The 144179-nt window shown below is 35.4% G+C and overlaps 6 protein-coding genes and 2 long non-coding RNA genes across 32 annotated transcripts; 3 read left to right on the forward strand and 5 right to left on the reverse strand.

The window, feature by feature from the left end:
- Positions 1 to 18468: 18468 nt before the first annotated feature.
- Positions 18469 to 49774, forward strand: LOC125679086 (glycine receptor subunit alpha-2-like). Of its 23 annotated transcripts, none has more exons than XM_048918013.2 (12): positions 18469 to 18991; positions 32400 to 32481; positions 34720 to 34795; positions 35315 to 35411; positions 35514 to 35582; positions 40276 to 40340; positions 40609 to 40676; positions 42641 to 42867; positions 43729 to 43811; positions 44267 to 44398; positions 47256 to 47629; positions 48534 to 49774. In XM_048918013.2, the coding sequence occupies exons 2-12, from the start codon at positions 32422 to 32424 to the stop codon at positions 48693 to 48695; spliced, it is 1413 nt and encodes a 470-aa protein (XP_048773970.1). In that variant the 5' UTR covers positions 18469 to 18991; positions 32400 to 32421; the 3' UTR covers positions 48696 to 49774. The 23 variants fall into 23 exon arrangements, with proteins under 23 accessions (XP_048773970.1, XP_056013421.1, XP_056013414.1 ...); XM_056157439.1 differs by having other exon boundaries at positions 18733 to 18991; positions 32400 to 34606; positions 34731 to 34795; XM_056157438.1 differs by lacking the exon at positions 18469 to 18991 and adding an exon at positions 28289 to 32129 and having other exon boundaries at positions 32400 to 34606; positions 34731 to 34795.
- LOC125679089 (uncharacterized) lies at positions 49655 to 54927 on the reverse strand. The gene is made up of 3 exons (XR_007371700.2): positions 54833 to 54927; positions 54330 to 54467; positions 49655 to 50049 (listed from the first exon to the last, which is right to left on the reverse strand). It is a non-coding gene; the product is annotated as an uncharacterized LOC125679089 (long non-coding RNA).
- Positions 54928 to 72473: 17546 nt separating this feature from the next.
- On the reverse strand, positions 72474 to 79276 carry LOC125679459 (cyclin-I-like). The gene is made up of 7 exons (XM_048918685.2): positions 78928 to 79276; positions 77956 to 78100; positions 76434 to 76562; positions 76110 to 76184; positions 75860 to 76000; positions 74897 to 75127; positions 72474 to 74727 (listed from the first exon to the last, which is right to left on the reverse strand). Exons 2-7 carry the CDS (start codon positions 78067 to 78069, stop codon positions 74431 to 74433), a joined length of 987 nt encoding a protein of 328 aa, XP_048774642.1. The 5' UTR covers positions 78070 to 78100; positions 78928 to 79276; the 3' UTR covers positions 72474 to 74430.
- LOC125679458 (cyclin-G1-like) lies at positions 77645 to 86299 on the forward strand. Its single transcript, XM_056157447.1, has 10 exons — positions 77645 to 77685; positions 79250 to 79369; positions 79651 to 79881; positions 80068 to 80127; positions 83166 to 83297; positions 83550 to 83624; positions 83732 to 83989; positions 84415 to 84516; positions 84912 to 85126; positions 85250 to 86299. Exons 3-10 carry the CDS (start codon positions 79753 to 79755, stop codon positions 85350 to 85352), a joined length of 1074 nt encoding a protein of 357 aa, XP_056013422.1. The 5' UTR covers positions 77645 to 77685; positions 79250 to 79369; positions 79651 to 79752; the 3' UTR covers positions 85353 to 86299.
- Positions 86300 to 93863: 7564 nt separating this feature from the next.
- LOC125680913 (uncharacterized) lies at positions 93864 to 112329 on the reverse strand. 3 transcript variants are annotated; one of them, XM_056157449.1, is made up of 8 exons: positions 112246 to 112329; positions 110342 to 110518; positions 107960 to 108038; positions 103549 to 103636; positions 101513 to 101560; positions 101076 to 101266; positions 98560 to 98849; positions 93864 to 94344 (listed from the first exon to the last, which is right to left on the reverse strand). In XM_056157449.1, exons 2-8 carry the CDS (start codon positions 110503 to 110505, stop codon positions 94020 to 94022), a joined length of 1185 nt encoding a protein of 394 aa, XP_056013424.1. In that variant the 5' UTR covers positions 110506 to 110518; positions 112246 to 112329; the 3' UTR covers positions 93864 to 94019. The 3 variants fall into 3 exon arrangements, with proteins under 3 accessions (XP_056013424.1, XP_048776669.2, XP_056013425.1); XM_048920712.2 differs by lacking the exon at positions 110342 to 110518 and having other exon boundaries at positions 112246 to 112326; XM_056157450.1 differs by lacking the exons at positions 110342 to 110518; positions 112246 to 112329 and adding an exon at positions 110103 to 110143.
- A 7121-nt stretch (positions 112330 to 119450) lies between these two features.
- LOC125680705 (uncharacterized) lies at positions 119451 to 124200 on the reverse strand. Its single transcript, XR_007372050.2, has 2 exons — positions 123974 to 124200; positions 119451 to 120299 (listed from the first exon to the last, which is right to left on the reverse strand). It is a non-coding gene; the product is annotated as an uncharacterized LOC125680705 (long non-coding RNA).
- Positions 124201 to 124278: 78 nt separating this feature from the next.
- Positions 124279 to 136985, forward strand: LOC125681586 (mediator of RNA polymerase II transcription subunit 16-like). The gene is made up of 8 exons (XM_048921743.2): positions 124279 to 124529; positions 129494 to 129668; positions 130953 to 131045; positions 132676 to 132810; positions 133253 to 134138; positions 134359 to 134588; positions 135085 to 135211; positions 135939 to 136985. The coding sequence occupies exons 1-8, from the start codon at positions 124387 to 124389 to the stop codon at positions 136640 to 136642; spliced, it is 2493 nt and encodes an 830-aa protein (XP_048777700.2). The 5' UTR covers positions 124279 to 124386; the 3' UTR covers positions 136643 to 136985.
- A 1654-nt stretch (positions 136986 to 138639) lies between these two features.
- Positions 138640 to 142612, reverse strand: LOC125680290 (uncharacterized). Its single transcript, XM_048919755.2, has 3 exons — positions 142455 to 142612; positions 139589 to 139763; positions 138640 to 139212 (listed from the first exon to the last, which is right to left on the reverse strand). The coding sequence occupies exons 1-3, from the start codon at positions 142563 to 142565 to the stop codon at positions 138704 to 138706; spliced, it is 795 nt and encodes a 264-aa protein (XP_048775712.2). The 5' UTR covers positions 142566 to 142612; the 3' UTR covers positions 138640 to 138703.
- Positions 142613 to 144179: the final 1567 nt, after the last annotated feature.

The raw sequence follows: 144179 nt of genomic DNA on the forward strand, positions 1-144179 counted from the left end.
CGCACATGATCGTGAATATGATGAGTTTGAAGAAACGTTTTCTCCAGACACAGCACCAAGCAATTTGGACGTAAATTCGCCCACACAATGGTTCCAGGAAAATGTTTGTATGGTCTTACGAAACCCGATATCTCGCAATAATGAAACACAAATTAATTAATTGTTCTATATATATAATAGTTATTGTTTAAACATAATTATCAGCAAAATGCTTTGTTTATACATAGATATTAGATTGTTTACAAATGTCAAGTGGTAATACCGTTTCTATCGATTAGTGTGCGTCGAAACATTCTTACACATAACCCGCTTTGATGTAGGGCTGTAGAAATTGTTAAATAACGATTACGCTATGTGTATCACACGAATATTTCCACGACATATGGGGATAATGGCTTTCATAAAATCTCGGAACATATTGACTTAATGAGAACTTTTAACGTGTTGTCCTCGTGTTTGGAGTACTTTTTTAACATCTGCTTCCGAACTCAGGAAAAGGTAAGTACTTTCAAATTTGAAAAGACAATCATTTCAGATCAGTGTACTTATCATAAAGATATCTATTTGATGACTAATGGAGTAATATTATATCTTTTTCCGTGTATATATATATATATATATATATATATATATATATATATATATATATACATGTATATACATCGGAGAGGAGTATATATTTTTATTTTGGTCTCATGTGGTCTTTTATCGAATGTTCTATAAATGTTTTGGTAGGGGATGCCACTTTGAGAGTTATGGGGTCTCTGGCGGTCTATCACCCTGTCTTGAAACTCGACATTGTCCTCTATAGATATACCATTCACGCTCGTGCATGTTCATGTGTTTTATATGCCCGTATTTAAATAGAACGCATCATGGTACAGCGATGTCTGTACGTCCGTCTGTCTGTTCGGGGTTTTCTGTTTCTATTTCTCTGTCACATAAATGTACCAAGCTGAAACTTGCTATGTAGCTTCTTTGTGGATCATTCTTGATCATGTTGCAATTTTGATCCATTTCGGACTTCTCTTGCAGGAGTTTTGCCCATTTATTTGAAAATTAATGTAATATGGAGGGTACATAATTTGTCCGAGATTTTGATTTTCGTCACGTCGAGAATAACTGAATGAAGAAATGTTGAACAACCCCGCATTTGGATTAATTTCTTATGTTTAGTTAGATTAGAGGTAAGATCAACTTCTTTGGGCATCGGATGAGGTGAATTTGCGTTGTATGAGATAGGAATAGGCAACACAGCTTTGTTTTCATTCTGCACTCGTGGGGCCCAGATGCAGACGCCATACTATCAGTTACACAGTTAGTTAGTGACCTGATACGGAAAAATACATGGTGTGAAAAGAAGACCCGAAAGGCGAAGCTGAGCTCGATACGGGTTTTCTTTTCACACCATGTATTTTTCCGTATCAGGTCACTAACTTACTTTGAAAAATAATTCTTCGTAATATCAGGTAGATAGTTTGCCATTTCATTTTATTCGAGAAATATCACATATGGTGACAGTAAGAGCGATAAATCATCATTACAAGAAAGTCGTTAATAGTGATATGAATTATGGTAGCCTATATTTAACAATGGCTTATAGACACTGAGGTACAAGTGATATAGAAAAGCTGGAATGAAAGCTAATTTCCATTAATGAGGTCCTTTATATATATATTGCACTGTGCATATTAATTAAGCAATATAAGGGATTCAGTCTAATGAATCTATCACTGTGGAGATTGTGTAGTGTAGATTGCAGCAAGATTATCAAAGGAGAAATATTTACATCGTGACCTTCACTTAACGTTCTGACCTTCACTTTAAGTTTTATATCAGTAAGTATCTCATTAGCACATATATGTGTATAGAGATTAAATCGGCTCTTACCATCAACAACAAACCTTTAACTCCGATATCAACATTGCATGCGCTTGCTGTGGTTGCTTTTAATCCTGTTAACGTACATACAGCTGATGGTTGTCTGGTTTTGAATGGAGGACGCTTTCCTGTAAGTCGAAGGCACAGGTGTTAACATGAACACACTTTCAAATTGTTTTCAAAAACAAATTTGTACAGTTTTAAAGTTTCATCTAAAACTGTAAAAACGAAATAGTTCACGTTTGGTTTAACTTTTATGATTCGATGCAATTCTGCATTATTTCATGATTTAAATTTTATGATTGGAACCAATTTTCTACATTATTTTACCTACTGAGACAATGAGAGTAATATCTTAAAGTGTTACTCTTGAAGTATAGATACAAAACCACGTCTTTCATACCATAAACCCGGATTAAGTGAAGTGAAAAGGAATTATGTAATTAATTAAGTATACATTTATGTGTGTGGAATTTAGCAGTGTCATTTTACAGGAAACCCAAAGTATCGGAATCACAAAGAAACGTCTCACGTGGAACACAATTATGCTCGTTCATTGATTTTACGTGAAAATCATACGATATAATTAGATAACTTCTTCAATATCAAACTTGAGTTACTTCTGTTCAAGGCTAATGAACACAGTGGGTATATCATTAAGCAAAACATTTAAGAAACGGAGTATAGTACACTGCATATTGATCAATATCATATCAGTACCATGACAAGAGATAAAATCAAATCATACTTTTCTTAGACTCTAAACTTCCTGGAAACATTACTCTTATGGGAAATTACATCATAGTAAGAATAACGACCCCATTGTAAGAATAACGACCCCATTCTAAGAATAACGACCCCATTGTAATAATAATGACCCCATTCTAAGAATAACGACCCCATTGTAATAATAATGACCCCATTGTAAGAATAACGCTCCCTTTGTATGAATAACGGCCCCATGGTGAGAATGACCACTCCATTGTAAGAATACCGATCCCATTGTAAGAATATCGATCACATTGTAGGAATAACGACACCATGGTGAGAATAACGGCCCGATTGCAAGAATACCGACCCCATTGTAATAATAATGACCCCATTCTAAGAATAACTACTCCATTGTAAGAATAACGGTCCCATTGTAAGGATAACGCCCTATTGTAAGAATATCGACCCCATTGCAAGAATAAAGACCCCATTGTGAGAAAAGCGACCCCATTGTAAGAATAATGGCCCCATTGTAAGAATAATGACCCTATTGTAAGAATACCGCCCCCATTGTAAGAATAACGACCCCATTCTAAGAATAACGACCCCATTGTAAGAATAACTGTCCCATTGTATGAATAACGGCCCCATGGTGAGAATGACCACTCCATTGTAAGAATACCGACCCCATTGTAATAATAATGACCCCATTGTAAGAATAACTGTCCCATTGTAAGAATAACGGCCCCATGGTGAGAATAACCACTCCATTGTAAGAATACCGATCCCATTGTAAGAATATCGATCACATTGTAGGAATAACGACCCCATGGTGAGAATAACGGCCCGATTGTAAGAATAATGACCCCATTGTAAGAATGGCGACCCCATCGTAAGAACAATGGCCCCATTCTAAGAATAACTACTCCATTGTAAGAATAACGGTCCCATTGTAAGGATAAAGCCCTATTGTAAGAATACCGCCCCCATTGTAAGAATAACGACCGCATTGTAAGAATAGCGACTCCATTGTAAGAATAACAACCCCATTGTAAAAATGACGACCCCATTGTAAGAATTACAAATCCATTTTAAGAAAAACGACCCCATTGTAAGAATAACTACCCCATTGTAAGAACAACTGTCCCATCGTAAGAATAACGGACCCATTGTAAGAATAACGACCGCATTGTAAGAATAACACTTCCATTGTACAAATAAGAATAACGACCCCATTGCAAGAATAGCGGTCCCATGGTAAGAATAACGAACCCATTGTAAGAATAACGAACCCATTGTAAGAATAATGGCCCCATTGTAAGAATAATGGCCCCTTTGTAAGAATAACGCTCCCTTGTAAGAATAACGCTCCCTTGTATGAATAACGACCCCATTGTAAGAATAATGGCCCCTTTGTAAGAATAACGCTCCCATTGTAAGAATAGCGACCCCATTGTAAGAATAGCGACCCCATTGTTAGGATAACGACCCTGTTGTTAGGATAACGGCCCCGCTGTAGGAATAATGGCCCCTATTTTAGGGGCAGTGGCAACATAATAAGGATAGTGTCAACATTATGGGGATAGTGGCAACATTGTGGTGATAATATTACTTTTGAGATCACAGAAGAATATGTATTCACTTCATTAAATGCCAATCTATAAAAGATTTTGGAAGGTAACTTCCAAAGTAACCATATAAAATATGAATGACATCGATAAGACGTTACAAATGTTAGATATTTCAATTATTGTTATAGTTATGCTGTAAATTTAGCTTGTTAATTTTATTGTGACAAAGGATGAATTGTTCAAGCTAAAACAGCAATTCAACAGGTCGTGTAATAATTAAATTTTTCCATTCTTTTCAGTCATTATTTCTGGGAGTATCAAAATCGGTTGTGCAAATAAACACATCTGTTTCTCAGGGTTTTTTCTATTTTCTTCCTCATTTATTGGATATTGAACCTTTAAAATGATTTGTGGGTCATAATTTCGAATTTATCACACATTTATCAGAATGGCTTTTTAAATGTAAATCATATTGTCGAAAATAAAAACAGAAAGTGTTGAAATCCGATGGGGAAAAAAGCAAAGGTTTTGATAGATTTAAAAGGGTTACATTCGAAGTTTCGATGAGTCATGAATTAATAATGCATGCCGTATAAAGTTACTTTGTTGTGAAATTTGACTAAGCACTGTCCCCAGTGAACAGTACGTGTTGCATCTACATGTATTTTAAATGAAATAAGTGTTTAATGCTTTTTTATCCGAGGCACGAGAAAGAATCTTGGAGTGTGATGCACATAGCTCGCATTCTGAGGCACTTCGTCTACAGCTGCAGATGACTTCTTTATATAAGTATCAATAATATCAACAAAAAGATTACAGTGGAAGAATGTAATATACATGTATAGTACTAAGAACATTTTGTCATGGATGCAAATAACAGATTCAAATGGAAATTACTCATTCATTGCGATGCCTTTAATACGCGTGTCTAATCATATTAGATCAATGTGTGTAAAATGAAAACGTTCTGTTCATATTGTACAATAATCTATGGCCAACGTTTGATATTTGTTGACATGCGCACTATACATGGTAAGGACGATAACAATGCCACATATCCGGTTTTCTGTCAATATTTATGAGTTTAAACAAAAATATTGAGATAGTTGAAATAACATCAGGTAAAACCCAGGTAATTTGTTTTTTTAATCAGGTAATTTCCTGTGTGCATGAATTTCATCATAGATAATTCATTTGTTAGAAATATATGTCCGTAGATATCGGCTAGGCACCACCCCTTACCCCCACCCCACTCCCACTTTATCGCGTTTTAGAAATATGCCCCTTGATGACGGTGTCCTACTGTCCAGTGTGTAATTCGTATTTTGCAATGTAGTTTTGATGCTCTGTTAATGGTCCGTAAATTAGAAATAAGCTCCTGATTACTCTCGTGTTTGGCTGACTCCTACGGTCTGTTTGTATAATGTTAGAAAACAGCTCAGGATGAAGTTTATATCGGCCCGTACATTGACCGTCGAGATGGGACTAGAGGAGACTTGTTCTATACCGTAACAGACACAAAAGGACGAACTTTGTTTACGATTTTCGATCCTGGGGAGATAGATCACCTTTTTTAAAGTTCACAATCACTCCATACCTCATTACATGTAAATGTAATTTATTCTTACGTTTTAATTTTCAAAACATAATGTTGATATGCTTCTTTTTGGGATTGTTATTTGAGTATTAATTAACATATATATGATCCTCTTTCAATTCAGAAATTCAAAAAATTGTTCCATAATTAAATACCTTATATATCTGCAATGACTTCACCAAACCACCTCCCGTGGTATATAGACCCGCCCATGATTCCGTTGATTGGATCGTAATTAGAATGACGAAACACATACATGTATTGTACAAGGCGTGCCGATCTACTGCGATAACAGGGATCCGCGATGTACAGTCTGTCGCAGGGTTGGAGCTAGTTCTTTCATCATCCCAACCCAGCTTACTACAATTCATCAGAATCAAAGGCTTGTCTACATAATCTACATTCAGCTTGATTTCTATCGTCTTTGAAACACAATTCTTTTGACCGGGTTCCCAGGCTTGGCTAAATTGACATCCGTTTTGAATTTGTCTAATCGGAAGTGAATTGTCTGCCTGACAGTCTGTAAGCGAAACACTAGCATAGTAACTACATTATTTGTATGATTTCTAGGATTCACTGAAGAGACATTATTTGTCGAAATGCGCATCTGGTGCATCAAAATTGGTACCGTATAAGTTTTACATTATGACCCCTGGGTCGAGGCCTCTGCTGGTGGACTGTTAGTCCCTAAGGGTCTCTACAGCCCAGTAGCTAAGTACTTCGTTACTAGCTTGAAAATACGGATGTTTATTTAATTACTGTGATAAAATTTAGAAATTCATTTCAAAATTAAGGATTATCTCCCTCATGCATAGCTCTTATCCGTGGACGAATTTGATTCCACTTTTTTGGCACTCTGTTTTCCCCTAAAATAGTTCTTAAAGTTTATTGTTATTTCGGATTTCAAAAATTTCGGTTGAGCATCACTGAAGAGACATTATTTGTCGAAATGCACATATGGTGCATCAAAATTGGTACCGTATAAGTTTTACATACTTCATTTAAATGAAGAGTACTGCGATAAAGATGTACAATTGTGTGCATCATTTTCAGGGCCTCTCCTATAGGCGGGTGCTCTATGTATATGTCCGTACGTCTGTCCGTAAAAATGTTTTCCCGAACTGGGGGGGGGTATCCCTGCAGCTATTGAGTGGTCTTAAACTAATGGGTTACAGATCAAGTTTGAGTTCGGGCTGTGTAGGCCTATTCTAAAAGAGTTATGAACCTTGATCTTCGGAAATAACGCCACACAGCGTGTCTTTTGTGATGCTTGCCATTACATTACGTGTACAAAGACATCTTGCTTAGTTCGGTTCTGGTAGTAATGGTTTGTTCGTAAGATTTATATATATAGTGGTAGCTTTTTTTATATCCATGCTTTACTTTTGATTGCAAGTTGGTTCAACTAAACGTAAATAAACTGGTAACTTCTTATTCTATCGTATTTGTAACACAAAAGTGGAATATTTAATTGAAGATGAAATACCATGTAAACATTTAACCAATCGATTAGATTGTATACAGAGAAGCGCCACAATTTGTAGTACTGCGGTCATCATCACAGATGGTCTGTAAAATTAAACCGGCGGGCTGCAGTCAATCTGAATTCCTGAAATTATTGTTATCGTGAAATCTTCATAATCATCTAAAGCCTGCACGAGTTTAGAGAGCTGTATGTACTTCTCAATTTCTAATAGAGTCGTTATCTCCACAATGCTGCCTTAGTTTCTGATATACAGAAGGATTGTAATACAGTAGTATACTTATGTTTTGAGATAAAAAGAATCGAAATTCAAAACAATACTGTATAGATAATTTCCCTTGCTGGTTGCGTGGTAATCAAGTAAAGACAAAGATTAGTGTAGCATCACACCACACCAACAACACGTGGTAATCAAGTAAAGACAGAGATTAATGTAGTATCACACCACACCAACAACACGTGGTAATCAAGTAAAGACAAAGATTAGTGTAGCATCACACCACACCAACAACACGTAGTAATCAAGTAAAGACAAAGATTAGTGTAACATCACACCATACCAACAACACGGGTAATGATAGTATGTAAAGATTTGCATAGCAGGGGCGGATCCAGGAATTGTGGTAACGGGGGGACGCCACTTTATGGGGCAGTGGGTCCAGGGCGAAGCCCTGTTGGGGGTCCAGGGGGCGAAGCCCCCGGAAGCTCCTGGATTTTACAGATTTTATGGGGCTTGAAATATTTCTCCTATTAAGTCATTTGTACTATTTTCTATCATTTGTACTATTTTCTATCATTTTAATAAGGTGAAATTAATAAAATGACCCAAATTTTAAGGGTTTTTGAAGAAGAAGAAATTAGGTTCTCCCAATAAAGTAATTTAAGATATCAAAGGATTTTGTCATTAATTTCTCCGGGAGTGGAAGAAATTATTGCTTCTTTTATCGAAACAAGATACCGCGATTTACCTTAAATTTGACAATTTTAGGGGGGGGGGGGGGGCGCCCGTTGCGCCCCTTATAAATCCGCCACTCTGTAGTGTGTAAACAACACGGGTAATGATAGTATGTAAAGATTTACATAGTGTGTACACAACACGGGTAATGATAGCATGTAAAGATTTACATAGTGTGTACACAACACGGGTAATGATAGCATGTAAAGATTTACATAGTATGTACACAACACGGGTAATGATAGTATGTAAAGATTTACATAGTGTGTACACAACACGGGTATTAATAGTATGTAAAGATTTACATAGTGTGTACACAACACGGGTATTGCTAGTATGTAAAGATTTACATAGTGTGTACACAACACGGGTAATGATGGTATGTAAAGATTTACATAGTATGTACACAACACGGGTATTAATAGTATGTAAAGATTTACATAGTGTGTACACAACACGGGTAATGATAGCATGTAAAGATTTACATAGTGTGTACACAACACGGGTATTAATAGTATGTAAAGATTTACATAGTGTGTACACAACACGGGTATTAATAGTATGTAAAGATTTACATAGTGTGTACACAACACGGGTATTAATAGTATGTAAAGATTTACATAGTGTGTACACAACACGGGTATTAATAGTATGTAAAGATTTACATAGTGTGTACACAACACGGGTATTAATAGTATGTAAAGATTTACATAGTGTGTACACAACACGGGTATTAATAGTATGTAAAGATTTACATAGTGTGTACACAACACGGGTATTAATAGTATGTAAAGATTTACATAGTGTGTACACAACACGGGTATTAATAGTATGTAAAGATTTACATAGTGTGTACACAACACGGGTATTAATAGTATGTAAAGATTTACATAGTGTGTACACAACACGGGTATTAATAGTATGTAAAGATTTACATAGTATGTACACAACACGGGTATAAATAGTACGTAAAGATTTACATAGTGTGTACACAACACGGGTATTAATAGTATGTAAAGATTTACATAGTGTGTACACAACACGGGTATTAATAGTACGTAAAGATTTACATAGTATGTACACAACACGGGTATTAATAGTATGTAAAGATTTACATAGTATGTACACAACACGGGTATTAATAGTATGTAAAGATTTACATAGTGTGTACACAACACGGGTATTAATAGTATGTAAAGATTTACATAGTGTGTACACAACACGGGTAATGATAGTATGTAAAGATTTACATAGTGTGTACACAACACGGGTATTAATAGTATGTAAAGATTTACATAGAGTGTACACAACACGGGTATTAATAGTATGTAAAGATTTACATAGTATGTACACAACACGGGTATTAATAGCATGTAAAGATTTACATAGTGTGTACACAACACGGGTATTAATAGTATGTAAAGATTTACATAGTGTGTACACAACACGGGTATTAATAGTATGTAAAGATTTACATAGTGTGTACACAACACGGGTATTAATAGTATGTAAAGATTTACATAGTGTGTACACAACACGGGTAATGATAGTATGTAAAGATTTACATAGTGTGTACACAACACGGGTAATGATAGTATGTAAAGATTTACATAGTATGTACACAACACGGGTATTGATAGTATGTAAAGATTTACATAGTGTGTACACAACACGGGTAATGATAGTATGTAAAGATTTACATAGTATGTACACAACACGGGTATTAATAGTGTAAAGATTTACATAGTGTGTACACAACACGGGTATTAATAGTATGTAAAGATTTACATAGTGTGTACACAACACGGGTATTAATAGTACGTAAAGATTTACATAGTGTGTACACAACACGGGTATTAATAGTACGTAAAGATTTACATAGTGTGTACACAACACGGGTATTAATAGTATGTAAAGATTTACATAGTGTGTACACAACACGGGTATTAATAGTATGTAAAGATTTAAATAGTGTGTACACAACACGGGTATTAATAGCATGTAAAGATTTACATAGTGTGTACACAACACGGGTATTGATAGCATGTAAAGATTTACATAGTATGTACACAACACGGGTATTGATAGCATGTAAATATTTACATAGTGTGTACACAACACGGGTATTAATAGTATGTAAAGATTTACATAGTGTGTACACAACACGGGTAATGATAGTAACTATGTAAAGATTTACATAGTGTGTACACAACACGGGTATTAATAGTATGTAAAGATTTACATAGTATGTACACAACACGGGTATTAATAGTATGTAAAGATTTACATAGTGTGTACACAACACGGGTATTGATAGTATGTAAAGATTTACATAGTGTGTACACAACACGGGTAATGATAGTATGTAAAGATTTACATAGTGTGTACACAACACGGGTAATGATAGCATGTAAAGATTTACATAGTGTGTACACAACACGGGTATTAATAGTATGTAAAGATTTACATAGTGTGTACACAACACGGGTAATGATAGCATGTAAAGATTTACATAGTGTGTACACAACACGGGTATTAATAGTATGTAAAGATTTACATAGTGTGTACACAACACGGGTATTAATAGTATGTAAAGATTTACATAGTGTGTACACAACACGGGTATTAATAGTATGTAAAGATTTACATAGTGTGTACACAACACGGGTATTAATAGTATGTAAAGATTTACATAGTGTGTACACAACACGGGTAATGCTAGTATGTAAAGATTTACATAGTGTGTACACAACACGGGTAATGATAGTATGTAAAGGTACACAGAGTCAGTGTGGAAACCGTGGCATCTGTCTTAAATCTTGTATCTAAGCATAAATCTCTCTAGTGAGATATAAGAGGTGTTGACATATCTAATGAATACTAGAATGTTACCAACTTGTCATCTGAAAGAATCTATTACTTCTATTGTCATTAACATTGTTAGAATGTATCTGACATGTTGTGTTTGCCTTTCAAAAGAAGAAGAAAACATCTCCCTTTTCACTTAATAGCTAGTTGTTAGAAGTAAGCATCAGTGTAGCTATTGCAGTGACAAATCCAGGACTTCCCTTGGCTGCTGGGAAATGTTGTTTTGTTCTCTGATGTATCACAGCCATGTGTCTTGGTTCCCAGTTGATAACAGAATTTAAGATAAAGAATTATTCAATTATTTGTTCATGTCTTGTGTTTTGTCATGATGCATACTTTAACCTAAAACAAACTGTTTACCATACATGTACATGCAATTATGTAAAGGATGTGAAATGTGATTCTTTTTCTGTCGCTTGTGTCCACGGTTTGGACCCGGAAATGGTGTTAAAATTCAAATTACAGTTATAAAAGAGCACCCACCATATGATGAAAGACTTCGTATGATTTCCGGAATACATGTGTTTGGAAAACAATTTTAGCAAAGGATTTTAACAATTTTAGCAAACGGTTTGCATTTTTACAAAACGGGAAGAACGAATACGTCACCAATCGAATAGTTTTAATTAAGTAATTGTCACGCAGAGATGTTCCCTTCATTAAATTTTAATCAAATATCAAAGAGGTTTTTGCTGGGAAGGGAATCAATCATGGAAAATTTTAAAAAGTGTGACAAGTCATTTTTTTTAGGTCTTACGAATGTGTGTCTTACATACAACATAACAAGTCATCGCAAGTCGTAGATAAGAAACATTGATTTTAAAGTATTTCGTACTTACAGCATACCAAAGTCCTGAGCGCGCGCTTCACAAACTTCTATATATAAGTGATAATGGCGTAACGCGGCCTCAGGTGACAATGGCGAAACTTTCGTACATTGTACGTTCGACTTTCATGTATAATAATTCTAAATTTAAAGGGAAAGGCAATCCTAACCATACAATTGCTTTTATGAATAAAGCATCCCTAACTAATATCGTAAATGACGGTCTTTAATACCAAAAATTCTTCCTTAACAATCAAATCAATATTAATCTATTATGTATTTTAAATTACCCGCCGCTAAGAGAGCAGCCATTGATGTTTAATTTATGACGTCACATCGTCTGTTCCGGTTTATTTCATCAGTAGCACTGTAGACATGACAAGTCACGAATAGTTAAGTTTTGAGCCGTATAAATTTGAGCCCGTTCTTTCACAAGAAATTGAGAAAAGAAGACGTTCAGTCGAGTCGCAGACCAGGCAGACGGTACACGTTCTTCATACAAATGTCTCGAACCTCAACTTGTCACTACGCAAATGATGGATCCACAGTTTACGTAGTCTTTTCTTTTCAAATGATTTGGTTGGGTCGGGAATTTCGAAAAAAAAAATCCAGATTTTTTTTTCACATCTCCCCTTCGTATTAGTGTAATTAACTGCTCGACAGGAAGACATCAACCTATTTTTTTCGTAAAATCTATTACAAGCACATCTTTGATGATCTTAGAATCTCATCAAAACCGGAACAGACGATGTGGCGTCAAAATTATTGATTTTTGTGGTCTTGTATACAAAAAAGTTACACATCATGGCAGCCTCTATAGATCGCGGGAATTTCAATTTTTAACGCTTTCAAATTAGTATTGAAGATTATCTTGGCCGTATATCTACAGCATAATATGACATATCTTTATCATATAATTAATTCTATCATTTATCATGTAAAAATCTTTTGGGTTGCCTTTCCCTTTAATACATGCATGTTGGATGACAAATAAAGGTCGGACGTACGACATTCAGTTTATTCTTTCTTTCTTTTTCAACTGGCAAATCCATGTCTTATTTATATCTATACATTTCAAACCGGCCTGAGAGAATAATCCTAATTTCCTTTGTTTAAGCAAAAGTTATTTTACCAACTTGACAATTCAAACCAAAGAAATGTGCGGATATTTTGTTGAATTTTAGTCAAATTATTTGAATCCCATCCTTCAAAATTTAAGTTTTATTCACGTGTGAAAACCAAATTCCAGAAACACTAATACTCCTATGGAGAACCTGTAATAATAACATGAAAAGTGTGATTTCAAGATATTGATAAAAGGTGCATATTGCCAAGAGTATTATGTTTATCAGAAAAGAGTAAAATCCATGATATCTGGGTCTGGTTTCCATTTCTTTTTTATTTACATCAACAAAATCCGCTATAACAAATATACATTTCACTTGTTTTGGATTTGTGGACTCAGAGACACGTTAACAAATATATGGCAAAACCACCTATAAAATGTCACTCTTGGTAACAAATAACATGGGTAACTCTAATTAAACGAGCATTTCAACTGTATGATGTAAAAATTCGCTGACTTTTATCTATCCTGAATCAGAAATATGCGGTCTATAAACAAAATACAGAAAATTATGGGTAAATTGGTAATTATGTTTATACGATCCTATGCGCCCAGATTCATGCAAAAGTCATATTATGCAACCACGTTTTATAACTTATCAGTTCAATGATGAAAGCAAACCTTTTAATAGAATAAGAGATGCGATTTACGAGGAGTTTGGGTTCAGCGTTTCTCTGTGAGATCTGCACAATTCCAGATTCCCCCATGTTTCATATAATAAACTATTACAATAATAATATTCGTCAGCTATCGAATATTCTATCATCAAATTATTATTGTGACTAATGATAACTTGTCAAGATACACATAGGTCCGAGATGATTGATAACTGGACGCCAAACACAAATCGATGCTAAACGATACCTGAATGGGCTCTAGTGAATACTGCGTGACCTCTGCAGAACCAATTAGTTATCCCGTCAACATCCGAGTGTATGCTTTTCTCTTTCGTTTGAGGTGCAGCGGGTTAAGCACAAACGTACACATGAACTCGATGCACTGAATACGCAGCAGCCTGTTTGAGCAGGAGAGCTCCGAACTGTTGACATTGTAAATTCTTCCTCTAATTAATGCAATATCTAGAGTAAAGGTGTGCACGATTCGCACATGTGCAGAATCCCTCTTGTGGACCAGCAGCTTTCTTCTTAGGAAAACGACGTCTCAAGGAAAATAAAAGATGAAACCGGAAAAAAAAAGATTCGATGATAGGAATGAAAATAAAACATCAATTTCTGATTCTTCAAAGACAGTGGGTTTTCCAAGACTGCCTAGTGGGCAGGCAACGCTGTGTTGTTCTTGTAGTATTATCGGTTTCAGGTGCTGTCCCTTTCTTCAGGTGCCTATCACATGCACGTGTACCGTTATCAAAGTTCCTTGATTTTTTTATGGTTATTCATTACTTTGATATTGCATAAGTACTTTAATAAACAGCTATAATATCATTAAAGGACACATCGCATGTTTTTAAACTTTTTAATTTTTTCAGCAAAATTAATTCATTTCATTCCTAAAACTACTTTACATGTGTTTTAAAAGAAACAGTTTGCGTAGTTTTCGAGTTTGATAGCGATGAAATTCAAATCTTGCGATATGCATATTTTCTTCGATATTTTACGCGCCATTATCTGTGACGTCATATGCGACCTCGAGCGAGAAGATTTGAAAACAGTTGTTAGACATTTCATAAACAGATTAGATTTAATTGACAAACAAACAATTATCACATTAACGGCTTGTAAATAACACTGCATTGGGTTGTTTTGTGCCGTTTAAGTGTGTACTTGCTGTCAGTACAGATGATTTGGACTGCGTTTTTTTCAATTTTCGAAGGAAGGTATGAGGGACAAGACGTGAATATTTTTTGTCGGCACAACGACTTTGCCATAAAAAAAAACCCAGTAGAATTTGTCCCTGTACTTTTTCAAACAAGCTCTTGGACAAAGACGTATATAAACTGCGAGAAAATGGTTCTATCGAAGCTTCGCACTGTTACATATAGGCCTACCGCATATGCATTCCGTTCTGCTCTCAAATTCAATACACACGCGCACCAACTGACCTTCACCTTGTAACAACATATAGACAGAACTTTGCTAGCAGTGTCTACCAACTGGTAGTTTTAAAAACGAAATTTAAAGATAAAAGATAATAGAACTTTCAATTATAAATAATAAAATATGATATTTCCCAACTTTGAATTGAATTATAATGCTTTCATTTTTTTTTTTAAGGAACGCGTACGTGTTTACAACAACAGCACGCCGCGCTCCCACTTCCTAAGTAACAACGTGTAGATAACAAAATATAATGATTAATAAAATTGCTTGAATAAAATGATTTAAAAGTATTGTGATTTTCACAATAAGTTTGATCATTTTTATTATATTTTTTCCCCCGAAATGCACCCGTGACAGTAGGCCTAGTTGTCAATGCTACATAATCGTATTATAATTTAGGCCTATCTAACTTCTCCAAAAATAAATTTTATAATAATTGCACTGTTTGTTTTAGAAAAGCAACAACGCTAATTACAGTTGTTTACAGAAATGGCATTCCCAAATAGTGTTTAGACAGTGATCCCATGTAAACATTATTTATTCGCAAATTTAGGCAGATTTCATATTCGCTTTCCTCGCTACATTTGGGTCGCTATTTGTATGCACTGGTGGCTAAAAGATATAAGACTCGGGAAATTTGTCAACATCGAAATAAATGTTATCCATGGTAAATAAATTAGGCCCCTAAAACCCGAGTTTTTAAAAATATCTAACACTACTATTACAACAAGTTGATCGACGAAGGTCGCATATGACGTCACTGTACCACGTGACTACCTATCTAATTAACTAGGCTTTTTGAAATCGGGGCTTAGATTTAAGTCCGTATTGTGGCAAATTATCGCAATACTTCAGTGAACGAACTATTACAATTAATTTCTATAAGCATAAGGAAGACAAAATGCAGATAATTCTGTATACTTTGAAAACACGAGATGTGTCCTTTAATAAGATGATAAGGAAATCGATACTCTTTTATTTTTTAAATCCAGTAGTGATGCATTTTATTTAATACAAAAATGAAATATGCAATTGTCTGTTAAACTTCATACCTATTGAATAATCTTGTGAGCTGCTTTTCAAAACAATTTTCACACATACTATGCTACAATATCTAGATACCAGAGTATTAACAACACGAGGATAACAGCATAAGAATCAACAACACGAGGATAACAGCACTAGTTTTAATATCACGAGTATTGACAACACGCTAGGATGAACAACATAAGCATTAACGACACGAGTATTGGCTATATTAGTAATAACAACATTAGTATTAACAACACGAGTATTGGCTATATTAGTAATAACAACATGAGTATTAACAACACGAGTATTGGCTATATTAGTAATAACAACATTAGTATTAACGACACGAGTATTGGCTATATTAGTAATAACAACATTAGTATTAACGACACGAGTATTGGCTATATTAGTAATAACATCATTAGTATTAACGACACGAGTATTGCCTATATTAGTAATAACATTAGCATTAACAACACGAGTATTGGCTATATTAGTAATAACAACATTAGCATTAACAACACGAGTATTGCCTATATTAGTAATAACAATATAAGTATTAACGACACGAGTATTGGCTATATTAGTAATAACAACATTAGCATTAACAACACGAGTATTGGCTATATTAGTAATAACAACATTAGTATTAACAACACGAGTATTGGCTATATTAGTAATAACAACATTAGTATTAACAACACGAGTATTGGCTATATTAGTAATAACAGCATTAGCATTAACAACACGAGTATTGGCTATATTAGTAATAACAACATTAGTATTAACAACACGAGTATTGGCTATATTAGTAATAACAATATAAGCATTAACAACACGAGTATTGGCTATATTAGTAATAACAACATTAGTATTAACAACACGAGTATTGGCTATATTAGTAATAACAACATTAGCATTAACAACACGAGTATTAGCTATATTAGTAATAACAACATTAGCATTAACAACACGAGTATTGGCTATATTAGTAATAACAACATTAGTATTAACAACACGAGTATTGGCTATATTAGTAATAACAACATTAGTATTAACAACACGAGTATTGGCTATATTAGTAATAACAACATAAGTATTAACAACACGAGTATTGCCTATATTAGTAATAACAACATTAGCATTAACAACACGAGTATTGGCTATATTAGTAATAACAACATTAGTATTAACAACACGAGTATTGGCTATATTAGTAATAACAACATTAGCATTAACAACACGAGTATTGGCTATATTAGTAATAACAACATTAGTATTAACAACACGAGTATTGGCTATATTAGTAATAACAACATTAGTATTAACAACACGAGTATTGGCTATATTAGTAATAACAACATTAGTATTAACGACACGAGTATTGGCTATATTAGTAATAACAACATTAGTATTAACAACACGAGTATTGGCTATATTAGTAATAACAACATTAGTATTAACAACACGAGTATTGGCTATATTAGTAATAACAATATAAGTATTAACGACACGAGTATGACAGGAGGTGTTTTAACAACACGAGTATTGACAACAAGAGTATAACAACACTAGTTATAACAACACGAGTATTAACACTAATATTAACGAGTGTCGGGGAGGGGTTGGGCTGCTTTGGTCAAGTGCATCAACTGTCTGTCACCTGTTTGTCAATACAAGCAGAACATGAAAGTTTTATTTTTATTTCATTCATCCACTTGGCTCGTTTTCTTTGCTGTACTGTTATTTTTCTCGTACCCAATTTTTCTAAGAAAAACTTGCAAATCATTTTCCTGTTTACTCGAAACTAGTTTTGATCCATTTGAGCCACACTCTTTTCATGCATGCACTAACAGTAAAAACAAAGGCACAAACGGACAAGTTACTATACCCATCCGTAACTCTGTTGTGAGGGAAATTTATGGTCTAAATTCGTAAAGCAATGGCGGATTTAAGGGGTTACCCCCCTAAAATTCTCAATTTAAGGTAAATCATTGTCTCTTGTTTAGAAAAAAGTAAATGATAAAAGAAGCCATCATTTTTTCCACTCTCAGAGAAATAAATGACAAGATCTTTTGATGTATTGTTATTTTTATCGGGAAAACTTAAATTTTATTAAAACAAAACCTTTTTTAGAATGTGTATCATTTTATTAAGTTCACCTCTTTAAAAATTACAAAAAATAGTAAAAATGACTACATTGGAGACTATTTCAAGCCCTATAGAATCTAGGAGCTTCGCCCTCTGTGTTCACCCTGGACCCACTGGGGCCTTGAAGCAGTCCCCAGACCCCCTGTCCCTTGAAGTTGCGTCCCCCTATAACTTCAATTTCAGGATCCGCTCCTGTAAAGCTTCCATCGAGGGAAGATCAAATGTTCAACGGAGGTCCTGTACAACTAAATGACAAGCGACATAAACATGGTGGAAAATTGCTAAGGATGTGATTTTTGTTTCTGCAAACGATTCCTACAGTAAACTGCTCAGAATACAATATCGCTGATCAACTCAGGGCCCCGTTCATTTCTCGAAATACAATTTATTCAGCCAAGGAAGGCGGTACCAACTTTTCGTAAATCTATGTTTACAGAGAGTGTAATTCCATACAAATTTACTTCATATTGTACACTGAACACGGTAGACTAGATATGTGTGCATTTGTGAAAGGCACCGAAATGGAAACTGAGAGAAGTAGTGTGCGGTATGTGATCAGAGCATTTCTTGTGTAAATACATATTAATGACGAAAGGCAGTTGGGATAACATTCGATAAAGTGCATGTATGTATATCAACGGACTCGGGACAAAGAGAAATGCAGATTTAAAAAGGGACTTGTTGTATATTAAGCCAAATTTAATGCAGCTGAAATTAGCGACAATTATTGCAGGTAAGAAGCGCCTATCGTCTCACCTAAATCTTCATTGGACTCTTTCTGAATCCAAACTGCAGGTTGTTTAACAAATGTATCAGAATTTGGTTGTGTGTACAAAATATTGGTGTGACGATCCACACACCTATATCATAAAAGTAATTTTTACTTTCGATTTGTTTTTACACAGGGTCAACGGCCGTCAAATGTCTAAAAATCTAATAACAATTTGGTTAGCTTAATTCAAGATACCAATGAATTTTTAATCATGATACTTTTTTAAAACGATCTTATGAATTAAATGTTTATTTATCAATCGTTGATCGCTTGTTGAAAACGTTAGTCATGTGTGCCATTTATATAAACGTTTAAAACAAGTTCGCGAAGAGGGCAAATTAATTTATCTGGTTGATACGACTATAATCCGTAACATTTGTAACTTGATATTGATCAATCTCAAAAACACGAAGATTTTGAAATGAATACCTTACAAGGTTAGCTTTATTTTGTAAAGAACAACAAAGTATGTAAAAATACCCTAAATTACGTGTCATCCATATATAATGGTGCTAGTGCACAAAACATGATCTGAGCAGGTGCCCCTTTTCCGCTTTGAATTTCTCTCATTTAGGCTAAATCCGCACTACCCGAACCCCATTAGAGTACGGTGCGAGGGGATTTAGACACTGTACAATCAAGAACACAATCCGCCCTTTTTAAAAATCTACCTTTCATCTGCAGCTACCTTCCCTCTTATCTACAGACCTTATACTAGACCATGTATGTTTTAATCCTGAATTTCTAAAGCAACTGACCACGTGTCTTAGTTTCGTATTTGCACCCATCTGTATGTTAGGAATCATGTTGACACCAACCTATTGCCGTTAATGCTTTTATGAAGGACTCAGGTACGCTAGGAATGTTTTCTAAAATTATTCTTCACATTTTCAACATTCAAAATCACTTTAAATAAAGGTTACTTCTACTTGTTAAGAAATCTTATATCTGGACATGATAGTGTCGTTAAGGATGTATGCTACACCAGAGAAATTTGATGTAGATGAAAAGTGTAGGATATGTACAGAAATATTTTGAATTTGAAAATTTTCAAATTTACTTTATTTTGTCAAAAAATACAGTTTTAGTAGAAGGTAATCTGAAAAAAATTTAAAACCCCTGCTGGACTCGAACCTGCGACGTACAGTTCAGCAGTCGGTATTCTAACCTACTGAGCTACTCGGCTAGGTATTTAAATGGAAAAGGAAAAGTCAAATATTGCTGATATCGATTTTGTCATCCATGTTTTTAAAGGAAGTCAGCCATTATGACGATTTAGAGTACTACCTTAAATTCCTCAACCGAGTAAGTCCGGTGATTGACTAAAACAAGAAAATTTCTCAACCGAATCAGTCCGGCAACTGATTAAAACACGATTTCTCGACCGAATTAGTCTGAGGACAGACTAAATCACAAAAAGTTTTCAACCGAATTAGTCCGAGGACTACGAAAAGTTTTCAACTGAATTAGTCCGAGGACAGACTAAAACGGGAATCTTGTAGTCGTTTTGGTTTTGCTTCATTATATCATCATAAAATCTGATAGATTTCGAACACTGCCTTTCCTAGCTATGACATCACAGCCTACTGCATTACGTTACGGTATGCCGTGAAATATGAAGCGCGAGCTTCGAGGACTATGCCTTCGCAAGTATAAGCAATGTACGTCAGTAGTTTGGTGCAGAACTGAGATCTAGGGTATCACGTGCATTACTTGTGTCACGCGCAATGTTAATTTTGAAAAACGCTTCGTTCCATCCTCGTTAATTAGCCCCTTGCAACAGAGTCCCTTTTGTGTCTGATTTCAGGAAGTACAATGTAGAGTATCAAACCCCTGGGCCCGGATGTAATTTAGCCCAAGATTGAGCAAAGGAATAAATGTATAGCTGTTGCGTGATTGGCTAATATCAAAAGTGAAATTATTTTGAATTGAAATAAATATCATAACCATTTAAATTAATTGTCGGCATAAAAAATTATGGCACAAAATCGAGAAATAACTGAGGAAATTACCATGGTATAGGGGTTGTGTTTGAAATGAAGGGTGCAATTCACTGCAGATCGTTACATGTATGTGTTGTAAAAAGAAAGTACAAATATGACCTCTAAATACAACGAGGCCCTACATAATTTTTGTCGGTTTTTTTTTTTTTTTATCATTATTATTATCAACAATTGGAATGAACTTTCAAATGTTGACGGTCATTTGTTTAGAACTGATATAGTTGATTAGAGAGAGGGTCAAAGGTTAGTATTGAGGTTTATGGAAATGAATTGGTTCGCTTTTCCCTTCAGGAGAAGCTTGCAGGAATAATATCTTACGATGATTCGTTATGTTGCGAAGGGATGAAAATGGAATATTGTCTGAACAAAACTTTTGAAAATATACATAATTAGCACAATAAAATTATCGAGATCTTAAAGAGACACTACAGCTCATTTTGCGCAAAAATCATAAAATGACAATTTTCCCAGCGCTTTCTCAATTTTTGTTGCATTGTTGAATGTATGAACTTTGCGAAAATAACACTTATCTAAAGTTTAAAATTCTCGTTTTAACGTAAAAATTAATACTTTTTGATGGCCTATGCAAAAAATATCGAATCTCCTCCTTTCGGTCTTCAGACGCATGCGCACAGACAGTAAACAGTGCAGCATGTCGTCCAGTGAGAGAAAGTGTAGTGGATAGATCCAGAATTTTGACAGATTCTGTGAGAAAAGAGGTAAAAATAGAATGAGATAAAACTAATACGTGAAATAAAGTTTACTTTGGGATCAGTATGACCGTTGGAAAACAAAGAGCTAGGAGAAACGCATATAACTCGGGGACGGATCTAGGATTTCCGAAGGGGTATGTGAAAGTCAAATATTAGCCAAAGTAATCGGCCATTCTGGGTGTAAAATTTGGGTATTTCACTCACAATTTGTCGCGAAAAAAGGGAGGGGGATCCCCCCCTAAAGTCTACCATTGAGACTAGCCGCGAAGACACTGCTTTAAAAGTAAGTGCTATATTGTTATCTGAACATGACACGTATTAGTTGTAAAAACATCGATCAATAGGAACATGGAAGGGTTTCTGTTGAAATAATGATTTATATAATTACTTATCATAAGGAGCAGGGAATAAATAATCTTATACTTGAAAGGTGAGTGTGGACCCCCTTGAAGGGGAATTTAAATTATTTCCTACACAACACCTTTGCTGTCATTCAAAACCACGTGATGTAAATAAGCATTCAAAAGTCCGAGTCAGCATGAAGAAACCTTTGAATTCCGGACGATCTTCAAAGCGCAGTTGAGAGTAAATTAATGCATCCCAATTGTTCAAAATTGTCAGTATCGATATGATTTTTATCATTTTATCAATACGTGTTTTAAAAAACACTTTATTAGAATGTGGAAAATGAGCTGTAGTGTCTCTTTAATATCGAATTAGATTTAATTGATACGGACGATATCATAAAGCATCACTGAAAACTTAGAAATGCATAATTGAAACACAATACTGATGTTAAAAAACAAAACAATTGGTATAAATTGACCACGTATTCCGTAGGCTGTTTCCAGTAAGTGAGGCTATCGACAATAACGAAGATCGATGCATGCAAAAACCTGTCGATATCGATACCAATATTGGTAATAAATATCGACGCCATCGGATCCTATTATTTCGCGAGAAAACATTCTGAGACAGAGAAAAAATATGTGTCATTTATTATACAGCTGACATGTTGTTGGGGGTAAAATGTTCCGAAATTCTATAGAGAAGTTTATCGTGAAATATATGGACCATTAATGAACACCAACTGTTCATGAAATTGCTTACTCCTTACCAAAAATGTGTCGAGTACAAATGAACGTTGTTGCACTTTAGCTGTGAACAAAGATGAAGGACCAGATATTGTAGGAAAGTTCTGCTAGCCGGTGTCGAAGTTTGATCAATCTGAATACAATTAGAGACCAAAAAGTACTATTATTTACAATTTAAAACGATATTTAATAACATTGATCAATGTATTTGGGTGAACTGTGATATTTAGACCTATGCTTAGCGCTCAGGGCTGTAACAGTGAGGGTTCTTTAGCGTGCCAACGCCTGACGCGACACGGAACCTCCGTTCTCACGGTCTTATCCGAAAGACCTGTGATTCTCACTTCTAAATGCCGAGCGTTTGGCGAAGGAGCAATCACCAAATACCAGAAGATTGTGAAGAAAATGTGTACCTGTGCAGGTAACTACACTGATTAACTATGAAAAAATGGTAAACACTTTGATGATTAACGTAGATCGCTACATCAAAATTTTATCAAAAGGCTCGTTACAGCATTTCATATGAAATACGATTTTACCGTTGAAAGAGTGATACATGCTCTTAATTATTCTAAGTAATTGGTTTTTCTTAATTTAGTTAAGTTGTTTTGACAACAAATAAGAAATTTTAGAGACCAAATTTCTTTGTGATTTGATGCATGAAATAAATATCTAATAAAACATTCCAAGAAGATTCAGATAGACGTCTCATGTTTTCAATGAAATATATTTCTGAAAATTAAAAACGTGGGTTTTTTTTATCTACGGTTAAAATCGGTAAGAAACGAGTCAATTACAAAAAAAAGATATATGTTTGACAAACGTAATTTTAAAGAGATAATAAAGTGAATTGGCCAAATTTCAAAAATCGTACCCAGTTTTAGATTTGAACTAAGCCCAGTTAAAATTAAATTGATTAAATTTTATTGCTTTCTGAAAGGTGAGCAACTAAGCAATTGCACCCATTACGGGATATTAAATGTGAACTAACATATGATCAACTTTTTTTTCTCAAAATATTTTTAATTAGTGCAACTTGAATTAATTATTAACTGCAGGAAACATTAATTTTACACCGGAAAAGAAAGCAAAGTGTATTGATTTTCACGTTTTAATGACACTTTCTTGTGAAATGTAGATAGCAGCTGCTTCAATGCGCCTCGGCTGTATAGATTTTTCTAGGGAAGATGAATATCTATCCGTTTGATTGTAGCTAAAACGTCCACATCTATACTTTGAAAAACTTATCAAAACGAGCCTGTAGGAAATAAGCATACACGTTCATTAAAATTCATGCAACTTAAATTATCGACACCCCAGGATATGGACCAAATATTAAAAGAAATATCACAATTTAATTTTCGTAAAAAAGCTTATTGAAGTGCAATAAGTATTTTTTCAGTTCAACCGGTTCGTTATCAAGATATGCAAAGGCAAAACAATATCGAGTCCAATAAACCCAATATCAAAAAAAAAAAAAAAAAAAAAAAAAAGAATCCATTCATTATGATGAATACTATTTCGTGTTTCTGGTGTATATTGAGATCATGGTAATTGCTTTCGAATATATCTACCACTGAAAAGAGTCGAAGCACCAGACTTTGCAAATTAATGACACTCGCTGATTCTTCGAGAATTAGAAAATCTGTATCTAACAAATAAAAACAGCTTTTTTTATATATAAAGGCACATACGATTAAGCGTCTATTAAATCAAAACTATGCTAGCACAAATATAGGTCAATGAACAATGTATTCCTCAGTTTAAAGAAACTCTCATAAAAAAATGCTTCTAATTAGATGATGGATGTGCGTTACATGTAACTAGTAATGACTATTTCTACAATCAATTTTTCACCGCGATCTTGTAACAAATTAATTCACTATCAAATATGCATGTGGATCGAATGCCTTGTAACAATCCAATAACTTCTGGAGGAAATAAAACGATTTCACCCATGACATGATATTGCATTAGGCCTTTTTACTGAGAAATTGGATAGTACATTAAATCGCAGTTCTGTTGCATTGATACGTGTACTTGTTATGCACAACGGTGAATTAGAATAGCCTACTGGTATGAGATTCTGCCTATAGTTTTACATGCATTGTATTGTACGTTATGTAAGATGATAGTGAACGCACGTCAGATCTTTGTCGTATCTTCATCTTTGAAAATTTCCATTGAAATAATCCGGAAATTAGTTCAGTTCTAACTCCAACATTTAAGATATCTGTGTCGTCTTAAATAGTTGTTCGATGTTTAAAAAAAAAACAGACCAAAATTTTGTCAGTAAGATATGAGAAATGATACGATTTGACAATTTGAACAAATTATAAATGGATATTATAGTAATACTGGTCTACTCAATGTAAGGAGCAAACACTGATTTTCTCATGCATAATACACCACTGAGTCCTCCACATCTGCTTCGTACTTAGATATTGTTGCTTTTAGAAATTCTGCATGCAACGTCACGTGATCATGAATATAAAAAAAACTTCGAAACATTATCCGACTCGAAGAATACATGAGGAATTAGCTTCATTACATTTTAATCCGATTGAGATAAATTGCATAATTTGCAGATAGTGTATAACATATACATGCACCTTGGTATAAAACACATGTTTTTAATCCTACGATAATATCCAAAGATTACGACATATATAGCTAAATTTAAGAACCCGTGCCCAAGTATCGTTTTCCCCTGATCCTCGTTCTCCCGTGGGATAGCCATACGAACGTCTGCTATTTGATATTTCAAACCAAGGTTTACCGAAAAGCTTCTGATTGGATGGCAATACATCCGCGAAATGAAGATTAAATTTTACATATGATAAAGATGCAGTATATACATGTATACTCAGTTATGAGTATCGCCATAATTCATTGCACTAAATTGAAATACTAGCTAGGAACTTTTTACGACAGTCTCACGAGAGTCTGGGCAACATTCTCTCACCAGAGGGCACGTTACGCAAGCTTCACTTACACCTCTGTCAACGCTTGGAATCACGTGACAATATAATCACATGATATAAACATCCTTTCAGTTTAAAAGTTCTGGTACATTGTAACAGGTGATGACATCAGGCTCTTTTCATAGCCCACTGGCACTTTAATAAGTACATATTTACCAATTATAGCTGTTTGTCTCTTATTTCACAAGTTTTATTGTATTTTTACAGCCTTTCTAAATTTTGATTCCATGTTTACATTCAAATCTTCACCACGTGGATGTCCTACATTCATACGCATATTACCAAGTAGTTTCAAATTTAGGATCAGAAAACGGCGATTTTAAACAATTTACAGTAAGCATCAATTTAATTGCACCAAAAACATTTCACAGTATGACTAAATAATTAGTCGAAAACATAAACGTTGGATATTAGAAACTTTTACAAGATTTCTGTAAAAAGCCGTTGACAGAGGTGTAGTGCGAGGAGCACACGGAACTCTGGGTAGAGAATGTCTGGACGACAGCGATACTACTTTTCGATACATCATTCGACCATTCCTCAGAAGGTGCGGAATCGAACCCAGTTAGAAACATACAGGTTTTCGTGTTTTTTCTCTTCATTTTAGTGATATTTTTTCACGAATAAACAAAGCGTAGTTTATAAAAACTGGCTTATGATATTTTTACTGAAGTCTGGAAAAGTTTCCCAGTTTATTTAAACAAGACACTGTATGATAATTTTTAGAAATATTTTCTGCCACTGCGTGCAGTAAAATAATCTTTGATATTTCCGACAAACAACTATTTCCCGAGGTCCCAACAGCGCCAGTAAATAAGTAAATGATTGAATATATAGTTCTAAGCTTTCTGATTGGCTGAAATCCAACAAACTAGAAGAAAATAGAACGTTATGTTCATATCCACAGGTGCCTTTGAGGTGAATATAACATTTGACTTTTCCAAGATCGCACCAAAAATAAATTGGGAATATCTAAATTGATATGATTGGTTATTAATTTTTGATCATCCAATGACAACATCCGTCCATAATCACTTTCAATTATGTCTCACACTCTAGTTGTAAACAAAGATGGCAGACCATACATGTATATTGTTCGATAAAATCTACTAGCCTATTTCGATATCTTATATTATTCAGTTGTGTAATTTTAAAAAAAAGAAATACCGCGTCATTAATCGTCTTCGACTAGGTCTTGCACTTTATTTGTAAACAAAGATGGCCAAACAAGTATCGTTTTATAGTCTTCAGTAGTTTTGCGTATTTAATCATATGATAGAACAATTACAGTAAAAGACGGTTCTAACAAACATCAAAGGCCAGGGAAAAATAGCTCGTTATGATCAAACTTCGTTATATCCAATATAATTTTTGTTATTTTCTCATAGGGGAATAAGTATCACTTCGCAATAAGCGTGAATTCGTTTTAAGGGTGTTCGTTGGTTATACAAGTGTGTTTACTGTATTGACATATTTAGTGCGAAGTGAATATTGTACAGGTCGTAGTATTGACCGGAAAATGTCAAAAATATAGACTTTCATAGCACGGGGGACACGAAATCGTGTTACGCTGGTCTATTTATTTGCCCAAGGTCAAATGGTAATGAAAATATTTGTGGGGTCGTTTATCTTATTTAAGATCTCTTTAGCGTTTTAAATTGATAAAGAAAAAACTTGCAAACGCCTTTTTGTTTCAAATACTAGGGAGATACCTGAAATATGTGGGGATGAGGTATACGAACTAAATAAAAATGTTATGACATGAAATTGATTGTTTTGAATGTGGTGTGGAATTGCTAGTTTATGATAACTGCTCTGCATGCGTGGATGCTTCATAAATTATGTACAGAAATTAAATCTAATTTTGAAACACATTTACTTTGAACTATTTATCAGCATTTGTTTCTTTTTAAGAAGTATACCGGGTTAATTGTTTCTTTTTAAGCAGTATACCGGGTTAATCCGCAGTTTAAATTATTTATGAAATATACTTGTAATCAATGTCAGTTTGATCAAAGAACTGCAGCCAGCAGAGGTGTGTTTTATGAAATAAAAAAAATCAAAAGAGTATTGATCTCCACATTTTAAATAATTCTCTATTATAATGTCGACCTGAGTGTTAAAATGAACACGTGTGATGTGTGATTTTCCAAGAGAATTGCTGTTGTTGCAGTGAATGCTTCTGGTTGATTGTAACCCAGCTCCATTGCTTATTTATAGTTGATTAGGAATTCGAAGTTGAGGAATTGACGTTTAATGAAAGTAATTCTTTCAATCTCCATTCCCAACATCCATGTAATACGAAATGCAAAACGACACGCATTCTACAGATCATTGATTAATTAATTGTTTATCGTTTTACGCCGTTTTTAGAAATATTTCAACCATTTTATCGCGGTTAACTAAATGAAATATATTCTATAGTGAGTGCTTGAGTTTCCCCGACAGCCCCTAGTGAGCCTATTCTTTTTTCTTTTCTTTTTTCTTCTTTTTTTCCAAAATCAGGGAAACGATCTTTTGCGTGTCAGGGAGGTTGTGATCCTTGACACGGGCTTAACGTCTCATCCGACGGACATAAAAGTTAAAAATATGTAAACAAGAAAAGGAACTATAACATTCTGTGTATATAAGCTGTTGTGACATTATAAAAGGAGTCATCTTTTTTCTGTAAAAAAAAAATTGCATTCTTATAAGAATTGTATAATTATATGACGTCAACATTTGTAAAAAGTTCTGCGTTGACTGTAGATTATTAAAAAGTCTACTTCGTATGGTAATATTTCAAGATCTTTCTTACCTCGGTGTATATATACACTTGTACCTTTCTCTTGTCGGGCACAGTAGCCTAGTAGATAGGACATTCGCATCGTAACCAGAAGGTCCTGGATTTGGTTCTCGATCCCGGCGCCGACTTTTAATATAGGTAGTGGTAGCTGCTTTACAAAGCGTCCGGTACTAGAAGAGAGTCAGCAGGTTTTAAGTTCTGACTGGTCAATGTAATAAACATTTATAAGTTTATAATGTCATTCTTATTGGTTCTGAAATAATGATAAGAATATTTGAACTATAAAAACAAACATGGCTCATGTACTTAACCATTAGTCTCTAATACCATCATGAAGTAATAATCCTGAGAAATTTTTTTCTGCATATATATTTATGGATTAAATAACATGTGTCAATTCAGAGTTTAATTTTATTATTGACCAATCAGAACTTACCTTTCGATTCAGTGCGATTAAACCGGAAGTAAGACAGTCTAGCGAAATTCTTAGGCACTTGAAGGTGTAAAACATCTTTTTCTTCGAATGACCGGCATTGGAGCGGAACGAAACCGTACAGATATTGAAAGTAAGGTATATGTGAACGATTCATCGCGTCAGACCGTTTGAGAAACGCCCACAATAACCCAAACCCGAATTTGCCTCAAAAAGAGTGTCCTACCCTTCCTTTTTTTATACATGCAATACTACATGTATATATTTACATTAACTTCCAGTGCCCGTGACTACAGCCAAAAGCATGCATGCATAGGCCAAAATCTGTTTCTTCACCTCGAAATGGTGATGTCTGCTACAGAAGTAAAATATTCTCAAGTGGGAATTAAAATAGACTACAGACAAACCAAAGCATTTGCCTTAAATCAAATCTAAGTATCAACACAATTATGTAGAAATACCGACACTGGAAAAAAATTATATGCATGCACCATTAAAAGATGTAAACAATGAGATATACGGTAATAGGGAGGGTGTGAAGAGAGTACTCAGAAAGGGAGATAAATATCGTATTGCTAGTCAGAAATCTCCCAAGATCAAGGATGTTAACAGATTCTGTTTTTTGACATCTATTTCTAAACACTTTCAGTTTGTGCACTTCATTTACTAACGTGACTCTTTTGTGTACATTTTGTAATCTCGTAGGCACTTACGCGATATTTTATGACGCAGGCAGTCGAGACGACATGAGAAGCAAGTTCTTTCCACTCATTTACATACATTTATAGTATAAGATAATTTGTGTTGTAAACGACAATAGTTACATTTTGAAGGGGGTATTGCTTTCCAATATTGTCCCTCAGTTAAGTATTAGACGACCTGAATACATCGTGGGTAGGTAAGAGCTCGATTGTATATGATATATTGTATATGATATATTGTATATGTGCGGAGTCAGAATTTTTCTTAGGGCAAGTCCAAGGAGAAAGGATACGCCCTATGAATTTGAATAACATACAAATAGGGAGACATATCTATTTTTGACCCACCTTACGATGGGGACACACACTTAGTCCGCCGTTTGGATATCGATCATTTAGTCTTGATTTGGTGTACATTTTCGAAGAGATATGGTAAGTCTACGTTTTCAAAACATTTAAATCTTAATTCGTCAGATGTATTAGAGTAATCGAGTAAAAAAGACGCATTGATTTGAACGGGTCTTTCCATGCTATAGAATGATGCCATTGATTAATGCTAAACAATTCCAAGTAGTCAAAAGCTAGTTTTATCTCTCCTTCGATGAAATAGAATACTTGAAAATATAAATAATAAATGTATCAACACTATTAATAGGTTATGAAATCACACTTAACACGTGACGAATTAATCCTAGCAGTGGAAATGAAATTCAACGTGATCAAAATTTTATTAGGGTTAGATGAATTAGTGATTTAGCAGTAAGAAACAGCTAAATTTTCGTGAAACCTATGTATAATTTAGCAGGTTGTGAGAATTATGAAATCGGAGATTGCTGAAGTACACATGTAGAAGATTTTACGCCTGCGAAAACGATATGACACCAAAACCTGATCTAGCAATGAATATATAATGTAGTTCTTAATCCCGTGCTCAAGGGTCTCTATGAAGTCTCCTTTGTCCTTTAGGAAAAATATATTTATATCAATACTCCATGATTCACTGTCTTGATAATGCGCATGCGTGTAAAAAAAAAAATCGTGTTTTTTATAAAGGAAATTTCCCTGTTACAGTGATTTTCGTCAATTTAGATGCATTGTTTAAGTACAAACTTTGCAAAAATCGCAAGTTTAGAACGTAAAAAAAATAATAATAATAATAATCCATTTTTTTTCCCATAAAATCAAAGATTTCATTTTGACCCTTAAGAAAAATAAAGATAACCCTTCATGCGTGCGCATGCGCAGATAATTTCTCAAACGTTGAAGATCTTGCTTTTCCATTTGAATTGATGAAAGACGACTTTGAACAGGTAAATTTCGGTACTTACGAATGTTTCAGCTCTTAGATGTTTGCCATGATAGATATATTCAATATTTTTTTCCTTATCAACTCTATAGTAGAATTTTGAGTTCATAGGTCAATGATGTCTAGAACAGTTGGCAGAACTTGGCGGACAGGCGGGTATCGTGTCGACTGTTGATTCACCGAAACCGACATGTGTTGATTTTTTTTTTAAAAGCAAAATTAAATGCTAACTGAAAACGTCTTGTATATTTTCAGTTTATTATCAAACAAACTCAATTGAAAGAAACTTCGAACCTTGCCGCCAATAAAAAGAATCCTGTGACCACGTGATCGATTTGCTACTCCTTTTTATGTTCTCACTTTACGTAACATGGTTGTAAATGCAGATATCATGGAATTAAATACGCGTTCTGTGTTGACGTAAATGTGTTTATGTTGACATTGTTAGGAAGATGATAGTTGCCAATATAGTAAGAAAAATTACAAGACGCAAAAGCATGTCATTTATTTTTCCCCATGCTGGCGACCTTCGTATCCTTAGTAATAACAAGAAATCACATTTAATTAATTGTTTGGATGTTATATAATTCAATGCACGTCCGATCGAATAAAAATAAAAAAATAAAAAAACAAGTTATGTATACTTATCAACAGTTTGGTTATATAAACATGACAACCAGCAAGATTGTTGGATAATTTGTCTAAGAATTGCTGCTACATGTAATTAATATTAACAACCTTTGAGTATTGCGTAGTTTTTAACCTTCTATAGATATACAAAAACGATAATGCCTGTACAAAGCTTTACATAGTGATTGAATGACAGTGCCCCTTTAACTACCAGAGGAAAGGGCCTTTTTACCATTGCGAACTAATATTTCCTCACCGGTGTCTATTATAATGCACAGCAATAATATTCTCTATTACTTAACGTTTTGTGTGCAGATTGATAAATGCGAGGTATTTTTATAATGATGAGCAAGTCGTGCCTTTGTATATGCGAGCGTGTGAAAGAAAGCGAGAGTGAATTACTTTCCTATTTCTCTAAAGAGGGTACCTCCAGAAGCGTAATAATACAGTGTGAGATATTATCATGCCTCGTCATTTAATGAAATATGAAGAAATTTTTAAATATACGTTATATGACCTTATTCCGTACACGTAGTGATCAGTAGCCCCGATCAATGAATAGTTATGGTGATGGTATACAATGATGCTTAATGGGATGTACATTCAGAATGAGGCTTCTTTTTATTTGGTGTTTAATAAAATCGTGTGAAAGGACTTTGGATAAAAACAAATTGTTATTTTTCCCGGTGGCTATCATGCTGATACTTTTCTTATTTTCAGTGATGTATTCATCGGATGTGTAATGTGGATAGCAAGCGCACTTAATCCGAGTGGACGACAAAATCCGGTATCTAGGGAAAAGGTATGTACGTAAAACACCAGTGTAATTTCGGTTTAAATCTTTAAGAAAAATTCTATTCAATTTTTTTTTTAAATGTTTAAATGTATTTGATTATTATTACATTGTATATATACCGTCCATAGCGTTTAGAAAAAGCTCTTATGAAATTGTGAAGGTCATTATCTTATACCTGCATGCATACAATTCAAACTTTAAACCTGTTTAAAATATTAACAAAGGACAATTCTATTTTTTTTTTAAAGAAAATCTCTTCCCGTTTTCGTATTCAGATTCAAACTTTGTTAACATTTACACAGAAAGCTTTTGTTATCAAAGTACATATCCTCAGTCAAACTTGTTTAATTATCATAGTAAGCATCAGATTGCGTATTCAGATTCTTTATTTCCTTAAGCTATACAGCCCATCGGTTATAAATACAAAATATTTACAAATATATACAAATAAGACAGTAGAGGGTGAGTAGACATACAGATACAATTTTCAGGATATAAAACCAATGCATTTCAACATACATATAACAATACACGTGAATAATATCTTGTCCTTTTGATTAATGCTCGTATTGGACAGAGTAGATATCAGTTTGCTTGGCATTTCACAAAATATAATGCTTAATGAGTTCTTTGCACGTTAATGATAGCAATGCAACCCTTTAAATACGTGTATTTACAATACTATCTTCTCAAATAAAAGGATAATTAAATTTTTAGTAATACATATAAAACATCATTTTGAAACCCTGAAGGGTATCATATTCCATTATGTTTAAAATGATGGATCAAATTTCGATGTTACACAACTATTAGGTAATAATTATCTTTATTATGTTAATTGCATGCTTAAATTGTAAATTGATGTGCTCTTAACTAAATTGACATACTTGGTAATTTATAGCGACAATTTAGCTCACCTGGGCCGATGTTAGCTTTTTTGATCAATTTTCGCTCGGTGTTTGTCCGTCTGTCTTTCTATCTGGAGTAAACTCTTCACATTTTCATCTTCTCGAGAACCACAGAGCTAATTCTAATAAAACTGGCCACAAACCAAGCAAAAGTTACATTCATGGATTCAACTTTGTTCAAATGAAAATATCTCCCCTTACATTCAGAGATTATTAAAAAATAGCAAAAATAGGGTAGGGCGTTGTTGTTGTTTTTTTAAGTCAAAATGTTTTCTCAAGACTCATGTGACCAGAAACGTTTTAACATTTTATGAAAACTCCCTTACCTCTAGATGAGTTCAGTGTGTTCAAACCATGAATCAAGGAAGGGTGACAATCGAGGTTCAAGTTTTTATTTAGGTATATATTGTACAATTATTGACATTTTTGAGGTCCACACCTGAAAGGTACCCTATTCATCGAGCCATTTATAGGATAATTTGTCTCGAGACCCAGACACAAATTACTATGTACGTACTGGCATGTACATATGTAATAAAGATTCAGACATGTTCACTACATGGTCCTTAAGTGTAGAACCACTAGAGGGGTTTAAAGTATTACAAGTCAATTTATAGTGCACCAATAACCACTGAGATACAATGTCATCAAAATGAAATACATCAAACAATGGATTGTTAACACCATGATCGCCATCTAGTGGGACCACAACTGGGTTTCAAAACTCCTTGAAAAATTTTTTTCTCAAAGAACCACTAAAAATAACCAACATGTCAAATTAAAATGCAAGGGATGTCATGTAAATAATGTAAATGTAAATTAAAGGGTTTTTTTTCTTATTGTGACCTATAAGACCACAGACAAACTTTAAAGCTTTACCCAGAAATATGTTTAAATTCTTTTTTAGAATGTGTCTTACAAACTACAGATGTACAATATGTCGAATTGATTGTAAACATACACGTGTAGTGTAGATTCAGATTTGTTTACGTCATGACCCTCGTAGTCAGGGTAGAGTCATAAATGGAATTTACTGTTTAACATGGGAAAATACAACTCTGCAGATGAGCGTTGTGACCCATGGGCCTCTTGCGTGCTTGTTACGTCAGCAGCACATCAGAAATTGCATTGTTTAGAGCATAAACAGGCAAGTATTTAAAACATATGACATTCCATCGCATTCCACGAAGGAGTTTTGTTTGGACGTTTCTATTGCTGCTAACGTAAGTGGTCATATGATGTTGTCTTCCTCTGTGTACTAGCCAAGATATGATCATGTGGAAAGTAAAAAATCAAGTTAGGGCAACTTAATTTAATTTAAACATATTTTATTGAGAAACTCAACAGGATTGGGCAACAGGCAGAGCCTATGTACAGGCCCTCTCTCCCAAATACAAAGGTCAAGTACAAAGGTATGATATAAAGGTATAAAAAGGATTTTTTGAAGATTTAACAATATGTCAACTTGTGTGTCATTATAATTTGCTGAAGGTTTCCATTAAACATTAAGGTATATAATCAAATTATACTTAAACAAAATGGAATAAAAGTTAATGTAGAAATAATCGTAATTTAAAAAATTCTGAAAAACCTGTTATAGATACATACGTACGTTAATACCAATCTTTGTGCTTTCGTTCACTTTCATGTCTAGATAGCTGTGATTGTAGTCATTGTATCTTGTAAACTATGACGGGCTCCACAGCTGACATAGATCACGTGTGTATAATTATTGTACGAAGATGTCACAAAACTATTCGCTGGAGAGACCATAAATGAAAAAAACAAATACCATTTCTTTAACAAGACAACAATTTACAAAGAATCAAAACCTATTAAACCCAATTCTTTTATAACCCTAACCATGGCACGCTAGATAGAAAAAAAAATTGCTTGAAAAATCGTAAAATACAATGAAAGTTATGTTATAGAAATGGAGATTCTGCTGACCAGTATTGGAGTAGGATTCATCTTGAGTGCTGTAAGCCGACCAGTGACGAGCGATATCACGGTGTTCAGCAATGCCCGGTATTTCTACTTTGTTGTCATTGTGCAAACCACCATTTCTTAGTCGTCATCTTATACATGTACTCATATTCTATTGCTGCGATGTATAGTTATTTTTTTCAGTTTTGTTTCCAGGTCCTATGCCATCTATTTTCTTTGCATGGTCGCTATGGGTTATGCCGCAAATGCAAGGTATTCGGTTGTCGTTGCACTCACTCCTGTACAGTTGCATGTCTTCACGACAACCAAAAAACATCCCTTAATTTTATTGTCCATTATTATAGTTAAAATTTTTATCAACGATTTAGTAATAACATTTTAAAAATGAAATATCGGACTATCTATATGAAGGATGTCTGGTGAAAATGTGCAACTTTGCAGATGAAAACAACAGTTTTGGTTCTCCTTCAGTTTGTACGTAGATTTTGTAAAATGTAAATTCTTTTTGTTTATGTTGATATAGATACTAAAATGGATCCTGGGTCTCTTTTAACCTCTTTAATGCAAATTCTGCTTATAGATAATTCATTATGAAAAATCGGGTTAAGGACTTTTCGTATTAGAGAATGTAGCAATTAGCTAATTGTTTTCAGTGCGTATAATTTATAATTTTCTCCCATTTATTTGAGTTATTGTGTAACTAGAGAAATGATCGGTATTTACATAATCTTTTCACACAGCGGGAAGTAAGTAATATTTTATATACATGTATCTGTTTACATATATGCTTTTCAAAACAATGGAGTTTTCGACATTGGCTTTTTATCTATAGATAACCGAATATTTCCTTATACTGCATGCTTTTCTTTTCACATAATTTCTTAGTTCTAGAGTTTAAACACTTTACTAATCTATAGATGCTTTTTGAACTATTCATGAGCCTTCTATAGAAATGGACGTGTGAACGGGGTTATTTCTTAGAAAAGTTGAAAGAACAAAGAATTAAAAGATTCTCCTCGCAAATCAGTAAATTGCTAAATCGTGAAACAGTATTCTTCTGCTTTAAGATACCAGTGTGGATATAGAGGGGGGGGGGACTTCTCTATGTCGCGAATTGTATACTGAAATCGGTTGCAGAAGTCGATACATTAAAGATAACAGTTGTTGACAATTTATGCATGTTTCATACTTGGCTTTTCAGCAAAAATACTAAGCAATAAATTTATATACATATGGCACATATGTGACCTACGATCTCTTTCATTACGCTCAGTATGAACGATTGTAATCAAAAGGGTTGGCATAACAGCTAATCATGTCAAAATACGATAACCGAGCACGCAGTCAACAAACAGTTCAAAACGTTAATGGTTTCTACAGATGTCGTGTTTTTTGCAAGGTGGAAATGTGTTTCAATGTAAGTGCAGATTGCTAAACACAATTAACCTTGATGTGGCATTAGCTGTCAACTAGGACCGAAAATGTTTTCAATTCTGCACCGTCATTAAAATGAAACAAGATTGCTAAGCGTAGCCATATGTCCCCCGCCGCTACGAAAGGTTGAAGCGCAAAAGTCCCATAACTCCTGTAAAATTTGTAGAGTCAAAATTGGGATTCAATATGATCAACTACATATGATGACTAACAATCCAGCAGAATTTGAACAAAATCCATTCAGCGATCTCTAAGGAGATGCGTCGACAAAATGTTTCTAAAGTATAGCATGTACAAATTCAACAAAGTCCCATAATCCTGTGAAAAGTTTGACGAATCAAAATGGTAGCGCAATATTACTAAATATGGTGACTAACAAAAGTAACAATCCTAAAAACGATGAACAAAATCCATTGGGCGCTTTCGGAGGAGTTGCGTCCACAAAGGCAAGTGGGATGGACGGACGGAAGCACGGGCACCGATATTTCTAGGTCCCCTTCCGCGTTGCGGCGGGAGACAAAAAATGTGTTTAAAAAACCAAGTCTGAGAGTGCTGAAAGCAACCTCCAATCGAATTTTATGTAAACCGTAAAAATTCTTTGAACTAAATTTTACTTCCATACAATAATATTCGGTCATTGTTTCTGTATTAACAAAAGAAATTCTAGTGTAAAAATTGCAACAAAAGATTACAAGATGTATGAATTTTAATAAGTCAATGGTGATTTCTAATTGGTGATTTTTAGTATTTCATTGGTGATTTTTGATATCTCAGAGGTGAGTTTTGATATCTTATTGGTGAATTTTGATATCTCATGCAGTGGTGATTTTTTATATCTCATGCAGTGGTGATTTTTGATATCTCAGCGGTGAATTTTGATACACTGTATCTCGATGGTGATTTTTAACATGGCAGTGGTGAATTTTGATAACAGCCGGTATATATGACTTCGGCAGTTAATGCCCCTTTTTAAAGATTTTTCATTATCTTATTTCCACTTCATTTTATGTTGTCTTTCGGTCATTTGAGTGACGTGTTCTTTATTGTGCCCAGTCCGCCTCTCGGGAACATTTGAACATTGCCGTATTGTATTTTCTGAATATACTGAGAACAGATATATGTATATACTACATGTATACAAAAATTACAATTGTCCTATTATATTTTTTGTATTTACACCCACCCACTGTCGCCCGGTAAATTCTATAATTACAATATGACCATATTTTCTGCTTCTTTATAAGCGACATGGATCCCGTGGTGGTGGACCAGAGAGGGGCGATGTAAATCATACACTGGAAAACATGCATTTTAAAATGCATAAAAGTATCCTCTACTTCCCAACTTTTAACTAACACAGTGTATATTCAATGAGTGGGAGGGGGGTCTTGTTAATATAGTATGACTTTATGTCGCAGGGCAAGGCTCTATTGATTGCGAACTGGAAAAGCGGTAAATCTTTTTGAATTCTTAATAGAGTGATGAAAAAAAAATAAAGAATAGTAAATTCGTCTACTGATCACTTCATCTAGGGGTGAAAAGTTAAAAACGAAGTACCATATTTTTGGAAAGATTGTCTGAAAACTCTCGTTACAATCAAAGGGCTCTGGCTGATTGTTCAAAAAGAAAGTCTAGTTACATGTATAATCAAAGGGCCAAATCCCCTGCATGGCTGATTGTTTGAAAAGAAAGTCTCGTTATAATCAAAGGGCCATATCTCCTGGCTGATTGTCTCGAGTGAAATTCAACTACAAAATCGCCAACGCTCCTGGCTGAATGACAAGGGCGAAAGTCGGGGCATACCTTCCCGATTAAAAGTAGGTGTTAAGTTCTCCTTTATCGAGTAAGCTTCATCAAATTTTCAGTAGGTGTTTTCTTTCATTGGAAATTTTAAGAGCTTGATCTGCGAGAAAACTTGACCCCATGCAAAACTCAATCTGAAATTCACTTTCCTTTCTTTTTGGTTGATTTCAAAAATCAAATTTATCGTCTATTGCATCATTTCCTATTGCCTGTTACTTTTGCAAGCTTTCATGTAATACTACGTTTAAATATTAAAGAACTTGATAACTTGTTAACGATTGGTGGTTAACATTGTGTGTCTGCATTGTTCAAGTATTCCGAAACTTCTTTAATATTTGTACACTTTCCATTGTGTCCTTTATTGAAATCTTACATTGGGTCTTTCAAGTGCAAAATCATTATAATGGGCATCGACAATTTTTGTCATTCTCTTTTAATTACATGTAAATTTGCTTGTAACACCTATCAAACACAACGAAGATTTTTTTTTCCTTTTTCTGACCATCATCTGATCTGAAACTTTAAAACCTTCTCATAGATCCCCTGTCGGGAGTATCCTAAGACTGAACTACACCCCGCCAGGGTTTGTGACAGTTTTGTTCCTACTTTTACACAGAACTGCACCCAAAATGCATTGCGATTTTATCGCTTACATCCATCTCAAATCTTTAAATAATTCGGCACCTTTGTTTTCGACTTTCAAAACCGATCGTGGATTAAAAGATTCAATGTTTTCTTACTAACTTTCGTTCAGAGGATTTGGCCGTTGTTTCCCAGACTTTCATATAATAATAAGACCCGTTCCTAGCAAAATCACTCTTCGGTAATTTAGAGCTACATGTGTAAAGTATGAGCTATAGAGAATTTAACACTTCCTCGAAATACTGAAGCAATATTGATTGTCGTTAAGATATTACAGTCATTCTTAGATGAATGGTAATCATGCTGTTTTTCTTTAAAAGTATGCAAAAATGGCGTTGCTTTTTTCATTATGACGTTTTGAAACATTGTTGAATAAGATAAGGGTCTTTTTCCTAGAAAAGGCTCATAAGGTCTTCTACCACGAAATTTGTGATTTTTGCATACAAAAATTCTTCTCAGGGATTTAGCTCTTCTGTAGCCAAGGAGGTATTTTAAAGGATTTTCAGCGACGTGTTTAAGACAATCAGTAGCTAACACACAAGACCCTCGGCCAAAGATTTGGCACTTTTGTCTCCAACGCAAATACAAAGCCTTGGGTTGAGATATTGAGCGTTTTTTGTCACTGACTTTCATAAAGAGATGCGGCGCTTATGGCGCCGTAATTCACCAATCGTTTATGCCAGTTGATCTGACACTTCAGTCGCCAACTATTCATCAAGATCTTCAGGAAGGAGATTTGACTTTTGGTGCCAATTTTCCAAAACGACCGAGTCGGAAAATTTGGGTTATTTATAGGTTTCCATACCCATCTTTCAAACCCATTTTATGATATCTTGTATGAACCCTTCAGGGATATTTAATCTAAAATCGCGTTGTAAATTAAGACCTACATACATCTATAAATGTTATGTAATTTGTATCATTGATCCGTTTCTTTTATGTTGTGTATATCGATTTATTTCATTCACATTCTTGTTAAACTTTGTACAGAAATTGTCTTCATAAACAATCCACCAATGATTGATCAAAGTCAATGTTAAAATATCATATCAACTCTGTGTTTTAGGGAAGAGATATTAAAAGAAATATTTACCGGTTACGATGGGAAAATTCCACCAAATTATGACAACGGTAACGTATCAAAATTTTATTTATTCAGACTTATTGAATAACGAGTTCTCGATAAGTATATAAAAATGAAACACGCGTTTAGATGTGATTCATTGCTTCCTTAGATTGCTATTCAAGATACATGTTGGCAGTACAGCATGTCGGCTTTATTCTTTTATGATGTTGAAATATGAAAACTTTACATAGAATGCCCGTTGTGAATAATATACGGGTATGGGGCGTTGAATTGAAGCACTGTAACAGACCATCATTTCGATGTTATTTTCAGATACACCTGTCAACTCGTCTGTGCAGCTTTATATCATCAGCATAGACTCCATCAATGAGGCCAAAATGGTTTGTTTTTACATGTATAGAATTTGCAACGATTTAGAGGCGGGGTAAATTGGAGTGAAACGTCCATTACATGAAGGCGCGTTTCGTTACTTTGTGACAAAGGCTTTTAGAATCCATTTTGAAATAAGTCTGTTGGAATTCATTATTCCTCTTGTGTCGATAAAAAAAAATGCGGGACGTGAAATGTAAGGAAAAAAACCCAAAAAACTACAGCGATAACTAATTGACGATAATTGACAGATATTTGAATGATTCGTCCGCATGATTAATTTCTTTGAACATCATTGAAGGTCACTGCTTCATGCAAAACATATTGACCGCTAAAATGCCGTATGGCATATAAAGCACTAAAAATGACCAACGACACGAATAACAGTGAATTGTCAAATTTTCCGAATGACTTGTCCCTTCCTCGTCATCAACTATGAGATCCAATACTTTGGTTATTGAGTGTTGTTGGATTTTGATGTACATGTATATATATATATATATATATATATATATATATATATATATATACACATGTATATGCACTGACGAAGCCGCAGGGCGAAAGCGCTATAGATAAGAGTTCGAGTACTGGATTGTATTTTTTACTTACTTTATGTATATGTGTATATATATAAAATAAATCAAAACAATTTCCGTAAAAACAAATTATGTAGGCATGAATCAGATAATGCGTTGGACTGGTGAATTGTTCCGATTCATTCATAATCAAAGAAAAAAGTGGTAGAGTTCTGGAAAATGTATAGAACGAGCATCAGGAAGAAGTGTCGCAAATCTCTGTAACAACCTCATGCTTCAGAATCTCGATATCCAGGGCATCCAATCTCCTCAGCAACCTCCGGATCTTTGATAAAAAAAAGTTCTGCATGTCTAATTGACTGCATGCATGTTATTTCAAGTTGAAAATTGCTAATCATCCGCCTATGCTTATCAATTGTTCATGTTTCTAGAATTCCTTCTTGATGGAAATTTACTGTTAAGATGGATTAAAGCTTAAAATTTATTTCTGAAGTATAAGTTGTTTTCCGTGTCGTATTTTCCGTTTCGTTTCGCGATTTTAGCAACATCTGTCTGGATCCGCCATTGACTTTGTATGAATGATGTTCAAAGAAAACAATCGATATAAATTAAGCTTAACAAACACGTCACTCAAATGTACTAAACGAGTGGTTATCGTGCCGGTTATTCGGTTCGTTAACGAGTGGTTATCGTGCCGGTTATTCGGTTCGTTAACGAGTGGTTATCGTGCCGGTTATTCGGTTCGTTAACGAGTGGTTATCGTGCCGGTTATTCGGTTCGTTAACGAGCGGTTATCGTGCAGGTTATTCGGTTCGTTAACGAGCGGTTATCGTGCAGGTTATTCGGTTCGTTAACGAGCGGTTATCGTGCTGGTTATTCGGTTCGTTAACGAGTGGTTATCGTGCCGGTTATTCGGTTCGTTAACGAGTGGTTATCGTGCCGGTTATTCGGTTCGTTAACGAGTGGTTATCGTGCTGGTTATTCGGTTCGTTAACGAGTGGTTATCGTGCCGGTTATTCGGTTCGTTAACGAGTGGTTATCGTGCCAGTTATTCGGTTCGTTAACGAGTGGTTATCGTGCCGGTTATTCGGTTCGTTAACGAGCGGTTCTCGTGCCGGTTATTCGGTTCGCTAACGAGCGGTTATCGTGCAGGTATTCGGTTCGTTAACGAGCGGTTCTCGTACCGGTTATTCGGTTCGCTAACGAGCGGTTATCGTGCAGGTATTCGGTTCGTTAACGAGTGGTTATCGTGCCGGTTATTCGGTTCGTTAACGAGTGGTTATCGTGCCGGTTATTCGGTTCGTTAACGAGCGGTTATCGTGTCGGTTATTCGGTTCGTTAACGAGTGGTTATCGTGCAGGTTATTCGGTTCGTTTTGTAACACCTTACTCACTGAATGTCAGAACAACAACACCATTTCCCTGACTATTTTGTAGGATTTTTCTATGAGTTTCTTTCTGCGACAAAGATGGATCGACAACCGGATGAATTATACACCTACATTTAATATGACACGTCTGGAACTTGACACGAGACGAATGGCGGATGTTTGGGTTCCTGACCTCTATTTCGTGAACGAGAAGAAAGCAGACGTCCATGACGTGACTGTCCCTAACAAGCTGATGCACATCTACCCTAATGGCCTCATTGTATACAGTATGAGGTAATGGTCATCGACATTGGCATGCTTGTGTCTACAACTCAAGCCAACAGTATTACTTAGTACACATTTATAATTGGTTTCAGATGTCTATATAGGTGACGAGTATTATATTGGTGTCAGTAAAAATATCTGGAATTGGAAAAAAAAAATTCAGTGCACTGATCAAGACATATAAAAACTAAAAGGGTTTATTCCAACGGCTGTGAATATAGATATATTAAATGATCCTCATTCAATACTCCTACGAACAGAAATTAGCTGTCTCTTGGTGGTATAAGCTTTGTGTGCCTCGTGACTGCGCGGTTCTCTGTATTCGTTATGTCACTTTGCGTTTACGTTCTGTTAAAACACTAACAATCCCTACGCTATGCTTAGAGCGATTTAAGCCTTTAATGGCAAGATCTCCTTAGCTTTGCCGAGCTATTCCCTTGACTTTTACTAGTATATATGTAAGGATTAAGAGACGAACACATGCTCCGTTGACCGGAGAATACACTAATTTCTAATTTAAAAGTCTCTGGTGTCCGGTTTAGCTTAGATCTTGTATTGAATTGTCCATCGGAATGCTGGGACCCAATCAATCTCCATTAGTTTATTCGTGTTACTTAATACATTTTATGTTCCGTTAGCCTCAGCTTTACCTTGCCAAGTAGACTAGGCTTGTTTTTTGGCATGACAGGCAGAACCAGTAACACAGTGTTGAATTGAAAAAATGTCATTTATTAATAAAATGACGAAAATGAAACTTGACAAAATAATGGGGGTCAGAAAAGACTAGAAAACATTGGTAAACGTCTTTGGATAAGTATTATGCAATCTGACCCCCAGCAAAATCTTTATTGTCTTATTTTATCCTTTTAGGGTCACGGGAGTGTTTACATGTAATATGGACCTTCAGAAATATCCTCTGGACGACCAGACGTGCAAGATTGATATGGAAAGCTGTAAGAGTCATTGATAAATTATAGGGATGACAAATTTCATTTACTCCAAGTAATGGATTTGAAATCGGAAATTGCAATTATGTTTACACTTATAATATATATATATATATATATATATATATATATATATATATATATATATTCACTATATGTATACCCAATTCCGCTTATATCCGTGGTTGAACTCACGATCTGCTGAACCAGATCCCAGCAGCGTTAGACCGCCCCACCATCTAGACAAGACCAGATATATAGCCAAATTCTCTGTGTTTCTTCTTTTACGGTAGTCATTTAATTACAATATTTCCGAATCGGTGGCACCGACTCGACTTTATGCACAATTGTGTATAACGATTGAGATCTGTATTACTTAAAAAGCAAAGGAGAGACCTGTCAACTCGCCTCAACGTTAGAGCAAAGTGGAAACTTTACTGGACCATTGTTTCTGTTTTTAGATGGGTACAGCACAGAAACGTTGGTGATGCGCTGGCACCCGAGCCCAGTGGAAACATCCGAGGGTCTGCAGTTACCTCAGTTTGAACTCCAGAACATCACTGAATACATCTGTGACGTTACCTACGCAGGAGGTATGTCATCAATTGATTTACTATACACAATTACTGAACAGCTTAATGGACACTTGAAGGATAGTTTTACTTGTCAATATGGGACGTATATCAGGCCTAATACTCTAAACACATGTACACGACAAGTTTATCATAAATGCGATAACAATCGCAAAACCGATGGAACGTTCCTGGATTTCCAGGGAAAGCGTTTTTCGGAACTTTCGTGTATTTTTCAGTTTGCATGTGTATACGAATATTTTTCAGATTTTCAACAGTTAGCAGGTCAGATAAGATATACTCTTTTATAATGATTAGATACTGTAAATTTATTGTTGGAGATCACTGATTATTGATCCGCACACGTGTTGAAAGAATGAAATTCATCATTACCAAACGGCACAATACTAAACGCTTGAAGTATATTTACATGCTTTTAATAGCAGTACAAAATTCGTTTCGCAACCAGGAAATCAAACTTACATTGTATCAATAAAATGTAAGAAGATTGAGAAAGGGTACACTGTTGTTACTATTCCCAAGCGCCCGACGATCTCGGGGTCGCTTGGAGATCCCGTGACCCGGTTGGCGTTGGCATAATACCGAACCCTCACTATTTGGGGCTTGAGCACCGTGTATTTAGACACGAGGGTATAAACATCGATGCTTTATATAAATGTACCAATATATTTTATGAAGTTTGTATGTTTCATGAAAAGTATGCTGATGTGAAGCATTGCAGTTCATAGCCTCATGTATTTTCAAAAAATGAGACTTTTTTATATTTACATTTTACTTTCATTTCTGTCGAAATTTCTAGCTGTTAAAATGGTCGTATTGTATTTATCAACATTCACACGCACACATTCATGAGGAAATGACTATCAGATATCGAATGCAAAACATTGGAAATGTGAATATTGTATGTTAAAGCTTGCACTTCACCTAAAGCTGATATCCATAGTTGAATGAAACGTATTGGACGTTAAACTACACTCAACCTTGAGACTAAAAACAAAAGTTTTACGAATTTTGTTAGAATGATTAAACTGTAGCAAAATTGAAACTTGATGTTTATCAAATCATTCGATTATACAGATTCGTACGTTAAGGCATCGTAGAGGAAAGTCCCTGGAACCAAGTTCGGGACAAAGTTCAACAAATCTCGTAAAAACCAGTCGAAACTTAAAATTAACCTGTAAACATACAGTAGTAAAGTAGTAAACCATATAAATAAATTTCATCTTCCTAACTCGCGGAGAGATGAAAAAGCGCGGAAAATCAAGAGGCACATACTGACTGACTGACAGACGAAGAGGAAATCTAAATCCCTTCGGTTTCACCGGTAGGAGGCAATTAATAATAATTATTGGCAAGCATGTTTGACAGTAACGCGAATATTAAGTGGTGTGTTGACTCAAGAAATGAAACTTATAATTCTTTGTTTGATGCATGTATCAAACGAAACATTGGACGGAAAACTTCATCAATGCGCGTAGCGTTCCAGAGAAAAATTTTCAACCTATGAGTGACATCTAATAGAAGAATTGGTAATATTGGAAAATAAATTGATTGATTGATTGTATACAATGTATTGTTTAACGTCTCCACATGAGTGAAAGATTCTCGAGCGTCCCACTAATTCCAACCAACCAATCCTTGATCTAATTATGTACTTTTGGAGATGGTGAATATGCCTTTCCTTTAATAAAGTTTTTAGAATAAATATAAAAAACATTATGGGCAGGCGTATTGCATAGTGACTGTTTAGATAAACCAGACTATAGGCAGTTATTTCTGTACATAAAGTGATGACGTCTGTATACTGAGAATTCTACCACGGTTATTGCAGAGATCAAAGAAATGCCATGTCCATTATTCTGCAATATACTGATTACGTCATCAAAAGATTATCAAACCAGTGGTACATATTTAAATGAATATACTCGTTTTATTACCTCTTAACTCGGAAAACAGCGACAGAACATGGCGCAACAGCTCGATTTTCCGTTTCACATGACTGACTAGTTTGTAACAGTTACACCGCGCTGAATAAGTGCGCAGACTTTGATCGGCTGACACACTCTTTTTATTTATGTGGAGAATTTTTAGAGCTATTTATAGCAAGAACTAGAAACATTGTTTACATTGTCTTTGATTCAATTTCTTCACCTTGCATTCAATCTTTTATTTTATAAACATAGCTACAATTTCATATTTTGCAAATAAACATAATTATTACAATATTCAAAGATCGAAAGTGAATTTTTCAACACAACAATTACAAGATTTGCATACTGTGCGGCACTATTATTAATGACTCGGTGGTGTGAAACGGACACCTGAGATGTTGAACAATCTTCAGTCGCTGTTTCTGGAGATAAGAGGTAATGAATGCAGTCATGCTATACGATAGTTTTGTAGATAAATAATTCGTAGAAGAGAACGGTGATAAATGCATTTACACTGCATATTCCTTAGGGGGATATCCTTTGGTGCAATTTCAAGGCAAAACTACCTTGCGTGAATATTCTTTGTGTACAGACGTTATAAGGCTATTCGCCATAACAAGTGTCTGTGGGTCAGACTGAGAAGGTCATGCTAACCGTAAACACCCCAATGCTTTCGTTGGATGTATTTTCTGGATGAATTTTTAAATTTTCTGAATAGCAAAACGGTTTTTTGACAGCGATGCTGGGGTAAATGTAGAGGTCACGTTATGGACAGTTATGCAGAAGACAATTTTTGACCGTGATATAGAGGTCAATAGAATTTATGATAGTAATTTAGAAAGCAATTTTTGACAGTATCAAAGACGACAATTTATAAGAGTAATATAGAGGTCAGTTCATGCTCAAAACTCTTCTTTTTTTTTCAGTCACATACACGTGTTTAAGATTGGAATTCAAACTTCACCGAACCTTGGGTTTCTACATCATTCAAGTCTACGTACCGAGCTGTCTCATTGTCATTTTGTCGTGGGTCTCTTTTTGGTTAAATGTAGATTCAACTCCAGCCCGAATTTCCTTAGGGCTTTTGACAGTGTTGACCATGACAACACAGAGTTCAGGGGCCAAAGCATCGCTTCCTCGAGTCTCGTACGTGAAGGCCATAGACATATGGATGTCAACTTGTTTATTGTTTGTTTTTGCTGCTTTAATCGAATTCGCATATGTGAATGTGTTAGCAAGAGTCGAACAGCGCAGGGGAAGATCGGTTACGTCACAGTTAAACGAAACAAAAGAAGATCAAGTAAGTTATTTATATCGTCTATAAATCAATGCTAACCATGACCTTCAATGATCTGATAATTCTTCTTTCAAAGTATCTTGAAATTCTGAAGTTTTACCAAACAAACATGTTTTTCACGTTGAATAGATGTACGTCATTGGCTCGGATATTGGAGCTGATGGCTCATTGGTGTGGTAGATGGTATACCGGTATTTCACATCCAACTGAGTCATCAGTCCAGATGCGAATTTTGGGATGCTTTATTAAGCCTTCGCAAGGCGCAATTTGTGACTTGCGTTCTTCAAGTTGAACCCCCCCCCCCCCCAAAAAAAAAAAAAAAACTCCTAACTCGTAGGCTCCGTAGCCTTTGTCCAACATCATAGATTGACAGATATTGAATTGGACATTTTGAAATATTTTACATTTTTTAAAGATTTTTAGTTTGTGCTACTATTGACACCTTATTCCATTGATCGTATTATATTCCACAATATGGGTCTTTCGGATATATGACCGGTCCCGTGTCGCGGCAGGCGTTGGCACGATAAAGAACCCTTACTACTGCTACGGCCCTAAGCGCTAAACAGAGGTATAAATTTATGGTACTTTACCTACAGCTGGTGACGTCTCAATATGAGTAAAATATTCTCAAAGGGGCGTGGGAACAAACCAAATATATAAATAAACAAACATATTCTGCAATGTACATTCAGAGTATTTTTGTTGTGGATTTTCAAGTTGTGGTTGCTAAAATTACATTTTCTTTCTCTCTTTCTCTATTCATTTATCTACCGATCTGTCTGTCTAGTAGATACAAGAACAGTGTATTTTTAGAAATATGGACACTTAAACGACGGGGGTTTCTATGTACTAAGAAGTATTTTATCCTTTTTACACGAGGTTAAATATTATGTTTCTCTCACAGGAAGACGAAAAGGAAAGTGGAAAGTTGTGGTGTTTCAGAAATCTCGAGGACAGGGAGCGTGCGCGATTGGTGGATAAAATATCACGTGTTGTATTTCCTGCTGTCTTTATAGTGTTTAATATCATTTATTGGCTAGTTTACGTGTTTTGGGAACCAGATTAACGACCAATTCAATTGTATGAGAGTGAGCGACATGAACACGTGTGAAACCTATGTAATGATACTGATATTTAGTATTAGACAATCACATTCAATCATATCTTTCAAAAGAATTTCATCTATGTCCCAATGATATACCTAACCTCTCTTTCGGTGCGTGTAATAACTTCTGGAGGGTCTAATGTCTTTCAGAAAGTGATATCACTAAGTCTATTTATTGTTCACAAAGAATGAAAACGTGGATTGCCTGTTGAATCTTCTTTTACTTTCTAAGGTACTAAAATTATTTGAATATATATGACAGAAAATTATTTGAATATGTACGACAGAAAATTATTTGAATAATTATGCATGATGGAAAAACAGATGGAGGCTTTAGAAGGCTACATGTAATTTGAAGCAATGATTTAAAGCACGCAAAGTAGAGCGGACGTGATGAATGTGATTACGTTGTACTACTAGTTCCGTGGAATGGATCCAAGATATTTTACTAGGAGAAGCGAGATCCGACCACCCCCACATTTACCACGAGACAAGTAAAACAAAATCTACGTGCTAACAGGCACTCTCCACAGACAAATAGCGGACAAATAATGATGTTGGAAAATGCATGAATGTACATGTAGTCGTCTGAGACGTTGTTAGTTTTTACTAACATGCAGTGACAGTCAACGAATGTATGCAAAATCAACTAAAACAACAGGTCTATAGCATTATTGCTAAAGGACAAAAATGTCCTTGAAATATAGCATTATCAAATTGACAATATTTTACATTCGCGGTTGTGATTTTGTATTTAAAAATATTGAAAGGTAGTTATGACGAGGTCCCAAACGCCCTGGATCCGCTCCTCAGTCACATGTAGTAGCTTTTAAAGTTCCTGAAATACGATGCTTTATATTTATTGTAGTACATCAAGGATGCTTATAGGCAAACACTTTGAAGAAAAAAAACTTCATGTAACTTATATATACTCTAAGTATTTATATAGGTGCCTGTTTTACAATGTTTATGTGTTTGTATTTACAATTGTGGTATTTCTTAATATTTATACATACATGAATAAACATACCAGAAACAAATCTGTTCAACTTCATTCTTTGAACAACAATACTTCCCTCACGACACTAGGATTGTCTTTGAACTCCAATATTTCCCTGTCCACCTTAGGATTGTCTTTGGAATCTAACACTTCCCTGTCTTTGAACTCCAACAATTCCCTGTCTTCACTGGGATTGTCTTTGAACTCCAATACTTCCCTGTCCACCTTAGGATTGTCTTTAAACTCCAGTACTTCCATATCTACACTGGAATTGTCTTTGAACTCCCATACCTCCCTGACTACACTAGGATTGTCCTTTGTCAACATAAATCAAACCACCATATAAATCAAAATACAGAGCTCCCAAATTGTGTCATTCATGATGAAATAACGACGTTATATAATACATAAAGAGAACCATTTAAATGTTTGTAAAACATAGGCGCTATAAAGATTGTATAAAATGTAGTCCTCTATTGCATGTATAAAATCATATGAAATGGCAAAATAGTTGTCATTTTAAAATGGTCAAATTGTTACATTCAAAAACTAAAAATAGCATACCAAGAGTACATAGGATTGGTGATGGGGTACATAAAGGGATGACAATATGCTGAGACACATAAGGGGATGGCGGTGTGATGAGGTACATAAAGGTATGTTGGCATGGTGAGGTTCGTAAGGAGAAGGTGGTGTGGTGAAGTATATAAGGGGATAGTGGTGTGATGAGGTACAGAAAAAGGAAGGTGATATGGTGAAGTACGTACAGACGACGTCGTGCTGAGGTACACAAGGGGAAGGTGATATAGTGAGACACATAAAGGGATGGCGGTGTGCTGAGGTACATAAAGGAATGACGGTGTGCTGAGGTACATAAAGGGATGGCGGTGTGCTGAGGTACATAAAGGGATGGCGTTGTGCTGAGGTACATAAAGGGATGGCGGTGTGCTGAGGTACATAAAGGGATGGCGGTGTACTGAGGTACATAAAGGGATGGCGGTGTGCTGAGGTACATAAAGGGATGGCGGTGTACTGAGGTACATAAAGGGATGGCGTTGTGCTGAGGTACATAAAGGGATGGCGTTGTGCTGAGGTACATAAAGGGATGGCGGTGTGTTGAGGTACATAAAGGGATGGCGGTGTGTTGAGGTACATAAAGGGATGGAGGTGTGTTGAGGTACATAAAGGGATGATGGTGCTGTGAGGTACATAAAGATAAGGCAATATGATGATGAGGTACAACAAGGGACCGCGGTGTGGTGAGGTAAATAAAGAGAATGATATGTTGAGGTACATAAGAGGATGGCGATATGGTGAGGTATATAAGGAGGTGGTGTGCTAAGATATATATTCATGAAGGGATGGAGGTGTGGTGAGGTACATAAGAGGATGATGGTGTGGTGAGATTCATAAAGGAATGGTGATGTAATATGAGGTACAGAAGGAGATAGCGATATGGTGAGGTATATAAAGGAACAGCTGTGTGGTGCGGTACATAAAGAGATGGTGGTGTCATAGGTACAGAAAGAGATGGTGGTGTCATAAGGTACATAAAGAGATGGTGGTGTCATAAGGTACATAAAGAGATGGTGGTGTCATAAGGTACATAAAGAGATGGTGGTGTCATAGGTACATAAAGAGATGGTGGTGTCATAAGGTACAGAAAGAGATGGTGGTGTCATAAGGTACATAAAGAGACGGTGGTGTCATAGGTACATAAAGAGATGGTGGTGTCATAAGGTACATAGAGATGGTGGTGTCATAAGGTACATAAAGAGATGGTGCTGGCATAGGTACAGAAAGAGATGGCGGTGTCATAAGATACATAAAGAGATGGTGGTGTCATAAGGTACATAGAGATGGTGGTGTCATAAGGTACATAAAGAGATGGTGGTGTCATAAGTTACAGAAAGAGATGGTGGTGTCATAAGGTACAGAAAGAGATGGTGGTGTCATAAGTACATAAAGAGATGGTGGTGTCATAAGGTACAGAAAGAGATGGTGGTGTCATAAGGTACAGAAAGAGATGGTGGTGTCATAAGGTACAGAAAGAGATGGTGGTGTCATAAGGTACAGAAAGAGATGGTGGTGTCATAAGGTACATAAAGTGATGGTGGTGTCATAGGTACATAAAGAGATGGTGGTGTCATAAGGTACAGAAAGAGATGGTGGTGTCATAAGGTACATAAAGAGATGATGGTGTCATAGGTACATAAAGAGATGGTGGTGTCATAAGGTACATAGAGATGGTGGTGTCATAAGGTACATAAAGAGATGGTGGTGGCATAGGTACAGAAAGAGATGGCGGTGTCATAAGGTACATAAAGCGATGGTGGTGTCATAAGGTACATAGAGATGGTGGTGTCATAAGGTACAGAAAGAGATGGTGGTGTCATAAGTTACAGAAAGAGATGGTGGTGTCATAAGGTACAGAAAGAGATGGTGGTGTCATAAGGTACAGAAAGAGATGGTGGTGTCATAAGGTACATAAAGAGATGGTGGTGTCATAAGGTACATAAAGAGATGGTGGTGTCATAAGGTACAGAAAGAGATGGTGGTATCATAAGGTACATAAAGAGATGGTGGTGTCATAAGGTACATAAAGAGATGGTGGTGTCATAAGGTACATAAAGAGATGGTGGTGTCATAAGGTACATAAAGAGATGATGGTGTCATAAGGTACATAAAGAGATGATGGTGTCATAAGGTACATAAAGAGATGGTGGTGTCATAGGTACATAAAGAGATGGTGGTGTCATAAGGTACAGAAAGAGATGGTGGTGTCATAAGTACATAAAGAGATGGTGGTGTCATAAGGTACAGAAAGAGATGGTGGTGTCATAGGTACATAAAGAGATGGTGGTGTCATAAGGTACAGAAAGAGATGGTGGTGTCATAAGTACATAAAGAGATGGTGGTGTCATAAGGTACATAAAGAGATGGTGGTGTCATAGGTACATAAAGAGATGGTGGTGTCATAAGGTACATAAAGAGATGGTGGTGTCATAAGGTACATAAAGAGACGGTGGTGTCATAGGTACATAAAGAGATGGTGGTGTCATAAGGTACAGAAAGCGATGGTGGTGTCATAAGGTACATAAAGAGATGGTGGTGTCATAAGGTACATAAAGAGATGGTGGTGTCATAAGGTACAGAAAGAGATGGTGGTATCATAAGGTACATAAAGAGATGGTGGTGTCATAAGGTACATAAAGAGATGGTGGTGTCATAAGGAACATAAAGAGATGGTGGTGTCATAGGTACATAAAGAGATGATGGTGTCATAAGGTACATAAAGAGATGGTGGTGTCATAAGGTACATAAAGAGATGGTGGTGTCATAAGGTACATAAAGAGACGGTGGTGTCATAAGGTACATAAAGAGATGGTGGTGTCATAGGTACAGAAAGAGATGGTGGTGTCATAAGGTACAGAAAGAGATGGTGGTGTCATAAGTACATAAAGAGATGGTGGTGTCATAAGGTACAGAAAGAGATGGTGGTGTCATAAGGTACATAAAGAGATGATGGTGTCATAGGTACATAAAGAGATGGTGGTGTCATAAGGTACAGAAAGAGATGGTGGTGTCATAAGGTACAGAAAGAGATGGTGGTGTCATAAGTACATAAAGAGATGGTGGTGTCATAAGGTACAGAAAGAGATGGTGGTGTCATAAGGTACAGAAAGAGATGATGGTGTCATAAGGTACATAAAGAGATGGTGGTGTCATAAGGTACATAAAGAGACGGTGGTATCATAAGGTACATAAAGAGATGGTGGTGTCATAGGTACATAAAGAGATGGTGGTGTCATAGGTACATAAAGAGATGGTGGTGTCATAAGGTACAGAAAGAGATGGTGGTGTCATAAGGTACATAAATAGATGGTGGTGTCATAAGGTACAGAAAGCGATGGTGGTGTCATAAGGTACAGAAAGGCAGGGTGGTGGGACAGCGATGTGGTGAAGTACAAAAAGGGACAATGGTGGGGTGAGGTACATAAGAGGATGACGGTATGGTGAGGTACCAAAAGAGACGACGGTGTGGTGAGGTGCATAAGGAGATGTGTTTCCGAAGCAGCAACGTTTTTGATCAATGACAACCGTATCTGTTACAATACTGCCGAAATATCATGGGGTTCATCACAGGAAATCTGAGTGATGGCTCACCAAAGGTGAAACAAGGCATAATATAATAATGATAAAGTAACAATATCAACAACTGAAATAATCTGATTAGCATATAGTATTTTGACTTGTTCATTGTTTAACATCCCATTTGCAATATTTCACTCGTACACAGACGTCACCAGTTGTAGATAAAGTGCCACAAATCTCAAGGTCATATCTGAACGACCCGTAACTTTTACTTTTAATACTGGGAGTTTAGCGATGTTCAAAACAGTCACTACCTACGTTAAAAACGTATTTAAAAGTTGGACGCAGGGCAGCGATGGAGAATCGAAAATGAGATCTGGAGCCCCCGATTGCTTCTTGTAAATTTCGTTGAAGGTCAAAGGTCGTCAAAGGAATATAAATCAACATTTTAATCTTTATACTGCATTGAATCTGTGTATTGTTCTCTATACATTACTTACGTCTAAGAAATAACGAAGTTAAAAATCACTTGGATCCTGATTGATGTGTAATGTACCGATCAAGGAATGCTGACCTTGTCACCAAATCCTTTCCATTTTGATAAGTCGTCCGTCGTTTGTCAGCAACTTTTCACTTGACTGCAATGAAATACAATTTACATTCAGCAAACAATTTAAAAGTAACAAATTTACGAACGTTTTCGTGGTTATTTCCATATTGTATTTACACCCAAACAGTAATTGTGAAAGAATTGCATATCATACAATATGCATACGTCACAATTGTATATTTACACAGCATACAAACGTCACATTTACATATCAAATGATCTCAAGAAATGGAGGCCCCATGTCGCGGCACGTTAAAGAACCCTCGCTGCTACAGTGACCCTGAGCGCTAAACACAGAGGTCTAAATTTGTGGTGTACTTCACCTACAGTTGGTGACGTCTCAATATGAGTGAAAAATTCTCGACGGGGAGTAAAACAAACCACATAGCGTACCGTACATATACGTCACATTTCAATATGTCTGATTTTCACGATCTGGTCAATCAAACTCGCTGTCGATGCTCTGTCTGTGTTTATCTCAATTTTCCCCTTGTCTCTACTGTTGCAAACAGAACCGGATTGCTTTTTTCTGACATTGATAGATATGCAACTGTTGTTGATGCTTATTTACAAACTTGCATCGCCATCATCAATTAAATACTGGGAAAGATAGAAATAGAACTGAAAACCAAAATAAACTCGACTAACAGAGCAGGTATGCCGTCTTCAAAGTATGTGTTCTTCTTGTTTATTATCGGATATAAACTTCATAGGGAAATGTCTCCTCGTAATGCGCATTAATTTACTTCCGACAATGACTGCAATCGGGAATACAAGCTTGTCTATAGGTTTAAAGCAGTTGGAAAAACATGCTCTTCTTTTTGATTCCATAAAGAGACTAGTTAGTGCATCCTTTTTTATGATTGAGCACATCAAGGCGTATTCATAAAAATGTTATTTTCGGGAACATGTCAAGAAAAAAAAGATACGCTAATCACCTGCTGAGTCTCCGACCAGAACGGTGTGTCCAAATGTCCATGTGTTGTCATGGTAACAGTCTAGGGAAGGTAAACCATAGAACTTTGAAGAGCATTTGATCTAAATCTCACTTTTTAGTTCCTTTCATGTAAGCATACAATATAAGTTTTTTTTATGTTAAGATGAAAGACCGCTTGCACATGAATGCATTATCATAAGTGAAATAAGATGCAATAAATCGGCATAGGAATGCAAGTATAATTCTAGGTCTGCCCACGTTTATGTAATGATTTTCATTCCACGAATCTGCTCTATTTCATATCTCTTTATTATGTTGGAACACAGAGACTTGTAAACCCTGCAAAATTATACCGATCGATATATGGCCGGTTAAAAGCCCTTACACTGCAGTGTTGGGAGTTTGTTGATGAATTGACAGGTGATGTACAGTGTCTGTGCCTTTATTTTCTACTGAATAAATTAATAAAACCGACATCTACCTTCCTACTCGGTTACATCTGTACGATGGGGATTTCTATATGTGTCTTCGTAAAATAAGACATTTCACAATCCATTAGTAAAATAAAGATGGACATCTAGATGTTACAACTCACAATTCATTAATAAAATGAAGATAGACAAACAATTTTCGTTAGCATTATCTAAGGGATGAAAAATACCAATAAGTGAATCAAAGGTAAATAAGAAAACATACAGAAGCCAACACAGTGATAAGGGAGTATGATTGTGTTCACCTACTGGGGTTGGAGAATCTGACACCTTTCCATATGATCGTTATAGTCGGGTCGTATCACGGTATGACGCTGTGCTTCTGGCTATCTGTCCGTCTGTCTGTCAGCACATTGTGGGCTACTTGACAGGCTAGGATCATCAAACTTGGAACACCTGTTTCCAATGATCAGAGGAAGACATGTTTCCTGGTCAGACAGACAGACAGAAAAACGGAAACACACGTGCACAATACTTTCATTTGGCAGTAAACTTACAAGAGTAATTTTGTAGGCACCAATTGAGTACTAGAGCAACAAGGCTCTAATAATCAAATTTGATACATATTCAACTAATATAGACTGGTTGTTTTATGGAATAGCGCAGTGTTTCTGTCTGTGTGTCTGTTAGTGGTCTGTCATTCTCTCACTAGAGGGCGCGTTACGCAAGCTTCACTTACTCCTCTCAAACTCCCGGTCGAGGCCTCATTACGTCACCTACGTACAGACCTCTCCTATGTGACGCAGCACAATATACAGATTTGTATATTGTGAGTCCGCGATTATCACGCAGGCAAATAACACTAAAGAAGTAGTTCGTAGTTAAAAACTTGATAATATTGACATTTGTGAGCAAACGAACTCTGGCGGAAGTTTGTTACTCCTCTGCCAACGCTTGGAATCACGTGACAATATAATCACATAATATAAACAGTCTCGTTCTGGCAACAGGTGGTACATGTACGTCAGTCTCTTCTTGTAGCCCACTGGCACTTTCATAAGTACATTTTTACCATTCAGCTGTTTGTATCTTATTTTACAAGTTTTATTATATATTTTACAGTCTTTCCTACTTTTGATTTCATGTTTACATTAAATATCCACCACGTGAATGTCCTACATTCATACGCATAATACGAAGTAGTTCCAAATTTAGGATTTTAAAAAAAACAACGATTTTAAACAATTTACAGTAAACATTAATTTAATTGTACTAAAAGCATTCCATGATATGACTATATATTTAGTCCAAAACATACAAGTTGGATATCAGAAGTTTTTACAAGATTTCTGTAAATTGAGCGTTGACAGAGACCTGTATAGTACGATTAGCGTACGGAACTCTGGGTAGAGAATAAGTGGTCTGTCTGTTCATCTACCATCACCTTTTGATAAGGATCAAAGCGTACTAATAAGGCTAAAATATCAAATCTGGTACACATGTTGTCCGTAGTACAGCAAGAGGATGATGTCTTTTTTTTCCCTAGGTTAAACTCTCATGGGTAATCATGAAGAAAAAAACAGCACTAATAAAGCTAAGATCATCAAATTGGGTGTACATATGCATGTTCGCTAAGATGTTGGTGCCAATTAAATTTTGTTTGCGTTTCAAATTATACTTTATCAGTGTGAAGTATTTCTATTCAATTCGTTTATTCACTCAAAACCAGATCACTGGTACATGATGTACATACAAATATATACATATATAAACTATGATTATAGGTTAGGGTCACAAAAAATACAAGTAGATATTGAAAAATATAAATAAACATATAGTTAGGCGTGAATAAATTAGTTCAGGCAAAGCAGGCAGCACAAAAAATTCTTTTAACAAACTTGACCAGTGATTTCAAAGATGCCACATTGTTTGTATATAATGTTGGTTGTTTTTTTTGTTTTTTTGTTTTTTTTTTACAAAATATGTTATTTGACCAAACAATGTTTATCTGTATAAGACACCGTACTTTGATTACATTGGACGGATGTATTTTCAAGCTTTAGTTTTAAAAATTGATAAAAATGTTGTGTTGCTGACACGAATTTCGCCTTTGACCTATCTAATACGATGTCGGATACAAAATTTTACGTTACAAAAGAAAGTAGCGTACACATGCCATTTATGAGATATGATTGTAACAGGTTTGTAGTTTCATAATAAGCAACTCCTGTATGGGTTCAGGGAATTTAATATCGCAGTGAAGGATATCTCACATGCACATATTTTTACAGCCCTGCAATACAGGTAAAATAACAATGATATGATATCACAGAGTGCATTAATTAATAATTGACAATATTACTTATATGATTAATGAATGTAATTTCCATCAAGATAAATGTATTACTTGTATCAAAATCATAATAAAGGGAGACAACTCTTAAAGTTACATATACTGGTATGAACAGATTTCTCCCATAGTCATAAGAATACATTATCATTAAAACTTAAATCATATATTTACCATTCTATGGGAAGAGGCTTCCACATACAAGTACAGGGTATATATATCTATGTGGATATGTACATGGACTCTGTAATTTACATACAATAGTCTAAAAATACTATTTATTAAAGTTAGACTCAATTGCTCACTCCGAACAAGTTAATCAAATATTCCGATTATAAAATAAAGTGTAACTTGATAGATTCACCAATTTACTCTAAATATAAGCAATTGATTCATGAAATCAAAGAGCTTTAAACAAAACTATCATTCTTTGTAGATCTAGCCTTTCTCTCAGTTAATATTTAGTGCAAAAGGAATCTCATTAAATCTGCAAAAATATATAGACTGGAAATATTAATTGACATTTACCAATAAGGATAATTAGTAATGAATTACTTACCAGAAAAGAAGGAAAAGTCTTTATAGAAGGTCTTAGTCAATGTTGTCGATATGAAGTCTGTCCTCTCTCAAAACTAGACAAAGAATGCTCAATTTTGGCGGTAAAACCCAATGACCAAAACAATAAAAACCAACCAAAAGCAACTTCACAAAACACAACCAATGAAGTTCAAGAACACTACAAGACCTTTGACATATGCCTTAAGGTAATGACTATTAAATGTGTTCACCTATATATGTACATGTAAGGGCTAGAGAAATAAAGGAGTGGATCTAGGGTTTTCTAAAGTAAAATACATTGAAGCATATATCTATAGCAAAATTTATTCATTAACCCAAAGATCACTCTATTACATGATGTTTACGAATTTACAGACAGTGATGTAACAATAGTTTTTTGTTATCCCGGAATCTGTCGTCGTACAAAGCTCAGAGGGGTCGTGTCGATGAATCGCATTTATAAAGAGACTGTGGAGCTATAACTAATCCGTATAATAGTAAATTTATTATCGTAAGGAAGTATATAGCTCATCATCTTCTGAGCACAACCACGCAGGCTGCTATAAATGGAGGTACTAGTCCAAGACTGACATATGTATCTCGTTCATCCAAGCATATTATACATTTATTACTTAAAACTATCCAGTTGAAAAATTTCATGGCGATTCAAAGTTTGAAAAGGACTATATTTTGTGGCAGAAGGATTCTTTAATCAAAAAGTCCTAAATCTATGCGATTTTACAGTTTCTGTTTAATCCAAGATATCGTCAATATTAATACTCCTGGGCGTGAATTTATTATACAAGTATAGTTACAGTACAGAATTGAAGCTAATTCAAATGTTGTTTCTTCATTAGATTGGTTGATACATGTATATTTTTCCAAATAGGATACCGATTCTTAGAAACGTCTTTATAAATTTACCGGTTTTGTATGAAAATTATATATATTTTTTAATGTATGAAATGTAGCATCAGCGATACTAAAGTAATCTGTGATTACAGATTTAATTGCGAATCTGATACTTCGTCTCTTTGTTTAGAACAATTAAAGTATCGCAGACATCAGTCAGAAAACATTTTAAAAACACAAAGCAAAGTAAGTCTGATGAAGTCGGTCATTTACAATGTACAACTTTGTATGCTTTATCTATAGGATATATATACTAAGGGAAGTAATTCTAAGAATCTCATCGCAAACGCATTTCATTTTTTCAGGGTTTTCACGATTGTTGCGCTTTATATTGTTACTTTTATCTATTTGTTGTTACGCTTCCATTTGTTTTGTAACTATGTAAATGCAAAGCTTTAATTTGAAGAATCATAAGACCTCTGTCGTGTAGCACTGAAAATTGATTTATTGCAATAAAATGTACTTTAACACGTGTAAGAAGAGAGAGTAATAGAATAACCAAACTACAGGTGTACAATATCTGTACTATCCAAACTATAAGTGTACAATACCTATACTATCCAAAATACAGTGTACAATATCTCTACTATCCAAACTATAAGTGTACAATACCTATACTATCCAAAATACAGTGTACAATATCTCTACTATCCAAACTATAAGTGTACAATACCTATACTATCCAAAATACAGTGTACAATATCTCTACTATCCAAACTATAAGTGTACAATACCTATACTATCCAAAATACAGTGTACAATATCTCTACTATCCAAACTATAAGTGTACAATACCTATACTATCCAAAATACAGTGTACAATATCTCTACTATCCAAACTATAAGTGTAAAATATCTATACTATCCAAAATACAGTGTACAATATCTCTACTATCCAAACTATAAGTGTAAAATATCTATACTATCCAAAATACAGTGTACAATATCTCTACTATCCAAACTATAAGTGTAAAATACCTATACTATCCAAAATACAGTGTACAATATCTCTACTATCCAAACTATAAGTGTACAATACCTATACTATCCAAATTACAGTCTACAATATCTCTACTATCCAAACTACATGTGTACAATACCTGTACTATTCAAACTACAGTGTACAATATCTGTACTATCCAAAATACAGTGTACAATATCTCTACTATCCAAACTATAAGTGTACAATACCTATACTATCCAAAATACAGTGTACAATATCTCTACTATCCAAACTATAAGTGTACAATACCTATACTATCCAAAATACAGTGTACAATATCTCTACTATCCAAACTATAAGTGTACAATACCTATACTATCCAAAATACAGTGTACAATATCTCTACTATCCAAACTATAAGTGTACAATACCTATACTATCCAAATTACAGTCTACAATATCTCTACTATCCAAACTACGTGTACAATATCTGTACTATTCAAACTACAGTGTACAATATCTGTACTATCCAAACTACATGTGTACAATATATGTACTATCCAACCAACAGTGTACAATATCTGTATTATTCAAACTACAGTGTACAATATCTCTACTATCCAAACTAAAGGTGTACAATACCTATACTATCCAAATTACAGTCTACAATATCTCTACTATCCAAATTACGGTGCACAATATCTGTACTATCCAAACTACAGTGTAAAATATCTGTACTATTCAAACTACAGTGTACAATATCTGTACTATTCAAACTACAGTGTACAATATCTATACTATTCAAATTAACAGTGTACAATATCTGTACTATTTAGACTTCAGTGTACAAAATCTGTACTATCCATTTACAGGTGTACAATAACTATACTATTCAAACTACAGTGTGAAATATCTGTACTATCCAAACTACAGTGTACAGTATATGTTCTATCTATCTACAGGTGTACAATATTTTTATTATTCAAATTACAGTGTGAAATATATCTACTATTCAAACTACAGTGTGCAATATCTGTATTATTGAACCTGCATGTGTACAATAACTGTACTATTCAAACTACAGTATCCAAATCTGTATTATCCAACTTAAACGTGTACAATATTTGTACTATCTAACCTACAAGTATACAATATTTGTACTATTCAAATTACAGCGTACAATATCTCTACTAACAATCTACAGTGTACCATACCTGTATTATTCAACCTGCACGTGTACAATATCTGTACTATTTAAACTACAGGTTACAATATCTGTACTTTCCAAACTATAGGTGTACAATATCTGTACTATTCAAACTACAGTATACAATATATGTACTATCCAAACTACAGTGTACAATATATGTAATATCCAAACCACAGTGTGAAATATCTGTATTATCCTACCTGCATATGTACAATATCTGTACTATTCAAACTACAGTGTACAATATCTGTACTATCTAAACTACAGTGTGCAATATCTGTATTATCCAACCTGCACATGTACAATACATGTATATCTACTATCCAAACTACAGTGTGCAATATCTGTACTATCCAAACTACAGTGTAAAATATATATATTATTCAAACTACAGATGTACAATATTTATACAATCCAAACTATAGGTGTACAATATATGCACTATTCAAACTACAGTGAACAATATCTGTAATATCTAAATTACAGAGTACAATATCTATATTATCCAAACTATAGATGTACAATACCTATACTATCCAAACTATAGGTGTATAATATCTGTACTATTCAAACTACAGTGTACAATATCTGTACTATCCAACTTAAACGTGTACAATATATGTACTATTCAAACTACAGGTTACAATATCTGTACTTTCCAAACTATAGATGTACAATATCTGTAATATACAAACTACACTACACCATATCTGTTCAATTCGAACTACAGTGTGCAATATCTCTACTATCCAAAATAGAGGTGTACAATATATGTAATATTCAAACTACAGTGTACAATATCTGTACTATCCAACCTGCACGTGTACAATATATGTACTATTCAACCTAAAGGTGTGCAATATCAGTATTATCCAAATTACAGTGTACAATATATCTACTATCCAAACTACAGTGTGCAATATCTGTACTATCCAACTTGCACGTGTATATTATCTGTACAATCCAAACTACAGAGTACAATATCTATATTATCCAAACTATAGATGTACAATATCTGTACTATTCAAACTGCAGTATACAATATCTGTACTATCCAAACTACAGTGTACAATATCTGTATTATACAAACTACAGTGTGCAATATCTGTTTCATCCAATCTGCACATGTACAATAGCTGTACTATTCAAACTACAGGTTACAATATCTGTACTTTCCAAACTATAAATGTACAATATCTGTACTATACAAACTACACTATACAATATCTGTACAATTCGAACTACAATGTGCAACATCTCTACCATCCAAAATAGAGGTGTACAATATATGTATTATTCAAACTACAGTGTACAATATCTGTACTATCCAACCTGCACGTGTACAATATCTGTACTATTCAACCTACAGGTGTGCAATATCAGTATTATCCAAATTACAGTGTACAATATATCTACTATCCAAACTACAGTGTGCAATATCTGTACTATCCAACCTGCACGTGTATAACATATGTATTATCCAAACTACATTGTACAATATCTATACTATCCAAACTATAGATGTACAATATCTATACTATCCAATTTATAGGTTTACAATATCTGTACTATTCAAACTACAGTGAACAATATCTGTACTATCTAAACTACAAAGTACAATATCTATATTATCCAAATTAAAGATGTACAATATCTATACTATCCAAACTATAGGTGTACAATATCTGTACTATTCAAACAACAGTATACAATATCTGTACTCTCCAACTTAAATGTGTACAATATCTGTACTATCCAAACTAAAGTGTACAATATCTTTTCTATCCAAAGTACAGTGTACATTATCTGTACTATCCAACCTGCACGTGTACAATATCTGTACTATCCAAACTACATGTGTAAAATATTTGCACTATCCAAACTATAGTGTACAATATATGTACTATCCAAACTATAGGGGTACAATATCTGTACTATTCAAACTATAGTGTATAATATATGTACTGTTCAACCAACAGTGTACAATATATGTACTATCCAACCTTCATGTGTACAATATATGTCCTACCCAAACTACAGTGTACAATACCTATACTACCCAAACTACATGTGTACAATATTTGTACTATCCAAATTAAAGTGTACAATATCTGTACTATCCAAATTACAGTGTACAATATCTCTACTATCTAAATTACAGTGTACAATGTCTGTACTATTCAAACTACATGTATACAATATTTGCACTATCCAAATTACAGTGTACAATATCTGTACTATCCAAACTACATGTGTAAAATATTTGCACTATCCAAATTACAGTGTACAATATCTGTACTATGCAAACTACATGTGTACAATACTTGCACTATCCAAATTACAAGTGTACAATATCAGTACTATCCAACCTACATGTGTACAATAGCTGTACTATCCAACCTACATGCGTACAATATAAGTACTATCCAAACTACAGGGGTACAATATCAGTACTATCCGAACTATAGGTGTACAATATTTGTACTATGCAAACTATGGTATACAATATAAGTGCTATCCAAACTTAAAGTGTACTATATACATGTATATACTATCAACACTACAGATGTACAGGTACTATCAAAAGTTAAACTGCAGGTGTACGATACAATTAATGTACTACACCGGTGCTTGAAACAAATTTGATTGGTTGTATTTCAAACGTTCATACCTACTGGCCTGACAGTGGCTGTTGTTACCTGTGTTGATTAGAAATGGCGAGGATCTCCTGGTATTTGACATTTATTTTTTTTTTTCTATTCTCTGCCTATTCGTTGACGTACAAAACTCTATATTTCGGTCGGCGTCCTCTTCTGAACTGTTAATCCCCAGAAAATCCGAATATTTGGACATAATTTACTGTAAAATTTCCGTGAACTGACCTGCTTATAAATCATTCGTGTTTTCTTCAGTGACAATGTACATGTACAAAATACTTGTTCCTTAAGGTCGTACCAAACAGACACGTAAAATTTGTCCTCATGTTCAATTTTTTAAAACTTTAATATTCTGTTCTAAGGAACAAAACCTCTTGTTGTGCATGGTATTAAAGAAATCTTTCCAATCAGTTTTACATAGTTTCAAATATAGGGTATTAGACCCCAGTTTGAAGAATATGAAAATAAACTTTCATGATAAGAACCTATAGATATTTTACAAAATTTAATAATACTTTCATAAAGCTGACCTATTTGTTACTAAATCTCAACAGAATATATTGTAATTGATGTGTGCACCGCGATGTACAATATAACATGCATGGCTCGTCAATAGCAAATTTAAACGCAAAATTGCTACATATTAAGAGATCTCTTAAAAGGAAATATATAGTTTAAATTTTGAAGAAGAAAAATTAACATAATTTCATTTTGATACAGAAATTGATATATCTTAAAATAAAGAAAATGCAACCTAGAATTTAGATTTTATTACGAAAACATTTCAGACATTCAGCATATGACGCTATCATATTTGACTTTTAACCTTAAGATGTGTCCAAATATCGGGTCTCCATTAGTTACACAGCAAAAGTTACCCGTTACTTTATAACAGACAGTTAAATCTCACAAAGATGAAATACAGGCATTCAAGATTTAGATCCCCAGACCTCCAATATATTGCATGTCTCCATATTTTTTTCAGAATATGCCAAATACATGCCATGGATTATATTAGTTTGTTCAGAACATCATTGAATATTAGTATTATGGAGATTTGATTTATCAAATTAATATATTGAAGAAGATATAAGCGAAATCTGATTTTACAGGTGTTTGGTACTACTTTGATAAGAACCGTGGGTCCGATATCCGGCTATCTGCTTTTCGTCGTTTGGTGTGATTTTGGCATGTTGTTTGACGTCCCATTCAAGTCGGTTTCACTCTTGTAGAGGCGTCACCAGGTGTAAATGAAGTGACACAATTACATGACGCCAGTCTGATTAAATCAGACCCCATACTTCAACGATAGGATAATGAGTATGGGGTCTGATTTTAAACAGACTGGCATGGAGCCAGCAATGAGGGCTTTTTATCGTGTCAACGTCTACCCTAACTCGCTATATGTACCTCCGATTTTAAGGTCACATCCAAAAGACCCGTAACTTTCACTTCTAAAGCCGGGTGCTTGGTGAAGGAAAGGTCACTTTCTAAGTTAAACGTCTCCGGTTTGACGTGCCGTTGAAATGAACTCGGGTCTCCTGTTTGCGAAGCGAGCGCCTTAATCACCACTTGGCTACAGCAACCGGTCATATTTAGGTACTAAAACAGAATCGCCGTGTGCATAGACGTGTAGAGAGAGAATCGAGAAATGCTATACAGTTTCACAAAGCTTTCTCAAATAATATGATGGGAAGAAAAGATGTCAAAGTGGTATATAAAAGGGAAAAACTCAACATTTGTGTTAATGACAGATTTTTTCTCTATCCGCTTGATTTTGATCAGGAAGTTGGACTGTTGACATGCGACGTGCCAGAAGCAGCACAGACTCCTTTCACTTCGTGGACCTGACTCAAGCCTTTGGCATGGTTAACACAGATGGTTTGCGGAAGATAATGGCGAAATTTACATATGTAGGTGCTTTCATAAATTTATCGAAGTTGTCCGGCATTTCCGTAATGGCAAAATGGTCTGTCCTCGGCGCAAATTCAATAAAATTTCTAGTCGACTATGATACTGAGCAGAGCTGCATCCTTATCCCTCTTTTGGTAATGGTGACGTCTCTGTATAAGTGAAATATTCTCGAGTGGGACGTTAAACAATATACAATCAATCAATCATTGTCCCTCTTTGAATGATTCGTTGCATAACTGTGATGACAGAATGCACATTGGTTACTTCCGTTATTTTCACCTTTCATTTCACGTCCCACTTGGGAATTTTTCACTCAGATGGAGACGCCACCATTACCGGTGAATGGCTGTAAAATTTAGGCCTATGCTCGGCGCTTACGGCCTTTGAGTAGGGAGGGATCTTTATCGTGACACACCTGTTGTGACACGGTACATCGGTTTTTACGGTCTCATCCGAAGGACCGCCCCATTTAGTTGCCTCTTACGACAAGCAAGGGGTACTGAGTACCTATTCTAACCCGGATCTCCACGGGACCAGAGAGACAATTTCCTCATTGCTGATGATTGTAATAACTACCGAAAGCAATATACAGCTAGGGATGAATCACTTTTCCCAACCCTGAAACATTTTGGGTCTTTCAATTGGTACTGAAAAAGACAGACGTTAGAATCATGTTCTAACCTGCCCCCAGGTAAACCGGACAGGAGTCAGCACATCACGGCCAAGGGACAGGAACACTCAATAGTGGACAGCTTCATAGACATCTGGACCACTCTCACTGACGCAACAAACATGCTGCGGTAAACAACATGATTGCTAAAGCTAGTCCATCCTTTAGTATATAAGACTTCAGAAACAAAGTTTGACAGCGAGATGACAAACATCCAGATGGCGGTGTATTATGCCGCGGATTTAGCAAGTACATGTATCAAGTACGGATGCAAGGATAGGATAAAATACAGAAATCTTCATAAACAGCTATACACCACATTCACATGAGGCTTCAATGCAAACTCCTTCAGATAAGATGGCAGGAAAAGATCCAGACACGGGCGTCCTCTGATAGGCACCTCCTTCATATCTTTCTGAAAAGATCTCATGTCAGAGAGGTTGAAAACGTTCAGTATCGAAAGGAATGGTTACCGAAACAACCGCTGTTTTGGCAAAACAGGGCATGGCAAATGAAACGAAATACGTCCACAGTGACCCATCCATTAAGGGGCTCAATCAGCTGAAGCAAAACAAACCTCAACAAAAAGGAGAGCACGCGATGCACGTTGGTCAAGAGTAAAAACTTCGCTAGCCACAACAAACCCAGATTATATTTGTCATCGATGTGGAAGGGACATTCGTTTCATCATCCACAGTCGTATCCTCTACAACAGAACAACAACAAATGAATGTATCCTCTACAACAGAACAACAACAAATGAATGTATCCTCTACAACAGAACAACAACAAATGAATGTATCCTCTACAACAGAACAACAACAAATGAATGTATCCATTACAACAGAACAACAACAAATGAATGTATCCTCTACAACAGAACAACAACAAATGAATGTATCCTCTACAACAGAACAACAACAAATGAATGTATCCTCTACAACAGAACAACAACAAATGAATGTATCCTCTACAACAGAACAACAATAAATGAATGTATCCTCTACAACAGAACAACAACAAATGAATGCATCCTCTACAACAGAACAACAACAAATGAATGTATCCATTACAACAGAACAACAACAAATGAATGTATACATCGCACTTACTGAAGCAAACTGATGTATCTGCCCACCCAATGCAACAACACAGCAACATCGCACCCAATGCAACAACACAGCAACTATATATCTTGGGAAACGAATGACGAACATGATGTCCTCAGAAATGAATACAATGAATATATATATATATATATATACTCTACAAAAGCTATAATCAGTGACCCAGTACTTTTTCTCATATCTACAAGAATGCACACCTAGTATACATTACAAACAATTTTTTGACATATGATTTACAAATAAACACCTAATTAACTAATACTACAGTAATAAATCCCGGTTTGTATTTTGGTTCTTTTGCAAGCTCACAAATCGATTCCCTTAAAAATCTTAAAATCAAATTCACAAGTCCATGCTGGTGTGTGGCGAGCGACCACTGTTGGTATTAATACGCAGTTACAGGTACTGCTGAACAACGGCTTCTCGTCAAACATAATTAACGTTCCTGTCCACTGACAAGTGTGTACATGTTCACACATTATCTCGTACGATGCGATTGAAGCGTTTGGATCTTAAATGTGATCAACCATATATCAAAGTCGGGTGAATTTTCTGACGTTGGAATAGATGTAGGGGAACCTGCTATGTTTATTGTGTGGGTACTCACATTCGCGGGTCGCCTGGACCGTACTGTAATAAACTGCACCCTTAAGAACTTGATTTAGAGATCAGTAGACCAAAAACAAATCGTCCACGGTCTGAAAAAAACTGACGGGATCCACGATCGTAAAGTTCAACCATATACACTTTTGTTAGATGATTTTATGTTTAAATATTGCTAAAACTCCATATTTACCACAAAAGTTTCCTATGCAGTGATTTTTTAAGGCCCGTTTTGGGTCCGAATTTCGGCCCTTTCCCCTCCTAAAAATTGTCATTTTCCCCCCAATTTTGCTTGCATTTTTCCCAATAATAAAATTATGCAAGGAAAACGTATTTGAAAAAAAATAAACATTTGATGTGTAATATATACATAAGACTTAACAAAGAGTTATGGGAATGATGATTTGGATAGAATAGTTGAAAATTTTAGAAGGTTAAAGAAAATTAGATGTGTAAAATGAATAATATAATGTTTGATATGATTTTGAAACTTATTTGCGATAAAATTGATTTCTCCCAATTTAAATGAAATGTCGATAATTTTTCCCAATTGGAAAGCCACAGGACCCTTGTAAATAATGTAGAAAAATCACTGCTATGAAACCACCTCTATTTTTGTATTCACAAATCTTTACTTTAAAATTAAATACAAAAACATTACCTTTTTAAAAAAAATGAAATCCTTCAAAGACAGGTGCATTTCATGCATGCTGACCAATTTATATTAATATGGTTTGATTAGATACTAGAAAACCTCATGTAAACACAGCCTTTGTAAGGTCATGTAGGATACCCGAGAATTTAGACGCAGAAAACAAAGTAGGATTTTGCTGAGTTTACTGTGGGATTTTCTGTTATTTGATCAGACGACAACGTAAATCGGCCATTAATACAGGAAACGTACATGTGCATGTACCAATAAAAAGAAAGGGGGGGGGGGTGTTGTTGAAAGATTTCTTCTGTGTAATGTTTTTCTATTGAACTTTCAAATAAAGATTTACAAAGTTTTACAAAATTCTATTGGGGGGGGGGGGGGGGGGGGGTCATATGCCTTTAAATGATCAAGTTCTTTGATAAATTTCTCTCTTATATTGAATGTAGAATTGCGAGTACATTTGTACATGTATATGTTAAATGTGCACGATTATAAAAATACGTTTCTTTAAAAATTGTAATGATCGATAAAAAGTAAGCCTGATGGGCGGACGATAATCCATTCGTTTAAAATGAGCTGGGTAGCGAAGACTGTCTATGTTAATGTATTATAGTTTTTCCTTGGCTCAGCTGACTCTCGTAATTAAGCTTGTGTGTGAGTTTCTCTGATTAAGATTTAGTCATCGTCTCTCATCATTATCTTTGATGATAAATGTGGGAAATAATGAAATAGGGCGGGGTGTTTAAAAATTCTCAAGGAGCTTTACTATAAACAGTGTAAGACAAGTCAGGTCACGATCTTCTCTACCGCTGTCACGGGTCTTTATAAGACTAGTCAGGTCACGATCTTCACTACCGCTGTCACGGGTCTTTATAAGACTAGTCAGGTCACAATCTTCACTACCGCTGTCACGGGTCTTTGTAAGACTAGTCAGGTCACGATCTTCACTATCGATGTCACGGGTCTTTGTAAGACTAGTCAGGTCACGATCTTCACTACCGCTGTCACGGGTCTTTATAAGACTAGTCAGGTCACGATCTTCTCTACCGCTGTCACGGGTCTTTATAAGACTAGTCAGGTCACGATCTTCACTACCGCTGTCACGGGTCTTTATAAGACTAGTCAGGTCACGATCTTCACTACCGCTGTCACGGGTCTTTATAAGACTAGTCAGGTCACGATCTTCACTACCGCTGTCACGGGTCTTTAAAAGACTAGTCAGGTCACGGTCTCCACTACCGCTGTCACGGGTCTTTATAAGACTAGGCAGGTCACAGTCTTCATTATCGATGTCACGGGTCTTTGTAAGACAAGCTTCACTACCGCTGTCACTGGTCTTTGTAAGACTAGTCAGGTCACGATCTTCTCTACCGCTGTCACGGGTCTTTATAAGACCGGTCAGGTCACGATCTTCACTATCGCTGTCACAGGTCTTTATAAGACTAGTCAGGTCACGGTCTTCACTACCGCTGTCACGGGTCTTTGTAAGACTAGTCAGGTCACGATCTTCACTACCGCTGTTACGGGTCTTTATAAGACTGGTCAGGTCACGATCTTCACTACCGATGTCACGGGTCTTTGTAAGACTAGTCAGGTCACGGTCTTCACTACCGCTGTCACGGGTCTTTATAAGACTAGTCAGGTCACAGTCTTCACTACCGCTGTCACGGGTCTTTGTAAGACTAGTCAGGTCACGATCTTCACTACCGCTGTCACGGGTCTTTATAAGACTGGTCAGGTCACGATCTTCACTACCGCTGTCGCGGGTCTTTGTAAGATTAGTCAGGTTACAGTCTTCAATACCGATGTCACGGGTTTTTGTGGATTCATAAAATTTTGCGGGTGCTCAATTTTCGTGGGTACCACTATCCCACGAATTTCGAACCGCAACAGAATACATCACTTACATAAAGTTTTAATGGACAGAAACCGTAATAATTCACGATTCAAAAGGAACTGTAAAGCAATCCACGAAAATTACCCCCCCCCCCCCCCTCCTCCCAAATGAAAATGACTCCCGTTATTTATGACAGCTAGGGTTGCTTTTGCTTGAGTTGTTCTATTGTATTTTCTTTCTTACCCTCTCGTTAGTATAGCTGCAACTCTACGGGGAGAGAGGGAAGGGCTAATCAGATGAGAGTCCATACCAATTTATATAAATACATAGTGTATGACCATATCTCCCTCTCTCTACAGGTATACAATTTGCACACAATCGTTTTATACGTTATAGATGTACATGTACGTATAAATCTGACCGGAACACGGTTGTTCACGCACCCTGGCAGTACAGGTGATCTACTTCGATTACATACACTAGATGTACGAGCATGTGCACACGCAGGTAGCCTTTGTATGTACAGGTCGTTACACTCGAGTAACTATTCCCTTGACTTGTCCTGATTTACAACTCGGGACAGTAATATCAGATCTGGATAGATAACACCAGTTCAATAACGATGCCGACCTTGCAAATTCGGAGGTCAATAATGTACTGTGCTAGGGGGCATATTAAAACATATCCGTGAGGGGATCGAGAGGGAATTGGTTGTTAATACATCATTGTGCCAAATAAATATATATATATAAAGCACTAAAATCCAACAACATTCAACATCCAAAGTATCGGATCTAATAGTAGATACGAGGTCAAATAAAAATGGATATAAAAAGCACTAAAAATGACCAACGACACGAACAACTGTGAATAGTCAAATTTTCGGGACGACCTGCACTGACGTGTGTCGTTAGTCATTTTTAGTGCTTTATATATATATATATAAAATCACCCAATTAACAAATTGCAACACTATGTATGCCTCCAGTTGCGCTGCGACCCAGAAAATTAATATACAACCTCATCTAGTCACGCAGATTCCAGCCTTGGATAATAATCATGCATTTCAGAGATGTTCACATTCCTGATAATTAAAAGATTTCATATTAATACTGTTCATTAAATATTTTATAATTCATTGCACCCCCCAACCCCACAAGCATATCCAGTTCTGTCAACACTCCTACATAAAACTTGCTGCGTCAAAAGGTAAAACCTCGGAACAACAAATTGCCACCAGAATTCATTTATTGCCATTCAAATCTTGTACTATACATAACACAGCCATCAATGATTACAACATTGTGTTGTCTTTCAAATAATTGTAGAAGTTACCAGTCTATAATTGTGTAAGTCAGAAAAATTAAGAGTTGTTAGAAATAGATAGAAAAGTCACCTAGCTGTTAACTTAAAATTCAAGTCTGGTAACTTCTACAATTTAAATAAACAGTCTAATGGGACTAAAATGAATTTATAACAAATGTATAATAACAACAATGAATGAAAAATTAAATATACATGTAACACTTTTCGTTTCACACTGTATTCTCTCATATGATGCGGATTTCTGATCACATTCTCTCCATGTTGCAACAATTTAATACACAGATCTCAGTGGAATGGAAGTAGTACAGTACAGTCCCAATTTGTAAAGCATTTCTAAACTTTTCATACAGTTTATTTAGATCAGTCCCTCCTTATATAATATCAGTCTCTCACCTGCTTCTGACATAACTTGGCAAGTATAAATCACTCTTTTCTTAGTATATATATAAAAGAGTATTTAAAATCTTATTTACAATACTCGTACACATCATTAAAAATTGCTTCCCAGTACATTTTGCAATAATTTGTTCTTTTATATTAAGTTTTGTATACATACTGGTATGTATTTGGAGGGAAAATTGAAATCATACACTAAAATTCATCAATTTTTACCCAGTATTAGTTTTCAGCAAACAAAAATCCTAAATCTTATATACACTATAATGACCTTCACACCTTATTATTTCGATCTTTTCACTGGTCCAAATATATCGCTACAAAACTAACACTTTTCATAGTCATTGGAATTATGCTGCCTGAGACATTTCCTTGCCCTTGCTTGGGTGGAAATTCACTGTAAACCATAAACATACTCATTATAAAATTATTCTATATACACAAGATCTTTTGACTACAGTGAAATGAGTAAAAAAAAAATTTGATATATACATATATATCTATGTACAATCTATAGTTATGTTTGATAAAGGTAACTGAAGAGATTTTTTCTTACATTTTTCTTATAAACTTTTTTTGGTTCTTGTTTCAACTGAACAAGAATTTTAAGACAATAAAACACAGCTAAGTAAGTACGGCGGTTGGTGGCGTTTATGTAATTTTTTTAAGCCATATTTCTGCCTTTTCCTTCAGCCCGCATGGTTACTCATTTCTACTTCAAAACAAATAATAATCTGAAAACAGTAAAGCACTACAGTAAAATACACAAGCCACTTCACTGTATGTAAATATCTCTCACCGGAATCGCCATAGCACCTACATTTCGCTTTTCCATCTAATTTCAAATCAAATTCCTTGCATTCATAATTATGCTGTAGACGTCACATACACAAGTGTACTTTCGATTTAAAAACAATTTCACATCAAAACCGAAAGAGTCACAACTGAAAAGACAGACGTAAAGTGGCTTCTGTATTGATGCATTACACAACAAAATTCTTAACATAAAACAATACTTTAACAACTTCTGTAGATATACAACCATACAGGCTGGAGGAAAAGTAATTCTGTATCAGCACTTAAACATCTAAACTCTGAGCAACTTTGTTGTTTTTACTACCAGCAAATATCTCAACAAAGCCTATCTGTATAAATAATATCCCATGTCAGGCCTATCATTTTGTCTGAAGTTGAACATTAACTATCGAAACCAATATCATTTTCCACGTTTTAGCATTTAATAATTTTATATCGCCTATGAAAGATCTATAAAATAGTACCTGCTATCTCCATGATTGTCAAGGTATAATTATCATCTAGGTAACTGCTTGGAAAGTTAATATAACCTAACACTGACTTAATATGCTAATAATTACAGTTTTAATCGAAATTTAAGAAGTTGTTCAACAGATTTTAGTGTGTGTGTGGATAGATAAGCTTTGTCAGCCAACAGAACAGGTGTGTTCTAATTGGCACTGACAGCTGGAATGAAGAAATTTGTTTTCCCATCAGTGTCTTGGTGCTGAGCAAACTCTGAGCTACATGACTTCCTCAACGAGGCAGTAACTTCGAAGGGGTCCTCGCTATAGAGACGTTTAATGCCATCATAGAAGTCCTCCTCTTCTGCATCATCCACTGCCTTTCTCTTGATAGATTTGGAACGCTTCATTACTCTAAATTGATATCCAGAAGGCAAAAGACCATGTTTGGACAAGTGCATACCAGTAACTTCACGACAGTGAATAAAGGTCTGACTGTTGATCTGTGAAAACAAAGCCGTAAAAGTGAACAGACCTTCAAAACAAAGTGTATTTCATTCCTAATGACAGCTCTATATACAGTCTACATTGCTAAATTTCAAATACTAATAAACAAATTATCATAAATTTCAATCCAAAAATTAGTTGATTTTTGGAGTTTTTCTTTTTTACCTCTGCAACTTGCTGGACCATGTTAACGATGGATAACCAGTTTGGGGTAATTTGTTCTAGCTCCAAGCTGACAATGGACAACACAAGTCTGATGGGGCTGAGGACTGCCAGCTGGTGGTTTCCCAGGCAGTGGAAGATCTTCCGCATCATCATACTTAAATGCTGTGAGGGAGTCATGTGTATCAGTCCATCAAGCAGTCTGGGGTAACAACTCATCAGCAAACCATGGATCTACAAACAAGTCCAAATACAGGGCTCTAATTTACCTTAAGGTTGATCAATCCTCATGTGATGTCATAGGTTTTTGCAAAAATCTTAATAATTTAAACTTTGCACATGATAGAAATATATCTTTCTAAGGAATTTTATTCACTGGATATAATAAAAATCTGGTAAACTATTAATACTGCAAAAGTTTATATTTTCCATAGATAATCAATTATTTATGACTAAAAAAATGTTGTCAAGGGCAATTACTCCTATGCTGGAATTTCCTATACTGGATGTCTATTATACATTGGTTTCCCTAATATCCACAGTTAATCTATACATATTTATGAATTAGCAGTTTTTTAAAACTGTTGATATCAAAATTTTGTCATTTCAACAAGTTCTTATCTATTTTTATTATTCTGTTTAACGAAAATGTGTGATTTTCTGAGTTGATGTATACTTCTGTTTTTGTATGTTTGACATCTTTAAAAAGGTGGCAACATATACATTTTCTTTGGTTCTTGATTAAATTAAACTATATTAAGTGGAAATTAATAAAGTTTTTCCACTTTTAAACATTAATATTGATAAGTCACATGGGGATGGAGCTACTTTAACATGTCGTGCACCATTGTATCTAGTCATTTTTCAATCGATATCATCAAAAGAGAAAATAGTTTGTGAACAATGCAGCAAGAAATTTGAACCTTAAACCCAATTTTAGTTTCCTTTGTACAGTATCTGACTTACAATGTGAAGAAGGTCAATCGCTGTGACTTGTTTAACATTCCAGGACAGTTTGTTTAAAATAATTGCCTCCATCCTCAGAACTTCTGCCACAGAGCAAGCACACCTAATGGTCTTCACAAGATCCTTGGTGCTCGGTATTACCTATGAAAATTGATGGAGTGACAATATAAATAATGCAAACTTTCTGTTGAACAGCAAATTAACAGTAGCTGTTAAATTTTAACAGGAAAGATCAAAATAACTGTTGTACCTCATCCTCTTCCAGGGTTTTTGCTGCTATGTACAAGCAGCAGATGGCCACACAGGGAAGATACTTAGGGCGGACCTAGCAGTAAAAAAAAGGTTTGCATTACTGACACAGAACAAACTTATTTGATAATTAATCAAATATTAACATTCTAATGCAAAACACATTTATGAATTAGTTATAGAAGCTTAAAAATATTTATACAAATTCATATCCATACATATTTTAACACTTTGATCAGAATTGCAAACTAATGTAATATGCCAAGATATGTAAATTTGTAAAAATTTGATTGGCGTATAAACATATAAATGTCAGAAACGTTACCTTTACAAGATTCATAAAGCGGTCCAGGAGAGAAATGGCCAGTCCAAGAGTTTCTGGTGTGAATCGGAACTCTGCATTCAATGACAAAATCCAACCAACAACTCTGTCTCGGTGGTGACCCAGAACCTCCTAAACAGAATTAAGAAAAAATTGCAACACTGTCATTTTGAAAACTACGATTGATCATTATTATTATTTTGTTGTTGGTTGTTGACCTATATTGTCCAAGTACTAACAACATGTAACAAATTTCAAATTGGCCAAAAATAAGGAAGAAAGTACACTATAATGAACACGAAATAAGACAATTTTGCTTACATTACAAACATACATGTATAATATCCATTTATAGTTTCATCTTGTTCCCGTTCTCAAACATTTTATAATTTATACTAAACGTTTTTATTTTTGGTACATTGCATGACAACATACACTCTCACAAAATCATCATTAGTCATCACCTTGGCATTCATACATGTAAATAATATATGTTACAGTAAAATAAACTGAATGCATTATGATGGAACCTTAATTTGAATATTTAAATTCATACACAGATAACAAAGGTTGCTAAACCAACAAATGTCCGACTTGGACACCTGCCAGCAATCACTGCTGTGTCTTCCCAGGTCTCGTGATCAGTGACCTTGCAGAGTTGGAGTTTAAAAGTATCTAAAAATAGCGCCTGTCATACAGGTAGAAACCTGGATGAGATCATATTTCACAAAATCATACAATTTCCATTAACTTCAATCGGGTTTTCTGTTCTTTTGTGTATCTCTAAGGAAATTATTGAACTGAGCCTGTTAAATTAGAATTTTAAATCCTATGTAGTACAACTTCTACATGTTCTTCAGCACATCAAAATCATTAAATTGACCACAAATATTGTTTTTAAAATAAATGATTAATTTTCATATGCATGCATGGCAGTTAATCATTGGAATCACATTGATATGTAATGTAAATTAAAACACATTTCAAGTAATTAACATATAGTAAAACAACAGAGAAGTTTAATGTCACTATTTACATCAGTCATAAGCTGACGTAATTGTTCAGAAATTTCGTAGCTTAGCTTATGCAACAACATCCCCTACTTGCATTAATGAAATTTTTACTCACAACATGAATGACGACATTTCCTGTTTATATATATAATAATTAACTCTGTTACAGATACACAGGCTACAGGCCCGTCTGATCTTCCCTATTGCACATCGCCACCTCAAAAATTTTATGTACATCTTGGGTATCTAACATTACTAACATCATTCAATTATAGTAATTTTCTATTATAAATTAGTCCTGTTTTAATCAGGACAATTTCCTGATGAATATTTACTAGTTATACTAATGACGACAAGCAGGAAATAATACAAACTTGTATGGTTCAACTTTCATGTTATACATCTATGTGATGATCAAACACAAATTGATGTCCAGAGCGTTTTTAGAATTTAGAATTCAGTATATAGTGGGTATCCTATTGTATCATGAACACATGATAAGTTGTCCTTACTTCACAGGTTCCTATGGACTTGTACACATTTGGTGACCACTGATTGCATTTTGAAAGGTGCTCCCCAAGCATCTTCATCAGATGCTTAGCATCTAATCTGCTGTGTGACTCCATCTTGCCGACCCCGAACTGCTGCACCAACACACTGAAAAGAATGTCCACGCATAGTAGAAACTAGATTCTGTAGTAGCCTATACAGGGAATGTATACACTGCCCACCATAAATAAGTATACACTCACCAAAATAAGTTACTTGTGCATGTAAAATATGGGTTACATCATGAATATAGAATTTTCCATGCAAAATACATAACTCTTGCATATAAATAGATGACGTTAGACTTTAACTTTTTATATCCTTATTTTTTATTAAAATACTTCTTCTGAATTTTCTAAAGAGAGAACTCTATTATGCAAACTTTCAACCATTTCAAATTAATCACGAATACATATTGTGTATTTCATGTGTACTTTAATAAGACCCTTTGATTTTTCACCTCAAATAAATCAATATCACATCATTGAATGCCCATCACTGTTTTACATATATTGAAGTTGTACCCTTAACTGATTATTTTACTGAGATAAATTGAAAGTTATACATGGTGAATTCAGCTCGCTTTCATTATATTGAATATATTTCATAAGTGTAAAAAGCTTCTGTGTATACTTATTTTTGGTGGGTAATTCTAGTGGATAACACTGACAGTACAGAACTTCTAGCAAGTTCTAGAATACCCATTGTACAACTTCACGATTTTTCCCTATTACATAAAATCTTTTGAATTTTGTTTTGTACACAAAATCATACAAAATAGAAAATCGAAACATCGTATTTCATAAATGGGAAACATTAGGCCTATATAGCTGAATATGTAATGTATTGTCACTAATGTCAAAATCAAAATGGCTTCCATGATACAGCTGATGAAACTCAACATCAGCAAAAATGTTCACTAAAATTACACTCACCTGATGAGAAATATGGAACGAGAGTTGAACTAGGATGTTCCCCTGTTCCATTAACACTATCCTGCTTACATTGATGTTTTTAAAACTCCATCTTCTGTCATATAGAAACGAAAATAAAAAGAGCTGTTGGTTGAATTTGCGTTCCAAAGAAATTCCTTGTTGGTAAGGGTCAAATGTAGTTCCGTTGGTGTAGACGCATATTCATCCGCATGTATAAAAAAAATTGTATCATTCAAACAAGGTCCTTCAATCGGTTCTGTTGTTATGTTCAAGTACACAACACACAAGGATAGAGTTATAAACAATATGCATTGTATTACAGCAACTAATATGCAGAATGATGTTACGGAATAATTCACGCGGAAGAAGAACTACGCCCTTGGAAGCAAACAGAATTGTTTTCAACTTCGGGGTCAGAGCTGTCAAACAAGGAAACAATGAGGTAAAACGTAATAAATATTTCATAGTGATACATATTCAATTAATTTGATAGTTTTAAAACCAAACTGGTTTGCAAAACCCATGCATATAGTGGTAAGTTTGGAAATAAATGACTTCCAATTTTTATGCTTATGTTTACTAAACAAATCTATTTTTAACTGACATTTGAATAGGAAAATATGACCAATCAAATTGCTGGATACAAAATGCAGAGTGAAGGAGAGTGGGTTTTACAAATGGGGTTGGAATATGCGCCAATTTTCAAACGTTTTTTGTTGACAGCTGCCGTCTGCAAATCGGTGTAATGACGACGGAAGCTAACCAAAAGAAGATTGCCTTGGTAAATTAAGAGAGAGCGAATTTGCACTCAGGACAAAGCTTAAAATGGTTCAAGAAACAATAGATTGTAGCCGATGTGCAATTTCTGTGCTGTTTGACGAAAAGATGGAGAAGTGTCAACAAAATCAGCTGAGCTTCATGGGCCGTGTCTCTTGCACGAAATCTTTGAATAAGGTGATTGTCTGAACAATGCAATGGACATTTCTAGGCCTAGTTAATATCGACTGCATGTACAGTTATTTTCATTTAGTTTTTAACATTTTAATCTAGGCCTTTAAATATGAAATTACAGGCTAAATGTTTAAAAAAAAAAATAAAAAAATTAGAAGGTCGATTCATTATTTAAATTTGCTTTTGCAGTATGTTGAGCTGGTCGAAAAGTTAAAGGAAAGTGTTAAAAGATGTGCAGTTTTAAAAGTGGTAAGAAGCAGTGTAAATTCATATGTACTTAATTCAATTGGTTGCTTGGGATTTCTTCATGATTAGCATTAATATAAGATGGTTTCATTTACTCGTAATAAATTTTATTAATTGAATAAGATTCAGGGTTCTTTATTCCAATTATGGACCCATACTAAACAGACAATCAACACACAGAGTTCTACAGCACTTGACAAGTTATGAATAAGTATATGACTAGACTTCCATGCTTTAAGTTTGTTGATTAAAAAGTTAATTACCTATCAATGATATCTTTTCACTTTCCATTATTTCAAGATTATTGACACATTCTGGTAGATCTATTTAAAATTATCAAGTTACATACTGGTGATAGTAACGTTTGATTGGCATTAACATAATTTTCTCTATTTTAATGATAATTTATCCAGGACAGGGATTTTTTTAAAGGATCTGTATAGGGGGCCAAAATAAGGCCCCATTCCCAATGCTAAAAGGCATGTATTTTCTTCAATTTCTGCTTTACAATTCCCAAACAACTGAAGCAAATCAAAAGCAGGTTAGCCTTATTGTCCATGAATTATCAGAGGCTCACAGATCACAGTTTTTGCTTCAAAATTGTCAAATTATAAACCTAAAAGAAAATTTGGCCTCCGCTTTTAAAATTGATGAGTAAGTTTTGACCAAATTGAAAGTCAGAAGGAGTCCAATTATTATTATACGAAAGGCCCAGGCCCTGCAGGAATATTCTGTAAGTGGTTTTAATTTTGCGGTGATAAAAGTTCGCGGTTTTTCATATTGGTCTAATTGCGGTGTTCTTATTGCGGAATTCAAATTTTATTTTTATTACTGGTAACTGTTCAAAACTTTATTGTGTCACTCTTGCAAAATGATTGCGGTTGTTTTAATTTCGCAGAAAAATCCCCGACCGCGAACATAGCGAAATTAAAACAACCGGCTGCAATCATTTTCCCATTTACAGTATTTCACAAAAAGGTGAAAATATAATGAACAGTGATCAATCTCTAAGGGCAAACCAGAGATGGGGTCATGTGCTTAGTAGTAAGCATTCCTTGTTGTCAACCGGTCACATCCACCATGAGCCTTATATCGGGATTCATTTAAAATCACTTTTTATGCCCCCAAGATCAAAGATCGGGGGGCATATTGTTTTTGTCCTTAATTCTGTCTGAAACTTTATCCTTGCTAATAACTTTTGAACAGTAAGTGTTAGAGCTTTGATATTTCACATGAGTATTCCTTGTGACAAGACCTTTCCGTGGGTACCAACAATTTTTGACCTTGAGTTTGACCTACTTTTTGAAAACTTTTAAACCTAGCTAATAACCTTTGAAAAGTAATTAGTGATAGAGCTTTGATATTTCACATTAGTATTCCTTATGACAAGACCTTTTCAGTGGGTATCAACATTTTTGACCCTTGACCTTTGAGTTTGACCTACTTTTTGATAACTTCAACCTTGCTAATAACTTTTGAACAGTAAGTGCTAGAGCTTTGATATTTTACTTGAGTATTCCTTGTGACAAGACCTTTCCGTTGGTAATAAACCTTTTGACCTACTTTTTAAAAAATTGACATTGGTCATAACTTCTAAATGGTATATATTAGCTAGAGCTTTCATATTGCACATGAGCATTTCTTGTGAAAAGATCTTTCTACTGGTATCAAGATATTTGTCCTTGTGACCTTGGCCATCTTCGGAATTTGCCATTATATCGGGGGCATTTGTGTTTCACAAACACATCTTGTTGAAAAGTATTTTTTGGCTTACATCATTTCATCTAATTACTTCAGATTTGGTAAGCTGAGGAAGGTTTTATAAAGATTTACTACATTATATATAAGTTTTAAAATCCTTCACAAATCAAAATATAAGCCCCAAGATATAGATTGTTTTTCCATTAACAAACAAGTCAAAATTAGAGAGGGTCAGTAGGAAATTAATTATAATATTTCTCAACTTATTTTGATTTATTTTAAGAGTACAGCAAAAAATAGATCCATTAATCAGATCACAATTTCCATTAAAGTTGCAGGTATTGAAATTGTGAATTTGAGGTGCTTATATTTCACTAATAATGCAACCTTTAAATATTTTTGATAAAAATTTGATACCCAGAAGTAATTACATTTAAAGGGAGTGATTCACGATTTCCCCCAAAATTTTGTTTTTCACTTTTAATGATCAAAAGCTACTGTCTAATATGTTTAAAAGATTTCACATAAAAATTAATGTTATACATTATCACAGAAGCTCATTTTATGGAGTTTATTATTTGTTTTGTAAACAAAGATTGTGGTATGTTATTGTTTACGAAATTTTCAAAAGAAATGGATATTGATCAAAGTTTGTCATATCTTTCACATTTCAACCATTCTTTGGGTAAAATGTGTCATCTAAAAGTTAAAATTTGTGACTCTGCAGAATTAAGATGCTTTATATTACAAAATTATTGTTTCACTGGTTTGTTTGTATACATTAAAAGACTCGAGTCTTTGTTTACATAACACAGATTTAAGGCTAAAATATTGCTTTTATTCTTGCATTCAGAAAGTCAAAATTTTGGCTGTCAACATTAAATGAGTTATATTTTTAATGTTTAACATCAAAAATGAAAAACATTTTTTTCAAAAACCGTGAACCAGTCCCTTTAAGAGTCCACTCCAAGAATAAAAAAATTTCTTCAGTAATCTCTTGAATGACAAGTTTAAAATATTCTAGGGTAGGGATTATAATTTAGGGTTGATTGGGTAAATGGAAACATCTTTTTTTTTTTTTAGGTCTTGATATCTAAAAATTTGATGTTATACATACTGATTCACGTATAAATATATATGCATGAATTAAACCACTCTTGTAATTCACCATTTCCTAATTTTTACTAATACACAAAAGTTGCATACTTTATTTAATTATCAATTAATAGTAAAAATTTCATAGAACCAGAAATGATTAATGTAGGGTTTGATTGTACAATCTTTATATGAAATAATTTTGTTTATGATTATACATGTATATATATTTATGAATTGTACAGGACAACACATTGAATGCTCAGCGAGATAAAGCCGTCTCAACTATTCGGTGTTTAACTCACTTCTACGGCTGTAATCCTGCAACTTATGCCACAGCAGTAAGCTGTCTGGACAGATTTCTATCCAGAGTCAAGGCAAGTCGTTAAATGATCTTCTCATTGTCAACAAATGAAAAGTTTCAAATATTTAGTTTTCTGGGAAAATGAGAAACATCAGGTTTCTGATGGAAATGTTGAAAAGGGGCATGTATACATGAATATTTAACTTTTTGGTAGCTCTTTTTTGTTTTGTTACTGGTAGTCTATTATACCTTTGATTGATACTGCCAATGTATAAATGATAACCAATTGTTCATATTTAACATATATAATAATTAATATTTGCAGGTGCAGCCTAAATATTATTCCTGTTTAGCTACATCTTGTTTTTATCTATCCAACAAGTTTCATGATGAAGATGAGGTAAGTTTTAAAATTTTGTATAAAATAAGGAATGCAATATATCTGAAATAGACCATGAGTTTCCTGACAGGTTTACCTTTCTTTGTACATTTGAAATTCTTTTACAGGATATTCCATCAGCAACACAGTTGTCTAACTTGATGCAACATGCATGGAAGTCATCAGATTTAAAGAGGATGGAAACAGTTATCATGCAAAAGCTAGACTGGAAATTATGGGTGGAAACCTGCCCCTCACTACTTAAGACTTTGTGTGATATTATTCAAATATTTACATCTACCAGGGTTCTAGGCCATAGTTTTCTTGCTGAACTTGTGAAGAAGTTTGAAATCTGCATCAACTATAGTTCATGTGCAGTGTACTCTGTAAGTTTTTCTTTACAATAGATATGAAGTTTTTAAGAACAGCTAGTAGATACTCAAAAGAATATATTATACAAATTTATATCTTTTTTACATATTTAGTCATGTACATGTATTTCCCTCAGGTATCCATGTAAATATATTCTTGCATTATGATCTATGTTGAAATTCAATGTAACATAACATGATAAAAGTAAAACCCAGGGAAATCTTCTCTACAGATTCCAATGGAAGTGATATCATATATTTAGTGTATTTGTGATAGATTTATGTGTATCTCATGGAAAAACCCTATGATCAATGATATTGATATTTTTACCCACAAATTTTGTATTTCTATGCAGAGACCATATAATACATGTACATTGTAATTTATGATTTACCAGTATTCTCAACAATACTTTTAATTTTCATTTCATTATTTGTAGACTGCTTCCTTAGCCTTCAGTTTACTTCTTCATGGCCTCGAGGAGGAAGGATTACTGAATGAAATCAATCAGTTTGTCCTAAACCTTCACAGTATATGTCAGGTAACAGTCTTATATTGGTTTAAAGAAAAATGAATAAGTATAACGTGATGTATTCAATGGTATACATGTATGTACAGTAAAACATGGTTTTTACCAACATCCAGGGACACCAGTTGCTTTAATGATCTATCTTTGATTTCTTAAATTGGATTATGCTGTCATTATATATATACTACTATGGAAGACAATTACATCTGTCTATGCTATTAACTTGTTAAGCGGTTATGCTTTTAATTTACTAAGTGAAATGCAGAGATTTTTTAAAATGAAGAGAGTAAGGTATTTTGAGTCCTAGTACACTCACAGTAAAACAAGAATTGACAGCATACTGGCAACAATTGATACTTGTGTGTATGCATTATGCATTGAAAGTTTAATGTACCTATTTTTTACAGGTTTCTGATGCAGAATTTTATGAATGCCATGCAATGGTGTCGAAGGTGCTCAGTAGCTATGAAAACCATCCCAAGCATCACCCTCCTTGTCTACCAACACCCAAACCTTTCCCCAGGCCCAATCTCATATCCCGTCCTAGTCTGTATGGAGACTCGGAACTACCCGCCATTGAAGAAAACCCCTCCATGGAACTCGCTCTCAGTGAAACAGAGAGGCAAGTTCAAGTACATCACCTAAATTTATCATTTTATTTTAAAGTGTATAAAAAATGTCATATTTAATATACTTCATGTAATTTGCATGAAAATTTTATAAAAAAAAAAAATTTTAATTGCAGCAAGTGTCTTGTACAGTGTGCTACTCAAAAGTTGGTGCAGGAAGGACATAGTTGGAGTACCTGTATATTGCCACAGAAGTGTACTATCTGTAGCCTAGAATAACTGTCCAAAAGTGTGCCTCTACAAACTAGAATAACTGTCCAAAAGTGCAGGCTGGTATAACTGTCGATGTACCACAGACGTGCTCCTCCTGTTGCCAGGAATAATTATGAATGTGCAATATCCGTTATTTTTAATAGCCTAAAAGATATTTTTATGTTACAAAATCAAAAATTATCTATTTTTACACATTTGATGTTACCAAAGTATAAAAAAGAAAATTTAATGCACGCAGCAGTACTATTTTAGGTTTAGTTATATGTTATTGTTTTAACTTATTTATAAATTTGTGTGTGACTGTTGAATAGTGTCACTTGAGTTTTGTAAATCACCTGAGTGTGAATTGATGTGGGACCAAATGCTGGATCATAGGTATATATGTTTTTATTTAGTTAGATTTTATTGTTAATAACAGTGAATCTCTGAATTATTTAATAAGAAAGATGATGAAAACATGGGGGTAAATTGCATAATCTGTAAAAACTATAAATATAATACAAACTAGCGAGACATTATTCCTAGTATCTTGTGATTCAGACTTGCTCCTTGTAAGTAAAGGGTACATAATCTAAAGTTGAAAGATTACACATCGTAGTACATTTATTGAAATACCTCTTTATCAGGTCAACTCTTACTAAAAATTGTAACAGATGCTTATGACTAATAATTGCTAACAAAACAGTATATGTAGAAAATGTTTTTAAAATATTATTGTATTTCACCGTCCAAGGAATGGTGGAAATTTTGACAAATCCCTAATACGTATGTCCATTGTTGATGATGCTGAAATCCATTATTTACCTCGGTTACCATGTGTCTTTAAGTTGTGTTTGTGTTTATAATAGTGGTCAATGTGTATGAACTGTAAGTGAGTGTAACTATTTATGGAGAAATTGTCTAGAGTGTACTTCAGAGTTGAACAGTGCTGGAAATAAATTATTTTTATAGTACTTTGATTTATTGTCATTCACAGATACCATGGATTAACCAACTTTTCAGAGAGATTATTTATTAATTGTAGTGTCTCTTAAGTGAATGGTGGTCATAAGAAGTAACTATCATGAATAGAGGTCACTAGAGTGGAAAGGTCGTTCCTGGAGTCTTCACGAGCTCTCAACATCGTTTGTGTGACAATCTATAAATAATTATATAGTCGAGTGTCCCATATTTGAAATGATAAAATATTCGCATTGTCTTCCATCTGCTTCATTAACAACCCCCCCCCCCCCCCCAAATGTTTTTAAAGGTTGAACCGCGTCGAATGAGATATAGTTGGAATCTGTCGAGCTATTATGATTGATGTCGGTAGAAACTTAATCGCTTATACTTTCTATTGAAAGGTCCAAAACCCATTATAATTTTTGTTTTCAAGTTCTTTTACGTATATACATGTATCTACTGGTACTTCATGTACATATGATATTAAAACTAGCATAGTGCGTATTAATTGCATAAATTCAATGTGAATGACCAAAAAAAAAAATACTAATACCAAAATTAGCAAGAATCGACACGAGGAATGTAAAATTTAATCGCTTGATATTTTATATATATATAATTATTTTTGCATTCTGATAGTGTGCATGCGATACAGAACAAAGGTCGCCGAATTCCTTATACAGCAGAAATGTTCATCATGCATGGTATTTCATGCCAAAAGTGACATTTATGATGTAATTTTGACATAAATTTTGTTGACAAGGTCTTCGCTTTATAAATTCAAAAAGCGTAAATTATGTGGTGGTGTTGGGGTTTTGTTTTTTTTTTTACATGAGAGATTTTGGATTTCATATGTATGTGTATACCAACCCATCGGACTAGGTTCTGTTGTTGATCTGAATATAAGAAAAAATGAGAGAATACCCAGAAACAAAATCTGCACTTTCCTGAGAAATGAAATTCTCTGTTGATATCTTCAGTTTACCTTGATTAGCTCACCTGAGCCGAAGGATCGTATCAGCTTTTGTCGTTGTAAACTGTTCACATTACCAGCTTCTCCAGAACCGCTAGGCCAATTTCAATCAAACTTTGTACAAATCACTCCTGGTATTCAAGAGGCAATACCTTCTTCAAGGGGGAGAAAATCACCAAGATATGGAGGGCAGTGGCGGATTTAAGATGGGAGGCGCGCCACCACTACCCCTAAATTTTTCAAATTTAAGGTAAATCGTGGTCTCTTGTTTGTAAAAATGTAAACCAATAAAAGAAGCAATAATTTCTTCCACACTCAGAGCAATAAACGACAAAATCTTTGGATTTATTGAATTACTTTTATTGGGAGAACTTACATTTTTTCCAAAGACCCTTAAAATTTTCGTCATTTTATTGATATCCCTCTATCAAAAATGACAGAAAATAGCAAAAATTACTACATAGCAGACATATCTGAAGCTTATAACATCTGTAGAATCCACAAGCCTCCGGGGGCTTCGCCCCCTGGCCCCCATCAGGGTTTCGCCCTGGACCCACTGGGGTTCTCAAGGCGGCCCCCAGACCCCCTGCCTCATTGAAGTTGCGCCCCCCCCCTCCCCCTAACCGCAATTTGTTTGTTCAAATCATGGCGCCCGGAGGTAGGGGGGTCAAAATATTACATGCAAGTATAATTATACGGTAAAATCTTCTCAAGAAACTGGGTCAGAAAAGTTCAAATTTACATAAAAGCTTCCTGACATAGAGTAGATCCAAGCTTGTTAAATGTATACATGTAGTCCCCGAGGAGAGGGTGGGACCACAATAGGGGATTAAAACTGTACATATGTTGATATGCAAGAAAAATCATTAAAATATCTCTTGAACTATTTAAGGTAGGTCTTTCCTATTTTGTATATACATTCTTTACGACAAGATATTTCATGTGATGCAATGGTGTGTGTATGATCTTGTGACCTTGACCTGTAAGTTTGACCTACTTTTAATAGAAATCTGACGTATATAATATGTTAGGAATGTTGTCTTGTCTATATATTTCTTTTGACAAAACCTTTCGTTTCATATCATGATTTGTAACCTTGAACTCAGAGTTTGGTCTACTTTCAAAAACACATATCCTTTTGAATAAATATATCAGGATCTTAGGGGAGACCTTCATATTTTATATACATATATTCTTTATGGCAAGACCTTGTTAACAATGTTGTTTGATCTTTTTACCCCGGAGTTTGACCTACTTTTTAAAAATCCCTGACCTACTCAATACCTCCTGAGCCATGCATTTTAGGTAGTGCTTTTCATATTGTGTATAAAGGTTTGTATACAGGCTCTTTATAGCAAGACCTTATTATTTCGTGAAGTTTGACTTTGACCTTAGAGTTGGACCTACATATGTACTTTTTTAAATCACTGACCTATTCAATATCTCCTGAACTATTCAAGGTAGATCTTTCATGTTTTAGATACTTGTATATAGATTTCTTATGACAAGACCGTTTATTTCATACTATGACCTTGTACTTTTAAGAAAACGTAAACTGTTAAATATCTTCAGAACTATTAAAAAGTAGGGCTTTATATTTTGTATATAGATTCTTTATAACAAGACCTTGTGATAGTAGTTGATCTTGTGACATTGACCTACTTTCTAAAAAAAAAAAATACCTAATCAATTGCAATATCTCCTGAACTGAAGCTTATTGTGACTGATATGGAAGTTTGACCAACTTTTAATGAAAATCTTACCTATTCAATATCTCCTGAACACAGGCACTCGACGTTTTAAATATCTATAATAAGAAAATTGTCTTCCTGTAAACATAATATTCAGTGAATATTATGTTTACAGGAAGACAATTGTTTTTATTATAGATATTTAAAACGTCGAGTGCCTGTGCTCCTGAACTATTTAAGATAGGGCTTTCATATTCTGTATGTAGATTTCTTAAGGCAAAGTCTTCATATCATATACCATGATCTATGACTTTGTGACCTTGGTCTTATTCAAAAACAGCAAGGTCATGTTAGTCATATTGGTGTTGAGGCATCTCTGTGTTATGCGAGTTCATTTTATGTTATCCTTCTGGGAATAAAGATTGATAAAAAAATCTTTTAAAAACCACAACAGCTAAACAACTTGGCAAGACCAAAATGACTCAAATGAGTGATGTGACCCTCTTGTTATACTTTAGTATGAATTTTGCCATGGGTCCTTTATATACTTGTTATTAGACTGATCGTGCTTTGCAGGCACGTAGAACCGGCTCCTTTGACAATGTTCATTTTGCGTGATTCTTATTTACGTCCAAAATCAGATATATGGGGTGACTACCCCCACTCCGTATACTTTTTCTGTGTAGTTGAATGATATGGCAACAATGTATGGTGAATGTTTCACCCATGTTGTGAAGGACGAATGTTGGCCCCCTACCCCCGTAAGATTTTGAAGTTGGGGACTTCAAAAGGTTTGTAATTTTTATCAATTTGATATTTTGCTTGTCAAGAATTTTAAAATAAGTGTGAAATAAAAAAGTGTACCTGGGGCTGCCCCCCGCCCCAATGATGCTACTTAGCCTGTTTTGAACTATGTTTTTCGTACTTTAACTGAATTGAAATTTCCGAGACAATAAATATTTGAATCTAAGATTTAATGATTTTTGTAAAAACAAAATTACTCCGTTGTTATGAGGCGTGACTATAAGTTACATACATGTATGTTATGCAAGGTTTTCTCCTACCACTTTGGTTTCATGAAGGAAAACATCGAAATGTTTTATGAATTTTAACAACAATCATGCTAAAATGTAAACTTAATGTCATATTATTTAGAGTATCAATTATGTATATCCTTTGAGAGAGAGAGAGAGAGATCTAGAGAGAGAGAGAGAGAGAGAGAGAGAGAGAGAGAGAGATGTGCATATTATTTCGATTTGTCAACAGGCCAAAGATTTCATCTATTATTTACATATGAAAGAAATCAGATAAGATCGTGAAAAAAAGTTATTCGGAATACCTCGTACGACTGTGTGTGGGTTTTTTTTTTTTTTAAAAATACGATAAACTCTCAAACCTCGACCTTTCACGTGCACACATCATGATGGTACGCCTAAGCCTCATGGGAGGTCACAGGGCAGTCAACCTGGTTTAGAGGTTTTACAGAAAATATGACAAAAATTCATACTGGAAAAAAAAAACAGTTTTATTTTGTTTTCTTTTTGGGGGATCGGGGGTTGGGTGGAGAGGTTAGTGGTGGTGTGGAATACTATAGATAAATTTTGACCTTTCAAAGTAAGGGGGATGGGGACTTAGACTTTTTCTCTACCATTCACAGCTAATATAAAGACCACGCCAGTTTTATTAATTTCTAATTACAATTTAGTTTAACAAACCAATAATTTGTAATAACAATTTGGCATCAAAAATAATACTTAGTTTAAACAATATTTATTCAATAAATTTATGACAATGTGTAATTACAAGATACTCTTTAATGACCTACGTAAATCCGAAATAATTTGTAATTACAATTAATGTAACAAATTCAAAATTTGTAATTACAATTTAGTGTAACAAATTCATAATTTGTAATTACAGTTTAGTGCAACAAATTCATAATTTGTAATTACAATTTAGTGTAACAATTCATGATTTGTGATTACAATTTAGTGTAACAATTCATGATTTGTAATTACAATTTAGTGTAACAATTCATAATTTGTAATTACAATTTGGGATCAAAAATACTTAATTTGTAATCACAATATAAAAAAAAAAAAAGTCCATCATTTAAATTATAATTTGGCATAACAAATCAATAATTGGGAATTGAAATTCGGTATAACAAATTAATAATTCGTAATTAAAAATTATTGGATGCCTTGACCGTGTAAGTTTTAAATGTCGTACTAAAATGCGAGTCACATGGGGGGGGGGGGGGGGGGGGGGCATGTAACAACCACAGACCCGATTATATTTGGCGTAGGGTCGACTTCAGAGGATTTCGGTAAGTTAAATTAGCCATGTCTTGTAACAATGTATACACACAAAAGTTCAACAGTTGAGTTGATAAAACATGCGCTACCCAAAAAATTTATCTACAAAGAGATACGTCTTTATAATGTTCATTGTGGTTTTCATCCAGTTCACTACAATGATATCCCACCACTTTTCATCTCGTACATTCAGGGACTAAGCCGATTTCGACTCCGAAACACTATTTAGCCATAATTTTGATTAATGAATGTTCAGGACTAAAATGGGTTCAGTCCCAGCGGTAATAAAATCATTTATCTACTCCTCTATACAAGACACAGCGAAGGACAAAATTTATAGAATTTCAAGGTATTTGTCGTGGGTTAATTTTCTTAATCTAAATAATAGCCTAGATAAATTAAACAGAACATGCCGAGTTATAAACTCTTCAGAGTGGTACACCAAACAATGTAGTGTTTGACTTACAATTAATAATCAAGTAATTAATTCATTTCTATTAATGCAGAGAAAGAGTGGAAAGGATGAGAAATGCGTATCTAAAAATAAAGTAAACACGAAAATAATGAAGTCATTTCTAAATATAATTTGATATGATATTGCATTAAGCTAAACTAGTGAAAAATTGATCATGTTAGAAATTTAAAACGTCAAACGATACTATAACAGGTGTAGTACGATCGTCGTCACATCATGTCATGAATTGTGGGCACTATAACAGGTGTAGCACGATCGTCGTCACACCACGTCATGAATTGTGGGCACTTTAACAGGTGTAGTACGATCGTCGTCACATCATGTCATGAATTGTGGGCACTTTAACAGGTGTAGTACGATCGTCGTCACATCATGTCATGAATTGTGGGCACTATACAGGTGTAGTACGATCGTCGTCACACCATGTCATGAATTGTGGGCACTATACAGGTGTAGTACGATCGTCGTCACACCATGTCATGAATTGTGGGCACTATACAGGTGTAGTACGATCGTCGTCACACCATGTCATGAATTGTGGGCACTATACAGGTGTAGTACGATCGTCGTCACATCATGTCATGAATTGTGGGCACTTTCACCACATATCTTTCCGAAATACTTTTTTGAGTAATTTCTACACTTTTTATGAATTATCTACTCTTGGCAGCTCGTTGACAACTACACAACTGATAAGCTTGAAATATATTTAATTCCAAAATTATTTTGCAGTTTATCGTAATAATTATCTGGCATCATTACGAATAGTATTAATTGTCCTACATACCAATACTTCCGAGACGGCTCTAGATCAATCTCATTACAATTAGATAAGCAACTAAATGTACGTGTGAACGGAACTGCCACCAGCTATGAGGTCAGTAGACATATGAAGCAAAGTACACAGTACAGTCTCGCGTGAATTTGGAAAGGGGGTTTCAACCCCCATTTTTGGTCAAACTTTGTTACAAAAATGGTCTTGTTTTGCCAACCCTACCCCATCTGGACGGACAAGGTACAAACATGGGTACAACACGCCCTTTGAAGAAATTCTGGATCCGCCTCTGCAGTGTCATATCAAGTCGATCGGACCATTAGAGATTGATTTTCCATACTTCTCGATAAAAAGTGACAATTAGTTTTCATGCATTAATTACAAAGTATATTTCATTCCCATTATGTTGGTAGAATACGGTAGCTAAAATACAGACTCTAAAAGGGGCATGATACTTGATTTGAATAAACTCGAGTGCTCTTCACACAATGACTGACTGACAAACGGACAAACTCGATCAGAAAATTAAACTCAGCTGTATGGCAAGCCCTTTTACTATTTATTCGAAAAATACAGCTGAGGTAAACTACACAGTGTTATGTACATCTCGTGTGTTTCTTCTGAAGGGACACGACTTGGATGAACCACAGGGGCTAAGCCCGTTTTGGGCCCGAACCCTGTGATACCATAAATATATTTATGGTATCACAAGGTTCGGGCCCAAAACGGGCTTAGCCCCTGTGGGATGAACCACGCCCTATAGTTCAGCTTCGGGTGTGGAATCTCACTCACATCGCATGAAGTGCCACACTATTTGACGTCTCCTTTTCGTTCAGGGCCGTAGCAGCGAGTCTGCCGCGACACGGGACCTCGGGTCTGCATGTCGAAGGAGCTTGGACCCACAAACTCCAAGTAAGGAAGTCAACTCTCAAAGCCATTGCGAATACTATGTTGACCACAAAGGTATTTTGGATTGGTTGGATATACAGCTGACAAAATATTTAAAAATGCCTTTGATTCTGCTCCTCAAATTGTGCTAGTGAACAGACGACAGTGACTTGCTATTACAGTGACAAACCAATCCGCTGAAACGTGTCGAACTTCTAGGACATTTCCTCCGTCCACCTTAGGCGCGAATCTGTCCTCGCCCGCTATAGCAACACTCTTGGATCGCATACACGTGTAGTGATGGTGCACGCAAGACGAAAGTTTCAAGATATGTTTTAAAAGTGCTTTCTCAGTATAACCAATACAGAAAAGCTTGAGCAATAGTAGCCCAAAATGGAGAGAGAGAATAAACATTGTGAGAAACATACATGTATAATTATACCATTTCAGAAACGTTTTAAATTCAAACGAAAAACCAGATTTATTTGTATGTACATAAATATAGCATATAAATCTGTTGATAACGTAACTATTTTCTTTTGGAATAAGAAATCCAGATAATTATTTTGACACCACTTTCTTTAACAATGATAATAACAACAGTCATTTAATCACACATGTCCCCTCTGATTTCTTAGAAGTCGCCGGCTGAGTTGTGCCTGTCGTCTGCCCCTGAGAGTGGGCAGTCGGAACTGAGGAAGCATGCACTGGCAGCGTCCGTTAATCACGGAAATTTTAGGAGTCATGCCGACTGGGCACGGGAATGGTGGTTGACATGGGCTGTTAGGTATGTTTATGACCAGCGGTGGCAGAGTGGGAGGGGCGGTGGGAGCTGGGGTGGTGGTGGTGGTGGTTGTGGTAACTTGCGACGCCAGGACCAGAAGGTTGCGGATCTCCTCATCGGACATTCCGGACACCCCCTGTCGTAGTTCACATCTGAAAAGAGAGGAGAAAATTTGCATGAAAGCATTACATGTATTTGATACACCCACATTGTTGAAATAAAATTTCAGTTTCAGCGTTACATTCTTTACTCCCAACATTCTTTATAAAATGTCAATTTCACTGATACTTCGCAGAGTGCAAATTGTTAAACCCCATCATACAAGTTTGAAAAACAGACAGACTTAACAGTTTAACTTTTATATGCAATCGAACAAGAAAAAGGGGCGTGGTCTTCAAAATCAATTACATGTATTTTAGGATGTGGGGGAAAACAAACAGGTAAAAATAGATTCAAAAGAATAAAATATCCCAAACTCGGCAGCACAGCAACACTGTACTGATTATCAGTATCTGATATTCAGAACAGCCTCCTATACAAATTGCTTGAGTCGAGAATCAATAGTTACATGTATTGAAATACATTCACTGTCAGCAGACATCTATAATCCACACAGTAATGGGACTGGGGGCTTCTTTCAATAGGTAAGCTCCTTTACTAATTGGACAGTGATCGGAATCGTATAAATCATCATAAATTCTCCACGGTCTACACAAATCCGTATTTCCATTTGTATACCTATACTACATTTTAAACCCTTAAATACATCAATTTACATACAATACATATAATATTCGTCAAGAAGAGGGGTGTATGTCTGTGGCTTCAGCTTTCAAATGGAGTTCAGATATTTCCGAGAAACACCAAACACTATGCTCATGAGAATATGCAATATACTTTCAATGATTAGAGACCAGTGATTTTATTTTACTCTCTTAATTTCTTGATTAAAGCAATATCAGCTCTAGATCTGAACATTTTATTTCGTTGTAAAAATGTGCTATTAAGATAGTTTCTGTATGTAACTTTAACCATAATCATTGATAAAAATAAACTAAATATAAGATTTTATCAAAATAAAGATTTCGGTTGTATTAAATATATAGCATTTTATAGAATTCAATTTCGATATGGGAAGACATCATGTAATTTTGCTTCTTTCAACGCCTCTGAATAGGTTTTCTAATACAAATATTCTAACAAAGGTTTATAAACTTTTTTTTTCTGTCATTGAATGATCGAATCACAATTTTACTACAAAAAAATTCCGACACCAAAATAACAGCTAATATTGTTTTTAAGAAACTCGTGATATTTACTATGAGAGAGAGAGAGAGAGAGAGAGAGAGAGAGAGAGAGAGAGAGAGAGAGAGAGAGAGAGAGAATCTACTGAACAACATGTATGGTTGAGAGGGAAAGAACAATGGCATTTGTATTAGGATTATCGTGCACATGCAGATTTAATTTCCCAACTGTTTGACTAGAATTCTCTCTTGCCCAACGCAAAGTGCATTGACATAATTTGTCGGGTGAGTGTCATTATTCTTTAATATTTCACAGAGCAGCATGATGATTATGTGTCTGGGATGACCATTAGCTGAACCTCACGAAACAGTCATAGAAGTTAATTGAAACAATAGATCACAAAACTCCAAGTTCGTTCTCCCAGAAATTGCCTTTTAGGAACGGTACGGCAAGACAATGGGATTCTTCCTGAACGATTCGAGGCATCCAGAATGATAAATATGAATCTCTAAGTAATTTGTATATAATGGGTTCGATTAATGGTATCTAAAGGATGTGCGACGTGGGGAGCAATCTAATGATAGTCAATCCTTACATTGAGTAAAACGAAAGCAGAAAGACAAAGACCAGTGCAAGTTCAGCAGTATTCAATATAGGCACCCCAGTTCCTACACTCGTACAAAAAGGTCTATTTTCATCAATGATAATTTTAATAACATAAAATGGAAGAAAATCAGGTAACCGGTTCCACGGTCATTTTCCGATCTACCTACTCGATGGGAAAAGCATCATTCCAATCAGTTCTAATTCCACACTTTGCTAATGTAATTCTCACCGTCGGTTACGTCTCGATCAGTTCTAACTCCACGCCGTGTTCATGTAATTCTTACCGTCGGTTACGATACATTTTCGCATTTACAAGGAAATAATACAATCATGATTATCAATCTTAAGAATCTGTTACAAATATGGGGGACATATACATGTGACTTCCGGTATAATTATTTTGAATTTACATGTAAATTGGTACCATTTGCAAAAATATGAAAGTGCATGTATAATAATGATAATAATACTTTATTTCTAGAAGGTAACCTGATTAGTACACGCTCTATTCTTCCCCTGGGCCTTCCATTGTATACAAATATATACATAAATAATTATTTAAAACAGAGCCTCAAAAGTATATGTAACAAAAGTCAGTCTAGTTCACTTATCATGATTAAATATCAGTAACAAATGATTGCAAAATATGATACATGTATTTTAGATTGTGATTAAAGACATAAATTAATAGAAATTAGATACAAGAGGAAAAACAATATGATAATTATTCGGTTCTCCCGTATCACCTTCCTTATATTATAGGTGTTACTTTGGCTTTTTAGAACAGTCGAAAATACAATCTGAATGAACTATTTCAACAGAAATGGGTTTCTGAATGTAATACATTAGGAAAAGGTGTACATGTATTTTATTTTTCATTTACAAATAGTATTTTTACGTCGAGAAGTTATCTAGATGCCAATGTACCAAGAAATCTTTTTCTCACATAAACAAGATTTAGAACAAGTAATCACAGATTACCTATTGAGACAGACAGATGGAGTAGTGTGCCCAGAAATCATGGAATTTGTGCTTTATGTGAAAATGAGGTTGGGGATGAATTTCACTATATCATGACTTGTTCAGCTCTTAGTGATAGTAGAAAATTGTATTTACCTTCTAAATACACAAACAGACCAAATGTCATAAAATTCTTTAACTTGTTTTCATGTAGAAATTTATCTATTATAAGTAATCTTTCCAAATTCATAAATATAATTCACAAGAGAGTTATCCTTCCAAGTTCAAACAATATAAACTGTACACTCTTTCATGCATTGTGTCGACTGAATTCTTTTTTTAACATTGTGTGTATATGCATATCTTCTCTAAGTTGTTTAGTGCAATATGATAAGAAATGGAATTGGAATTGGATGCAAGTATTGATAAGGTGATTTACCGGTGCACATATATCTAGATGAGATTTTCTAGAGGCGTGGACCGAAAATGGCAAACCAGCTGATTTATTAATGTTAAGAAAATTCTTTACTTTCATCAATTTGTTGAATACAGAAAAGATTCACCATCATGCATTTACTAACAAATTGATTTAGAATATTTGAGTGTTTTGGCAAATCTTGCAAAAGATATTTTAATACTGTCAATCACTTCTTAATCCAAATTCATAGTTGGAAAAGTAATTCATTTAATTACTATATATTTTGTGTACATTGCGTAGATTGAACTGGTTTACCTAGCAATATACATGTAATAGATAAAACGTTTACCTAGCAGTATAATATAGCTAAAAAGCGCTCACCTGTGCACGTTTACCTAGCAGTATAATAGCTAAAAAGCACCCACCTGCGCACGTTTATATACATGTAGCAGTATAATATCCCCCACCGCCGCAAAAAAAGTTGAAGCACAAAAGTCCCATAACTCCTGTACTAAAATTTGTCGAATCAAAATGACGGCGCAATATGATCAACTACATATGGTGACTAACAATCCTACAAAATTTGAACAAAATCCGTTGAGCGGTTTCGGAGAAGTTGCATCCACAAAGTGTTTCTATAGTGTAGCATGTACAAATTCAACAAAGTTCCATAACTCCTGTAAAATTTATCGAATAAAAATGACGGCACAATATGATCAACTACATATGGTGACTAACAATCCTACACAATTTGAACAAAAACCGTTGAGCGGTTTCTGAGGAGTTGCGTCCACAAAGTGTTTCTATAGTGTAGCATGTACAAATTCAACAAAGTCCCATAACTCCTGTAAAAATTGTCGAATCAAAATGGCAGCGCAATATGATGAACTACACATGGTGACTAACAATCCTACAAAATATAAACAAAATCCGTTGAGCGGTTTCTGAGGAGTTGCGTCCACAAAGTGAAGTGGGACGGACGGACGGACGTACGGACACCGGTATTTCTATGTCCCCTTCCGCGTTGCGGTGGGGGACAAAAAGCGCTCACCAGTGCACGTTTACCTAGCAATATCATAGCTAAAAAGCGCTCACCCGTGCACGTTTATCTAGCAGTATAATAACTAAAAGCGCTCACCTGCACGTTTTGTCACTGAATCGTGAAAATCCCGGACAGTTATCGTTTCTTTGGGAGCATTTGCACATGCAGGTATCCTCATCCCAAATATGTCTGTCCGTTGGACACGCAGGTCGATCACGGCACATGCAGCTGCAGTCTCGCGCGATGTAGGCTTGAAGTGGGTTACAGTGGTGTGGCTTTACTTTGCATTGTGGTTCACAAGATTCGTGTTTGATGATTTGCTTTGTTTCGAAGGCCTCAAACTGAGTATCTGGAGAGCCTGGGTAAGGAATCCTGGATCTAACAACCTAAGGAGCAAAACAATTCGTTCAAGAACATAATATTAAGTTAGATATATTCAAATGATACATATTTAATCATGTTCTTGTGTTTTGAAATAAATACAGTTTAAACTATCAGTTAAATATATCAGCCAATCTAATAAAAATCAGATTTTCTCTAACCGTTACACCGGAGCGGTTAGAGAAGATCTGATTTTGATTAGATTAATACATGTATATTAGCTTGTGGATCCATGGACATTATTTCATGGATCAGTGGACTAGGCTCACCAAAAGCTGTTTCTGGTGTTGCATTTAAATATCCTTCAATTTCTCAGATATTCAGCAATCTCAATGTTGAAAAAAAGTCAGAAGCAAAAAAATTAAGACCAATTTTCCCCCAATACCGATTCTCAAGTTGGAATGTGACGTCACAAAGTTCTTGATTTATCCACATCCCATAAAAAAATATCTGTAATGTATCAATTTTTCAAGTAAAAATCATAGTCCGCACGTGTCGACCAAGCCTGACCTAGCGGGAAATGAACTTATGCATGACGTCGTATATGGTCAATTAATGATAAATATAAATTATTTTGTCTTTTGTCTTTCCGGATCTGCACACCGTAATCTATTTGTATTGTATCTACATGTATGAATAGTTTCTGTCTTTCGTATCATTTTCTTCATGTTCTTTGAGATTAAAATTTCAGAAACACTATTTGATGCTGGTATTTATGTTCACACGTATCGTAACACTATTCATTTACATATTTATTTCTCGCATGCCATATTTGTTCTTTTTTTAATGAAGATTCTGTTTGCTATCTTTATACCGTTGTTTAAGTTCCAATAAACTAGAGATTGTTTTTATGAAAAACAAATGTATCCCCAGCTCCCCAAATTGGAAGTGCTCCAAATGAAATCTCCTCCCCTTAATGTACTGCATCATATGGAAGAGAAAGCATGAACAGGAACATACACATTATGAACTCCGATAAGCAATATAGCAGAAGTGTTCACTATTTTACACCCTCCACCCTTCAGATCCACTATGACTTTAAAGGGACTGGTTGACGTTTTTGAAAAAAAAAAATCCTTTTTGATGTTAAACATAAAATATAACTCATTTAATGCTGACAACCAAAATTTGGACCTTCTGAATGCAAGGGTAAGAGCAATATTTTAGCCGTAACTCTGTGTTATGTAAACAAAGATTATAGTGTTTTTTAAGTTTACAAACAAACAGTAAAATGCTAATTTCATGCATATGTAATTTAAACCATTTGAATTTTGCGCAGTCACAAATTTAAAGAATACTTGAAATGTGATATACATGTATATGTATAATAAACTTAGATCAATATCCATCTATTTTGAAAACTTCGCGTAAACAATAACACACTTCAATCTTTGTTTACAAAACAAATAATAAACTATCTACGATGAGCTTCTGTCATAATGTATAACCTTGATTTTTATTGTGAAACAATTTAAACACAGTCAGTAGATTTTGATAATTAAAAGTGAAAAATAAAATTTGTTGGGAAATCGTCAATCACTCCCTTTAAGGAAAACAATTAGATCCTCCAGTCCCTATGATATGCACATCTGCAAATGGCAATGAAGTATTGTAAAAAGTTTCAAGCCTATCGGATAAGCCATATAGAAGGAGAAGCGTTCACAAGCTATTTTAACATCCTCCACCCCTCTTAGATCCACTATAACTTTTAGGAAAATAATTAGATCCTCACGTCCCGACACATCTACAAATGGCAATGAAGCATTGTACAAAGTTTCAAATCTGTCAGATAAGCCATATAGGAGAAGCGTTCACAAGCTATTTTACATCCTCCACCCCACTTAGACCCACTATGACTTTTAGGAAAATAATTGGACCCTCCTGTCCCTCCATAATGCATATCTGCAAATGGCATTGAAGTATTGTAAAAAGTTTCAAGTCTATCAGATAAGACATATTGGAGGAGAAGCGTGCACCAGCTTAATTTTACATCCTCCACCCCACTTAAATTCACTATAATATTTAGGAAAATAATTGGATCCTCTCGTCCCGACATTATGCACATCAACATATGACAATGAAACATTGTACAAAGTTTAAGTCTATCCAACAAGCCATATAGAAAGAGAAGCGTTCACAAGATTTTGTGACAGACGGACGGACGGACAGAAAGTACAAAAACAGTGTCTCCCCTTGGAAGAGGGGAGATATAATGATGGACTGTGTATTACCAAAACACTCATAACGCTGGTCAGTTTAGGCTCACAAGCTAAAACTTCCGCTGGAGCACAACCTCCACAACGCTTCACCCGTGTACAGGGCGGAAAATATACAATACTGGGGTCACTGTCACGTGGTATAACCACAGTCTGAAATCTGGGTGAGCAGTAATCATATGGGGCTAGCTTCGCTGGTTCAGTACCTGTAACATCGATAGAAACGTATTTTTTATACATTCATTAAAATTAAAACATTCTATATGTAAAATTATTAGACTGTTTTCGGCCCTCACGGGTCTCAAACAGTCTGATGATTTTACATCTAGAACAGTATCCGGCATGTATCCATTACTTACTACAGACACTAAATTATTTTTTTTTTTTTTGGTATCTACACGTTATTATGTATATGAATTAATCAAAAGAAGTAGAAAAAATATCACACTTACCGTCAGTTCCGCCTACTACTTGCCGCCATTCATCTGTATTGAGGAGTTCTAAAACAAAACCGACCAACAACATTAACATTATACGTGTTGCTGAATTTTTTAAAATCATGTTCAATGTGCAAGTCCATATAATTTTCGTAGCATTCGATAAAATTGAAATGTATGTGTATACAATATTTTCAAACAAATCAAGTAAATTGTCAACTATGAAAAACTTGCACTGTAAAATTGCATTACAATTCATATCCTTATACACATGCATACTTTTACATTTCCATTGTTTTGGCTTTTGATATCTTCTCAAAATATTACGATAACCATTTTCCCATGGATTGCTAAGAATTCCGACAAAAATGTAAGTAGAATATAGATATAAGATTTTGGAAATATCTGAGGGCATGAATTACAAAGCTTTACGCTGAACTGGTACGCTGGTGTAAAGCATGAATTACAAAGCTTTACGCTGAACTGGTACGCTGGTGTAAAGCATGAATTACACAGCTTTACGCTGAACTGGTACACTGGTGTAAAGCATGAATTACAAAGCTTTACGCTGAACTGGTACGCTGGTGTAAAGCATGAATTACAAAGCTTTACGCTGAACTGGTACGCTGGTGTAAAGCATGAATTACAAAGCTTTACGCTGAACTGGTACGCTGGTGTAAAGCATGAATTACAAAGCTTTACGCTGAACTGGTACGCTGGTGTAAAGCATGAATTACAAAGCTTTACGCTGAACTGGTACGCTGGTGTAAAGCATGAATTACAAAGCTTTACGCTGAACTGGTACGCTGGTGTAAAGCATGAATTACAAAGCTTTACGCTGAACTGGTACGCTGGTGTAAAGCATGAATTACAAAGCTTTACGCTGAACTGGTACGCTGGTGTAAAGCATGAATTACAAAGCTTTACGCTGAACTGGTACGCTGGTGTAAAGCTTTTCAGTTCATGCCCTCAATTATTTTCAAAAATGAATTTTTCTTAGAATTCCTAAATGAAACTGTATTTTAAACATTTTTAAGTTCCCGGATATTGACTGTGCTTCAATACCCTTTCCAATGCCCCTATAACCACCGTGTAAAATGACGGGGAATGCACTGCCTTGAAAACTTACAAACAACGTGCTAAGTATTACAAAGATATAAATGAATAGACATTGTCAAATAATGTCTAGTTCCCATTAAAATTTCTAGAAATTAAAATTCAACTTAATACCCATTCAAACACTACAATGATTGATTGATTGAATATTGTTTAACTATCCGACTATCGACTATCGAGAATATTTCACTCATATGGAGACGTCACCACTGCCGGTGAAGGGCTGTGAAATTTAGGCCTATGCTCGGCGCTTATGACTTTTGAGCAGGGAGGGTTCTTTATCGTGTCACACCTGCTGTGACACGGGGCCTTGGTTTTTGCGGTCTCATCCGAAAGACCGCCCCATTTAGTCGCCTCTTACGACAAGCAAGGGGTACTGAGAGCCTATTCTAACCCGGATCCCCACGGGATCACTACAATAACGTTAAACAAAAGCTAATCTAATTAAAAGGACATAACCTCTGTAAAAGAGATTAAGTTACATCAAACGTTGAATATGGTATGTAATCCACAATGAAGGCACAGACAAGAAAGAAAGTTACAGACGGACAGACAGACGTACAAGGGGGATGGAGAGAGATAGATACTACCTGGGAAAGATGGAGATAACGAACAGCAATCAATCTAAAACTCCTCCAAAGAGTGCAAAATTAAAAGTTGGGCAAACATGGACCCCTGGATGTACCAGAGGTGGGATCAGGTGTTTAGGAGGAGTAACCATCCCCCTCGACTGGTCACATCCGCGGTGAGCCCCTATATCTTGACCAATACCATTAGAATTCAGTCATACGTCTTAAGGTTGATCGATCCTCATGTGATGTCTTAAGTTTTTGCAAAAATCTTAATAAATTAAACTTTGCGCATGATAGAAATATTTGTTTATTTGTGAAACAATCTAACTGAACGATCCATTACATAATAAAGAAAAAAATTACCTGAAAAGTTTATTCGGTGACCATCTTTCATTATAAAGCGGGCAAAATCTTCAGTCGACGTTACATTCGCTAAGAGGTTGAAGTCCGGCTGCAAAGAAGTAAATTGAGATTACCGTAGATGTTTTACTTGAAAATTCTACTGCGCTTCATGAAGTACGCCGGTGTGAAGTGTCCCAGTTCATACCCTCACATATTTTCAACAAGAAGACAACATAACTCGCCAGGAAGCATGCCTCTACTTAACCAATTCCTTTAGTTCAAAAGGTTGGTTTTTGAAAATAGGTCAAAGTCCAAGGTTAACCACGAGAGTTCGAGTACTTTATAACCGCGAGAGTTCCTTATAACCGAGAGTACCTTATAACCGCGAGAGTTCCCTATAACCGAGAGTTCCTACTGATCGAAAGTTTCTTATAAACGAGTTCCTCATAACTTACTTCCTTTGAAAACAAGTTCTTCATAGCTGAGTTCCCTATAACAAAGTTCTGTATAGCCGAGCTCATTATAACCGAGTTCTGTATAGCCGAGCTCATTATAACCGAGTTCTGTATAGCCGAGCTCATTATAACCGAGTTCTGTATAACCGAGCTCATTATAACTGAGTTCTGTATAGCCAAGTTCATTATAACTGAGTTCTGTATAGCCGAGCTCATTATAACCGGTTCTTTATAGCCGAGCTCATTATAACCGAGCTCATTATAACCGAGTTCTTTATAGCCGAGCTCATTATAACCGAGTTCTGTATAGCCGAGCTCATTATAACCGAGTTCTGTATAGCCGAGCTCATAATAACCGAGTTCTGTATAGCCGAGCTCATTATAATCGGTTCTTTATAGCCGAGCTCATCATAACCGAGTTCTGTATATAGCCGAGCTCATTATAAGTGAGTTCTTTATGAATGTAGCTAACTTCCTTATAACCTAGTTCCTTATAATTGAGCTCTAAATAAGCATTTTCTTACAAAAATTATTAAAGGATATATTTTCAAATTGTTTCTTGCAATTGATATCCTTATACACGAGTTTTACTGCATTTGAAATTTTGTATTCCATGAACATGAATACAGACTTCAGATATATTTTTTAATGATAACACACTTTAGAATATGCGTCAAGACTTTTTGAATATAGACCATACGATTTCTTGCATGTATATAAAACAATTGTGAATGCAAATAACAAAATTATATACTGTATTTACATAGAATCAGGTTCCCAAAAATGTATTAGTCAACACGCTTGTCATAGCCAGGAAACCACGTGTGGAGGTAAGACCACCAAGATTTAAAAATTTATGTCAAAAGCATTCAACATTTCGACATACGTTAATGACAAATCAATTTAGAAAGCAAGCACAAAGAAAAAGAACAGAAAAATATCATAAAAGCTTTACTGAAACCGTTAACGCCGATGGTTGAGTCATGTGACATTCAAAACGGGCCCCCGTGTTCGTTTTGAAAATCTTTGCGTCAGATTTGTTGCTTTGTTTTACACGAATCATATAAATTGAATATCTATATACATTTTTGTACCAAAATTGTGTCCTTGTCCTCTCAAGCATGATAATCACGAGACTTTTAAACATATATCACAAACAACTTGTCCTCTGGCGCAGGACATTACAAAAACCTCACTTTTTTGGAGGTATCAATCGTTTATTGGGCATGTTTCCCATTATACACAAGTTCATAATTTTAAAAAAAAAAGATGATTAATATTGATATTTCGCAAAAATATGAACCACTTCTGAATGAGGTCAGTAATTTGCCATACGACATGATCTCGGTCCGTTTTAGCATTATTCTTCAGAGAGAAAATAGTCTCGCAGAATTGACAGAGTGTATGTTTGGGAAAACATGCATGTTTAAAAACAGTTGCATCGCACAACATATGTCGAAATATTCCGTTTTCAGTGACGGAGCAAAAATAATATATCTCGGTTTTTGTGGTCTCATCCGAAGGACCGCCCCATTTAGTCGTCTCTTACGACAAGCAAGGACTTACTGAGGGCCTATTCTAACCCGGATCCCCACGGGACTCAATAAAAAAAATTAACCCAAAAAAGGAGTCACAACCCCTTTAACTTCCCTCTAGATCCTATACTGGTTTCATTTCACGATATATGCTCAACAACTTTAAACGTCCCTTTATTTAATGAACAAAGAATTCTTTTCTTGGTTAATATAGCACAGGGGTTTGTTGTCGTGAAAAATGTGTAATTAAAAAGAAAGAAAGAAAAAGTATAGTTTACAATGTTTTTTTAATGAGAACAAACCCCCGTGGTTGTAGTAGAAGGGGTACCACAAATTATGCCGCGTGTTAAAAACACATGTACGATTCCGAATTGCACAGTTTTAAGAATAAAATATCAGAGTGAATCAATTAGCACTATAGTACATCATGTTTTTATCAAAAGAGATTTACTTGTAAAACATTTTACATTTTCCTTTTATCTTCAATCCGCCGAGAAGTGATACCGCTATCATACAGAAGCGATTTTGTCGTTATCGACAATCAAAAGTTATCCATCACTATCGGCTTTGCTTTAAGCTTTTAATTCTGCGGCGATTTCGTCAGTCTTTCATTAGTGATAACGCTTTAAAAAATATAAAGAATCCTTTCAGGCTTTTTTTAAATTCCATAATAAATCGTTTTCTTTTTTAGAATATAAATATTTTGCGACAATTTCCCCGTCAAAGTTCACACTACATTTGTACCTTTGAATTTTCAATCAAAATTATGTCAATCTTTTTTAAAAAAAAAAATCAAGAACATTTTAATAAACTTATCTACAAAGGTGTCACACATTTTACATGTACTTATGATATACATATTTTAGTGAAAACGAACTGCTATACAATTTTCTGCAGAAAAGTTGATGCAAAGAATGTGGACATTTGTTGAATCTCAGAACACATGCATACAAATGATCATGAATATACAAATGAATCCTATGTAGTCCATGTACACGGTTAATCAGTATTTCTTTCTCGGCAAGGAGAACAGTAAGGGGGGGGGGCTTTTTAAAAGAATTTTTTTTAACCGAGATTCTGAAAGGTACAGTAATAAGAAGATCAGGGAAAACTGGAGAAGCGATCTAAACAGGAACATATCTATTACAAATGTACTTTGTCTTTAGTTTTATACATTAATGTTATTTTTTAAATAAATGGATTTTTCAGATTTATCAGTTTGACACGTCAGATATTTTCAAGGACTTGCACTTATTTGGGTCAACAACTTGTATTTGATATCTACATTCGTGTTGTGAATAAAAGTAAATATGTCAATAACGAGATAAAAGTTGACGTAACTGCTGTGAGTTTTTGGTATTTTTTCATCATTTCAATGTGAATTTATCAAACAGACACAGCGTGATTAGTTCGCATTCGTGTAGTTTTCTGTTTTACGTCGCTAGCATTGTAAATATGAAGTATTCTCACAAACACGAGCTTATGAGAAGCGATAAGAATAAAGCATTTGAATTAATCCAATGATATTAGAAGCATAGACCACTGGACATTTACGTCAGAGACCTGAAATCAAAGTCTACGTTAGTTCTTATCAGAACTCTTGCCTCTGGTAAATTTGTTTTCACTTAAACATACCCTATGTGTTTGGGTTGGGTTTTTTCTATGATCTAAAAGACGATTCAACTTTTAAAATTGTAGGTCGATGCAAAACATAAAACATCATGGCTGTGGCCTTAGTTCATTTTTCTCTCTTCTGCAGTTATAAAATCAGGACACTCAGACTTCTATTTAACTGAGTAGCATCAACCTATGGAGAAGGTAGGAGACAATGGAGCCGATCGATTATCATCCGGCATCAGAATTGTCCTGTTGGACATCACAATCAGTATCTGGTCAACAGGTTATAAAGCATGGAACCTGAAGCCAAATCACGAACAATGGACATCATTTGTAACCAACTTTAACAAATATAATCATTATTCACCACCACCATGTATATAGAACCGAGAAATGGTTCTATACGTAGAAATCGGGTATTACAGTGCAGTCCACAACAAAACTGTTCGGTATCAATTGTCCATTTTGCCCCTTAGTACCGAAAGGACCAACATGTTACTTTATAACTGATTTTTTTTATCGTTGTTTAAATGTTCTGAAAAATCACTATTTTGCATTCCATAGCAAAAATACAAAGTATTATCACTCAACTCTAAAAATTAGAGTGATATTTATTTATTTTAGATTTAACACATATTCACCAAATTAAAATACTGTACATGTACTAGTATGTACAGGGGGGAAAAGCAAGAGAAAAAATGTTAGCATAGAAATAGAACTTTTCATTTACTATGATGAATATTAATAAATTCACTTTCATTCCTTTCAGATTTCATCGAAATTTTCAATCATATAAATTTTTATAATTGTGATAAATTCACGTACCTGTGCCAAACAGCTGAGCACAAACGATAATAGGAAACACGCTCGTCTGTAGATATCCATGACGTTAGGCTTTCTGATACTGAAGAAAGAATGCAATTCAATATATAGACCCCACTAACTCCATCTAGCGGTGATTAAAACTACACGACATGCATTACCAATATCGAGTGAATGAAGGCCGCAATTTGCGTTAATCTAGGGGAATGACGAATTAAAAAACAAATTCACACATTGTAGTCGGTTCTGCTCAATCGTATTAGAGACTTCCGTCTTACAGGCGGTCTTTGGTATGCAATTGTAAAGTGCATGAGAATACTCTATAAATCACAAGAGGACAATTCCTGTTGTAATTTGTATCCATGTACATACATTGCGGCGTGTGATTAAAGTTACAGGAGCTAAGCAGGGATATTATAGTCCAATGTGAAAAGTTGTGTTTCCAGATTATTTGCAATGCAAACCATACATATGTTCAAAGTGTAAATACATCAAAGTAATAGTAGCTCTGAATCTGACATTTTTATTTTGCTGTAAAAATGTGTTATTATGATAATTTTGTATGTAACTTTAACCATAGTCACTGAAAAAAATGAAACTTAAGTTTAAGATTTTATCAAAGTAAACATTTTGGTTCTATTGAATACATATAGCATTATATAGAAAACAATTTTTGTAGGGAAGACAAAAATGTAATTTTGCTTCATTCAGAGCCTCTGGATAGGTTTTCTAACACAAATATCAATTGATAACCACAGTTTATAAGCTTTATTTGCTTTATTTTTTTTTCTGTCATTGAAATAGTAAATCACAATTTTGCAACAAACTTTTTCGACACCAAAATGAGAGCTAGTATTACGTTAAGCGTCAGTACCTATGTCGATTATTTACTGAGAGCTAGTATTATTTTAAGCGTCAGTACCCATGTCGATTATTTACTGAGAGCTAGTATTACTGTAAGCATCAGTACCTATGTCGATTATTTACTGAGAGCTAGTATTATTTTAAGCGTCAGTACCCATGTCGATTATTTACTGAGAGCTAGTATTACTGTAAGCATCAGTACCTATGTCGATTATTTACTCAGAGCTACAGACTGTAGTATTACTTTAAGCGTCAGTACCTATGTCGATTATTTACTAACAGCTAGAATTACTTTAAGCGTCAGTACCCATGTCGATTATTTACTGAGAGCTAGTATTACTGTAGTATTACTGTAAGCGTCAGTACCTTTGTCGATTTTTACTGAGAGCTAGTATAACTTTAAGCGTCAGTAGCTATGTCAATTGTTTACGCCTTTATTTAGGCTTAGATCTCCGTACTTACAAAAACTCCTTTAAATGAATTGAAATTGAATATATATCGTGTGATTCTCGTGCAAAATTAAGTTAATCTATAGAATCATATAATCACTAATTAAAAAGTAAGTTAATCTATAGAATCATATAATCACTAATTAAAAAGTAAGTTAATCTATAGAATCATATATTCACTAATTAAAAATTAAGGTAATCTATAGAATCATATAATCACTAATTAAAAATTAAGTTAATCTATAGAATCATATAATCACTAATTAAAAATTAAGTTAATCTATAGAATCATATAATCACTAATTAAAAATTAAGTTAATCTATAGAATCATTTAATCACTAATTAAAAATTAATTTAATCTATAGAATCATATAATCACTAATTAAAAATGTTCGTTGTACATAGGCCTATGTCGTATTCTAATTTTTGAATATACTGAGAGGTTGAACATCCAAGAATTACAACATGAAAACAATTGTCATAAATGATTGATTATATATTGTTTAACGTCCCTCTTGAGAATGTTTCACAGATATGGAGACGTCACTGTTGCCGGTGAAGGGATGCAAAATTTAGGCCTATGCTCGGCGCTTATGGTCATTGAGCAGAGAGGGATCTTTAACGTTCACACCTGCTGTGACACGGGACTTCAGTTTTTGCAGTCTCATCTGAAGGCCCGCCCCATTTAGTCGCCTCTTACGACAAGCAAGGGGTACTGAGGACCCATTCTAACCCCGATCCCCACGGTCGAATTGTCATATACTGACAGACTTATAAAACGCAATATCTATATTTTTCTGCATATGAAAAATTTATTTTCTCCCAAACTTACCGCAAAATTCCTTCACCATACACCAACCTGATATCTAAAATCCACTACCTGCGTTACTCGTGCTACAGTGTAATTGTTTAGAAGGTGTGAGTAGCATTGCACGAAATTTGTCAGAGGCTATTCATGCATTCAAAGGGAATGAAAAGCTAAAAGCCTGTTTTGTCATCCTGAAACAACTCTTGTTATTGATGGGTTGGGGGGGGGGGGGGGTCACACCATTGCATTTAGCAAATACGTACCGTATTCCTGCGAAACGTGGCTCCTGAACTTGACTGCTTTCGCCATTGCTAGCTACGTATTTTAAAAAATAACTAGTCCTGCATGGACCTGGTTGTGGTAGCTCAGTGATATATCGCTTGGTTTGTGGGCAGGAGGTCGTGAGTTCGAGCCCCGCTCCTGCCATTGACGTATCAAACCTAAGACATAAACATAGGTAGTGATTGCTCCTTTGCCAAACACTCGGCATTTAATCTTTCCGATATGACCTTAATTAAAGAACCCTCCTTGCTACGGCCCTGTGCGCTAAGCACTAAGCGCTAAGCACGTCTACATCAGTAAACAATTCTCAAAGCACCGTTAACTAATGAAATCCTTCGTAACAAATCAAAATAAACAATCCCTAGGATACAATACAAATGAAGAATTATACAATACAAATGGAAAATATAGAATACAAATAAAAAATTATAGAATACAAATGGAAATTATACAATACAAATGAAAATTTATACAATACAAATGAAAAATATAGAATACAAATGGAAAATTATACAATACAAATGAAAAAGATCAAATATTGCACCGTTTGACATGCCATACCCAGACCTGATCGACGATTTGTGACAATATACATCACCAGGCGTTCACACGGCAGCGCCGCGTGCGGTATAAGTTTATGGCTACCGCGACGACGGCGAGGCTGACCATTGAACACATCGACGTTACAAAGTGCTGTGGGTCCGATAGAGGTTAAATAAACGCTAAAATTGGACACTGGTCTTCTTTTCTGACAAATTAAGGTTCAACAACAGTAATTCGAACGGAAGAATATGAGTTCGCAGACGTGTGCATGAAAGCTACGTAGACAATTGTGTGATTGAACGAGACAGATTTGGAGGAGGTAGCGTTTTTGTCATCGTCGGATACCCACGGGTGATCTCGTTTTTTACTCATCACGTGATGAGAAGAAGACGAGATCACCCGTGGGTATCCGACGATGCGTTTTGGTTTGAGGCACGATTAACACAGAGTTTTGCTCTCGGTTGGTCATTTTACACGGATTGATAGATTGTAGATTGTTTAATGTCCTTCACGAGAATTCTTCTCTCATACGGAGACGTCAACATTGCCGATGAAGTGCTGCTAAATTTAGGCCTATGCTCGGCGCTTACAGCCTTTGAGCAGGGAGGGTCATCTTTGACGTGCCACACCTGCTGTGACACGGGTCCCTGGTTTTTGCGGTCTCATCCGAATAACCGTCCCATTTATTCGCCTCTTACGACAAGGACTTTTTCTAACCGAATCCCCATGGGATCATTTACAATGTAACTGCTCAGTGGTATACAATTGTACAATATACAGATAAGCCTATAGACGACGTTCTGCAGCCTGTGTTGGAACCATTGATACATACAACAGCATAAACAAAGCAACAAATTAGTTTTTCAGCACGTCTAGTCAATTCACGCTCACATGCTCAGTCTGCGAGATTGACACGGCATTTCCTTCAAAGAAATGGCATCAACGTTCTTGATTGGCCCGTCATGTCCCCAGACCTTGATTCGATTGAACATGATTGGAACGAGCTTGGAAGACGTGTGCGCAGCTGCCAGCCTCAAAATCCACAAGAACTGTAAAGGGTGTTATTGGAAGAGTGGCAGAATACTCCTCTAAAAACCAGCCGGTTCATGTATCAGTCAATAGAATGTCGCCTAGACGCGACGTCATAAACGTTAATGGTATTAGTGAACCAAACCAAAGTTTTTGCCCACCTCTACCGCCTTTGATCTCATTTGTAGCCTCTTAAGGAATCGTAACATTTGGCGTTTAAATTTATGAATACAAGACTGTATTTATCAAAGATTATATACCAGAAATATGATATGTTTCAAATTAATGAAATCTAAAATAAGACAAAAATTACCAGTGTTGTGTTTTAAAAGTCCCTCGTATATTTACACCAACCCAGTATATTAAAAAGAAGTACAATATGGCGGGTTCTGTTAAAACGGAAGACGGAACGGAAAATATTGTATGCAATAATAAAATGAGGAGGTGGGCATTTGTAAAATCAAAAGGCTCATTATGAACAAGGGAAGCAGAAAATACAGAGAGAACGGGAAGTCATCCTCAGAATCCACTGTTTCATACACTTCATAATAATGCATATGTCATTGTATTTTGAAGGGTCATTATCATTTTTCTATTTCTATTGTTTACAATGCTTAACTATTTTTAATGGTCAACCAAAATTTGAATATCAGTTGTTGAGTTACAAGTGAGATACAGCACTGACAATTCTTTGTTATGTAAACAAGGCTCGTGCCATATCCGGTACAGATATAGCATGTGTTTAAAACAAGATGAGGTGTGCCAAACACAAGAAATTAAGTAACTGTGTTCTGAATTAAAAATTGAAGAAAAACATACGCCTCAACGAATTTTTTACTAGTATATTTAACCTATGATAAAACAAAACATGGCACGAGCCTTCTTTACACAACAAAGAACTGTGAGCTCTTTGTCTCCCATATACCTCAACAACTAACATTGAAATTTTTGCTGACCACTGGAATACCCTTTTTAAACATTCTAAACATTAAAAATGGAAACTTAAAATTTGAAAAGTTTGAGCACAAATTGTGCCAATCCCCTATAAAATCATTAAGTCGCCATGAAGGGTATTAAGCAAGTGCCAGTGGGTACCACCATTTTCTCGGCTTTGTCATTTTCTACCCCTACCCACCTCACCCCAGATTGTGACGGTATTTCACAAATAAAGAAAAACATTAAAATAAACGCACTAAAAAAAAAACTTGAATTAAAATTTAACCCCTTTCAAATTTTATTGTTTTATTCTGACTGTTACCTTAAAAAAGAGCTCGGTGTGTATAAAAGGTTTGCCTCATTTGAGAAGAGTTCATGTAAAAGTTTGTACATTTCACGATATCGTTCGGATTAATGTTAAACCCGAAGAGATACAGCGGGAAAAAAAGATTGAAAATAGATATCAACGGCAAACTAACAACTCAACTTTATGACAAGCGGGGTGATTTCAACTTCGCCATCGTCAACTTCGTATATTAATGTAGCAATATTCCATTATCACCTGCAAATGGTATGTATATATCTCAAGTGATTCGATACGCAAGAGCTTGTTCTGCATATGATCAGTTTTAAAATCGATACAGGCTACTGACAAACAAGTTGATGGTGCAGGGGTTTCAACAGTCTCGTTTAAAGTCAGCATTTCGCAAATTCTATGGTCGTTATAACGATCTAGTTTGCCAATACAACCTATCATTTGGTCAAATGATGACTGACGTGTTTCATATCGATTGTTATAGGCCGTTCTTGGCACACTGATCTTGACTACGGATAACCCCGTTTACCTGATGAATATATTGGGCTCACGGCCGGTGTGCCTGGTCGACAGGGGATGCTTACTCCTCCTAGGCACCTGATCCTACCTCGGGTATATCCAGGGGTCCGTGTTTGCCCATCTCTCTATTTTGTATTGCTTATAGGTTATGAGATTGATCACTGTTCGTTATCTTCATCTTTCATGATTGAATATTGTTTAATATCCCTCTCGAGATTAATCTTTCACTCATATGGAGACGTCACAATTGCCGGTAAAGGGCAACAAAATCTAGACCAATGCTCGGCGCATACGGCCTTTGAGCAGTGAGGGATCTTTATCGTGTCACATCTGCTGATACGGGACCTCAGATTTTGCGGTCTCATCTGAAGGACCGCCCCATTTAGTCCCCTCTTACGACAAGCAAGGGGTACTGAGGGCCTTTTCTAACCCGGGTCACCTTTCATGATGTTACAAAACGATTATGGAACACAGATTACAGACTCTTCATGCTGGTGTTTTATGGGAGGAACGTAGGTCAAATAACAACAGGAATGGTAACGACTGAAAACAGCAAAATTAACAAATTAGCCAGATTTCAACACCTGTCAGGGGCGGATCCCGGAATTGCGATTACGGAGGGCGCCACTTTATGAGGCAGGGGGTCTGGAGGTGAAACCCTGATGGGGGCCCAGGGGGCGAAGCCCCCGGAAGCTCTTGGATTTTACAGATTTTATAGCGTTTGAAATTATCTCCTATTTAGTCTTTTGTACTATTTTCTGTAATTTTTTATGAGGTGAAATTAATAAAATGACGCAAATTTTAAGGGGTTTTTTTGGAAAAAATTAAGTTCTTCCAATAAAGTAATTCAAGAAATCAATAGATTTTGTCATTTATTTCTCCGGGAGTGGAAGAAATTATTGCTTCTTACATTGTTTAGTACATTTTTCTGAACAAGATACCACGATTTACCTTAAGTTTGAAAATGTTAGGGGGGGGGGGGTTAATACGCTACTGTCTGTGAAGTTCAAATTTCAAAAGTGGTCCCTCTTGGAGTCCCTGAACCATTCATGAAAAGTTTGAAAGAGTAAAGCTGTGCAAATGAGTACGTGTGTCAAAGGGATGCGATGTCGACATGTTTGAATACGAGGGTGGACGAACCTATGCCGATAGAAAACAGAGATTAAATAGAAATTTTTCAATTGTCAAAGATATGAAGGAGAAATTGAGGCTGTTAAATACTAACGTCTTTGACAGCTTTGATTCAGAAATGTGACGGAGTGTTGTTTGTGATCTAAATACCCTCATTTCAGTGTTGAGTGAAATTATCAAAGAAGGAAGACAACTTGTACTCAAACAAACCTTTGGAAAAATTTAAAGGAATGGCTGATGAAAACTGGAAAGAATCCAGGTTTGTCTATGTGATAAGTGGACTGCAAGCTTTGCTTTTCCAGCTTCGCGAATTCATTTTCGCTGCTCTTGAAACAATAGGATAAATATTATTATGCACACGCCTAGAGAAATCCTGCTATCCGTATGTAATCCAGACTATCAAGAAGATCCATCAAAGCAAACTAATATTACAGTTTTCAGGGATAGGACCGACAATGACACACAGATGGAGCCAGGGTTTTAAAACAACGTTCCGAATTCTGGTATATTCTTCGAAATCAAGCTCGGGTGAATGGTGGCACCCTATATTCAGCAATCGGACTTCGTGATCTCAAAGAACAAAAGGTTCATTTAGCAATAGAGAGCCATGAAACATGCAACATGGAGTAAAACATGAAATAAATGCAATCGCTCATCGGAAGGTTTCTGCCAGCCTTTTTCCCTGATGCTGTCTTCATCGAATAAGGTTGTTATGTTATATCTGGTATATCTGGCGATGTTTTAGGCGTAGCATCACCAGATGGAAGCATTAGTTCATCAGTACCGACAAGAGAAAACAGCGTCATTGCTGTAATTGAGATCAAATGTCCATTTTCTCCATTCAGACAAACATCAGTTCACTACATACATGTATTGCCTGAGGCTCACTTCAGATTTAATAAGAAAAGCAACCGACCAGGTTTTGAACAAATGTATAAAGAGAGTGGCTTAAAGATTTTGAGTTTTGCCACTGACGGACAATGAATTATACTGCTTCGTACTTAGATATTTTATTGAGAACTGATATTAACGGCAAACTAATAACTCAACTTTATCACAAATGGGATGATTTCAGCTTCTCCTTACTCAACTTCCTATATCTAAGTAGCAATATTCCATTATCAAATGCATATGATGTTTATATCTCTCAACTGATTCGATATGCAAGAGCTTGTTCTGCGTATGATCAGTTTTTAAATCGATACAGGCTACTGACAAACAAGTTGATGTTACAGGATCTTCGACAGTCTCATTTAAAGTCAGCATTTCCCAAATTCTATGGTCGTTATAATGATCTTGTTTGCCAATACAACCCATCATTGGGTCAAATGCTGTCTGGCGTGTTTCATACATATTGTTAGGCCGTTCTTGACTTATTGATTTTGACTACGGATTACTCCGTTTACCTGATCAATACATAGCGTAACGGCAGGTGTGACCAGTCGACAGGATGCATACTCCTCCTAGGCACCTGATCCCACCTCTAGTTTGTCCAGGGGTCCATGTTTGCCCAATTCTATATTTTGTATTTCTTTGAGGAGTTATGAAATTAATCACTGTTCGTTATCTTCACCTTTCATTATTAGTACCAAATGAAATGGAAATTTCTGATTAATTTTTATAATGGAAATATCCTATCCACGAATTGTAAATCCATGAATGTTTAGTACTTACTTGCTTCCTCGATTTGTCACAAAAACCTTAGAAAAAGGCATTTGTAAATAATTTTCTGTCTTTTAATTGATGCTCTAATAGGTGATCAAAGTTTTACATACAAATATATAGGGAAAATCTTATTCTCAAGGAACACTGAGCCAAAAATGTTTACTTTTACATGAAAGCTTCCTGACATAGTGCAGATTCAACTGTTAAAATCATGCCCCCCCCCCCCCCCCCCCCCCCCCCCCCCCCCCCCCCCCCCCCATAGGGGATGAAAGTTTTACGTAATTAAAAATCTTCTGATGAAGAATCACTGGGCCAGAAAAGTTTACATTTACATGAAAGCTTCCTGACATAGTGCAGATTCAAGTTTGTAAAAATCATGGTTCTCAGGTATAGGGATCAAAGTTTTACATGTCAATAGTGTAGGGAAAATCTTTAAATATGGGCAAAAGTGACTAAGGTCAGCTATGTGGCCTATGGGCTTCTTGTTTATCAATCTTTATTCCCATGAAAAATTTTGATCCCATATTGTGGCCCCAAAGGATGACAACCTAACTGAAAATGAATTCACATAACAGAGATGCCTCAACACCAATGTGACTAATGTGATCTTACTGTTCTGGATAGGACCAAGGTCATAAATCATGGTATGATATGAAGACCTTGCCATAGAGAATATATATACAAAATATGAAAGCTCCACCTAAAATAGTTCCAAAGATATTTAATAGGTTATGTTTTCTTAAAGGTAGTTCAAATTCCAAGTTCAAGGTCAAAGATCATGATATGAAATGCATGTATATATACAAGATATGAAAGATCTACTTTAAATAGTTCAGACATAATTATTGTATAGATCAGATTAGTAGGTCAAACTTCCAGGTCAAGGTCACAAGATCACACACCATTGCATCACATGAAAGGTCTTTCCATTAAAAATGTATATAAAAAATATGAAACCCCTAGCTTAAATACATGTAGTTCAAGAGAGTTGTAATGATTTTTCCTAAATATATCAATGCATATTAAAAACTTTGATCCCCTATTGTGACCCCCGGGGACCATGGATTGAACAATCTAGTTCAAGCGATATTTTTAATGTATATCAGCATAACACTTTGATCTGCCGGGGACCATGAATTTCACAAACTTGAATCTGCTCTATATATCAGGATGCTTTCATGTAAATGTCAACTTTCCTGGCCCAGTGGTACTTGAGAAGATTTTCCCTATATACTTGCATGTTAAACATTGATCCCTTATTGTGGCTCCACCCTAACCCCGGGGACCATGATTTGAACAAACTTGAATCTGCACTATGTCAGGAAGCTTTCACATATTATGTCACAGTTGTAATTTATAAGCGCGTTGCAGCGAGCGCTATTTTTAAATACTATTGGCGCGCATAGTCAATGGAATACGAGTGTGTAAGATAGTATTAATGAATGATTGCGAGTTTGTTTAGTCACATGGTGTATGTTATGTCGAGTACTAACCTCACTCATTAAAAAGACAAGCTCCCGCCACTTTCATTTACCCCAATAGGATGCAATATTCCTGAAGTGCAACCTTCACGGTCACTCCAGAGATGTTGAAAATATAATTTAAAACTTCGGGTTATATTATTATATTACTGGAGTTCCATTAAGATTTACACTTACTTGATTTATTTTATTTTACTGACAATTAATTTCATTGGCAGCGTAGCCTAAAATATTGTGTTCTATGTGCTGTTAATGTAATGTCTAAATGTCTGTTTAAATGTGCGAGTGTTTTATGTGTTGCGAGATTTTGTGTTTTGCTTAATTAGGTTTTTCTTCCTTACACAATAAGAATTGAGTAAGAACCCAGACCAACCATTTGTTTTATATTGGTTGGACCCTGCGACATAAATTTGATTTTTTTCTGGCCCACTGATTCTTGAGAAAAAGATTTTCCCTATAATTATTCGCATGTAAAACTAGAATCCCTTATCTCCGGGGAGCATGATTTTAACAAACTTGAATCTGTACTATGTCATGAAGTTTTCATGTACCAGTATATGTTAACTTTTCTTGAGAAGAAGATTTTTTAAAGTTTTTCCCTGTATACTTGCAGGTAAAAATTTTGATCCCCTATTGTGGCTATATCCTACCCCCAGGGGCAATGATTTGAACAAACTTGAATCTGCACTATGTCAGGAAGCTTTCCTGTAAATGTCAACTTTTCTGGCTCAGTGGGTTTTCAGAAGATTTTGTAATGACCCCACTTTATTTTTGCATTTTTGTGATTATCTCACCTTTGAAGGGGCATGGCCCTTCATTTGAACAAACTTGAATCCCTTCACCCATGAATAATGTGTTCCAAGTTCAATTAAAATTGGCCCAGTGGTTCTGGAGAAGATGAAAATGTGAAAAATTTATAGACAGATGGACAGACAGATGACAGACAACGGATGATCAGGATAGTTCACTTGAGCTTTATTTTATAAGCTCAGGTGAGCTTAAAATAAACTGATTTTAAATCAAAATGGTTTAATGTAGATCACTGTTCATTATCTTCACCTTTCATTAACAAATCTATTTAAACATAAATTGTATACAATCCCGTGGGGACCCGGGTTAGAATAGGTCCTCACTGAGTACACCCTTGCTTGTCGTAAGAGCCGACTAAATGGGGCGGTCCTTCGGATGAGACCACAAAAACTGAGGTCTCGTGTCGCAGCAGGTGTGGCACGATAAAGATACCTCCCTGCTCAATGGCCATAAGCGCCGAGCATAGGTTTAAATTTTGCAGCCCTTCACCGGCAGTAGTGACGTCTCCATATGAGTGAAATATTCTCGAGAGGGACGTAAAACAAAATTCAATCAATCAATCAAACTTCTCAAATTAACAAGGAGAACACTAAAACCAAACATTTCCACGCCTCCTGTGAGTTAATATATAAATAAAATGTATAAATATATACATGTATATATACGTAGGTATCAATTTAATAAAATAAAATTTTTAAAAAAAAAGTTTTCAGCAACGAATAGCTTCAAATACAAGATCATCAACATTTGCGTATATTAAAAAACAAAAATAAGTTTTTAAAAAAATGGATATTACTCCTAATGCCTCAAAACAAAACATAACACCATGAATGTATGATAAACATTTCAAAACATTCAGCAAAAAATGCATCAGTGTTCATATGTACATATCTTCTGATGTCTTTTCAATGAACATTTATATGAAAATGTTTTTCCACAGGCACACGGGTGAAAATTTCCTCCTCTGTGTTTGTTCTTCAAGTGGCCCCTGAGGTAGCGCTTGCAGAGAAACATTTTGTCACAAAGGTCACAGCAGTACTGCCTGGGCAGTTTCTTTGTCCCGCACACTTTGACGTGATTTTTTACATCTTTGAATTCTTTCCCACATTTTGGACATGGATTTGTAGTATTGTCGTGAGATTTCAAATGCCGTTGCAAGGCATAGTTGTCTTTGAATTTTTTGTCACAAGTATTGCACGTTCGTCCTCCATCATTGTGTTTAAATTTAACATGATTTGCAATGGCTACTTTACTGTTAAATGTCTTACCACAGTGTTGACAAATAAACTCTGATGGACTCTCCTGGTGTTTCTGTTTAACATGCTGCGACAAGTAAATTTTGGATTTAAAAGTTTTTTGACATTGGTCACAGGCGTATTCCTTGTTTTCATGCATTAATATGTGTCTTAGTAGAGAGGATTTATGTCTAATTGTTTTTGCACAAAACTGGCATATATAGTTGAAACATGAACTTGTGTTTGCCGCTTCTATTTCGTTGTCTTCATCCATCTGAAAAGAAGAGAGAAAAATGAATATATATCATGACTAATTGTTCAGAAAAGGGACATCTTTCGACTCTTGAAGTCTCTTCAGATGCTTAATGCTTTCTCCAAAAATACAATTAGGGACCTAAACTATGACATTGCAGATTATTAATGAAAGGCAAAGATAACAAACAGTGATCAATCTCACAACTTCTATAAGCAATACAAAATAGATAGTTGGGTAAACATGGACCCCTGGACACACGAGGGGTGGGATCAGGTGCCTAGGAGGAGTAAGCATCCCCTGTCGACCGGTCACACCCACCGTGAGCCCTAAATCCTGATCAGGTAAACGGAGTTACCCGTAGTCAAAATCAGTGTGCCAAGAACGGGCTAACAATCAGTATGAAACACGTCAGACAGCATTTGACTTAATGATAGGTTGTATTGACAAACTAGATCGTTATAACGACCATAGAATTTGCGAAATGCTGACTTCAATCGAGACTGTTGAAACCCTTGTACCGTTAACTTGTTTGTCAGTAGCTTGCCTCAATTTAAAAATTTACCATACGCAGAACAAGCTCTTGCGTATCGAATCAGTTGAGATATATAAACACCATATGCAAGTGATAATGGAATATTGCTACATAAATATGGAAAGTTGACGATGGAGAACCTGACGTCATCACGTTTGTCATAAAGTTGAGTTGTTAGTTTGCCGTTAATGTCTACTTTCAATAAGATATCTAAGGAATCTGATAAATTAAAGCTGAGGGAAATATTCTGCTCTACTGCATGTCTCAGATGATTTTTCTTATTCTAGTGCAGAGCCACCACTGGTTCTGCTTATATTATATCAGGTTACGTTTAGTCAGCTAGGCGTTTGAAGAAATGTACATGTTCATGCAAACTGGGATAACACTGACCAACAAGATATATACCAGAGTGGTAGAGAGTTTGTCACCCCCTTGAGAAATTATATTACCACCCCATGTCATGGGGTGAAAAGGATATTTTTCAGGATAAGAAACTACTTTATCACCCTCACAGCTCTATGTTATATGCATTTACAGCAGATCTTCAGGGGATGGAGTTGGTATCCTGTTGATGAACTTGAGGAATCACCTTATTAAATCACCTTATCAGATGTTACTCAATCCTTCAAACAAACACCTGATGCATGGTTGACTCTCTTCTATGAAATTTATTTTACTGTGAAGATTTCAAATTGCTTGTGATGCATTTTAGTTTCATTAAGTTGAACATTCGAGTATAAAAAGTAACACTTTCATATAAAAATCTCAGATTCATATTGTTCTCAAATCCTTCATTATGACTTTTGGAAATATGAAGATTTGGGGGAAATTTCAAGGATTTTAGAAAGTCCTCAATTCAAGAATTTTCATGAAACCTATGTCAAGACAACAAATATGATATAAATTTTTACTAAATGTTTTATTCTAGTATAACAAATATACTTGAAAATTTTGAATGCAAAACATTCTTTTTCACTTATGTCTAATACTGTAGGCTAGAGAAAACTTCTTCAAAAAATTTATGTCTATTTTCTTTGATATACATGTAGGTGAATGTGCAGTAAAAAAAGGCTGTAACTACATTTATATATATTTATATATATATATATATATATATATATATATATATATATATATATATATATCACTTTCTTCTTGAAATTCAAATCTTAATCTCAAACTATAGTGCTTGAAAATATTATAGAAGGTTTCAAAAGTAAATTCAAGAATTGTATTTCTAATAATTGTTCAAACTTGCTGAGAACTGAATCCTTTCTCGACTGAAGATGTTATATATATATTAAGAAGGAAGCACTACTCTCAGGCATTGAGTTGTGGATGGTCTGGTAGATTATACCTTTAATACTTCTATTGTCTCAATAATCTGCTCCTACAATTACAGTCTGTACCCTTCTAATCCAAATGACAAGTAGTACTCAAGTTAAGAGAAATTAGCACATATTAAGATCCTGAACATTAAAAAACAAAAGAAATTGAAAACTGTACAAGGCAGACCAAAGGCTTATCACAGGAAAATGTTCAATACAAACAATTAACCTATTCAATTTTTTAAAAATCTTATCCCAATGAATTATTTTCTAATTTTTTTGTTCCATATTTTAAAAAGGAACTGTAGTTGTATGTGATTCTTATTTCTATAAATAAAAGTTATTAGGTTTATAATTTTATTGAAATTCAAGCTCAAATGAAAAATACCTATTTGAAATAGTCAATAAAAGACAGTTACTCAAAAGGTGAACCTCCTTATCATCAGTCTTACTGTCTATCAAACACCTGTAATGGGAAAGGAGAAATGGGGAAAATGCAACAGATCAGATTGGGATTCCTCCCTTCCTAAATTGTCTTCCTCCTCAAAGACGCACAACCCAGAGTTTTTTGCTCCTGGCATGACTTTCACCTGCGAGTCCAGGGGTGGTCAACAGCACCAAATGTTACAGAAAAGGAGACAAAGCAACGGACCAGACCGAAATTCAAACCCGGGCCCCCTAAATCTCTAGTCAGGTGCTCTACCAACTGAGCTATCTGGCCGCCGGCTATCGAACCTGGCTGACCGCTACATTCCTCCCTTCTTAAATTGTCTTCCTCCACAAAGATGCACAACCCAGAGTTTTTTGCTCCTGGCATGACTTTCACCTGGAATTCCAGGGGTGGTTAATGGCACCAAATGTTGCGGAAAAGGAGAAAATGCAACGGACAAGACCGGGATTCAAACCTGGGCCCCCTGAATCTCTAGTCAGGTGCTCTACCAACTGAGTTATCTGGCCGCCGGCTATCGAACCCAACTGACCACTCCATACCAAAGGGAATTCCACATGTAAAGTTCATTTAATCAATGGTAGACCAACTCCATACCCTGAAGATGACCATTGGATCTGCTTTAATTTGTTGTAAATCCAGTGACTGCAGCTAGTGTTTAGTTGCATGCATGTATACCTAGAGTGTAATAGTCGGATATAAGGAACACATAAAAAATAGATTCAAGCTGAAGTAAGATAATTAACATTTCTAGTATGTTCATATAATAATATATATCAGCTAAGTTTTTGGTATAGTTCGTTGTATTTTAATTTTCACCTTTTTTCAGAGCATAGAAATGCAATTGTACATGTATGGATCTATGAAATGCCATAATGCTAATTTTATTTCATTTTTTCACATTAGAGTACAGTTATAATAATCAAATAAGGTCCGTAGATGATGTAAGTACAAAATAATGAACATGCATTTATGTTACATTCTTGACGTAGAACAGATAATTATTTTCACCCCGTGTGGAACAGGAAACCAACACCCCAAATGCAATATCTAAGTTTGAAGATTTTGTCTTCACTAAACCTATTTTCGATTTCAGATGATAAAGAACAAATATGTTTACCTAACATTTTAAGAGTTTAGGACCATTAGGCTAGTTATTTGGATATAAGCTAAAATGACTGCAATATCTCAACTCAAATCGGGTGATGTTTTTTTTGGGGGGGGGGGGGTGTTTGTTTATTTGTTTTTTAGCCGGATTATTGGGCGGAAGCGTTTGCAAACATCTGTTCTTTGTTGTTAAATAAGATACAATGCTTTCCTTCCGTGCAGTAATATATATAATCAGACAATGGATCCTTTTGGTAAAAATTGAAAATGAACTCACTTTGTGAAGTTTGTCCGCTGCCGAAGTGGTGAAAAATCAACACCCCGGTCGTCACATGCTCTGTTGGAATGGACACGGTGTGTAAGCACTGTCCTTATGTTATGGTGTCTTCCGTAATACTAGCGTATTCAAATATACATGGACATTTTAACAAAGAGCAGAATACACAGTATACTCCACCCAGATGTAAGTATTGCTTTTGCAAGATTGATACTTGACCGAATATTTCATAGTACGACTTCCTAAATACTCAGTCATTTAAACGTTTATTAAAGTGTTTTGTCATCATGAGGGGAAATTGTTTTGTTTTGACGTCGATGGGGGAAAAAAAAGAAAGCTGAGGACATTCGATCTAATGAGATTGATAATCATTTGCTTTCTGGTAATCACCTAATGTAAGCCACTTCTGTGCCATGGAAGTTGTGTATACCTGCAATGATGAACCCGAAGGCAATGTCAAAGACTGGATTTCTGAGGAGAAATGTTGCAGTTCGTTATCTAGCCAAAACGTGTTGGCAATCAGTAGACAGAAAACCAGTTTACTTAAAAGAAAAAGGTCAATATGCATTCATTCTTATTATGTTTATGTGTTGGCTATGTCGATATCGCTCGAATGCAACCTGCGAGCAGGGTATCGCATTGTTCCTATGGTCCTAGGCTCAAATATATGAAGGGGGGGGTGTTGTTAATAAAATTAATCAAAATGTTTTATTTACTTATTGTTTGCAGGTTAAAAAAAAAGTTAAATAACACCATGCATTATTAAGATTAGATAACTGAAAATTTCATAATGAATACCTTTAAAATATCCTACAGTACAAGTACAGTCATCAGAATTGAATATTTGCCGCTGTCGTAAAAATGGTGATCTTTATTCACATTTGCCATAATAAACTGAAATTTTAAATCAAAATTGTGTGTTTGACCTTAAGATTTTGATATGGTATACCGGTAATTTATTTTTTCAAAATTAGGGCCCAAACAGGCATAACACTCAACATAATGTATATCATACAAATTATCACAATATGACCTTTCAGTCTTATTATTGTGACTCGTCTTAATTCTAGTACTGGGTATTTCAACCCAAAAATTGTACTGCGATATATTGCAATATTAAATTTTGTATTGCAATATATCACAATAATTATAATATGTTGTACGGTGTGACCGTTGAGACGAGCTAAGCCCATTAACATCTTGCAACACGACTTTTATCCGCCTCTTCATTTAACGCAGGAAATATAACGCGCTTGGTGTAAACAGTTAAAAATTGTGACATCATATTAGCCTCAATGTTTTTTCTTCTCTCAAACCAAGCAAAAACAAAACGTTTGAAGCTATGAGAAAGCTTGTCTGGAATTTAAAAACGTTAATTGTATTTTCTAAACAATCTAATTATTTTAATTACGGGATTGTCAATGAAGTATACCGCAGTGACGGCAACATTTTTCCGGAAACATTATGGATAGTCCCCATCATTTTTCAGCTGATGAAGAGCAAACCACGTGACTCAATTGCGTAATCATTGGAGCGAGCTCGTTGCGTCGCTCGCTATTATAACAATCTTTATGAAATAAAAAAAACCCAGTTATCTTCAGATATTTCTTAATTCTACTTGAAATACTAATATGTCTCAATACGGCATTACCGTGTTTGAGGGCGAAGCAAAAAATATTCGAATTAGTATCTAGATCCATAACAGGACAAAAACAACCCGAAGATAGCATGCGGATGGAGCTGTATCAAAGCATCCTAATATTGGACATTTGATCCGCCTATATATTGAACGCAGGAAATATAACGCAATTGATGTAAACAGTACATTGTGACGTCATATTCAGTGTCGTAGCAAATTTACAAACATAGCGTTTGAACCACAACAAAAAATATGGCGTTAATCGTGGAGTGATTATATATGATTAAGAAAATAAGATTTACATGCTTTTACGGATTTTATGTAACATCTCAGAACGACGTGAACTAGGGTAGACGAGATTCAAAATGGAGGAATACATGTCCACGCGCTAATATTCGAATCGACGCCATTGGTACCAAACTTTTCAAGTTCCATAGTATGGTTTAATTTTTCATTATTTTCCTTTTAAACATGTGTATACATGCTACCTATAGGGAGAGCTCCGCTCTCACGGCCATTTGGGCCGTGAGAGGGCTTCGCCCTCAATAAATAAACATGGACAAATAAATGGCTGAATCTAGAAATGGTTCACATTAATAGACTCTTGCTAGGATTATTTCAATTCAAATTCACCACTGATCATTGCGAAAAGTAAAACATGACTTGGGGGAGGGGGAGTAAAAGTCGATACAACCTGAGACGATCCCGTTTATTTTGGCTCGAATTGATGCTAACATTGCAGTGGTGCCTCCGCATGTGACTGGCTTGTAGTGCCACAGTTTTTGCAACAATAATCACATACAGGTCCGTGTTTGCCCAACTTTCTATTCTTATTCCTTATAGGAGTTCTAAGATTGATCACTATTCTTTATCTTCACCTTTTTATACAGCCATATCGGTTAAAACTATTTTGTTTTCTTTCTTTAGTTTGAAGTGATACATACTATGGGAGCCTTTGCTTTTCCATTCAGGCATTCACGATCAGTTTAATTCGCCACCATTTTAAACTTTATCAGTGGCAGGTAACCTATTTAAGGAATCAACAGAATACTGAACCCGAACCGGTATTTACAAAAAATATCACAATACATATATTACCAACAACAGAATCGGGATTCACCGGTTAACCGGTATTATTGCACATCACTACTTAATTCCTTCTCTCCTCCTGGAGAATACGTCCTCCAACATGCATCCTCCGATTGCTCCTGTCTTGGGTTTCATTCCAACCAACAGACCCTGGTTGTGCTTTCTCTCACTCTTTATTGTACTCCTGCTGTAATTGATTCATATTTAACTGGTGAATATGATTTAGAATTTGCCATACATGTCACTTCTGCAATGAGCTGTTCACAAGTTGTGATGTTATTTTTCTCCAACTGCAAATTTCATTTTAGTTACAACCAAATATTCTCCATGATAAATATCTAGAGACTGTGTTGACCATGATATCATAATAAATGTCATTTTCCTCCATGTTATTGAACATTCAGGATCTGTGGGTAGGGGTATCTAACTCGGAAAATGTAGTTATCATATGGAAAATAATGTACAACAACAAGCCATAATCATGCACTTCTCTAATTTTATTTATACTTTTAGCAGAATTTATATTTCAAATTCATTTCAGCGGTCAAAGTTCAATGCTAATGAAGTATATGCAGTCCCAGATCATAATAGAAAGCTTGTTTCATGATGATGCGGTGGAGAGTTGTCAACTTTGTTGACTTTGTGTCAAACGTATGATACGTGGTTGTTATTATACCCCCCGCAACAAGTTGTGTGGGGGGTTATACTGGAATCGGGTTGTCTGTCCGTCCGTCTGTAGACGCAATGGTTTCCGGGCTCTAAAGCATTATCCTTTCCACCTACCGTCACCATATCATATATATGGACTACCCATGGGATGAAGATGTTCCCTATCGATTTTGGGGTCAAAAGGTCAAAGGTAAAGCGCACTGGACATCGAAGTAGCAATATGGTTTCCGGGCTCTAAAGCCTTATCCTTTCCACCTACCGTCACCATATCATACATATGGACTACCCATGGGATGAAGATGTTCCCTATCGATTTTGGGGTCAAAGGTCAAGCGCACTCAGCGATTTTTTTCTACCCACTGGTACCCATTCAATTGGGAAAAATAGCGTCAAAATCGTACAAATTGGGAATTTTCTACCAAAGTATTGGCAAATGATTTCAACTAAAAGAAAAGAAAAGAGAGAACAAAACAAGAAGTAGTCGTCTCTTTACAAACTTTTTTACGCTAATATTTGCTGTTGTGAGACATAAGGAATTGTCGTAGGCTCGTTTTAGAATTGTCGTAGCTCTACAAAACACGCACACTGTCATGATCTGTACTTTCGATTTAATACCGGAAGTTTTAGTTAACTTGTACAACGTTTCAGACTAAGTAAATTACGATGCCAGCGGCCGGTCTATTTTTCGGCAAGTAAATTGGGAATTTTTAGTCTCAAAATTGGGAAAAATCAATGGTTTTTGGCATTGGGAATGGTACCGTTTATCGGTACCAGTTATATAAGGAAAAAAATCGCTGGCACTGGACATCGAAGTAGCAATATGGTTTCCGGGCTCTAAAGCGTTATCCTTTCCACCTACCATCACCATATCATACATATGGACTACCCATGGGATGAAGATGTTCCCTATCGATTTTGGGGTCAAAAGGTCAAAGGTCACGTGCACTGGACATCGAAGTAGCAATATGGTTCGGTTTGTCATGCCATTTGTTTTTTACACTCAGAAAAGAGGTAGTTTATACCTATTACCAACACCCTTTGGGAGATTGGGGTAAGCGTGGGGTATTCTTAGTGAGCATTGCTCACAGTACCTCTTGTTTCCGATGACCAGCTGCATTTATCACTAAAGGCCCACTATTCTCAGTGTTGCTCCTTTATAGTTTAATTTTTTCATTCTTTGCACCAGTTGACTTGGTTCGTGTAGTTTTTTCTGTTGCAATGTCACACCACCCTTGTCCTTTTCACTAGATATTTGTTATAGCCTATTTGAAACAATTTTCTTCTAACAGTCTTGGTACAGATAGTTGGAATTTGCTATTTTGTCTGGAGTCTATTTTGTTTTAACCTTTTACCAGTTTCATCCTCTAGAAATCATTTTTGTGTGCATTAAGTGGTACACATTTGTGTCTGTTTTCTACTATTCCACAAGTCTCAACTTTTGTTTCGTAATACTTGAACCTGTTGTCCAACATATTTTTGAAATTCTCCCATTTTCAGTCAGTATTTTTTCTCCCTCCATTTGGTCTTCTGTCACTTTCTTCCTAATTTCAACTGGAACTTTTGAATGATTTATGAGATGACACATCTATGGCCTTGACACACACAAAAAACATATAGCAAGAAACATTGTTTCTAAATACTGCCATCATCAGAATGTGGTGACCTATGAACCTTCAAAATCCCAGAATCCAGTTGGGTGTTTTTTTTCTATATAAATAATGCATATTGAAATAAACTGCAGGAAGTTTTGAACTATTTATATGCATTTTTACATCAGCAAAAACACTTGTGTCCTATGACGGTATTATAAATGAACTCCTACATTTTCTTTATATTAGTTTGATTTCTCTGTGCTTATGAATACACAAAATGTCTGCAGTAATGTGTGAGCATTTGAATGATAATTAAGTAGTTAGGGCTATATTGACTGTAGATATCAGCCTGGATAGCTCATTGGTTAGAGCACCTGACTAGTATGCAGGGGTCCCGGGTTCGATTCCCAGTCCAGCCCAAAAAAAATCTCCTCTCCTATACTACAATAATAAAAGATATCAGGAATACATGAAATCTTAGGGAATGAGCTTCTAGTCGAGTGTAATATGAGGAACTGTGTCTGTTTTCAGGGGGAACGAAACAAGCATGGTCTGTGAAGTTGGTGTGTTTGATCTTGACAAACCGTGGGAGTGGTTCACTGTTACAAGCTGTCAGGCCATTGTCACCAATCTGCGATGGGATAAAACTGGAACACGATTGCTGATCACCGATTCTAATGGTTTATGTCAAGTGTGGCAAATGCAGGTAATTAATGAATATAGGTATATAAATACATGAGTTTTTGTGAAAGTTTTTGGATTTTAGTTCTTTTAAGGAATAAACTGTATAACTTTTTAAAACAAGGATAAAGGTGACTATTGAAAATCTAAATCTTAGAATATGAATGGCGTAATTGAAAAATGCTTCATTTAAAACATGTACTCTTACCAAGTTATAAAACTATGAAATAGTACTTTTACTTATAATTATAGTTCAGATTTGATACATGGAGGTACTGTGAGAAGAGAGTGTATTTTTGTAAATATTTACCAAGTCCAGTATTCTTAAGAAATAAATTTCATTTTTGAAAATACATGAGGGTATGAACTAGTGATGAAACGATTGTCGCTGACAATTGATTGTCAGTTGTTTTTGGCTCTTCGATTCCAATTATCGATTCTATTTTTCATAATCGATTGTCGCCTGTACACTAATTAATATCTAATCTGAGATTCATCTGACTGTTAATCCCGCTTTTATATTGAGACATGTACGGGGGAGAGTCAGAGTGGACTCCACATTGAAAAGTGAGAATTCAGTGACACCAGCTAGTGTGTATACTGCACATATCCGTAAAACTAAATAGAAATAACTCCAAAAATATTAAACATTTTTTAACAACATGTAAATACCGATTATATCGATCATTGATCAATACAGTTCTTCCAATTATGACCGATTATCGATTATGAAATTTTTCCGATTTTTCAACACTAGTATGAACTGCATTTGCGCTTCATTAGAAGTATGCCAGCATGAAGCGTCACAGTTCATACCCCCATGTATTGTCAAAAATGAAGTTTATTTCTTATATTTTACATTCTACATTCTACTTTCATTTCTGTTGGAATTCCCAGCCGTTGAAATAGACGCACTATATTTATCTATATTCATACACACAATGTTTACAACTACAGTACATTCATGAGGAAATGGCTACCTTTACTACATGTAATGGTAAAAACATTGGAAGTGTGAATATAAGAATATAAAGGTTCTACGGTTTACCACAGCACTACAATGTTAGAGGATAATTGTAGGTAAAATCAGAAGAAAAAAATTGAGACTATAATGACAGAGAATCATCTGGACAGAGCAAGAATCCTTCTCCAATGAAAATTATCAAACATTCTTGATTGATGTTTATCATTAAAGTAGAATAAAATTTATAGAAACAGATTTAATGTGATATTTTATGAATTCTTACATTTCTGGTAGTACAAATATCTTTATATGTCTATTTAATGATTGTAACTTTGTTGATTTAAGGAATTTCTGGTGAATAAATGGGAATGCATTGGGTCGTCCTTACTTCCGGGAGAAGACATACTGACTGCTGCGTGGTTCCACACTGGTGTTCAGGTTAGCACTGTAGGCCTCAACAGGCAATATTTACATATCAACTGTCTCAACAGGCAGTATTTACATATCAACTGTCTCAACAGGCAGTATTTACATATCAACTGTCTCAACAGAGAGTATTCAACTATCTCAACATACAGTATTTACATATCAACTGTCTCAACATACAGTATTCACATATCAACTGTCTCATCAGACAGTATTCACAAATCAACTGCCCATGTCCACTATGAACTCTACACATAGCAGATAAGTATCGGAGACTATAGACACAATCTCTTTGTCTATGATTGCAATTGTCTCAGCTTTGATAGGAAATCAACTACCAAAGACATTGGAAATTAACTTTTCCAATAAGTTAAGAAAAGATTAGTTTATCCCAATTTTGGGTCCAGTGGGCATAAAAGCTAAGACAGTTTATATAGAAAGAAATTTCAGAAAATATTACAACATTAGCTTCATGTAGATGTAGCATAGGGGGGAAACAAAAGCATATGATTTGCAAATCGGTGTATACAAAAGTAAATGGACAATATCAGTATTATACCAACATATGTATAATAAACTAGAATGATTTATAGTTTTAAAGCATCACTTCTTTTTCTGAAAGTTTTAACTAAATATTCACTCAATTTAACAATTAATGGTTTGTCTTCATTAATCATCAACCAAGTAAATTTATCCTTTTTCTTTTTCTTTTTTTGTTGTTGTTGAATAGATAACATTTTTGTTGAGCTTGTATATATCATGAAAAAACATATTTCTCTCTTTAACATAGAATGGACAATCAGTAAGGAAATGTAATTCATTTTCTATACAATTTAATTTGCATATTAAGTCATAATATTCTCTTATTTCCTTCTGGAGAATTTGCTGACCATATTGCTTTTTACACATTCATATCTTCCTCTTTCAATTCGTGTGCACTTATTCAGAATCTACATAGAGTTTTTCTTATTTCTAGAGATTTTATGCACATGTATTTTTCCATTTTAAAATTTTCTTTTTCCAATATACATGTATGTTAGAGAACAAAAATGTATATAGAGACAGTTTTTGATCTCTTCATATACGGTATATTCCAAGAATTTTCAATCTCAGTAATAAATGCAACAACAAAAATATTGGAAGGAAATGGATTTTGGCAAAATTTCTTTTGAAAAACCCCCCACCTTATTAGACTTATAAAAATAAATAGTTGTGCTGTTTTACATAAAGGAAATTCCAACTTGTAATCATACTTCTTATTGCTTAAAGATAAATAAACACTTATGAATAAATGTTTACATTTTATTTATTGCAAAACTTAAAGTAATAAAATAAAAGAATAGCAGACATAAAAATATTTATGTTGATTATTCTTGTATATATAAGCAAAATTTTGGACTTTTGATGTTTTTAATTGCTGAGCCTGAATACATAATTAGCAAATCCTGGATATCGGGCTGAAGAAATTTTTAACAACCTACATCATGTAAAATATTATATTTTCTCATTTGTGTATAGAATCTATTCAGTCAGAATCCTGTATGTGCATCATGTGAATTTTCTCTTTTGTTAATAGATTTTATTCAGATTGTTTATGCACATCATGTGAATTTTTTATGTAAATTTTCTCTTTTGTGTATAGATTTTATTCAGTCCTGAGAAGAAAGATGCTGTAACTTATGAGGACAAATTCCTGAGGGAGCGATATCAGCCCTCTGTGACCCAGTTTGGGGGCAAGCCTGTAGATGGCTGGTTAGCTGTGACAGTTAGTGGACTGGTGTGTTCTAGACTTTGTATATTTATTGGTAGTAGATAAGTTACATTATTTTTTAACAGTACAGTTCATTACAAAATTAAGCACATGTACAAAGTCTTCAAAGATGCTGACCGTAAAAGGTTCAGAAGTTTTATCATGATTTTTTTTCTCTCATGTGCATATACTGTTAAACTTCTGTATCTGGAACACTGATATCTCGAATACCATGGATATGTCGAATTGATTCGGAAGTTCCAACCACTTATTTTTAAAGTATTTTATCCTTGATAACTCGAATCCTCGGATATCTCAAAGTTTTCTTTTGGTCCCACCGAGTCTGAGATAACGAGGCTTAACTGTATTTCATATTAACAAGTAAACATTTGATGTAAAGCACATTTAAACATCTTTAAGACATAGTGCAATACAAGCAGTCGTTTTAAATATGGTGTAAATTTTTCAGGTGGACTGCTGTGTAATGAACAGACATGAACCCCTCATAACGTCAGCTCACAAAGCCCTGTCTCTCACCCCACAGCGGCTCAGTCTGGCTGCAGTGGCATATTCCAACATGGGGGGTATCGTCATTGCCACCAGTGATGGTCAGCTGTCCTCTCTCATTCAGTGCTTTCATGTGACCATACAACTGACCACAGAGGGAATCCAGATCACCAGTAAACCTACATCTAGTCTGCACATGAAAAGTCGCATGGAATACTCTAGCAATGAAAGCCAGCAGATGACTGTAACAAACTTGACCTTCATGAATCCTGAGTCATGTGACACTCTCATTGTGACTTGTGGCTGCAATGGCTACAGTTCTATGGAGATCTGGCAACTGGTGGAACAACACACCACTCTTCACCAGCTGTGTCAGTCCAGCCAAGGGATTGATAATGGATTCAAAATTCACAAATGGATGCATCATTCCACAATTCAACACACATCATACCTTTCCTGCATTGCAACATCAAATCTTCCTGTTAAGCATGTGATGGAGACAGGGTTTTCACCATACTTCGCGACAGCATACAAAGACGGGTCCATTAAACTTATTCATCGTCATAATCACCAAGTTCTGCACACATCAACAGATGCTTTACGCATGCATGCTGTCAGCAGCTCTTCAGCAAAGAAGTCCAAAAAATCAGTCAATATCACCAACCTCTTACAGACATTTTGTGGGTGTGGCCTTATTGCAGTGCATGATGGGAAAGTTTCAGTGCTAAAAGTTTACAGTGTAAAAGACGGTGCTATTTCTATGTCAGCTCTACTGGTGTGTCTGCTGTTTGAGTATGCGTTGGTCACTGGGAATGATTGGTGGGGAATTTTGCTGGCAGTCAGACCTGGTAGGTAGAAATTATCAGACATCATGTACTGTAAACCAACTATTGTATGCATAATTTTGATTCACAATTGGCCAATGGAAAGCTGATCCACACACTTGAGGAATAAAATTTGACAACTCCATTGCAGAAATGATGTCGCCATTATAATCTGTTAATAGTATGTTCTTTTTAGTGTAGCCATCAAGAAAACAAAATTGTATCTCTGGATTTCCTATTGCAGGTAACATAGAGGCTATATGTGGGAAGCTGATCGACAACTTCCATAGACAGTCACCGGCCATGCAGGAAGCTGTAGCCATGCGACTCCAAGCCCTTAAAGTAGCTCTGTACAGCACAAACTTTTCCAGTCGAGAGAAAGCTTCCGACTGTCACACCAGATTGGTTCTTCAGGCCATCAATGCATTGTTTCGGGGTCTGCTGAGACCCAAAAACATTTCCTCACAAGATAAGGTACAGTAGGTCTATGTTCAAAAATTTACCTTTCTAAGGTTTTTGCCTTTGATGTCCTTACATATTGTATTGATAGTCATTTCCTCATGAATGCACTTATGAACAATGAGCGCATGAATCTCGTTAAATATAGTATGTGTACATCTATTTCAATGGCTGATAATTCTGAAAGAAGTGAAAGTAGAATGTAAATATAGAAAATAAACATGCCTCTTGAAGTATGCCAGCGTGAAGCATCACAGTGCAAACTTTCATGTATTTTCAAAACTGAAAATGTACTATACACATGTTTTATGTACAAATCAAGGACAGTTATTTTGTATACACAGCTGACATGCACTAGGGAATGTGGTTGTCATAGACTCATGTATAAACACATTTAGATTATAATGCATGTATAATTAGTGTAAACATTATAATATCTATATCAACACAATTCCTGCCACGATGTATATGAGGTTGATAATTTTCAATGATTTCGTTATTTCATATTCAGAGCTCTGGAGAGAAGCTGAGTGCTGTCTGTGTAAAGTCCACTGATGGTGACCTTGACAAAGTTTTGTATGGCCTTGACAAAGAAGAGTTTCAAGTGGACACCAGGCGAAGGGATAGAGCAGGGGACGGTAAGAAGTGGCTAATGATAGTAGGAAATGGATAATGATTAGTAGGAAGTGGATAATGATAAGTAGGAAGTGGATAATGATGAATAGGAAGTGGATAATGATTAGTAGGAAGTGGATAATGATGAATAGGAAGTGGATAATGATGAATAGGAAGTGGATAATGATTAGTAGGAAGTGGATAATGATGAGTAGGAAGTGGCTAATGATGAATAGGAAGTGGATAATGATAAGTAGGAAGTGGATAATGATGAATAGGAAGTGGATAATGATTAGTAGGAAGTGGATAATGATGCATAGGAAGTGGCTAATGATAATTAGGAAGTGGATAATGATGAATAGGAAGTGGATACTGATAAGTAGGAAGTGGCTAATGATGAATAGGAAGTGGATAATAATGAACAGGAAGTGGATACTGATGAGTAGGAAGTGGATAATGATGAATAGGAAGTGGATAATGATAGGTAGGAAGTGGATAATGATGAGTAGGAAGTTGATAATGATGAGTAGGAAGTGGCTGATGATGAATTGGAAATGGCTAATGGTAAGTAAGAAGTGGCTAATGACTTGGACATTTGAAGAAAGATTTGTACAGAGTACTAAGCATTGTATAATATTATATTACATGTAGAATGCTAGTTAGAACTAGTTGTTTATTAAAACCCAATGATCATTGACTGTGCAGTTCAATGCTGTTTATTTGTTATGGACTGTTTTCACTGTTGAACAGGATTGATGCAGTCCTTGAAGCCCCTGATACAGTGGATTGCAGACTTCTGTCTTCACCTGTTAGCGTCCATTCCTTTATACCAGTCTTATCCCAGCTTCCCCGGATCTTCTCTGCTGAGCGACAGTTCCCTTCTCAGAACGCTGAGAGAACTCCTGGTCGTCATCCGGATCTGGAGCACCACATTCCCCAGTGTGGCACCCTTGTTCACCACCACATCTAATGTGGACTGTTTGGCTCACCTGTACAAAGTCCTTACCAAAGCCTGGCTCTGTTGTAAGGATGGGACAAAATTGGAATATGATGAGACATTGCTGGATGAGTGCTGTGTTCTCCCCAGTAAACTACTGGTGCCTGCCATGAATCAGAGCTTCAGACTTTACAGTTCGGGGTACACGGTGTTTGGACAGTCTTTTCCAATCAGTTTCACTTGGGGCAATTTTCCTGAGTATCTGTATAGTCAAAAGAAATCTAAGCTGATGTACGTTTCTGATGTTCTGACAGAAAATGAGCAGCATCATGACATCATCAGGCAGATCCACCTGGGGGTGAATTTGTCGGAGAATGTTCGACAGTGTTGTCGCTGTGGTGGCTTTTCCCTACTGACAAGTGTTACCAAATCGTCCATTATGAAGGCTTGGGAGAAAAGATGGCAACGACACTGTCTCTGTGCAGCTCATTGGAAGTTGTATTCGGACAAAGATTGAGTTGTCTGAGAGAGAGCTGTAGAGACATGATATTGTTGTACAATGGTGTATGTAAGCGCTGTAACAGATGGAATCTCATGCTGTGATTAAGTGGCTTAAACATATCTGTACATGTTGTTGTATATATGATACACCGGATACCAAATGTTTTATCTGTAATGTGAAGCTGAGGAATGAACAATCACAATATACCATTGAGTGTTTGTGTACGTGAAAGAATTCTTGATATTACACTCAGACGCAACTACTTTTGCACATGGGTGATTGTTAAAACTGCATGAATTGTATTTTTATGATTTTGTCAAAGGAAAAATTTTCATTAAAGAACCAGGTGCATTATGAACAGGTTGTGGTAAGGGGTTTCACTTCTTAATCGGGAGGTCTGGGGTTCAATTCTCTATCCCAGCGCTCCATCAAACCTAAGACATTTAACGTTGGTAATGACTGTTCCAAACGCTTGACATTAGAAGTGAATGTCATGCTGTATGGAGGATCTGTATTGTGGCAGGCATTGGCACAAGAAAGAACCCACAATGCTACAATCTTATGAGCCTCGCACAAGTTAATCTTTATGGCCCTCTACATAGAGCTGGTGACTTTTCTATATGAGTGAACATTATCGAATAAGATGTTTTTGTGTGTTGTTTTACGTTTCATTCGAGAATTTTCACTTACATTAGAGACGTCAGAAGCTACAGGTTAAGTGCCATAAAAATTTTGATGTAACCATGGCGTTTAAAGGGCTCTTTATTGTGCAAACGCCCGTCTCCGATTTACGGTCCTATTTGAAGGACCCATGACACAAACCATATATCATTCTTTGTAAATGGGATTCTTAAAATGAGTGTTTTCCTTCAAAGGAAAGTAAGTTTTAACTTCTTATTTTTTTGGGAGGGGGGTTAATCTCGAGAACTTTTGAACCAGAAAGCTTCATTATACAATGACAATTTAATTGAAGTCTGTACCACTCATGACCCTCGAGGCGGAGGCCACATCAGAGGATTATGCTTTACACATACATGTAGTAAGCGTATATAGTCTGGACCATTCCAGTGTTTGTGTACCCCCCCCCCCCCCCCCCCCACCCACACACCCCCACACACACACATCTGGACACTTTGTTAAATATAATTTCTGATCTAATTGAAATTCGAATAAAAATACTTATTGACTAGTTCAACAAAGTACTTAGCCTTATATCCAAAGAAGCTACTTTGAATCGAACTCAAGAGAAGTTGACACCCCAATATTTTATTGGGGAAAAAAAGAAGCAAGGTTTAGAACACCTTTCTTCCAGATAAAGAGTTATTGATTGTATATTGTTTAACGTCCCTCTCAAGAATTTTTCACTCATATGGAGACGTCACCATTACCGATGAAGGGCTGCAAAAGTTGGCCATATGCTCTGCCCTTACGGCCTTTGAGCAGGGAGGGATCTTTATCATGCCACACCTACTGTGACACAGGGCCTCGGTTTTTGCGGTCTCATCCGAAGAACCACCCCATTTAGTCGCCTCTTACGACAAACAAGGGGTACTGAGGACCTATTCTAACCCGGATCCCCACACGATTCCGGAGAGAGATTTGTTCGGATTCTCCCGAGTATATCACAGGAGAAGAGTTGTATATTACAGGTACCGTAGCCTAGATTCGGGTACAGGTACATGGAGTTTTGACCCAGTATAGGTATATGCTTCTCCATTGTTCTAGAGAAGATCTCGGTAAACTTCACCCAATGGTTAATTTCTTCACAATGTTTTTATTATCTTCCCTTGGAAGGAAGCGCAACATTTCATCGGAACAAGCCATAACTAGATGTAGATACTAATGCCAATATTTTTTGCTTCGCCCTCAAACACGGTCACGCCGTAAGACATATTATTTGTAGAATTGGGCGGGCCCCACTATTCTTCCCGTGACGTCACTAACTGTTCAGAGACTCTATTTTATACTATATAATCTGAACACAAATCCCTGTGGTAATAAAAACTCTGATGGTCTATTCGTAGACACATTTTATTTTTCAGCTTCCATTGTAAATTTACATTTAGACTGGACAGTTTATATTTGTATTATATTGTACCGATACATAAAACCGACTAGAAGTTCTTCTCCAAACTTTTCACCATATAATGAGAAAATGAAATCAAGTTTCAGGGTTAAGCCTTCATTTTGAATTGCCGCTTTGTCAATAGAGCATGTTCTAAACTTGATGTTGTCGAGGTCTGACGTCATTTCCTCCGTCTGCGTGTAATAGTCGAGGTAGCCCATCCAAGGTTGTCCATCCTTTTGAAGCGACGGATAAAAATATGGGACAGAGTCGCAATTTTTCAAGAGGATCTTGAAACTTACTCTTCCACCTGACTCTGGTCGCTGCTGTACCCCAAATTTACATGAATTTCCTTTGAATTTTGTTTGGCTTCCCTGGGGCGAACGTTCGGTCATTTGAAACGAAAATTCATCACTACCAGCTGACAACCATATTTTAGGCAATCTGTATCCTTCTCTCGCCAAGCTGTTGTTCAGTTTTGCTTCAAAGCGTGAAATTCCTTGGCCAGGTCCCTCAGCAACTATATGAAAGCATGTACAATTTGATATCTATTTGTAAATAAATGGTTTTGTTGTATTTGCATGATAAAGCAACTGAAGTTGCGAAATTGAAATGGGGAAAAATGGCATTACGTTTTCTGACGGGAAGGATTTTTTCTAACATGTATTCTCTCTCTCTCTCTCTCTCTCTCTCTCTCTCTCTCTCTCTCTCTCTCTCTCTCTCTATATATATATATATACTTTGAGTTTATATAGTGGTATTGAATTCATTTTGGGAACAAAAATCTGTCAGTTGTCTTGGATTTAATGCTGTATCTACTAATTAATAAAAAAAATCATATCAAAAGGATAATCTGAGATATTTCACGTCAGACTTTATATACATAATGTACTCACCTTTCCGCCATGTTAACCTGTCGTCTGTGTTAATTGGGGATGCAGTATTTGGTGCCTGCATCAGGATTGAGTACCACGCCATCCCTCCTCCCTCTGGCATTTTCTCCATTGTCCGCGTGATTGAATCAAACTTATACTCTAAGTCTCCTAGAGGTCGCACGGTAGTCCATTCACTCTAATAAAAAAAAATCGCAAATTTACGAGGTCATACGTCTTATTATATTTACGTTTATAGTTGTTATCATTATTAAACATTGGTATACCTCAAGCTCAGCCAGATACATACAACCTACTACGGTTTAACAAAAGGGAGGGTATCCTTTGCACTACTTCGTTTCATGTTTTGACAGTAACATTCTGTGAAGTTTTGTCTAAAGAGACAAGATTCGTAATTTTTTAAAAACCAAGACTACTTTCAGCAAAATACTTTAAAATTACCGTAAAGTGCACAAAGTAGTGCCCACCTATTGCAAAATGGGTAAAAAAAAGTTCATCTGCTCGCGTCCTGCGTACAGTGTATAAAGATCACTATGATTAACGCTAGTGTTACCTACCTTCACCAGAAGAAAGATCTCTATGATTAAAGCTATGGTGTTACCTACCTTCACCAGAAGAAAGATCACTATGATTAACGTTAGTGTTACCTATCTTCACCAGAAGAAAGATCTCTATGATTAACGCTAGTGTTACCTACCTTCACCAGAAGAAAGATCACTGTGATTAACACTAGTGTTACCTACATTCACCAGTACAAAGATCACTGTGATTAACGCTAGTGTTACCTATCTTCACCAGAAGAAAGATCTCTATGATTAACGCTAGTGTTACCTATCTTCACCAGAAGAAAGATCTCTATGATTAACGCTAGTGTTACCTACCTTCACCAGAAGAAAGATCACTATCATTAACGCTAGTGTTACCTACCTTCACCAGTACAAAGATCACTGTGATTAACGCTAGTGTTACCTACCTTCACCAGTACAAAGATCTCTATGATTAACGCTAGTGTTACCTATCTTCACCAGGAGAAAGATCACTATCATTAACGCTAGTGTTACCTACCTTCACCAGGAGAAAGATCACTATGATTAACGCTAGTGTTACCTACCTTCACCAGAAGAAAGAAGATGGACAGTGTATAAAGATCACTATCATTAACGCTAGTGTTACCTACCTTCACCAGAAGAAAGATCACTATCATTAATGCAAGTGTTACCTACCTTCACCAGAAGAAAGATCACTGTGATTAACGCTAGTGTTACCTACATTCACCAGTACAAAGATCACTGTGAGTAAAGCTAGTGTTACCTACCTTCACCAGAAGAAAGATCACTATCATTAACGCTAGTGTTACATACCTTCACCAGAAGAAAGATCTCTATGATTAGCGCTAGTGTTACCTACCTTCACCAGTACAAAGATCACTATGATTAACGCTAATGTCACCTACCTTCACCAGAAGAAAGAAGATGGACAGTGTATAAAGATCACTATGATTAACGCTAGTGTTACCTACCTTCACCAGGAGAAAGATCACTATCATTAACGCTAGTGTTACCTACCTTCACCAGAAGAAAGATCTCTATGATTAGCGTTAGTGTTACCTACCTTCACCAGTACAAAGATCACTATGATTAACACTAATGTCACCTACCTTCACCAAAAGAAAGAAGATGGACAGTGTATAAAGATCACTATGATTAACGCTAGTGTTACCTACCTTCACCAGAAGAAAGATCACAATGATTAACGCTAGTGTTACCTACCTTCACCAGGAGAAAGATCACTATGATTAACGCTAGTGTTACCTACCTTCACCAAAAGAAAGATCACTATCATTAACGCTAGTGTTACCTACCTTCACCAGTACAAAGATCACTATGATTAACGCTAGTGTTATCTACCTTCACCAGAAGAAAGAAGATGGACAGTGTATAAAGATCACTATCATTAACGCTAGTGTTACCTACCTTCACCAGAAGAAAGATCACTATCATTAACGCTAGTGTTACCTACCTTCACCAGAAAAAAGATCACTATGATTAACGTTAGTGTTACCTACCTTCACCAGAAGAAAGATCACTATCATTAACGCTAGTGTTACCTACCTTCACCAGAAGAAAGATCACTATGATTAATGCAAGTGTTACCTACCTTCACCAGTACAAAGATCACTGTGATTAAAGCTAGTGTTACCTACCTTCACCAGAAGAAAGATCACTATGATTAGCGCTAGTGTTACCTACCTTCACCAGTACAAAGATCACTATGATTAACACTAATGTCACCTACCTTCACCAGAAGAAAGAAGATGGATAGTATATAAAGATCACTATGATTAACGTTAGTGTTACCTACCTTCACCAGAAGAAAGATCACTATCATTAACGCTAGTGTTACCTACCTTCACCAGAAGAAAGATCACTGTGATTAACGCTAGTGTTACCTACCTTCACCAGAAGAAAGATCACTATCATTAACGCTAGTGTTACCTACCTTCACCAGAAGAAAGATCACTGTGATTAACGCTAGTGTTACCTATCTTCACCAGAAGAAAGATCTCTATGATTAACGCTAGTGTTACTTACATTCACCAGAAGAAAGATCACTATGATTAGCGCTAGTGTTACCTACCTTCACCAGTACAAAGATCACTGTGATTAACGCTAGTGTTACCTATCTTCACCAGAAGAAAGATCTCTATGATTAACGCTAGTGTTACCAACTTTCACCAGAAGAAAGATCACTATGATTAACGCTAGTGTTACCTACCTTCACCAGTACAAAGATCTCTATGATTAACGCTAGTGTTACCTATCTTCACCAGAAGAAAGATCTCTGTGATTAAAGCTATGGTGTTACCTACCTTCACCAGAAGAAAGAAGATGGACAATACCACAACGAAGAAGCTTTGTTTTGAGAAAGCCATGACAGTGTTCCCAGTGAAGCCGATATGCCTAGTACTGCCTGATAACATGACTTATATAATACATCAGAAAATTTCGAAATATTTTAAGCACGTGATGGATTTTTCTGTGAATAGCATCTATTATATGCGTCATTTAGTTTAATTCTAATGGATTGCATTGATCGCAGTTGGACTGATGAGGGGATAATTTCCAAATAGCTGATGATTGGATAATTTCAGAGGAGCCTACATGTGCATGTTTTTGTAATGACTCGAAGGTTAATTTTCCACAAACACTATTATGTGCGGATTTGTATATTATAATTCTGGCGAGCAAAATAAAGGAGATGAAACGTAAGCCTCGTGGCTGTCTATAACACACGTGTGTCTGTTACTATAGAGAAATAAAACAATATCCACACCCCGTGTATCTGTTACTCTAGAGAAATAAAACAGTATCCATACCCCGTGTGTCTGTTACTCTAGAGAAATAAAACAATATCCACACCCCGTGTATCTGTTACTCTAGAGAAATAAAACAGTATCCATACCCCGTGTGTCTGTTACTCTAGAGAAATAAAACAGTATCCATACCCCGTGTATCTGTTACTCTAGAGAAATAAAACAGTATCCATACCCCGTGTGTCTGTTACTCTAGAGAAATAAAACAGTATCCATACCCCGTGTATCTGTTACTCTAGAGAAATAAAAACAATATCCATACCCCGTGTGTCTGTTACTCTAGAGAAATAAAACAGTATCCATACCCCGTGTCTGTTACTCTAGAGAAAGGATACAGTATCCATACCCCGTGTGTCTGTTACTCTAGAGAAGGATACAGTATCCATACCCCGTGTGTCTGTTACTCTAGAGAAATAAAACAGTATCCATACCCCGTGTGTCTGTTACTCTAGAGAAATAAAACAGTAACCATACCCCGTGTGTCTGTTACTATAGAGAAAGAATACAGTAACCATACCCCGTGTATCTGTTACTCTAGAGAAATAAAACAGTATCCATACCCCGTGTGTCTGTTACTCTAGAGAAATAAAACAATATCCATACCCCGTGTGTCTGTTACTCTAGAGAAATGAAACAGTATCCATACCCCGTGTATCTGTTACTCTAGAGAAGGGATGCGATATTTCTGTTGTAGGGTTGTCCAGTGACAGGACTAGGTTCTGTGGTCGGCGACTGTATTAACCGTAATACAGTGTCAGTTAATCACATAATAGAATGCATTTAGTAGTAACCTCAAACATTCTGATGCGGGGGTCTGGCATTATAGAAATTACCTACAACCTACACTATCGTATTCAATCTAAAAACAGCCGCACGAAATGACTGGTGTAACAGATGTTGAAAATTTGTAGTCTACCGCGGGCTGTCAACATATATATATCCTTTACGAATTTTGTCTCACCAGAATTATGCGCTTAAATTCTGATCAAAATCGTCGTTATCAATTCTCCACATACTCGACTTCTTCCTGCAGAACAGTTCAGCCAATTGAAAGAAAAGCTATAGATGGTATCTTAAATTACAGAACTTGTGTCCGATACCAATATTTCATTTGAAATTGTCACAAAGTATTTTTAAAAAGCAAAATTTTGAAACAACACAGACATAAAAATCGAGATGTAGTTTTCATAAAATGTATATAAAATTCAATATTCAACCCTC

This window comes from Ostrea edulis, chromosome 2 (assembly GCF_947568905.1).
Source record: "Ostrea edulis chromosome 2, xbOstEdul1.1, whole genome shotgun sequence".
Taxonomy (NCBI): domain Eukaryota; kingdom Metazoa; phylum Mollusca; class Bivalvia; order Ostreida; family Ostreidae; genus Ostrea; species Ostrea edulis.

Bases quoted from the DNA above. Each gene is read 5' to 3' on its own strand.
- LOC125680913 (XM_056157449.1), bottom strand. From the start codon at position 110,505: ATGGCAGGAGCGGGGCTCGAACTCACGACCTCCTGCCCACAAACCAAG. The intron at 101,561-103,548 runs GTAATTTTTTTC...GTTTTGTTTTAG, and splicing joins TCACCGAATAAACTTTTCAG to AACTCCTCAATACAGATGAA. The intron at 101,267-101,512 runs GTAAGTGTGATA...TCGATGTTACAG, and splicing joins AGTAGTAGGCGGAACTGACG to GTACTGAACCAGCGAAGCTA.
- LOC125680290 (XM_048919755.2), bottom strand. From the start codon at position 142,565: ATGTTATCAGGCAGTACTAGGCATATCGGCTTCACTGGGAACACTGTC. The intron at 139,764-142,454 runs GTAGGTAACACC...TTTTTTTATTAG, and splicing joins TCTTCTTTCTTCTGGTGAAG to AGTGAATGGACTACCGTGCG. The intron at 139,213-139,588 runs GTGAGTACATTA...GCTTTCATATAG, and splicing joins CAGGTTAACATGGCGGAAAG to TTGCTGAGGGACCTGGCCAA.
- LOC125679458 (XM_056157447.1), top strand. From the start codon at position 79,753: ATGGTTCAAGAAACAATAGATTGTAGCCGATGTGCAATTTCTGTGCTG. The intron at 80,128-83,165 runs GTAAGAAGCAGT...TGAATTGTACAG, and splicing joins GATGTGCAGTTTTAAAAGTG to GACAACACATTGAATGCTCA. The intron at 83,298-83,549 runs GCAAGTCGTTAA...TAATATTTGCAG, and splicing joins GATTTCTATCCAGAGTCAAG to GTGCAGCCTAAATATTATTC.
- LOC125679086 (XM_048918013.2), top strand. From the start codon at position 32,422: ATGTGGATAGCAAGCGCACTTAATCCGAGTGGACGACAAAATCCGGTA. The intron at 40,677-42,640 runs GTTTGTTTTTAC...ACTATTTTGTAG, and splicing joins CCATCAATGAGGCCAAAATG to GATTTTTCTATGAGTTTCTT. The intron at 44,399-47,255 runs GTATGTCATCAA...TTTTTTTTTCAG, and splicing joins TGACGTTACCTACGCAGGAG to TCACATACACGTGTTTAAGA.
- LOC125681586 (XM_048921743.2), top strand. From the start codon at position 124,387: ATGGAAGTTGTGTATACCTGCAATGATGAACCCGAAGGCAATGTCAAA. The intron at 124,530-129,493 runs GTCAATATGCAT...GTCTGTTTTCAG, and splicing joins AGTTTACTTAAAAGAAAAAG to GGGGAACGAAACAAGCATGG. The intron at 131,046-132,675 runs GTTAGCACTGTA...TTTTGTGTATAG, and splicing joins GGTTCCACACTGGTGTTCAG to ATTTTATTCAGTCCTGAGAA.
- LOC125679459 (XM_048918685.2), bottom strand. From the start codon at position 78,069: ATGGAGTCACACAGCAGATTAGATGCTAAGCATCTGATGAAGATGCTT. The intron at 76,563-77,955 runs GTAAGGACAACT...AATTCTGTTTAG, and splicing joins AGTCCATAGGAACCTGTGAA to GAGGTTCTGGGTCACCACCG. The intron at 76,001-76,109 runs GTACAACAGTTA...CAATTTTCATAG, and splicing joins AAACCCTGGAAGAGGATGAG to GTAATACCGAGCACCAAGGA.